General features: G+C 47.8%; 2 protein-coding genes across 2 annotated transcripts; one reads left to right on the top strand and one right to left on the bottom strand.

Annotated features, from left to right (window-relative positions):
* Positions 1 to 28839: 28839 nt before the first annotated feature.
* MYO7A (myosin VIIA) lies at positions 28840 to 93689 on the top strand (the record flags this gene model as incomplete). Its single annotated transcript, XM_082014382.1, has 47 exons — positions 28840 to 29141; positions 30165 to 30317; positions 36757 to 36941; positions 38419 to 38540; positions 40935 to 41077; positions 41179 to 41292; positions 42141 to 42294; positions 42964 to 43040; positions 43910 to 44029; positions 45249 to 45391; positions 45790 to 46000; positions 46491 to 46626; positions 47039 to 47145; positions 55566 to 55703; positions 59383 to 59541; positions 59888 to 59980; positions 61343 to 61437; positions 62559 to 62643; positions 63509 to 63727; positions 63912 to 64019; positions 64572 to 64781; positions 65334 to 65537; positions 66375 to 66551; positions 69229 to 69318; positions 70597 to 70724; positions 72071 to 72197; positions 75843 to 75962; positions 76683 to 76856; positions 78470 to 78697; positions 79947 to 80117; positions 81136 to 81253; positions 81535 to 81661; positions 81777 to 81946; positions 82052 to 82242; positions 82800 to 82924; positions 83751 to 83908; positions 85044 to 85197; positions 85305 to 85460; positions 85877 to 85982; positions 87673 to 87786; positions 88365 to 88452; positions 89042 to 89148; positions 90011 to 90196; positions 90899 to 91015; positions 92145 to 92228; positions 92749 to 92868; positions 93600 to 93689. Exons 1-47 carry the CDS (start codon positions 29043 to 29045, stop codon positions 93687 to 93689), a joined length of 6501 nt encoding a protein of 2166 aa, XP_081870508.1. The 5' UTR covers positions 28840 to 29042.
* A 4414-nt stretch (positions 93690 to 98103) lies between these two features.
* On the bottom strand, positions 98104 to 123658 carry GDPD4 (glycerophosphodiester phosphodiesterase domain containing 4; the record flags this gene model as incomplete). Its single annotated transcript, XM_082014990.1, has 15 exons — positions 98104 to 98135; positions 98994 to 99076; positions 101001 to 101083; positions 102202 to 102349; positions 103622 to 103779; positions 104583 to 104807; positions 105361 to 105511; positions 106378 to 106460; positions 108005 to 108150; positions 109716 to 109809; positions 113275 to 113373; positions 114909 to 114968; positions 120636 to 120729; positions 122757 to 122860; positions 123476 to 123658. The coding sequence occupies 15 exons, from the start codon at positions 123656 to 123658 to the stop codon at positions 98104 to 98106; spliced, it is 1743 nt and encodes a 580-aa protein (XP_081871116.1).
* Positions 123659 to 143786: the final 20128 nt, after the last annotated feature.

Genomic DNA, 143786 nt, shown 5'->3' with positions numbered 1-143786 from the left:
AGACCTGGCAGCTGCAGTAAGGTCTCCCCAGAGCCTTCTCTGCTCCAGGCTGAGCCCCCCCAGCTCTCCCAGCCTGGCCTCCCAGCAGAGCTGTTCCAGCCCTCGGAGCATTGCTGGGGCCTCCTCTGGCCCTGCTCCAGCAGGTCCATGTCTCTCCTGTGCCGAGGGCTACAGAGCTGGACGCAGCACTGCAGGGGGGTCTCCCCAGAGCAGGGCAGAGGGGCAGAATCCCCTCCCTTGCCCCGCTGGCCACGCGGCTTTGGGGGCAGCCCAGGACACGGTTGGCTTCTGGGCTGCAAGCGCACATTGCCGGCTCCTGTCCAGCTTTTCACTCACCAGGACCCCCAAGTCCTTGTCCACGGGTCTGCTCTCCATCCCTTCATCCCCCAGCCTGTGCTGATACCAGGGATTGCCCTGACCCAGGTGCAGGACCCTGCCCTTGGCCTTGCTGAACCTCATGATGTTCACACGGGCTCATTCCTTGAATCACAGAATCATTAAGGTTGGAAAGGACCTTCGAGATCATCAAGTCCAACTGTTAACCCAACACCACCATGCCCCCTAAACCATGTCCCAAAGCACCACATCCACACGTTTTTTAAGCCTGTGAAACTTCATTTCTAATTTGTTCTTGCTGGGTGCCAGGCCCCATGTGTAGACCCTGGCAAGATTGGGAGTTCATCTATGGATGGAGAAGAGATGAAAATAGGTTGCAAACACTGTTTGACCAACCTGCAAGTGCAGCATTTTGCGTAGATCACCTCAGCCTGCTAAGTCTGAATTATGCTGAAATTACACCTGACCACTTTGCAAAAGGATACTTTATTTGTTTAATTATTGTGGCTGTTGAAAAATACTCAGTTGCTGCTAGAGGCTGGTACACAAAGGGAAATTGCCCTTCTTGGGAGGCTGTGCTGAGCGCTCTGCGGCAAGCCGGGATCGGATGCCGCCGTGGTCCATTGTTGTGCTCTGGCTATGTGAAAGCACAGGGAGGGAGAAGAGGTCAGGGCTTTTGTTCAGCTTCTCTACCTGCCGGGCTTTTTGGAGGGATTGAATGCAGGGCAAATCTATTGAACTTCCTGCTGGAGGCTTAAAAAATTGATGCCCGTTTCCTGACTACCCTCAGATGAACAGAGGCTACGTCTTGATTCTCTGACTTCCCAGAGGAGGGAGTTTTCTGTGGTTTCTTGCTCTAACGTAGCCTTTTTGGCTGGGACTTATTCGGACGAGGTGTCTCTCTCAGTAGCACTGCTACCAAGACCTTTCAAATGGTAGTTTGTGGGCCAAACCAGTCCCGCAGAGTCAGCTAAGTGGACTTTTGACATATTCCCAGCTGCTCAGGGAGCACAGAGATGGGAGACTGGAGGGGACACCCAAATGAAACCAGTCATTTCAGGCTTCCTTGGTAGTCAATGGGGAGAAAAAATGCTGTCTTGTCCAACAGACTGAGCAAATCAGTTCTTGGAAGCACCTGTTTGTCCCCATAATCGTGGAGGTGATCTTGGTTGACTTGATGAAATGCTGTATCTGCATCTGAACAGTTCAGTCCCAGTTTCGGTGTCAGATGGGACTTAGAGCACAAAAAAAAGATCAAGAACCACAGTGTCACCTAAATGGTGACAGTATCACTGGTGAGAGGACAATATGTGATGATTTGGTGTGGAAAGCCACACAAAGGTGCATAATAATGAACTTCCATTCTAGGATTTGCATGCTTCTGTCTTACTCTATGGTCCCTAGGCTCTTGAGGATAAACACTGGTGACACTGATACTAGCTCCCAGCTCTCTTCTGATCTGTGTCGGGAGAAGGCAAGGAAATGCTCACGCCATTCACACCATTCCTAGGTAGTAAGTGCATCACACAACGGGCTCTTGGCTTTGTGGAAGCTTTAGCTTGAGTCTTGAGCTCTGTTTAAAATCACGTCCTGATGTCTGCAGTGTTTTGGGTTTAGTTTTGTTTCCTTTAATACTCTGAGATATGCGCTATGAAGACATGGTGTCAATTCAGAGTGTTGTGCTCTTGCACCCTCAGTATAGCTAAACACACATGCGGTGTCAGCCTCATTGGGGAATTGTCTATCTTGTCCTAATCTGAAATACGGAGGAGTTTGGGTATCTTTGTTAGGAGATTGGTACTGGCATGCAGAGGACTAAACAAGCTCTGAGATCCTGCAGCTGGAGTTAAGTCTCCGCCATCCTTTCACTCACCGATGCGGTGCTTAGCAAAGGCGAACTGGATGGCAGAGCCTGGAGCTGTCATTGCGGGCTGTGATTAATGCCTGCAGCGCCTGGCGGAGGAAGGCACGGACGATCGCATTCCTTTCACTTGCTGTCTTTTAAAACCCTTCACACCCAGTCTCCGGAGAGCTCACCACCTCGGCATTTCATGGCGCCCCGATTCTCAGCTGGGGGAAATCAGCACGGTTGCACTGAAGTCAGATGTATTTCAGTCATTTCATGCTGCTGGAGGTCTGGCCAGTGAGTTTTTTTAGCTGGGTCAAAAGAAACAATAGTGTTTACATTTTTAGCTGATCTATAGTCAACCTGACCATTGAGGAGGGCTCAGGATATGGTTTAAGTGCTGAATTTTCAGGGAGAAGCCTGGTTTTTCAGAAGGTTTCTGTTCTACCCAAGGTCTGTTGAGAATCAGGTCCTGATGTGGGGTACTGAAGTCTTTGGCTGGAAACTCTACCTACTGCACAGCCCCTGACACCTCTCTATCACTCATGTTGAGTAGACTATGTCCTATTTATTGGTGGTTTCAGTTACAAGCATCATTTTGCTGGGTTTCAGTTGCACTTGCAGAATGACAGACGGCACGGTGTATTAGCACTGTACTTTCTTCCTTGAGCTACTTGCATGAAAAAATCCTAATGTACAGAAATGCAAAGTATTTGTGTATTTAATGCATCAAGGCTACTCCCACCCTGGGCTGTTTTACTGCAGTAAAGCCACCGTGGTGCCTGCAGTGTTTTCTCCCTGTAGTTATTTGGCTAATTGATTATTAGCAGGTTGGCTGTGTTAGTCTGCGTAGGAAAGGTTGTTTTTACTTCGAGTAGCTGGAATTTTCTGGGTTTGGAGATGCCAGATCTGCAGGATGACTGAAACATCCCTTTTTGTAAAAAAGCAAAACCGAAAACAAACTACCAGGTGTTCCCTGGGAACAGCATCGGCCCTCCAGAAGGAGAAGCCCAATGGGAGTACTCTCAAATCTAATTAGCACCTAATCCTGTGGCTCTCATCACCGTAAGGCTGAGTGCTGCAGGAATAGTGACAAAAAAATCTGCATGTTCCCTACAGCAGCTCATGCAGGCTGTTGTTTAGTTGCATCCATGTGTTGCATGGTGTTGCATCTGGTGTTGCGTCCATGACTAGACAGCAAGGAGCCTTTCTGAGGATCCACAGCTTCACGATGGATCTTTCCCCCCTATTATCACTTCTACGACACTTTACGTGTCGGCTTGCAGCTCCGCTTGAATCTCTCTTTCCCTCAGTTGTCCAGGCAGCTGGACCCACAGCTGACAAGGAGGTAGTGCTTTACTTTACATTTACACCAAAATGCACCTCTTGTTCAAAGCAGCTATTCCTGTCTCCTGACACCAGCATTTGCTGGAAGCCTGGTGGCCACTCAAAGTCTGATCCAAAGGCTGTAGGAAAGGCTTTTGTTGTCTTTCAGTGAACTTGGATCAGACTTTTTCCAGGAAAACACGCTCTGTGCTGATCACTTCCCGGGGCACGCAGAGCCTGCAGCCAGGCTGTATCACGGATGCACCGGTCACGTAAGAAATGGTAATTCTAACGTTTTCTGCAGCTTATTGCTGCTGTGACCTGTCTTCCTGAGGTGACAGCTTCCTCGCATTCCTCACGTCACCTGTCAGCACAACCTCGAGCTGATCCATCCGTGCGGAGGCGGCAATTAAGACATAAACAAGGGAACTTTCCCAGCACGGTGGCAGGCAGCGTGCCGGCCAGGGGCTCACCGTGTCCCCACATCTCCATCACGAGAGTCTCGTACTTGTAAAAACTCAGGGAGTGCCGTCCCGTGCGTGGAAAGATCAGCAAATGCTCTGGGTGAATCCCTGTTGCCATTGCATTCAGGGCGATACTGTTGCTTTTAATGGGAATGCGTCTGTTCCCCACGTTAAAACAGATGATGGGTAACAAAATCAGAAGAATTAGAGGAGTGAGAAATTGTTATTTCTTCTTGCAAGGATGAAGATATTTGTGCCACAGGAAGGGAAGGTGTAAGTGAATGGCCATTACCATGAATGTTTGAGTCCAAAGCTCAGACAGGGGAGATGCTCATGTTTTAAGCAACACCCCAGTAGCTAAAGCACTCATCGAGCAAGACTCAAAGTCTGGGCTCTCCTCCACCAGTGTGGGGGTTTAACTCGAGTTACGCACCTTTCAGCAAGTCCTGGACAGCCAACCTTCCCATAGACTTTGAGGAAAAAACCTGAGCAGATGGGAGAGCTCACTTTTAGTGCAGAAAAGGAAGCAAAATGGGAGGCTACATCCCAAGGACACAGGGATGTCCCAAGCAGCACTGGATGGCAGGAGATCAGATGTATCTAAGGATTATCCAAGATGGGCTCAGAAACCATGGCAGGTGGTCTGAAGCTCTAACTGTGAGAGCCTGAGTGTTCAGTTCACTGAAAAGCAGAGAACTGATGGAAGTAGGCTGTAAGCGCCTTCACAGGGAGCAGATACCAGACACTGAAGCTCTGACAAACCAGTAGACATCGGTCATACCATGAAGAGGGCCCAGACCGATATCAAAGCAAGGGCACATGCCTCTTGCAAAGAGTTTCCCAGACACAGCGTATCATCCTGGCCTCCCCCTGCTCCATGCCATGGTCACCGCTCCAAGCCAAGTGGTGCATGAGACCCTGGCACAAGGGAAGTGGAGGTGCAGCAGTGGGGCAAAACCCTGCCGTGTGGGCTCATCTGTGGGGTCAACTGTGGTTGGTAAGATATGACGGGCCTCAACTGGGAAGCTGGAGGCAAATGCAGATGAGGAGAAGACACTTCATTTTAACCACTAAGGATGATTTGACCTTTGGAGCTAATTCCCTAGAGAAGTAGCGGGCTGTCTCTGTTGAGAGCTTGCTTGTGGATCAAGCTAGCAGGGAAGACACTTGTTAGCCGAGAAGAAGATGGGTGGCTGCCATATTCAGACTAACATCTTCTGACCTCAGAGCCCTGGTTCCGATTTGGGGCTCTAGGAAGAATGCAAAAGCACCAACTCTCATAGCTTCCCAAGCACGCCAACCTCCAGCAGGATACAGAGTAGAAGGAGTGGTACGTAGTGACGTTGCCGCCTTCCCCTCTGCTCGCTGTCATGTGCATTTAGAGATCCCAAAGACAGGTTTGTTATTTTAACCTCGTTCAAGAGCCATTGTTTTTCTTCCTGATCCGAATCCTGGTTTTGGTAAGGACAAAGGCGTTTGTCTCCAAGAGTGTAGGTCTGGCCTTTTTATTCACCATTTCTCAGATGAACAGTAAAATACATTGCAAAATCTTTAGCTCTTCTCAGATCCCTCGCTGGAGGGCAGGAGGTGAAAGCGGCGGTGTGCAGAGAGCGTTGGTGTGTTAAATCTCTTTGCTCAGCTACGGTGACACATTACGAGCCTGCCAGCCAAGTGAAGTAGACATAAGGCAGTGAGTGAACAGCCACCTCTCTTGTTTTTTCACACTATTAAGTGCCCAGGGTGTTCTCCAGAAGACAGGCTTTACACCGTGCTGGGCACAGAGGGGGACAGGCTGTCACTGAATGTGAATGCACACACCCCATAAATCAATAATTCATTTTCTTCACTGCATTTTCAGACAGGGAAATCACGTGGGATGTGGAACTTCAGGAGAAAGGAGCAGAGTTTGCATTTAGAATGAAATACCTGGATTCCTCCTAACCAATGCTTAACGAGCATGTGTTCTGGAGGATTAGCACTGCGGAGTGATCCCCCAGGCAGTATGGCCAGTCATGCGGTTGGACTCCGGTCCTGAAGTGCCAACAAGGAGCACAGAAATGCCAGTTAAACAGATTAGAGTCGCAACCGCCGCCTTTGCAACTGCAGAGTAATGGCTTCATCCAGGCTCCTCAGGCTTTCTCCTTCCAGCTCTGTTGGGTTCCTCTTGCCTTTGGAGTCTCTTCAGAACCAGCAAGAAAGTCATGGGGGAGGTCGCTGTGGTGGAGACCTTGTACTGAAGCACCCCCTGACTTCTGTTGACCACTGCTTGCAAGCAAGTGGCACATACACCATGTCACACACCTCTGCATCCACCAGTAGTTTAAAGGATGTTTTAGCCCCTTCAGCCTTACCCCACTGCCTCCCTCAGATGCTTTGCTCAGATGATGCTTGTCTAGTAATCCCAGAAAGCTGCAAAATGAACCAAATTTTAAAAAACCTACGCTTTCCAGGGGGGTGCCTTCATGCTCTTGTGTTACATGCGAGTGATTTGGGAGAGGTGCTGGGTACAATTTGTTTAGCCCAGCTCCTTTCCCACAGCAGAAGCAGCTGTGAAGCTTCGCATAGGAGATGAAGGTGGGAATGAAGTCCCCTATGCTCACCTGCCAGCAAGGTCCGGAGGGTCCAGATGGCCGGTTCATTCCACCAGGGCTGCCGTGAGTTAGCAGGCAGCTGATCTCCCTGGTGCTCAGACAAACCCAATCCTTCTTACTGATCCCTGTGGGAAGAATGGAGGGCAGTCTACTTTTCCCCAGCCCTTCTGTTTTGGCGGTTTCCCTGCTGAGCAAGCGGTGGGGAAACCTGGCTACCCGTTGTGTACAACCTCCCTTGCAACAGCATTACAAGGGGACTTAAAATGCATTGAACAAGAGCAAGCCTGGTGGCTTGGGCTGAACGATAGACCTTCAGAAAATTAAAAAAAAAAGCAACAGGCTCCGGGTACTGAAGTCCTGTTGAAAATCAGACTGTGCTGGGTATGTAAATACTCTTCCAAGCCTGGCACAACACCTATTCAGCATCACCACAGACCAGGCTGAGCAGGATGCCCATGTACAGGGCAGTTTTTACGCCAGGAGCCCGGCCAACCATGTGGTTGTGCTGCTTTGGTTCAGCAGCAGAAGAATGAACAGCTGAAGGAGCAGTTCTGAGACCTGAACCTAGTGCTCTAGTCCAGTCTGTGAGAAGACATCCCCCATGCATGGCTTTTGCAACATGGACGCCCAATGGGACAAGCTCACCTAGGCCTTTTGGCTGATTAACATGCAAATCAGTAATGACTAGAATACTTAGGAGCTCTCCTGTTGGGTCAACTGTTTTTCAGAGAGGGAAACTGAGGCAAGGAACTACAAGATGACTTGTCCATTGCAGATGTCCTTCAACCAAGGAACTCAGATTGCTACTCAACCCAGTGTTCATCACTGCCCCTACGATCAACATGTTATAGACCGGGGAAGGACCTCTGGAGGACCTCGTCCAGTGCCTGCTCTGAGCCAAGCCAAGATTTCACTGACTATTCCCAGTGGAGGAGTCTCATCAGCATCCCCTGTCTCAGGGCTTACTACTCGGCAGGGTTAGAAAGTTATTTTCAAGCCATATGAATTAAGGAATAATTTAATGTCCTACAGAGAAGATTCAAACTGAGAATTAGGAAAATTGCTTCACAGCCTTTCAGATATCAATGTGGGCTCATGATTTTCCACTGGTCATCTATCTTCTAGAAAAAGCATAATTAATTCATTGAATATGGTCGGTGGCCAAAATTTGTCTAACAAGCATTTTCCAATCAACAGTGATGCCTTGGCTGCTCTTAGGACACCAGTCCCTTTTCCAGGCAATGCAGAGGGATCACGCAGATGTTTTCAACAGCTGGATGTTTTCATTAAGGTGGTGAAGGCACTTAGATGGCAAACTCCCACAACTTTCAGTGGGGTAGTTATCTGCCTCCAAATGTGTGGTCAGTAAAAAGATAGCGGTGGTACAGGCAGCGTGGCGAGGAGAAGGGGAATAACTGGAAATGGTGTTGAGCCTTTGCAGTGTCTGCAGGAGCTAATAGAGATAAATCCTGCCTTTCTAGCTAGGATGGGAACATCCATATTTCCCACTGCAGCGGAGAAGCTACAGCAAATTCAGCCATCAGGATCAGCACCAAAGACTAAGCCCTACATTCCTGAATGGGGTGAGTGCAGTTGCTGCTGGTGGGGAAGAAAGATCGCTCTCCTTGCTGTGAGGAAAGTGTGTTGGGACACTGGCACAGGGCATTATCACTGCTTTGTTTTTTGCAAGACTGAGTCTGTCCCATATTGTGTCTCTTTGGGACATCTCACCTGGAGACGGTTGTGGGGCTGGAAAGACTTTACCATTCCCTTCCGCTCCCCACCAAGAAATGTTCTCCTTTTAGTTGGGAAAATACAAAAATAAATTTTTTGGCTAAAAGCTGAAACAAAATATTTAGGTTTGTCTAATGAGTCTGGACCGCTTTGCCACTGTGAAGAGAAATGTCTTGCGTCCTGCGATATCATCTTTAACCAGCCTTCACATCCCCAGTGTCTCATGGGGGTGATATCTCTCAGATAGAGTGCCTTTTTGCCTGCTTTTTAAGGGATGAGAGTTTTTACTACACTGGAAAATGTTCTACTATAACAATTACTGATTGCTATGTAGCAAGGATGACTTGGAGATCAAAAGCTGCAGAAATCCGATGGTTTGAAAACGTTTTTCACTCGTACGCACCGAAGCCATTTAATGCTGGGAGCACCACACATCAGCAAGCACAAATCCGGGAGCAGCACGGCACTTTCCCATGTAAAATACACCTGTAAATCACACAAAGGTACAATTTGCACAACAGGCAGGAGCGGAGTGTGGAGACACTCAGTCTGACCCAGGTATTAGTTGCAGGCCATGGTGGAGGGCTTGGTATTTTCTTTCCTCTCCTGAATGAAATTTTGATAGAAAGATGATAATCCATCCAGTCTTGTGGGCTGTAAGGACAGGGCTCCCCTCCTCCATGGGCTTTAATTCGTACCATGGGATCTGATGACACGTAATGTATCAGCAGCAGTCTGTTTGCTAGGTTAATCCTTCAATAACTTTCTAGGACTCGGTTCACAAAATATTACTTGCATAAGCAACCGCCAGTCCCAGTCTCATTCACCATGGAGCAGGCATTAATCTGGATGTATTAGAGGATTGTCTCTCACTGTCTGGAATTAATATTATGAAAGTGTGGGGAGTTTGAGTGCTCCTAGCCCTCTTCCATACCCAGGGGCTGCAACTGTCCCTTTAGGGTTGAGACAGTCCCAGAGCTGGGGTCTATGAGTCAGGGTCTCCGTTCATTAATTGCTGATTTCTTTTGGTTTAGGTCCATTCCTGGTGATTGCTGATGTGTTTATACAGGAACCATGGTCATTCTACGACAGGTAAGTGAAGCATTCCTCTCTTCAGCATTTCTAATTTTATTCCATTACTCCAAGGACTAATAAAAGTCTTTTTGTGGGGCGAAGGGTCAAGTCAGGCTATTTTTATCCTATTCTATTTCCCTAAAAGGACTGTTACAAGATGCAGAGATACTCATTAGCCTTAATCCTTGATTGGCTTAGAGGAAATCATTGCTCTGTGTGTGGAGTCCAGATTAACCTCATGCAATGTTCCACTTCTGTTTTCTCATCTGGGATGGCCCAGAAGCTGCACGTGAGTCCGGGATATACGGAAGAATAAAACAGCTTATTGCCTGCCTTGAAGAATGATCTAGTCAAGAACTGATTTTCAGCTTCCACGAACAGTGCTGCTTTGGTTGTGTAAAAATGGAGTCCTTTTACACATTTAAAAAGAAATTGAAGAATTAAGTTGTATGGCAGGCCTCGTGTAGATTCTGAAATAATTTAGGGCTTCAAATTGTAGTGTTTTCCCTGTGTTTAGGCATAACATGTCTCGCTTACTCTCAGCTTCTGGGTTGTCTCATTGACATGTCACACTTGGGGAGGACTGACAGTACTGCCACGTGTCCTGGGTTGGGGCTGCAGATTGAGACTCAAATATGTCAACACAGTCAAGCATTGAGGTGATGGAGCAAATCTACCCAACAGTTTTGATTCAGTTCTGTGCCTGTCTTAGCAAATATGCTTTTGGCTGCAACTGGGCAGAAAGTTCTGGACCTTTGAAGCCGCATGCAGGAACTCACGTGTTACTGGTTTATACCAGTGACAAGAACAGCTGAGGATAGCTTTGGGAGTAGAAGGAATGCCAAAGATCTCCTGGAGCAACTGAAATGCTCTTTACAGTGTTGCCCTGACCTATCAGGAGCTGTGGTCCAACAAAAACAGGCTGCACTTTGGTAGGGGAGATTAAGGAGGTTGGTCCTACTTCCAAAGGGTTCAGAGGTGTTGGCCCCATGTTGCGAGCTCTGACTGATGCATTTTGCGATCCCAGGGAAAATAAGTGTGGAAATTAAAACAAAGTAAGTTCATATGCTAATCTGAAAGCTCAGAATAGCAGTTGCAGCTCCAAGAAATACCCTATAACAACTCTGCCTAGGATGGCATCACTCCAGGATGCCTGTAATGTCTCTCTGCTGGAGGTTATCCCCCTGTGGTTCAGCTACTAGTTCATAGTCTTATATATTGGTCTTAATTCACCCTTTGCAGAGCTTTAATCAAATAGATCATCTTCCTCGTTACCTAAAAACAAGGTGTCTTGTCTAGGCAGGGAGGCAGGGTGCTTCTGCAGTCTCTTCCTTCCCATCTGTCTTAGGGTAGGATGGATCTCCTTTCTGGAGCTCTCTCTCTCCTTTGTCTACATAAGCCCTAAGCAAACCTAGCTTAGACACTTGACATTCAGATGGACCTAACTGTGAATGGAGAGCTGTGGTGCAAGGACATCATTCTTTTCTTCTGTCACCTCTGCTATCATGAAAGTAACTTACAGCAAATGGGACAAGTAGCTGGCTCCAAAACCATCACCAAGGCTCTTTATGCCATCCATCTAGACACTAATTAGCAAGTCCCAGGATCGAGTCTGGGATTTGGATCCTTATTAAAACCTCAGGATGTGGTTGGTCTGGTGTAAAAATGGGGCTGAATTCTTGATTTTCACCTCTGGTGTCTGTCGCGTTACAGCAGTAAAGCTGGAGCGGGGCGGGCGTGATGCTGCCCTGATGTTAGCAAGCGAGGGGTTATTTCTAGGATGTTACAATGGAAGTAACAGCATAGTGGTTTTTCTGTACTGAAATCTGGATGCTGGAGAAAAATCTGGAGCCATTTGTATCACCCGAGTGTTCAAAGCCCGTCACCTCCAGGCAGGTATTACAAGAACACTTAACAGCGAAGCCTTAACATTTGGTGTGCATGTTCAGTCTCCTATCGAGTCTTTTCTAGAGTCTTTTTTAGAGAAGATACTCAGTTGTTTTCCATACAAACATCTTTTAGCTCATAAGGACTGAGTGTTGAAAGTGTATACGGAATCTCCAAGTGGACTCGCAGAAGTTATCAACAATATTTGATACATTACTTTGGGATTAAAGCTTCTTATTATTGAACAAGAAAAACCCTAGCCCCCTAAAACAACCTGCAGTTTTCAAAAAGCTCTTCCATTTCCTGCTGTTCTTGAGAGTTTCGAGACTGGCTCTCCCCAAGGGTTCGGATGCTGAGCAGGTGCTGACAAATACCAGGGAAATAGGTTTGTGTAGAACTTGTTGCTCACTGCAAACGTCTCTCTGTAGCACGGATAAGGTGAGCGAGGACCCCTCCATAATGAAACGAGGGAGGTCGCCCCGTTGTTAGCCGATACAGGCTCTTTCTGAGGTCACTTTGTACCAGTTTACCCCATCTAAAGGTTCAATCTGAGTCACACTTGAACCACGTTGCTCTCTGTGATCCAAAGAGCTGCTGCTTATAGCGGTGTTTAATTACAGTTGGCAGCAATACACGTATTTTATCTCCTTCAGTTTTGCTGAAAGATTTTAGAAATACATCTATGCTGTTCCTGATCAGTATGACTTTCCAGAGAGCGTTCCCTCTGTCTTTTTTTTTTTATTCTTGAATGTGCACAACATGCTTACGGTCCTCCCCTCCCATCCCTTTTCCCCTGAAAACTTTCTCCACCAAGATCAACCGAAAGAGCAAACCATCACTCAGCGCAGAGCTGTTGGCCCCTACAACTTGGTTTTCCTGCCCTTACCCAGCCATAAATCCAGGAATTTTGAAGACGAGCCTGTGGCATTGCACCCCTTCCACTCTCCATCAAACCAGTTCACACCAGTGCCTCGCTGGGGGCTGGCTGTGGGCAGCTGAGCGCGGAAGGCAGTGCTCGGCTCCGAGCAGGGAGGAGAAGACGCGCAGAGCTCCTGCCCTGTGTCTTCCACCCAGCAGTTCAGAAGAAAAGCCAATATTGTTCCCCAGCAGGGGCCTACAAGGAGCCAAACTTATCAGCTTTAGTCACTAGCAAATTACTCATGGCAAGTCCATTTCCATGCACAAAGAAAGGGAAGATGAAAAAGGAGGGCTTCCTAAATTCCTGCCTTGGCAGCCCGACAAGTTCATTTGGCTCCGCAGCTCAGCGGCAGCTCGTTCCCGCATGTTCTGTCTTTTATTTAAAGCAAAGATGTTTTTAGAGCCAGAGTGGAGATCAGGAGGGTGTGGTGGCCTTGGCCACAGATGACCACACAGCCTGGCAAGGGGCACATCGCTGCTCCAGGGAGAGGGCTTTGCCAAGGCCACCACTGTCCTGGTGGCAAGTAACAAATATTTGCTGCTTGCCACATGGCTGTTTTTGCCAACTGCATCTTCTCGCTCATGTAGGCAACCCTCATATAACCTGATCTTGAAGCCAGGGTTTCCCAATGCTGCAAATTTCCTGCTGCTGGGCCAGGCCAACAGAAATCAAAACCACTTGTCTACTAGGGAATAAAGCACGCTCACAAAATTTAAGTATTTCATGCAGGACCAAATTCAGCACCCCACGAAGCTCATCCACGGAACTAGACTTGGCAGGAGGTTATATCTGTATTGCTGTGGTGTTCTGACTATGTCCAGCAGCATGTGAGGAGCATTGCTGCTGTTGTGGGTTTCTGCCAGTCTTAGTGGCCCTCCAACTCGCTCCTGGGGTTATAGGGAGAAAAGCAGAAACAGGAGTGAAAAGAAACAGTGGAGAACTAAGCTAAGCAGATAAAGGAAACCAAAGCTCAGCCAGAAGTTAAGGTCCTGAGGGATCAAGCACTGTGGACACCTTATGCTATGAAGCTCTTTTTAGTTCAACACCAAAGCAAGGAAGGTGTCTCCAACTAGTCTGAAGCTTTGCAGGAGCCATGGCTTGGTCAGAGATCAGCTCTGCTCTCCTGGCTGGGCAGTGCTCCTGGTGGGGTGACTCTTGGCCAAAACCTCACCGTTGCTCTACAGCCATCCCTTCTGCAAAGCCTGTGCCACCTCTGGCATTTCTTTGAGCGTAAAATGCCCGATACTGCTTCAGCTTTAAACCTCACAAAGCAAGTCCTACGTGAATGAGACTGTCCTTGACATGTTCATGTCTGTGTTTTCTGAGGGTCTTTGTGGCTTCCTCTTTTGTGCCAGGGCTGGCTTTTAGCTGAAATTGGCCTTTCCCCTTCTTGCCATTTCGCAGGTGTTTGTATAGGGAGCAATGACTTTCCTTCCCAGCCTTTGGAATTGACCGAAATGCTACAAACCCCTTTTTTCTCCCTTGTAAAACGAGCTCTGCAGCCCTCCTGCGATGGTGGCAGCCATTTCTGCACCTGCTCCAGCTTCACTTCTTCCTGCTAAGACCAGAACTGCACATTGCACTGCAGCTGAAAGGGGTTTGTGCAGTTCATTAATGAGCAGGAATAGATTTTGTGACCACCGCCGTTTACAGAGACTCGGTTTGATGCTCCAGGAGATGTTTTCCCTTGTTGGGAGTAAGAAAAGCAGAGACCAAATGTTGAAATCTTTCAGTCTACTCACAGACATCTCCCAGCTGGGCTCTGTGAGCATCAGTTTTACCTGGAGCTGACATACGCTATTTTGGGTGTTATAGGATAATACGCATCCAGCTTTGCTACGTGATTCATTGTGCTACATATTTTGTTAGCAAGGAGGAAGGGAGAAGGGAGAAAACCAGTGCTGCTGCAGATCTTCTCAGGGCTGATCCGTAATCATGTTATTACAAAAAGCAAAGTCTAAGTCCATGGTTTGCATTCTCCTTCTCATAAACACTGAATAATTTAAGTCTTCTCCCATTCATGCCTTATATCTCTCTGATCTATGAGTCTGAGGCTTCCCTGGATGGCTGTAATGCAGCAATGAAAAGTCCAGCACAAGCCAACCAAAGGGCACATTTGCATATAGATTGAAACAGGAATCGTTGGGAGCCATTCATTAGTTGCTGCACTCAAGATATTTGGCATTTTAACAGCTCTCTGCATCAAATCCTTTCCATCAAATTTATGGGACAATTAAAGCGCTGGGGTAGCTGTGTGCAGAAAATGAAGCTGCAGGCAAGGGAGATGTTCTTGCAGTGCTATGGCTGCGGAATATAAATTGCATGATACCAAGTAAAGGTAGAGCGAGCAATCTCAGCCGTGGTGTGGAGGTACCCTGCCTCTTAGCCTGTCTGAAACGCGCTCATTCCTGCTCTTTGATACCTTAGACTAGCCCCCAGCACCCATCTTCCCCAAAGTGTATGCACTGAAATCTTAATCTATTTGATCTCAAGATAGGGAAGGCTTGGAGTAAGAGTTGTTGTATGTGTGGGTGAGTTTAGTTTTGCTTTTTTGAGAGGCACTAGCAAAACACCCAGCCAATGGCACATTCATTTGAGGGTATAGGAAATTTTAAAGGACTCAATAACAAAATTTACCTCGAATTAATCTCGGGACCTTAGTTTTCCCCAAGGAAAATCTACACTCCCAGGGACAGCTGTTGCAGAGCAGCTCACAGACCATCTTGCCTTGCTTGATGGTAATTTCTCTGTGTCTGTCAGAGCCCTTATAGATGCCATTTAACTAGCTCAGACCTGAGGTCTGGAGCAAGAAAGAAATTCAGCCCCTTAAACTGCCTCTTTCTCTTAAGCCCTCCAACTCATCATGGCCTCAAGTTGTGCCAGGTGAGGTTTAGACTGGATATCAGGAAAAATTTCTTCACCAAAAGGGTTGTCAGGCATTGGAACAGGCTGCCCAGGGAAGCGGTGGGGTCACCATCCCTGGAGGTATTTAACAGACGTGTGGATATGGTGCTTAGGGACATGGTATAGCAGTGGACTTGGCAGTGTTAGGTTAAATGGTTGGACTCGATGATCTTAAGGGTCCTTTCCAACCTAAATGATTCTGTGATTCTATAACCTGACTCTGAAGCAATCACGCTGTTTGCATATGCTTTCTGTAAAGAAAAAGCCTGTGATGAATCTTGGCTCTCACATGGCCATTGTGCACCAGCTGGGGCTGATGGCCCATCTAGCAACCACTTTGCAGGAGTGAGGTTCAGGGAGGGAGGTCAGAAACCCTTCATCCCCACCCACCCTCATCTCACCCCACATATTATCCTGCTGCTACGGATCGACATAAGGGCCATTTTCCCCTGGTCCTCACTCCAGCCGTTGAGCCTCTGTTTACTGTTTGTAATGGAAGGAAGCATCTTCATCCCAGCTGTGCAAACAGGAGAAGGAAAGTGATAACAGTCCTTTTCAAGAGCACATATTGAAAAATGGCATTTTTTTCTCAGGAGAGAGTTGAGCTGGGAGTACAGAGTCTATCTGCTGAGGTGTCATTGCCTGGTCAATAAATAAAATTATTTTATTGGAATTAAAAGCTGACTTTGAAGACAGAATGCCAATGAGAACACCAAAATGATACAGTCCATGTCAATCTTTAGTCAAACTCAAGTGTTTTCATGAAAGCTTTGTTTATATGTTTTTTGTGTTGCACTTGAGGTTTTGGTGAAATGGCGTTCTCTAAAGAAGATTTCCAGTAAGAATTCTGGAGGACTAAATCTATTTTTAGTTGTTTTATAAATGTAACCAAAACAGGAGGAGGATTTGGATGTTTACTAGAACACATAAGGAGACTGTTCTGAAAAAAAAACTGTTTAAGAGCAGAGAAAATTCAATACTGTGAGTGAAATAGCCCAAGACATGCTGATAAGCCACCTGGCACTTTAGATGCCTCTACTGGGGCTTTCAAGAGTGGGGAAATTAGATGAATAAGTGTGGACTGGGACTTGGGAATTTGTATGCTGATGCTTTCGCATTTCCATTTTGCCACTCCTGGGTGTATTTACAGATATTGCTCCAGTGGTGAGCACTACTGACCGGCTCGTGCAGGGGTTGTGCATTAGAGCGTTGCAATGTAAGAGAAGTGCCTTTTCCCTGTTGACCACATCTATGGGGATATGAGTTTTGCAAACATGAGAAGGTCACGCGGTGGATCAGTCCTCCTCTCCTTCCCAAATCACCCTTGCTGCTATTTGCACAAGGAGGAATGCAGCTGCCTTCTTGCACTGGAGAAAGGTCAATCTTAAAAGTTTACAAGGATTTCATACTCCATTAGGCAATTTTGTGGAAGGAGACAACTTCACCAGCTATAAATTATGAGGACTTCTGTTCCTGAACAGAAATTATTATAAAATTCTGAACAGAGTTACAGTGTGCTGAAGTTGGGAACGTATATTAAAAAATGACCACATTTGTTCAGACCCAGGTCTGTCCCGTCTGGTATTCTGTATCCAAACCGACTGTTGGTGAACACCAAGGGACGAGTAAGCATACACTGTAATTTCCTCACAATATTTTCCTATCCTTCAGCTAATTTCCTGTCCTTCACCTATGAGCTTTCAGCTTGGTGATTTCCCAAGCCTTGTGTGATTTATTTGGTTAGTGGTCCCTAATGCATCTCCCCTCCAAGCACTTGTCCAGCTTCCTTACTTCTCCAGGTGTCCTATCCACTTCGACTGCTTATTGCTGAACCTACACCCTATGGACTTCACTGGGTATCCCCTTATTTTTAGACTGGAAGAGTATTTTAAACAAGTATTTCTACAGACTTTTCCACTCTGCCCTAGGCATCCACACGGGCCACTGGTGAAGATAGGGTGCTACCTTAGACGATCCTTTGGTGCGCCTCGCACACCCGTTTTTGTGTCCTGCCAGCAGCAATTCCACTTATATCCTGACTGTATTGCTCCCTCCCAACCCTTATCGCAAGGAGTGGATGCCCTCCATCCTTTCCCCAGAGTCACTTTGGCAGAACCCAGGAGAAAAAAGAGGTTGGCTTGTTTTGCATGCTGAAGAAGAAAGAGTCAAACGCTGCTTGTTTTCAAGATTGGGAAAAACGCCTGTCTGGGACAGAGTCTTGCCAGTGATTCGCACACCGGAACTCGGAAGCCTTCCGTGCAGCCAGCGGGAATGCAATGTGAGCAATTTATGTGCATCTCCTACCACCCAGCCAGACATTTTATTGCCAGCACCATTGCTGGCAAATGACTCTTAAGGTCACACACTGCATTTTCATGATCTGCAAATCACTTTGTAAAAGCATTTTACTGCCCCTTACCCCCATAAAACTGCTGGATTCGGTGCAAGGCGGACAGGCAGCCCTTTCCCATTAAGTAGATGCTTGAACAGCATTTGCATCCCCCAAAATGCGATGGAGGCATTAATCGTATTTCCGATACTCTGTCAGCCCATTCCTTACAGAAACATAAGCATAATTAATATATCTATGTGATAATACTCTTGCAGTCTCAAAATTAAGGCTATATGGCAATTATTGAGTTTCTCAAAGCAAGTATAAAATTGATAAGCATTCTTCACATGAATCAGTTTCCCTTTACATGATTTAGGTTCTCACATGAGCACCAACCATCTGCCTGTTGCTGCACCAGGACCTCTGCCATGCTAGGCACTTGCAAACCCACGACAAAACTGAAAGTTTGGTTCCAGGAGTAACATTTAACAAAACCCATTTGTAATGTAACCCTTTTCATCATAAAGAAGATAAAATATGAGACAAAACCACGTTGGAGGCCACATCCCCCTATGCAGAGTGTGCAGCATGTGCAGAATGGACTGTCCAGGTAATAAAATACCCATGAGGAAAATAAGAAGTCCCAAGAACACAGGAATTAATTGCTGTCCCAAAAGCATGCAGAGCTTATTTCTTTTATGGTTTTATTCCAGGTACCAGAGTTCAGGATGTCCATATGAAAGTCTAATCCCACTGGCAATCTTACCAGCTACCATTCCTTGATAATTTCATGTAAAAAATAGGTCCAACTTGCTTTTTCAACCTGTGGCTACTGCTTTATTTTTAATGGCTGGTGATTATTTGGTGGGACTTGGATTTTGAAGCAGGTTTCTGTGTTTGTGTGTTCATGAAGGACTGATGTTCAGGGTCTGGCTTCTGATTGCTCTCTGAAAGCCAAGTCTCTTCAATATGTGCCCAACGAGCTATAAAACATTAGCTGTAAAACTATCCCAAGCTCACCGTTTGAAGGCATCCACGGTGCACATCTGTACATGTCTTGATCCAACAAGGCAACCGTCTTGGATCTGCCAACTACAGCTGTGATTTGAATAGTGATGACTGTCCCTATCTCCATAATCTTGTGCCACCCTAAAAACTCCACTCTTCCACTGTTTGCCATCTCTAAATTAGTTTGTCTAGCTGGATTTCACCACTGGTTCCTTCAGACACTTAATTAATGTGATTGGTCTCTGGGGTCCCTACCTTCTTCCAGATTCTTCTGGAATTTCACACCTTCCACAGCCCAGCTGTGATGGTGTAAAATTTGGGATTAAAATGCGCACTGTCATTCCTCATTCTACTTAGGGTACTACTAGCATGAAAGTTGAATTAAAACCCATGGAGAAATCATCAGAAACAAACCTCTTGATGTACTTGGTAATTCCAGAGAGTTACAGCAGATGGGGCTGGTATTGTGCTGCCGGGAGCCCGCGGTGCAGCTCTGAGGCTGGTCCATCTCCTCCCTCAGCAGGACCCACGACCAGCAATTTGGGAAGTTTTCCAAACGTGATAGGCAGAGGGGCTTGAAGAATCCAGGCAAGTGGCTGCAATTATCAACCTCCTCTGGGTTTCCATTTCAAGGGTGGTGTTGCATGGAGCCAACCCTGGAGTCTCCAAGCCCATGAAGCAAGCAATGAAATATGGATGATTTTGCTGGATTTTAATAAATACTAGTAGGATTCTTTGTGTTATTTGTTTCCTGATGACAAAAAAGTCCAGGTGCTTCATGTTCTCCAGCTTTTTTTGACATCTGGGAGCATCTTTTCTCCTTTTAGAAGGACGCTACTCGTATTGCAGCATCTCTGCATCCTTGTGGCTGGCACCTACGGAACAAAACCCAGTATCAAGATATTTTGGATCGCATCACAAACATTGCCAGCATGATTTTTTTGTTTCCCATTATGCTTTCTCCTGCTATTCATTCCTCTCAGGAACTGGCTTCTCAAACTCACCCCTGGGGCAGTCTACTTCTCCCTTAAGCAGTCATATCACAAACTCCCTCCAGATGCTATTGACTGAGCTGCAAACTAACCTTCCTCCAGACCCCCTCGCTCTCCTCAGTAACCAAGACAACCCTCAGTGGACAAGCAAAGGCAGCGTGTAAAAAGGGCAGTGCTGCTCAGATCCGGCATGGCAGCGGGGGAAAAGCAGCATTACTCTCCTTTCATTCAATATTTCCGAAGATGACACATGATATTTTAAATGATAGGCTTTGTCTAGGCATATCAGTGCCACTTTGGCTAACGCAGACCCTTAGCACAGACACATTTCTGCTGGGAAAACTGCATTTACATGAGTATGGATTTCTCCTATATGGGGAAAGAAAACATTTTTACCAGGATTAAGCACTTTTTTGCACTATGTCTGTATTTCTATTTATGCAGGAATAGCTGTGCAGATCACAATAGTTCCAAACGTATTTGGTACACAGGAACGAAATGCAGCCTGGATCTCAGTGAGGTTGTGAAAAGGCAGGGAGGAGGGAAGGAGGAGCATGAAGTAAAGAAATGAAGCAGGAAGGATCTTCCCAGAGCACAAAAGATGAAGCTGAAACTCTGAAAGAAAATTTGACAGGTTGCATGTGAAAAGTAAAAGAGATTTTTATCGCAGATTGTGGAAAAATCCTGTTTTGTTTCCCCAGGAATAAGATCAGGTAAAACAATTGAATTCGTGTGGTTGCTTTTGGCTTCTTTGAACAGCCTTGCTGAGCCAGGATGAAAAACATCCCTTCCAATCTACATTTCAGTGTATGTTCTTTTTTTTTTTAATTTTTCCCTTTCATCGGTACCGTACGTTGGAATTCAAACCGTGTCCTTTTTGTGAGTCATTGTGATCTTGCCTCAGAGGCAGAAGAACGTTGGGTGGAAATACCTGATTACCTCCATCTGTTGCACAGTTCTGTAGCCCTCGTGCTCATCAGCTGGGACTCTTCTTTCACGAATCGAATCAAACCGCTCTCTGCCTTCACCCGGGGAAAGCAAGCTCACCCCTGAGCGAGGCAGAGCCTCCGTCAGCGCCGCGCGGTGATGCCGCAGCAGATACGCGCGCAGGCAGCGGCTCCGCTCCCCGCCTGGTGCTGCCAGCAGCACGTTCCTGCCGCTCGCTCTGCTCCGGCACTGGGGCTTTGCCGGTTGCCTGATGAGACAGTTCAGGGGCTAAACCAGCAAAACACTTTGCGAAAGCACATGAAAATGTTGCTGCTGGGTTAAATCCCTGAGCCGGTTCACCATGGGATCAAATCAAAGAAAGGGATGGGAGCACGCAGCTTAGCTGTACTGTCCGGCCATAGGGACCTGCTGGAACCAGCATCCCTCCCAAACTCAGAGGGAGGAGACGGCATTCCTTTAAGCCCATCTTCCTAAAGCTTGACATACAGAACAATATGCATTTAAAGGAAAATGTCCAAAATCTTTGCTTCTGGGTGGCTAAGGGAGAGCGGTTTCCATCGTGCTCCCTATTGCAACCTAGGAGCTCTTAGCCATACCCGTGGTTATCGGGGTGACTGTTGTTGGCAGATGTAGAGCGGGTCTGAGAGCTCCCAGCGTGGTACCAGTGCAACCTCTCTACTCCTAGGACCTGAAGGAATATGTCTTGGTCTAACAGAACTAAATTACATGCTCCTATCCTAAAGCTCTCCCCGTCTGATTCCTCCTGGGTTTTTTTTTTCCTCTCTGCAGTTTTCCAGATTTGTACTTCTTATGATTGCTCTGTCATCTTCCTTTGGATTTTTTCCATTTGCATTTAGGACAGGACCCAGCCGTGGGGCTAAAAGGCTCAATCTTAATTTCCTGTTCCACTTCTGCGTCTTAGCAGATTTTTCAACCCCATCAGCTTTTTGAGTGAGACCTGATGCTCCGTGCTCCGGCACGGCGTTTGGGCGGGGGACGCCCGGGACCAGCCTAATCTGCTTGTAACATCAACGGATTGCCGGATTCTCTGCTTCACCCGTGACGGTAATGCCGTAGGTGTCACGGATTAAATCTTCTATCTCCGCATTTGTGTGCACACTTAACACCCGCTCCTGAGCCAAACAATCACCAGCAAGCTCCTTGCCAAAAGCCAGGGATGAGGGCAGACATCACTGGGCGCTGAACCTCATTGCTCCACGCTGGATCGCACCCCTGCAAACCTGATCTACTCCATCCTTTTTGCTCCCGGAGTCCTGGACTAACCCTCAATGTGGGAAAATGCTGGGATGGGTGCCACGTTTGTGTGTTGGTCTTTTCCCTCCTGTCAGTGTCAAAGTTACAGGATGAACGAGCGCTGCATTGATTATTGAATTATTTAACGATTCCTCTTGCGTGTCTGCCTTTGCTTCAGAAAGCCTTTGTGTGCAGCGCGCTACCGTGGCTGACAGCTGGTGCCTGATGTGCTACAAGGAATTGGGAAGAGAATCTTATTTATTTATGAAACAGGAAAATTATTAGGGTTACCGGCTACCAGCATGTGTGTTTCTTGCACCGCGGTTCGTTGTTAAGTAGAAATCCAAGCTTTTTCTTCCTTTCCCACTTTTTCTTGACGCCGGTGGCAACTGCACGGCTAAAGATGAGTGCAAAGAATAGAGATCTGCCTCGGGTTGCGTAGCTGTGGATCCAGGAGAAGCTCTGTTAAACTGAGCAGGGTACACCCATGTAATCGAGAGCTAAAATGAATCAGATAGGTGATATCGAGAGGTGATAATGTGTTTTTAGTAGAGCACAAACATTATACCGCCCAAAGGCTTCAGGTAGCTGTTAGAAGTCTGCACCGGCATAATAAGCTGCGATGCATCAATACAGTTAGATTTCAGTCTGCTCTCCAAATGACATTGAAATTTGGAGCTGGGGGAATGCCTGCGTTTGCACTTGCGTCTGTGTGTACTAAGGATTTTCTGCTTCAAAGACGAGCCGTAAAGAAGTAAAGGACTCAGCTTGGATCTAGCTCCCCAGAGACATGGGTATGTGATTAAAAAAAAAATAAAAAAGTCTGTGTAAACAGGTTGTTTTACATCAATTGTCAGAGCTATGGCCCACAGATCATATTTGGCCCACACAGTGTTTTGACAGCCATTCTGCAGAGTATCATCTTTCCTATTTTAGAAAAGTAAGTTTAGTGCTGCAGGGAATAATCAGTGGAGCACTGCTGACCTGAGTCCCCAGGTCCGCTGCTGAGCCTCTGAGAACCAGTGATTTTCCATATCCTTCAGCAATTTACCTGAATATCAGCCCTTAGGGCCCCTCATGCTAGCTGTGGGAGCCACTTCAGCTAGCTTTGGGCACCTGTACCGTAGATTTCTACCTCCAAACTGTCCTCTTCACACACCCCTTTAGGTCAGTATCATCTGACCTAGATTTAATTAAACCCTGCTTTATGCAGATGTGACCATAGAAGTGCCTCTTTCTTTCCCTTCACTGTAGAATAGAATAGAATAGAATAGAATAGAATAGAATAGAATAGAATAGAATAGAATAGAATAGAATAGAATAGAATAGAATAGAATAATTTCAGTTGGAAGGGACCCGCAATGTTCATCTAGCAAAGATCTGGATGTCTTGCTCAGAGGTGGACACGTGCACTGGGTTAGCTGAGTCCCACCTGACCTGTTTCACTGAATAACTCAGCTTTTCACAGATAGCTGCAAAATAACTGGTTCCAGAACACTTTCTTAGCCCTGGCAGCATCTGATACATTTTCTTTCAGTATGAAGAACAGGCTGAGGCAAAGAAACCTAAGCTTTCATTAAATTAGTGGTTCACCTGCTGTGAGGGTGGTTGCTGCAGGTGGTATTTCCCTTTTTTCTCCAGCAGTGAGGTCCACACCACCACAGTAGCACTTAATGGGAGCTCAGGTCTCAGCAGCAGCGTAAACCTATTGCCTGGGTCACACCAGTTCCTTAGGATAAGCCTTTGCCCCTTACTATACGTGTGCACAAAGTGTGTCACGGCAGGACCTTGACCTCAGCTGTGCCTGCTGCTGCAGAGGTAGAGTAAATCATCAGATCAGGGTCCAGCATGGCTCTTCAGGCTCATACTTCTACCTCTGCAGTGAAGAGCCTAACGTTACCCCAGGGAGCTGTAATCTAAACCGGATGGCATTGCTGACGGGCTGCCAGCCAGCCAAAGGTTTGTTTTCCTCCATCGTGTCCCTCCCCTTATTGTCCTAAGCGTCTTTATGCGTTTCCCACGTCAGGCGTAGCAGGTTCCCTCAGAAAAATCATGCCGACGGGAGGCCTAACGCTGTCGCTCTGGCCCGTGATGTGTACCCAAGGGAGGCTGGTTTCCAAGCCGGATCGCCCCGTCAGAGGGATGGCATTTCCCGTCTGCCGGAGGCAGCGCGCTCGGGCCAGCCAGCCCGCCCTGCAAACGCCGCGTGCCGCTGGCTGACACACGTGACTCCGTCTAACGAGTCCCCGGAAAATCTCCTGCTCCAGTTACAGCGTCACAGCAGTGAGGAAAGCTGTGCTGATGAGCAAAGAGCATCTGTAAGACCCAGCTCAAATCCAAAGAGCCCATCCTAGGCGTCTCTTTATATATATTTCTTCAGTCCTTCCTTTCACATGCATCCTCTAATTGATTATTAGCTGGACATCTATCACGTAATTTCTAGGGGAGCAAAACCTCAGTCATTTACAAAACCGTGTGTTCAAGTCATGCTGGAGGTAGACATCTCCCATGAGATTGCTACATTCAATCTATATCTCCTTCTTCTTGCATTACTATTTGACCTCATGTACATTTTCACTTGCTCCATCTCATTAATCTCTCACCTGGATTCTTATCCATGACACTCAACCTCCTCCTTCTTCTGCACAGCTACAAGAATTAGACACCTTATTGTTTCATGACTTTGTAACATAGCGTAAGCTTACAAGGTTTTCTGGCCTTTGGGCAAGGATTGCCTCGCTGTTGTCACTGCTGTTCACTGATGGGCAGAAGTAGCTTGGCATGAGTTTGATGCACCCACCATGTATGGTTGTCCTTGGTGACTGTGTCCCATCTTGGAAACATCCCAGGTCAGGTTGGACGGGGCTCTGAGCAACCTGCTCTAGTTGAAGATGTCCCCGTTCATGGCAAGGGGGTTGGACCTTCCAACCCAAATTATTCTGTGATTCTATGATCAAGGGGACCTATAAAGCCTTTGTTCTTCTAAGTGACTTTCCACTGAGAATGTCCTCTGCATCATGGACAAATGGATTCAAAACCCTGTGGAATCAAGGCATCAGCAGAGCTTTGCATTAAAAGAGTGGTAAATGAGAATGGCATGGAAATCTTAGCAGCTGCACCGCTATCTAGTCATGCATCGCTCTGGCCTGTGCAAATAATGCCAAGTTAGATTCAAAATTTCCATGGAAGAGACTTGGGGCCCAGCCAGATTGGCCTTAAATTCTCTAAATGAGCAGAAAAGCCTTTCCTAGAAGAAAATGAGAAATCTCAAGTGTATCTAAGATAGGACAGGAAAAAGCAAATCTGGGGTGACTGTAAAATGTCTTTTTCTCTTTTGGTTGGGCCAGCAGCTGTGATTAGTCCTTACATGAACAGTGCTCCCTACAGAGAAGGAGAGATTGCAGAAGTGGGTCTGTAGAGCAGCCAGGTGTAGTCAGTGCGACCTCATTATCTCCACGGTCCTCATGTTCAGCACATTTTCATCCACAGCCCAGGTGCTCCTCTCACCTATAGGCACAGAGGCTGTGCTGCTCTGAACACCTTCCACTCAATTATTTAAAATTCAGTTGCTATGGATCTACTCAAAGCGATCAGTTTAAAGAAAATGCAGATGGCCTCTGGTTTTGAGTTCCCGCTGCGCTTTGGTTAATTTGGTATGTAAAGGTATTAGGCTAATTAAATGCCATGTGTTGCATGGGGACTGACTGCGTTTGTGGATTAATAAGCACCCGAGTGTGTTCTGTGCTGAAAGTCCTCAAGCTGGTAGACGCTTATTTCATGAAGAAGGGAAGGTAACAGAGAGAAGTCACGGGCAAATGAAGAGGTTTCCTGTTAATCCTGTAGTCATTTTTCCAGAACGGGTGGTTGCAGTGTCCTTCAGGTCTCCGACCAAGTATCAGCCCTTACTGGAGAGACTAGAAGAATTTAAGTGAAGAGAAGCAAAGTCATTCAGTTTGCTTTGAGACTCCTGCAGTGCCGGCTGTATGGAGTGAGCGTGCTAGCTGCCCATTGGAGGACCATGGCTGATGCGTGGAAATTTTTCTGCTAGGAGAAGATCTTTACCAAGAGCCATATTGTGAATCAGGTCAGAGGGTGTTCTGCAAGCAGCAGACACGGTCACGCTGGAGGTCTAAAGCAAACCAGCCACAGCTCTCTGGAATTCATGGTGGAAAATACGCGTAGAAAGCAGAGAGAGGAACAAATACCACTGCAAGATTTTGGAGATGTTGAAGAGGAAGAAAGTAATTTTTGTGCAGCCATGCCCTGAGGTGGCAGAAGACCAGGAGAGAGACCAGGGCAAGTGGACACTACTCCGCAACGTCAACCAGGCCCTGAAACCCACGACCATTTTAGCGGTAAGAAAGGGGGTCCCAAGCTCTGAGCATTGCTGGAAGCTTTCAGGCTACTTTGAAATCGGTCTCACTGTTTGATGGGATCCTTATACTGCTCATGTCAGCTTCTCTCACCTTCCTCTTGAGTCTTTGTTCCCCCCCCCCAAGCACTGTAGCTCCCCTGTGTTGCAACCTTCTTGCTCTTTGCATTTGGAAGCTCCTCCTGAAGGTCCTCTTTATGAATTGAGTGGATCTGTGTGTGCACCCATCGTAGTGTTTTCTCTTGTTGTTTGCTTGTCACTGCACACAGCTTGTGAGGTTCTGAGGATCTGCCTCAGAGCGTTCGGAAGGACACGAGCACCCAGTGGCTGCACTGAGGAGGAAGAGTTGGACCATGCTGATATTGTAGAGTGGCTGGTGGCATTCTCACTTCTCCAGAACTCTCTCAAGTGTGTTGGAAAAAACTGCATCAGGCTAGGCATGAGGCAGGTTATGCAACTTATAAGCGAGTCTGCCCAAGCTGGTAAATGTGTGAATCTCCCCAATTTGCCCCAAAATCCCCAATATATCTGCTGGGTTTTGGGCTGATCCAAAGGTGATTGCATCAACGAAAGGAGTGTAACTGACTTCCATGGGGTTTATATCAAATTGATTAAAGTCAGAGGAGGAAATAGGTCGGCACTCTTAATAAGTGATGTTATTTTTTTAACCCACCAGACCTTTCTGAGCTTACCAGCTTAGCCCATCCCATAAGACCTGCTTTTTTCACCAGCATTAAGAACTGCACTTTTAATGTGTTTAGAAAGAGCATTTTGAGGGGACGAGTGCTCTGTGCATTAGGCAGGCAAAGCACAGGAGTTGTCTTAGTGGTAGTACAGTATCAGTTTACCTTGGGGAGAGCAGACTGCCTTTTTATTTCAGCTGTGTGGTAACCGAACATATGAAGCAGGCAGCTCTTACCTTACAGCTTTTCCAAATTAGAGATTTTAAAAAAACTCCAACATTACAATTATTGTTTTCTTGATCGAGTACAATTTTGACGCAGCTGCTGAGGTGTCAGGAGGGCTTTCTGCTGAGCAGGGACTGAGCAACCTGGCTCTTCTCCTGCTGACACCTTGATCAAGTTACCCACCCAGTGCATGAATCTGCCCAGCTATGCAGTGAGGATAACAGTGCTGAACGCTCTGAAATGCTTTGAGAGTCTTGGATCAAAGGCGCTAAGAAATATATATTAATATAGGTGGATTTATAACGTATCTGTGCATGACTTACTGCATTCATTAGTTGGATTTTCTTCCTTTTTAATGAAGTTATGGAATGTGGAGGTAAGGCAGTTAATGAGAAAAAGATATGAATTTTATATTTTTTATGAGCTGGGTAAAGGTACTTATAACAGTGCTGTAGCACAACCCTCTGAGGAAAAGAAAACCCAAACTAAGGGCTGGATCCTCAGCTCCGTGTAAGCAGGATGACTTTGTTGGTATCCTAGGTGGAACCTAGCAAGCAGCTGCCAAGGGTGGAGTCTTTCACAAAATGACTGGGGACTCCTCGTGTGTAGTGTTTCTCCATGTGTGGGTCCCTGGGTATAGTCTTACATCCCTGTGGCACTCACAGGTTAGTATCTCTCAGAAGTCCTGGTAAGCGACGACTTGGATGGCGGATGTTTCACCGTGTTTTATACTGCTGGATGCCTCCAGCTCCCACTGCCCAGCGTGGAGCTGAGGGTTGTTCATCAGCCCATTGTGTCAAAGCAAATCTATAAGTACTCCGTCCACAGAAATGGTCAGTAAGTGGATGCTCAGGAACAGGGTTACGTCAGAGCACATGCAAAGCGATCCCTCCTATTTTTCACTTTCCCTTCTCCCAGCAGTTTTTCAGGACTTCAAAAGATGGATCTTACATTTGCATTGTGCTTAATAGGTACGAGTGGAGCTGGCCCCCAGGAATTAGGTGGGGCTACAAGTTCACAGTATTAAACTTAGATGCATAAAAAAGTAGATTTGCTTGCTTGATACAAACAAGCCTGACAATAATTTAACTAAGTGGCTCCCAATTTTAGCGCCTCTTCACATTGAGATTAGGGGTGCGAAATAATTCTGCCTTGTTTCAAAGAGTGTGAGTCCTGGTTGGGAGATTAGTTTTGGGTTATTTTGGGGTTTGCTTTTGTACTGAGGAAAACAGCTTCCTTAAAAGTCTTTTTGCATCTGAGTAATTTAATATCCACGGAGCTGATGAGCAGATAGTCCCAGCCCAGCAGGACTGACAAGAGGTCTATAGGATCACCAGTGACATGGAGCAAGTGTATAGGGGTCAACTGCTTGCTGTGTCTTCCAAAACGAAAACAAAGAGGTCTCAAATGAGAGAGGCGACACATCTGAAACATGCAGAAGGACACAGCTTTCCACACTATTCATAGCTAAACTCTTCTTTTGAGATTATGGATGATAAAACTTGGCATAGCTTCAGAAGGCAATTGGACATGCTCACAGTACATAAAATCCACTGAGAAGTGTTAAATGTGAATTACCTGCAAATCGCTGTAGTTGGAAAACCTGAAGAATTACATATATCTACCCCTCTGGTATGTTCTTAACCCTTCTTTAGTCATCCCCTTTTCATCAGTCTTCAAGGTAGGGAATGTATATATTTGATAGTGGTTACCTGCAATGGAAAAAATGTGCCACAAGCCTCTGGACAAGGCTTTCCAGAGCTCAAAACCACCTCCTAAGCATGACTTACTAGGCTTGTGCATTGCACAGAAGGAAACCTCTATCTGGGTGGGGTTTGCTGCCTGTATCACTGCTCTGTAACCTGCTTGCTAGATGCAGTCTGTGACCGACAAACACACACAAGCTCGTGAAACGGAGAGATAGTGCAGTAGGTGTATGCTGTGTGGAGCGTGCCCTGCTGCTATTACCGTGCGGAGGGTTTCCCATCTGTGAAAAAAGGATGGTTTGTGGTTTACAAAGAAGTAATTTGACTTGTACCAAAGATTTGGGTCCAAAACATAAGTATCTTGTATCCCAGGGGATGCTGAGCCTTCTGTAGCTTTGGGCATAACTGTCCTCTCTTTGGTTCCAGGGGGATTATGTGTGGATGGACCTCAAAACCGGACGGGAATTCGATGTCCCCATTGGAGCGGTGGTTAAACTGTGTGACTCTGGACAGATCCAGGTTGTGGATGATGAAGGCAATGTATGTACAAAAGGTTGTGATGACCTTTCTTCAGCTCTGTGGGCCTGGCTAGGCCAGGGGTCATAGGGTCATGATGACGGACTTTGTCACCGGCTTCTCATGTGTCCTTAGGAATCAATGGTGCCATAGTTTTCTATGGCAAGATAATGTTGTGTCCCTACTTTTGTGGCAGTACTGGGAGTGAAAAGTTAAGAAGCTTCTTGAGTACAATGATAACAGAGGCCTCTGAAACATTTTTAGATAGTGCTTTGAGCAAACCCACCTCGACTTGCTATTCCTCTGCTGTTATCCTGTCTTTCCTGACCTCCTACCAATACAGGATGTGCCCAAACATTGGTCCTGCTTCGATTTCCCACTGCTACTTCCGTGCAGTGGTGGCTGTTTTAGAGGAACATCTATATCACAAGCAGAGGGTGACCAGAGGAGGTTCTCTGTCCTTTATAAGCCTGAGATAATTGTGAATTTTCTCATTCCCTTCAAGGATGGCAGAAAGAGATTTGGTTCAGCAGGGTCCATGTGTCCAATTTGTAGTGGCTTTTGAAGTCCTTTAGAAGTGACCAGTGTAAATGACACTCTGCCAGTGAAAGTGTGATTTTGCCACCACTGTGCATCCCTCTCTCCTCTTCTAAATCATCTTTTCTCTGCTCAACAGTATTTTGTGGCAGAGGGTTAACAACTGATGTGAAAATGTAGTTTTGTGAAAGGAAGAACAACCTGCTATTTGTTAAAAAACCCTGATCTGCTAGATGTACATGCTGCCCTGGATGATGCTTCTGCCAGGATGGCTCTTGTCTCATGTCTCTTGCTGCTCCAGTAAATCAAAAAATGTTTTCCTTCTTCTGCTAGGAATCTTTTACATTAGTCGCTGCCATGTCCCAGGAAGAGAAGCTGTGGCCTGTGTTCTAATGGTGTCCCATCTATGTTCTTCCACCTGGTCCTTCTGTCTGGGGTGGGCTGTTTCTATTTCTCATCCCAGTTATATCTAATTTCACTTATCTTTCTCTGCCCTCACTCTCTTCCCAGGAGCACTGGATTTCCCCGCAGAATGCCAGCCACATCAAACCCATGCACCCCACCTCCATCCATGGAGTGGAGGACATGATCCGCCTGGGGGACCTGAATGAAGCGGGAATCCTCAGGAACCTGCTGATCCGCTATCGGGAGCACCTGATCTATGTGAGTGTCCTCCTCATCTCCACCTGTCACTCTGCACCACACCCCCGCTCTCCTTAGCTGTAGGGAACACACATGTGGGAAACCCTCATTGAACTGAGCGTCTGGGTTTCTACCTTCACCTGGACCCAAGTGGTGGAGGGCTTCTGCACTATGGAGGACACATTGCAGAGTTTATGGATGCCCCAGTGGAAGTTACCATGACTTAGCTAATGAGCAAACTCTGTGCCATCTCCCTGTGTGGCCCCTATAGAAGCTTTGGGGGCATGCATTAACTTTCTGCACACACAATAAGCAGTTCAAGCCAGGTCATGTGCGTGCTGTAGTAATCCTAAAGCAAAAGCCTTTGGCAGCTACACATTGGATGTGGCTCTTAGCTCTCTACAACTACCTGAAAGGAGGTTTGTAGTGAGTGGGGGGTCAGTCTCTTCTCCCAAGTAACAGGTGATAGGACAAGAGAAAATGGCCTCAAGTTGTGCCAGGGGAGGTTTAGATTGGATATCAGGAAAAACATCTTCACCAAAAGGGTTGTCAGGCATTGGAACAGGCTGCCCAGGGAGGTGGTGGAGTCACCATCCCTGGAGGTATTTAAAAGACATGTAGATGTGGTGCTTAGGGACATGGTTTAGTGGTGGACTTGGCAGTATGTTAAATGGTTGGACTCGATGATCTTAAGGGTCTTTTCCAACCTAAACAATTCTATGACATGATGATTCTGCCTTCTCCCCCTGAACCATTAACTCATTCAACCCAAATGGGTGAAGACAATTGCTGGAGGTGCAAATGGTGGAGGAAGGGTAAGAAGGTGCATGCGTGAAGTAACTGGCGAAAATGACCTGAGCAACTCCTAGAACAGTTCTAAAGTACCTTCCCCATCTTTGTTTATGATCTAAGCTTTGGGTTTGGCTTCAGCTTCGGGTTGCCTGGGACCTGACAGCTGATCTCTGAGGACAGCAATGTCCTTCTTCAGGTCAGCTCAGTCATGTCATGCCCCATGGACCCAGTGCAGCCTTGCTAATCCAACCAGTCATTCAGAAATTGGGGGCTTTACAGGGACCCAGACAGAACGACATCTCTTTTCTGCAATAGCATTGCAAAGGCCACCTCCCCAGCAGGACAAGGGTCAGCATTCAAGTCTCTGTGCTGGTTTTATCAGTCTGTTATATGTTGTGTAGTGTGGTGCATATTCTTGTGGCAGAAGTGAGGAGCATGTGTGTGCGCAATTTGCTATTAGGTAATGTGCTCAGGCAGCCTATGCAAATATGGGAAGTTTGGTATTTCTCTCAAATCCTACAGTTTTCAGATACTCTGGTAAGTGCCTGGTGTGCCTTTGAAGGCCACCTGGAAATCTAATTTTTGAAAGGCTCTAGAGGCTACTAGATTTTCAGGCCAGAGGGAATTGTAGTACACTCTGACTTCCCAGGTAGCATAAGCTAGCAGACCATACCCAGGATTTTATCTATCAAGTTCTGCTTGTTTTGCTTGATGTCCAGTGCCTTTTGAAAGGATGGTTTTGGATTAGAGCTGGGCAGTGATGGAGAGCACACCACTCTATTAGATAGGCTGTTCATATGGTTGACAGCCCCCTGCCCCCAACTCTGGACAATATCCATCTCTTCTTTCAGAGATGGATTTCAATCCTAGAGGAAAGGATATGGCTGCTGAAAAGGCACCCCTAATTCCCCAAAGCTTGGAGGAGAACAGAGACCCCCAAATTCATCTCTCACCAAGGCGTTTGTTGTGCGTGATGTCTAGCTCCCCTGTATGGTCAGAGAAAAAGGAATGACGAGAAAATGATTCACACATTAGATGAGCTGAGTTACTCCCTGGAGCTCTCTTTAGGGAGCCACAGCCATTTATAAACTAGCAAAAGTTAGCAGGCCAGATTCATACTTGAGGGTGGTGTCTCCATGTGCACTAAGCACCCATGGCAGTCAGCAGAGATATCAATAGAGCCAACAGAGCCAAGACTGCCTTTCAGCTGCACAAACATAGGTGCCTGTTGGATCAGGTGATTGCTTTGGAGCTGGCTGGAGCTTGGGTATCATGGAAGAGTTTATGTTGGAAGGAAAGTTCAGGTTAGATGTCTACAGTCCAACCTCCTCTGGCTCAGAGCATGTCCATCTTCAAGATTAGATGTACTATTCATGTGGATAACTAAATACAAGCAACCGGAATGCCACCTGAGAAGTACCGATAGCAAATAATTCATAGCTGATTGGCTCACTCGGGGAGCATGTATTTATCCATTGAGCATTGCCCCTTTTTCTCCTGTTTGTGGACACCCTGCAGTGGTACCACATGAATTCCCGCAGCTCTCTCTTTGCTCTCTGAGAAAGTTGGGATCATGCTGGATATTTTTTCAGTGGTGTCCATGTGTCTCTCCTAGGGTCCCCATGTCATCAGGCAAGAGCCTGTTGCCTCACGAAGCGAACAGAGGTCCTCAGATGAGATTTTGTGTGTGCAATATCAGATCGCCTGTGAATAAACCCAGCTCCTTCACAAAAGCTCTGCCTCTGAGCTCCCTCACCAACCTATTCACAGGCATCCAGGGAGATTATGAACATGAATGAGCACTGGGCAGAGTGTTGTTTGGCAGCATCATACTAATAAGGGCTAATGCAAAGGGCAGCTGCTAACCTGGAGGTGAGCGTGGGCTGAAGTAACTCAGTAATAATGCGGTTTCTCTGCGAGTTCTTTGGGTCTGATGGTGACAGAGCCATGTGTCCTACAAAGCTGCTGCATAAGGAATGGCCACATCCTACACAGGGATTTACATCACAGAGGTTCCAGGTTACTGTGCCTTGACTGCTCCACTAATAGCTTTGGAGTGCCAGCCCATGATCCCGGGCACAACACAGCAATTAGTGCAATCTCAAAACCAGAGTGACATTTTCAGAACGACATAAAGCGCATAACTTGATAGAGAGGCACATAAAACCACCCCTGTATACACATGTGTTGTTGGAGGCTCAGGAACCCAACTTTAAATCTCATCTTTTAAGAGTGGTGGCACTAGGAGGAGTAGATTCGTGCCAAATGTGGTAAATATTGATGGCAGTTTTGCAAAGCCAAGGTACTGTATAGATGCCATGTAGATAGGGGATACCCAGTCCCCTGAGGTGGTTTCTTCTGGGATATACTTCGCTCTGTCTTAAAGATGGTGAAGCTCAGTGTGACTTTACCTTCACTGTTTGAAAGGATTTCTGAACCTGCTGAGTAAAGGGTGACTTTTCCAACGGGACTTCAGTCTCTCTTGTTTCCTCATCTCCTTAGCTTTGTGGAGAGTGTAATTCTGCTCTAATAAAATATCATTTTCCTTTTTCTCCTCCCTTACATTTTACTCATAAGACAAACTGCGGCGGGAGGGTAAGTATGACTCTTGGCACTCTCATTTGCCATTGCTGTCATGCCTTCCACTGGATCACTTTTTTCTGCTCACCATTGTGGCGTTCTCATTTACTTTGCACCACCATAGCTGCTGCTTCACAAATGCATTGAGAGCATCATCCCCTTTGCCACAGAGCTTGGCCCTCATGGGGAAGTTCTGACACCTTCCCAGAGCTGGAAAGTCGCCAGTCTGTGAATGCGGTTAAAGCTGCAATTGCTTCTCACTAATGACCTCAACTCGAAGGAAAGAAACTTCTGCAGCAAAATGAGAAAAACCTTCAAAAAGGGCTTGTTGCCCATGGTTTGGCTTGCATGCACTAGGAGAAACTATGCTGAATGACAAGAGTGTCTGGTGGGGAGCTTGGACTCATGGGTAAGGTTAAATCTCTTTATCTGGAGATGAAAGAATTGCCTGCTGCTGCTCTCTAAGTTTTGCCAAAACGCAGTAATGTTTGGTAGAGCTTCAACCCCATAAAAATCCAAATTAAGTCAGCCATGATGTTTTGAGTAGCGAGGGAAGCAGGCTCAGAAAGGATTTCTTTGGGGCTAATTAAAAGGTAGGTCGTGCAGGCAGTAATAAATTTGCACTGAGACATGGTTCCTGTGGTCAGCTTTGGCAGAGCCCCTGCCTATTGGTAAAGCTTTATTTTCCCAAGACAGGAGGGCTTTGCCTCAGCAATAGAAACCAGAGATAATATTCCTTTGGAGGTGCCCTTTGGCCTCTCATCAGCAAAGTGGACAATGTTTTGCATGTTGTCAGCTGTGAGAATTGGGCAAATTGTGAGTATTTATCAACTAGGAATGATCTACAAAACCAAGCAACAGTACAAGAGTTCATGCTGACAAAGTGTTTTCTTGCTCACAAGGGAAGGGTCAGTGAGAGCATCCAGAAAGCATTCCTGCAACTGATGGTTAACTCCTTTAAAAGCCTCACTGGCTGCATTTGGGGCAGGGCAGACCAGCGTGGTTGAAACACAGGGATTTCAGACCTCTGCAGAGGGTCAGTCCTTTTGAAAAGAGGCTCTGGAAGATTAGAAATGTACCTAAAATTAACCTGGTAATAAATTATGCAGAGGAAAACAGACTTCCAAGTATCTCACCCAGGACTAGAAGGAGACTTGGGGTTGACTGGGGATCTTGGTGACATCATACCATTCACAAATTGAGCTCACTCCTTCTCTGAGCACTAAGATTACCTTACCCGTGGAAGGCTGTTCTCAGAATTCTTTTATCCCTTATTTCAACGCCGCCTTCTTCTGACATCCAGTCTACATGATTTCACAGCCAATTTCTACCCTTTGCATTTGTGACAATGTTGTTTGTGTGCTTAAAGAGCTTTTTTTCCTTTACTGGCAGGTAACCCCCTATTACAGGGAAGACTACTGTACCCTGTCTCAGTAACCACCGTAAATTCAAACCTCACCTGGGACTGAACAGAAAGTTGCTCTCTGGTGGTGGCGATGAGGCTAGAAATTGATGAGTCCCTAAGGGCTTTCACCATCCCTGCTACAGGACGCAATTGCCACCTACTGGCTGCCTTTCAGCCAGCCTGAGCTGGTGGGAAGGGTCGCGTAGACGGTGGTAAACAAACGATCATCTCGCTGCACTCAAGCCCTTTCCATCATGGTTGAGGGAAACTGGGCTTGATGGGAGAAACTTGAGCTGGGGCTGCCAGCTTGTGTCTCCAGGTTTCCCCAGCAGTGGTAGTTATTTTTCTGCCTTCAGAAGTAAGGAACAGCTCAGACTCATTTTATTCACCAGCCAGTTTGCAACATGCACAAAAAGAGGAGCAGCCAGCAGAGCACAGGGAGATTTTCTTCTCGGTTCACAAGAACCCTTGACTGTGTCGCTTTGTGCCTGTGGTTTTGTGCCAAAGGCTTACTTTTGGTTTTAGGCCATGCAGGTAAAAATCCATAAGGATTATTGATTGTTTCTATGTTGAAATGTCTTTTTTTTTCCTGAAAAGAATATATGCAGCAGTGGGGGCTCTTTCACAGCTGGTCCCACCAGGAAATAAAGATGAGATTAATCTTGTAACTTCAGTTTCTGAAAGTTAACCTAGAGAAGGTGACTGGGCTCCTTTGAAGTCATGGAGGGAAAGTAGCCTTCATCTCAAGCTCTTTGGTTAGCACAAGATGAAGCCCTGTTGACCCGCTCTAGTCTCCAACTTTTAGACAGCTGAAGTTGGGGAAGGAGATCCTAATTCTCTGCCTTGAGCTTGGGATGTGGCCAAACCTCCTAACCTCAGAGCTGGATCTCAGCAAGATGATAAAGGTCATGAGTTCTTTAGTGAGCGGCTTGAGAGAAATGGCTTCTGGAAGGGCAGAAATGAAAGAGCAAGACACCACAGAAGAGTTTGCTGCCCAAGGCCCAGGACAACTTTGCTCATTTGAGTGCCACAGAGAGGACAAAAGGCCATTTCCAAAAATTACTTAGAAATAGCTGAGAAGGCATACGTCAGGACTTTGGGGGCCATATCCATGTGCACAGGACAAGGTTCAAATTGCAGCATGGAGAGGTTTGGTTAGGCAGAGATGGTAGGGAAGAATGTATTGCAGAGGGAGGCTTAGCAGCTCTGTTGTGGATTTTTAAAAACAGGTTAGTCAGACATCTGTCAGGAATAGTTTGGATCCAGCTGGTCCTGCTTTGAGGTAGGGCAATGGTTTCCAAGTCCCTTTCATCTCTAGTTTCTCATAATTTGTGCAATGCAATAAAGATGTATGGCTATGTGCTGGCTCTGGCGATATTTTTGCAAATACGAGCTTGACTTGAAAGTCTGAATCTTAACTGAGGAGCATCTGAAATATGAATTAAGGCTTGAATCCATGGTGTGCATGAGCAAGGCTGAGTATGAACTGGTTTAGATAGTTCGGGACTTCTGTTCCAATTCTGCTCCAGGCTCCACCCTGCAAGCATCTTTGACTTGAGCATCATCTTTCATCTAGCTTTTGAAAAACCTTGATTCTTCTGGCCTCCACACTCCATCCAATCTGCCAAAGCCTCTCAGCCACATCTCACTGTTCCCATAAACCGTCATGTGCTTCTCCTCCAGACGTACACTGGTTCAATACTGGTGGCAGTAAACCCCTACCAGCTCCTACCCATCTACTCACCTGAGCAGATACGCCTGTACACCAACAAAAAGATTGGTGAGATGCCACCACACATCTTCGCAATTGCTGACAACTGCTACTTCAACATGCAGCGCAACAACAAGGACCAGTGTTGTATCATAAGGTGAGTTGGTGAATTTCCAAATGGGCCGTATCCTGAAAATGGATGCTGAGCACCTGCAGTGTGGTTGATTGATAGGGAACAGCTTATCAAACAGAATCAGAAATTTCAATTATCTATTAGATCTTCCATCCACATATTCCCAGTGGTCTCTGCTTGCGGTCACTGTTCCTAGAAAGATGCTTTGTCAATCCTTTGGTACTTATCCTACAAGCCAATAAATCTCATATTCAACTTTAACCTCCCATTTTAAGTTTAAACCCAATACTCATATGAACATCAAAGATGCAAAGATCTATACATTCTGCACTAGGAAGGGCCAGGGACAAGCTTGATCATCGGACCTGTGGTTCTTTAAACTGTTAAACTGGTGTCTCCCTGCGTGGCTCTGCTCCGGACTCATCATCACTGGGGTCCAAGAAATGCCCAGTCACAGTTATGGGTGTAGTTCAGTTCAGTCTGCCCCAAATGGTGGTATGAATCAGAGTTTATTCTCTCAGCCCTCCAACACTACCCTATTGGGTTTTGAACCCTCAAGCAGTCCTGCATGCATCACCTGCCTCCAAGGCATGCCTACCCTAAGTTTCGTTGCACAAAAACATTTCTCCAGAGCACCCCACGCACAGTATTTCAGCTACGTGGGACTGACAACACCACGTGGTAATGATTACCTTGCAGGGCTGAAAAAGCATCATATGGAGCCCAGAGAAGAGTCAAGGCCAGGCGTGGTGCCATGTGCCAGTGGCCAGACAACCCTGAGAAGCGAGAAAATTTGGCCATGTGGCCAGGGCTGGTTACTGAACACCAGGAAGGTCCATCTCAATCATTTATACTGGCTAACCCATGTATTAGACAGGCCATAGACTCACACCAAGGGATTTCTGCTCAGCCCTCCCTCTTGTGCCATTGCAAGTTAACAGTGGAGAGAAAGTTTTGGGGAATAACTCTTGCTTCCTGCCCCATGACCTCCTCTCCTACCTGCCCCTTGGTAGGGCATGCCCAGAGGACCTGTGAAAGTGCCTGCCACTAAAAGACAATATTTCGCAATCTGCCTCCTAGTGCATTTTGGCAGCTCAGGACTGGCGATGAAGGTGCCCCATGGGACCAGCCGGCCCCTTGGACCACAGGCTCATGGTTTGCTGATCATACTTGGAAAAGCACTGTCTGAAAGTGCTTCCTGACCTTCCTAATGATGATTGAATGATGGTATTTGCTGGAGAGACCCAAACCCAAGCAACAGCTTGGGCCAAATGAACTGGGAAAAAAATCTGGATCTTGGCTGGAAGCTGTCTGGTACTGTGTCCTTCCATATCTCCTACAACCAGTCCTTGGGATGCTGGAAACCCATCCTTGGTGGCCTCATCCTGCTTGCACTAGCAGAATAGGCACAGAGACATCAGTCCCTTTGGAGACAGAGAGAGGGACATTAGCAGGGACGCAACAGGGCTTCCACTGACCTCGGTTCCTGTCATCTCTGCAGCGGTGAATCTGGAGCTGGGAAGACAGAAAGCACAAAACTGATTCTGCAGTTCCTGGCAGCCATCAGCGGTCAGCACTCCTGGATTGAGCAGCAGGTCCTGGAGGCAAATCCCATCTTGGAAGGTGAGACCTCAGATGATGGAGGCGTTTTTTTGCTGGCAAAAAAAATTCAGATTCACAAACCACAAAATATGGCCAAATGTAAGTCACTTGTATTTTGAGTTTCAAAAAGTGACAAATTTGAAAAAAAAATCAAAAGCAATGATGTAAACATTTGTTAAACAGCATATTCAGTTTCTTTCTATTTGAATTTATTTTTCACAAGACAAATATTCTCTGATTTGGGCTCTTAAATTGTCCACTAATATTTTTCACAACTATTGTTGAAAGCAAAACATTTAAGCTGACCTGAAATATTTTTCAATTTTTTGATTCACTTAAAATTCAAAAATGTGTTTTTCCACTTAAGTCAGAATTTTTGTTCCCCAAAATTTCAAAACAGAAACCTGAATTTTTCCTAATTCTCTATGTAGACTGGGATTTTAAAAATGCTGATCAACAAACACACAAAACTCTTTCGAAAATTCTCACCACATCTGCCAGCGCTGTAATTATAAGCAGAGCACCAATATTCTGTAAACGCTGCATATTCAACTAACTAATTTTTTGTTTTATTGGACCATAATTGCAAAAATCCTATTCCTATTCTTTGCTGGTTCAGCAAAACATGAGATTAATTTGACCAGAGATTCACAGACCAAACACCTCGTGCTGGCAATACACAATAGCAAACCCCACCTTTTCCTTCCAAGATCAGTGAATGACGGCAGGATGCAGAAAGAGAAATACAGGCAGTTCAAGAAAGAACCAGATAACAAGAATCGGCTCGTGGCTTTCGTAGGTACGTTGCCACACCGTTACCGCAACCAGTTTTAATTGGATGTCTGTAAATTAAACAGGTGGTCTGACCCTCTGGCCCCTAGATGATGCCAGATGGACCTTTTACACTTACGCAGAAAAATTGTATTTTCCTTAAAGTATAACATTATTTTTCCCTCTCCTGCTACTCACAGGGAGCAGAGTTTTGCTGGGTAGACATCCCCCTAGGAATCCACAGAAATGTGAATATTCTGCTTCCCATGAATAACGTTAGCAGAGCAGACAAGAAAGTCGCTGGCTGAACTTTCCTTCTCTGTGCTCCGTTGGAGCTTCCTTCCGTCGTGGCACGAAGATGCAGTGAGGTTCCTGGGGCACCCCCGGGCTGCCTGAGCACTGGCGTTGTGACACCTCGTGGTGCGTGGCATGCACCAGGGTGTTTTTGAACGTGCACCTCATCACTGCTAGGGTTGAGCGAAGAGAGGCTCTGTATTTCAGATGCGCCTCCGTCACCTGCCAGCAGTCCTGGAGCATGAACACCGGGGCGTGCTGGCCAGGACGCTCAAGCCAGCGGTCCACACGCACACAGAGGATGGAGGTGGTGGTGGTGAGGCTGCACCTCGAATCCTGTGCTCAGTGTTGGGCCCCTCACTACAAGAAGGACATTGAGGTGCTGGAGCGTGTCCAGAGAAGGGCAACGGAGCTGGGGAGGGGTCTGGAGCACAAGTCTGATGAGGAGCGGCTGAGGGAACTGGGGGTGTTCAGTCTGGAGAAGAGGAGGCTGAGGGGAGACCTCATCGCTCTCTACAACTACCTGAAAGGCGGTTGTGGTGAGGTGGGTGTCGGTCACTTCTCCCAAGTAACCAGCGATAGGACGAGAGGAAATGGCCTCAAGTTGCGCCAGGGGAGGTTTAGATTGGATATTAGGAAAAATTTCTTCACCGAGAGAGTGGTCAAGCATTGGAACAGGCTGCCCAGGGAGGTGGTGGAGTCGCCATCTGTGGAAGTGTTCAAAAAATGTGTGGATGTGGTGCTTCAGGCCATGGTTTAGGGGACATGGTGGTGTTGAGTTAATGGTTGGACTTGATGATCTTGAAGGTCTTTTCCAACCTTAGTGATTCTGTGATTCTGTGATTCTGGGTGCCTTTTTCTGCACAGCCCATTTGCAGGCAGAAGCCTCCCTCTGGAGCCTGGCTTAGCCGCTCTATTGCCCTAAAGGATGAGCTCTTTCCTCTTTCCTCAGTCACCAAATCACTCACCAGCAGCTCTGTCATTTCCCACACAGTGTCACCTCGCACGCTGCAGCATCCTCCTGCCAGCCTTGCTTGACCCCCCTGAATTTCATCAGCTGCTGCCAAAATCCTGTTGTCCTACCCCTTCTTCCTGGATAAGGTCACCCCATTCCCATGCCTCCTTCCCCGTGCTCCTCTCTTTCTTTCCGAGGACAGTCACCTGCAGTATATCCTGTTGCCCCATGCTGAGATAAAATTGAGCCGCCCAAACTTCAGGGAAAGACTTTGGGGCTGGTTTTACCCTCTCAGCCCCCCTCTTTTGATAATTTTTTTTTTTTGCCCATGAGACCAGAGCCATGATCCTCCCTGCATCAGGTCCTCTCTAACCTACCGAAATTCTTCCCCGCAGCTTTCGGGAACGCAAAGACCATCCGTAATGACAACTCCAGCCGATTTGGGAAGTACATCGATATCCACTTCAACAAAAGGGGAGCCATCGAGGGGGCGAAGATCGAGCAGTACCTGCTGGAGAAGTCCCGGGTCTGCAGGCAGGTCAGGCGATGTGTCTGCAAGGCACGGGAGCGGGCACCCAGCCCGCCAACCTTTGCAGCGCCGTTGCCCTCGCAGAGGTAACGCTTGCTCTTCTACTGCAGGCCCAGGACGAGAGGAATTACCACGTGTTTTACTGCATGCTGAGAGGAATGACGATGGAGCAGAAGAAGAAGCTGGGTCTTGGGAAAGCCACGGACTACAACTACCTTGCGATGGTGAGAGCGCAGCGAAGCCCAGGTTTGGTGAGGTGATGCAGTGAAAGCTTCTTAGCAAGGGAGAGAGAAGTGAGAGGTGCTTTCTCCGCAGCCCAGGAGTTGCTTTGCTGGTTATGACCTTCCTGAGTCCTAGCCACAGGGTTTGTGGGACTTCTTTGTCCCACCACCACAAGCCTCACAGTCTTAGTGCAAACCCTTAACCCCTGTGTATGGACCGGGTTATTTCCACTCTTCTTGTGGAACGGGGCATGTGCTTGAACAGGTTTGGTGTTTGCTGCCCAGGCCACTTGTCTGGAAGTAACCAGGGTGTTAGATATGACCCGATGCTCTTGCGGCAGCCACGGGTGCGGAGGCACGCACGGCTGGATGGCGCATTCTCAGCAGCATATGGAGCTGAGCTGTCTGTGCTCCACGTGCCTGACAGAGCCGGCCATCTCCAGCCCCACTCCCTACCTACCCGTGTTCCAACCCAGAGGAGGTGTAATTAAGGCTGGCCCATCATCAGCAAGGCTGGGACCCAGCTTTCTAGCTGGATCAGCCGGAGTCTCCAGCATGTTTCCTGCTCGCTCTGTACCCCCACCTCAGGGAGCTTTTTCTCCTTTGCTGGCTGCAGCCAGACACAGGGTAGCTGGGGACAGTAGGGTAAGGTCACAAAGCTAAGCACTGAATCATAGTCTACGCCAAAGGGCAGAGCCAGATCCACAGGTTCATCGTCATCTTTTGCTTATTCATCCCTTAAACAAAATGTCTGCTGATTTAGGGGGAAGCCCTGGATAGCTTAGGGTTACAGCTACCCATGCCAGATACGCTCTGCTTCACCCCATGCACTGTGCTCTTGGCCTCCCCAGGGTAACTGCACAACCTGCGATGGCAGAGATGACAGCAAGGAGTACGCCAATATCCGCTCGGCAATGAAGGTCCTTATGTTCACCGACACGGAGAACTGGGAGATCTCCAAGCTGCTGGCTGCCATCCTGCACATGGGCAACCTGCAGTACGAAGGTAAAAGGACAACATGCAGGGTTGGAGACACTTCTACTCCTTATTCTGCGTGGTGAGAGGGAGCCAAGCTTCGGGATGGAGGGCTGTATTTAGACCACCTGCCTCGGTGCCATGCCAGGGACTCAGGTGCTTATAGTGGCACGTAAGGATAATAAAGGAGGAATAAGTCCACCTGCCCGCTCTGCAGGGCTGCCAGACTCCAGTACGCTCAGTGACATCCACCTTTCCTCAATGTAGGGAGGTTGAATATGGCCACAGGCCATTCAGTAGGCTCAGGTTTTGCAAGGAGAGACTAACGGAGCGCTTGACAAGTGCCTGTGTGATTGGGTATGCCTTTGTAAAAGTGCCAAACTGCCCTGCTGTCCGAAACGACACAGGGATTTTAAAAGCCTCTTTGGAAGACAGAAGCCTAAAGCTTACATACTTGCACGCTAGAAATGTATTTACCCCATCAGCCATTTAGGGTGGCTGGCAGAGCAGCGTACAGGTCCTTTGCAGCCAGCAGCAGGACCCCAGCAGCTGCATGAACTTTCCTCTCCTTTTGGATGGCCAGATGTTGCCCGGCCACCATGCGGGGCCGGTGGAGAAAGACCCCTTCCCTCACCCCATCTACCTTCTGCAGAGCCACGTCCCTTGCTAACGACTTTCCCTCTGCCTTGCTTCCCCCAGCTCGGACCTATGACAACCTGGATGCCTGCGAGGTTGTTCAGTCGGCATCACTGATCACCGCAGCATCGTTGCTGGAGGTCAGTGTCTCTGCGGTGCTGCTGTCCCCTTTCTGGCTTCTTCCCATATTCCCAGTATCGTGGCAAAGCTTCCTCTAAGCCAGGCTCTCCTTGCACCGCCGGCTCTAGGAGGCTGGAGAGGCCTGGGTAAGCCACCCTTTGCCCTGCACTGGCAACGTGAAGGTGGGTGTCTCCAGCTGAGCTGGGTATCTGAGCTCCCTTTCATGCCAGTGGAGAGAAACAGGCACTTTGGTGGCACATCATCCTAAAAAGGACATCCAAAATAGTTCAGTCCTTAAAACAGAGCGTTTCCCTAATTGATGTAAAGAGAGTTCATTACAATTGCTGAGGCAGAGATGTCACTTATACTGTGTGTATCTGAAGTGAGGTAAGATGACCCTCACCCAAACCATCCATGCTGTGACTCTCCCAGGGAACACCGTCCCACCTCCATGGGCACCGCTGGTCCCAGAGTGTGATCCACAACTGCCTGCAAGCTGTTTTCGTGTACTTTAGGGAGTGTACATTTCCCTGGTTTGATCTCGGAAGTATGAAAAGGGGCCAAGGATACACAAAGCTACATTCATGCTGGTAGCATACAGCTCTGCAGGCTTTGCTCTTTCATCTTCTCTCCCCACGCCTCATTGTCATCTCACTCTAAGTCACAAGAACACTTTCCATAGTAAAATGCTGTATAAAAGTGTTAACTACTCTCTCTGAAAATGCCTGTGATGTAATTTGAGATATTTGCCCTGTACAGCTAAGAAAAGTCACTTACCTCCATCCATGGTTCCTCTCTGTCCATGCACATCCAGGCCAGTAGCCCTGGCCATTGCAAGGATACCTTGTGTTATAAAGTCGGCCGCTGTGTTTGGTGGTGTCTTTGCCAGGTTGACCCTCAGGACGTGATGAACTGCCTTACCAGCCGGACTATAATCACCAGGGGTGAGACCGTCTCCACCCCTCTCAGCATGGAACAAGCGCTGGACGTGAGGGACGCTTTTGTAAAGGTAAGTCTTAGGGCATTCCTTTCTGCTCCTGTTGATAAACTGAAGAAATCTGCCACTTTTAACACCAGAGCATCTACTGCACAGGACAAGCGTCTCGCTTGGTGCCCGTGTTAGCTCAGATCAGCAGATGGCCTTGAAACTGTGTTCTCATTGGGATGCACAAAGAGGTGAGATGGAAGGAGTCTAGATAGCCTGGTCTTCAGGGGATTTGCCATCTGGACTTGAGACTGTCTATACTCAAAGGTGACCTATGGAAGGAGCCAGCGTTCTGAAATTACTTCACCTGAAAAAACATCCCAGCTTGAGCCCCAGGGTTAGATCCTCAGCTGCTGTAAATTAGAGCAGCTCTACCAACACTGTAATACCTACACCTGAATTTCAGGATCTGGGCATGTCTGCAGCAGTAAATTAAGCTGAAAATCACAGGAATAGGGATAGAGCAGTTCAGCAGCCGTCAGAGCACTTAGAGCATCACCTGAGGCTTTGGGGTGATGAAGGCTGATGGGGTGGGTGTGCATCACTGCTGTGCTGTTGGCAGCCCCATGTAAGGTTGCAAAACAAGCACTGGTCAACTTATGCCTCCCACTCTATCTGTGGGGAGCTGGTAGATCAAGCTAGCTGGTTTGATACCTAACTAGTATCCGGACAGTGACTTCTCTAGTGGTGATGGGCCTTTGAATTAGGCTCCCCTCCTGGTAGCACTGCTGTAGCTTATACAAAAGAAATGAATAACACTGTAAAACAAGGAGTTCTGGAATTACTGAAGCAGCAACAGCTGCTTCATTAAATCAGAAAACTGCTCAGCCAGTGCTGCAACATTTAAGCCAGCACCTTGTCCAGGTGAGATGTCCTTGGCTTATCTAGCAGTGTAACGTGGCTCTGCTGATCTGTAGAGCGCGATGTTTAGAAACCAAGGACTTTCTGGCTTTACAGCAAGCCCATAGATCCAAAATTTAGGACTATCTAAATTTGGGATTTTACTTTCAGTTCTATTTTATCTAGGCATTCAGGTCCGTTTTCCTTGATCTACATAACAGCTCTTGAAGCTTTAAACCATGCCAAGAGTCTGGCATAAATGTTGATGAGCATGTCCTCAGGGACTGTTCAGTTGCTGGCCATGCTTTAGGCAGCCTGTGCCATCACGAGTGAAGTGGTGTCACAGACTAGTAGGGCGAAGTGCTAACCTGTCTCAGCGACCTCCATCTTTGGGATGTTGCAGGGAATTTATGGTCGGCTTTTTGTGTGGATTGTGGAGAAGATCAATGCTGCAATTTACAGACCTCCTTCCCAGGAACTCAAAAGCATCAGGAGATCCATTGGCCTCCTTGACATCTTTGGCTTTGAGAACTTCACTGTGAACAGGTATGGAGCCTGCAAAAGGAGAACGAGGTCTTAACCCTCCTTCACCACCCCAAGTTCAAGGTCTTGCAGTCCTTTCACCACTCCTGAGATGAACAGGTCTGGGCTGGGCCAAGTCTTTTTCTGTGTGAGAGATTATCAGAGCTAATAACTTTTATGTTGCAGCAGACAATGTATTTCCTCAACTGATTGGCTTTGGCTACACATGTATAATATCTATTACATTGTTTTGGGGGAGAAAAACTGAGTATCTGAACCGATAAGGAAATCCTCAGCCAACAGCAACCTTACTGAGTGGTTGACGTGGTCTGAGAGTATTGTTTCAAGCATGGAGAGAGATGGAGAAAGATGGTGGATCATGGTGGATCTAAAGTGGCCTTTTCTTCACCTTCCCTCCACAGTTTTGAACAGCTTTGCATTAACTTTGCAAATGAAAACCTGCAGCAGTTCTTTGTGCGCCACGTCTTCAAACTAGAGCAGGAGGAGTACAACCTGGAGAACATCAACTGGCAGCACATTGAGTTCACTGATAACCAGGATGCCTTGGACATGATTGCCATCAAGCCCATGAACATCATCTCCCTCATTGACGAGGAGAGCAAGTTCCCCAAGGTGTGTTTTGGGCTCAGCCCTGCTGCCAGTGACTGTCCTGTTTTTACCCGCTTTGCACTTCGCATGCTGGCACCCTATGAGAGGGCTGATCAGCCCCAACACACATTCGCCAGTGGGTTACCTATTTATAGCTTTTATTATGCTGTTACATTTTCTTCCATGGGTACCAAAACCATGCTTAAAAGAGGTTACCACTTCTGGTGGAAGAATATTCCTTCAAGAGGCTGAAGAATAGCCTTTGACAAAGTTTAAAATAAAATAATATTAAATATACATCCTTTGGAGCACTATCTTGAATATAGCACAACATGCCAGTGATATTTAATCCATTTATTTAATATCTGCATTTGAGATACCCCCTCCAACACGTGTCTTCTCAAAATAAACACACATTGTCACCCGAGATGAAAAAGAAATGTACTATTGGTTGGAAAATTATTGTAACGGGACAAGCCCTGATTAAGTGTCAGATCTTTTCCTGCATGCACAGGGTACAGATGCCACCATGTTACACAAGCTGAACTCCCAGCACAAGCTTAACACCAACTATATTCCTCCGAAGAATAATTATGAAACCCAGTTTGGCATTAACCACTTCGCCGGAATTGTTTACTACGAAACAAAAGGTATGGGGCAGCTCCTGGGGCACTGCGGGTGTGAGGGGATGCTCGGGGGAAGGCGAGCTGCTGCCGCGTTGGAGCGCAGCCGGGGGGTAACCCACAGTAGTGCCAGTGTACCCCTTTTCTGGCCGCAGTGACTTGGCCCTTCAGCGGTGCCCGTGAGCTGCAGTTTGGGGCTCTTTCGCTGGTGTGCGCCCGTGGCAGCATTGCAATGCTTTGCATCACACGCATCTTTGATCCAGCCTCAAGATGCCCCTCTTCTTCTTTCTCTTGGCCCCCCTTTCTCTGCCCACTCGTTACCCCCGTTACTTCCCCCAAAAGAGCCAGTAGCCCAGCAACACAGAGGCTGCCTGCAGGGCACAACCTGGCCATGTTGCACTGTGTCATCTGTCTATGTGTTGTCCCGTTATTCCTCTAGGTTTCTTGGAGAAAAACAGGGACACGTTGCATGGAGACATCATTCAGCTGGTGCATTCTTCAAAAAACAAATTCATCAAGCAGATCTTCCAAGCAGATGTGGCAATGGTAATGCAGACGAGAGAAGATCTTTATTCATGGGGGGTGTTCCTGAAAGGGGCAGAAGATTTGCAGCGAGTCATGTTGCCCTGATGCCGTTTGGGGTGTTTCAAACCTGTTAGTGTGAACCAACCATCAGGAAGTGTTCATGCGGTGTCACGGGTACATCCACACTCACAACCCCCAGTTCACCACATTCTATTTGTCAAATATTGTTTTGTGTTTTGATTGCTCCTCTCCTAATTGGGTAGGGATGGGAACAATAAGGTTTGTGACCGTAGAAATCTGAGAGAGAAAGAGCTACCCCTTCCAAGTTGAGTGATCCAGATCTGTGTATTATAGAGTGAGAAGTGAAAACCAAACATTTTTAGACCAGAGCAGAATGAAGGGATAATCTGGCTGGCCTTTAAGCCCGCCAGCAGGACTGGGACGGACCAGCCAACAGTTGTGTTTTACTGTTACAACAGCAGAGCGAGAGGACACCAGGTGTGAAAGCTCAACTTTAAAGCTCCCCTTTCCACATCCCAGGCCTCTGGGAGGGTGTGCGCTTGACCCATGCTCAGTGTGGTTTAAGACCATGTGCCCTGAAGCTTTGGAGAACGGCACAGTTACTGCTTTAACTCTTCCCACCCCATCTGAGCATTTATTACTAGGGTACCATCTTCAATGCTGAGACTTGTGACTATTTCACCATTAATAACACAAATATGATGTTTTCTTGAGTAAGTTGAACATCTACATCTCCCTGCTAAGACATTATCAGACCTACTCCCAAAATTAAAGGAGAAACTCTTAAAATATCAACCTTGCAGAACCTGAAAGTCTACACAGATAGGTCGCTATGGCCAAATCCTCCAGTCTTTCCCTAAGCAAAGCCACAGATTTGGTGTGGGGATAAGATTTTCCAAAGCAACCAAGATTTTAGACGTTGGAGTCCTATTTCCAAATGCCAGTCAATGCCACTGATGGTCCAAGGGACTTGGGGACTTTCAGGAGTGACAAACAGATTTAAGTGCTGAATTCCTTTGCCTGCTAAGGGAAAGAAATGTTTAAACTCACAAGGAATTTCTTTACATAGGCTACAGACACTTTTGCAAGCCTTGTTCATAACCTTTAGCCACTCAGTTTTGCTCCTGCTGACGTGAATGATCAATATCCTTTTGACTTCATTAGGAGCAAGATAACGTTTATCAGCCCCAACCAGCTACCAGTTGGCATGGCACTGCCGGTGGGTTCAGAGCTGTCCCCAGATGTGGATACTCCTGCTGAACGAGGTGCTAACTCCCTTAGCATCAGTGCTGCCATTTACTTTGCTTTTTATTGCTTTTTCCTCACTGCTTTTTATTTTCAGTGCACGCTTTGCAGTTCACCTTGGAAATGATTTCTTGCATCTTCGGGCAGAGCAGAGATGCACTCTGGGGAATCGACGAGAGGGAGCTCTCAGGTTTACACAGTCATGCAGATTTCTTCACGGGGACATCTACCAAGCATCTTTAAAAGATGCTGGAAGTATATGATGGCAAAATTGAGGTTTTCACCTGGGCATTGTCTAGAACCTAAGAACCGAGACCTTTTAAAGCATCAGAGCACTTTTTTTGAGATAAACCTTTTCTTTAGTTCCATTAAACAGCTTCAGAATCTGTCCCGAGTGGTGGTCCCTGGGCTTTGATACTTTAATGATCTCTGCTTTTCCTTTTGAATGAGAGATTTGTAACCTGACTAGCATGGAACTGGAAGAGGAGCAAACATTGTACACCAGCTCCCCTAATCATCCACGTTAGTGCAAACTGGGAGAGCACAAATACCCTAAACACCACGCAAACGAAACTGATCAGACAAGCAGGATCCAACATGGGGCTGAGATGATTTTGCCATTGCTTTCCACCAAAATTCAATAATCTTTGCAGCCCCTTTCTTAAAACACATTCCCCAAAAGAAGGAGCAGGTGAGCATGGGTCATAGGAATTGACTGCATGTAGCAAAGAGCTGGCGCAAAGGCTCTTCTTGGAAGTGTGCACAGCTTCCCTGAGCATCAGTGAGACAATGTGTGGAGAAACCTTCCAGAGGCACTCAGGCCAGGTCAATCAAACCAAACATCTTCCCTTAAAAAGAGACAAGTGGCTGCTCTGCTAAGGGCTAAATCAAATCAAATTTTGCTCAACAGCTTCCAACCTTTGGTCCTCAGGAGCTTATCGATGAGTTTGTAGGATTTTGTGAGTCAGTGAAAAGCAAGTGCATATCTGATTTACATTCAGTCATTCAAATGGGATCCTTACATGCCAGAAACTTGGGAGAGCCACAGATCAGAGAAGTTTGAAAACTAGTCGAGAGTGTATATTTGAATATTATAGTAACTGTTTGGTCCCTGAAAGACCTAATATTTGCACACAACAAAACCTGTGTGGTGAACTGGACATTGCTGGAGCGCTGTGAAGCCAGATGTATGCATGCCCACCACAGAGGAGGTCTATCTGCATGTGTTTGCTGAATCGGAACATTGCTTTGAGCGGTGCCAGGTGGAATGACGGATTCAGTGGGAATTGTACATTGTTCCTCTAAGGAATCAGCCTGTATGGTCTGACAGCGTGGCTTGCTCGAGGAACAGGTAGAAGGAACAGTGGAGGATGGAAACTGGTGAAGGGAAAACCAAATAGGGAATCTGGGGGCTTTCCCCTTGGCAAAAATTTCCATTCTGTAGAAGATATCTGATTTATTGGATTAAAATTAGGGAAGAAGGGAGGGATTTCTTTAGAATTTTTGTGAAAATTTGTTTTTTCCCTGGCATCTTCCAAACCTCTGTGTATTGAGAGCACCGGTCACAGGAGAGCAGGGATGTGTGAGGGAGAGGAGTGGGGATGGCTGAAACTGGATGGATAATGAGTGAGGTTAGAAGAGTTGTTTCCAAGAGGCAAGAGCTGGATGGTGGCAGTTCCCTTATCTTCAGGGATGTGAACATGGAGACGAAGGGCAAAAGCCAGGACGGGGATGGACAAAAATCTAAGAATTAATGCATATTGTTCATGAGATATTTTAACAGCTGGACCTCCAAGACTAACAACGTCAGGCTCCCATTTTGATTATTCCTTCTTTTCACTATTTGCTCTTCTCTGTCTCTGTTTTGTTTTTTGGTTTGTTTTTTTTTTTTTCACCTGTGCTTCATGTAGTTTCTCTGTGGCTATGCATCCAGCACATTTGGCCAGTCGCCCACACCCACACCAAAGGTAAACTGAATACATGAGTTCCTCTGTTGTATATTCGCCTCTCCTTGGCAAGGATTGTGCTTTGCTCTTGTTGGTTTATTCCTCTTCCTGCACTATCTATAGAAGATCCATCTCAAGTGACCAATGTGATGGAGAGCATTTTTATGGCTTGTTGAATAGATGCAGGTGTATAACTCTCTCATTTATTTCTAGGATTCAACTCAGAAGAGCTTTATAATGATGGGAATTCGGTTTGGGTAAAATCAGAACCAGCCTGAGCCAAAGTTTTGAGGATTTTTTCTGATATTTGAATCATTTTAATTAACTTCAGATAGACCATCTGTGGGATTTGGCTGTTGTTTATCATGGTGCCACCATTGGCTTCAGTGGGACATTATTCCTCCATGCAGCTGCAAATTTGATCCTGTTTTGCCCTTTTTGGAGCAGGAAGCTGACAATTCATGTGTGAAGAGAGACTCCTGGATTGCATTTCTGGGTCACTTGGAAATGCCATCATTCTTGGGAGAGGTTAGGTCTTGTTCAGGGGAGAGCTCAAATCCAAGCCTTCAAACACACAGTTAATATTGAACTTTGCCATGATCATCAAAACAGCCTCTTGGCACCTATTTTAGGTCTTTTCTGTTGCATTTCATCTCCTGACTGGTTCTGATGGTTTCCCAAACCTTTCTTGCTAGATATTTGGCCATAGGGTAGCATACTGTGTGCTAAAGGTTTTGTGATGTTAGCTTTGTGACTCTGCTCACATTTACACGACAATCTTTTGATACCCAGAGGATTATGTTAGAGCTGGACCTGACTTTCAAAATCCAGGTCCTTGCATGGGGCTGAATTTCAAACTTCTTATCTCTGCAGTGTCTCGGGGTTTTTGGACTTGGAATTCCAATGAGGGTGGTATGACCCAAAATGACCCAAAGAAATTCATTCCAGAGCTGGACTCCTTCCCCTTTTTATCATGACTGTGAATTGCTTGGACAGCAACATCTCATTGGGCCCTGCTCTAGGGTTCTAGCAATGCCACATGCCCAAAAATAATCCTTCCTAAATTAGGATATGGTGAGATTAAGCCCAGGAGATACAGGCAAATGGGAGAAATAACACTGATGATTTCTATGAGTTTTGTTCTTGTCATAGTTTTTCTCATAATATAGCCTCATGTTTTGTAGGTTTTCTAATGGATAATAGTTGATGGCATTTGTTAGGCACTGAGGCAAGGGTGGAGCAGCCAAACCAAAAAAGATTTTCCAAATATATCAACATCAGTAAGTTTTATAAAATGGGGCTTTGGTTCAAAATAGCGATGCTTGGCACTGCTGTGTAGCCTATGCCAACTTTGCATCTGAAGGCACTTTCCAGACCGCGCAACCTTTAGGAGAGGGACTATATCTTCACTACATGCCACCACAGAACCTGCTGTGAGGGGGGCTCAACTTTCAATGGTCACCTGAGGCCACCCCAGTGACCTTTAATATATCAAAATAATAAGCAACAAACAGTTTTTCTCAGACTTCAGAAAAAAGGCTGAGAAAGAACATGTCATGTTGGCCCAGTTTAGTGACCTTATAATCCTAAAAAGATGGGAGGACGGTCCTTTGTCCAGAGCCCTTCCCCGAAGTATTGCTGGTGGTATATGCTTCTCTCTCCTCCTCTAACTCACCTTCAGTAATTCATCTTTCTGCATTTCCACTGAAGCAGGTCGCCATCTCCCTGGCAGACCTAGTGCTGAGCGTGGCGATCCTGGTGCACCGTGCAGCCTTCTCCTTAAACTGGGAGGGGAAGGTGCAGAGGGACAGCAGAGGTAACTTCTACCACTTCTGGATCAGAAGTGACATTTCTTCTTGCACTTGCTTTTCTCCTTGCTTCTGTTTACTTGGTTTGACTGTTACAAAGAAAAAAACCCTGGTGATTGCCCTAGTTGGCACTTTGGGTCACAAGACCATCCTACTTAAGATAACTGTGTCCGCCTTAACCCACTGAACACACAGGATGCAGGTAGGCTGACCTGGTTATTGCTTTCTCAGCCCTGGACACATGGTAAGTACCTCAATGTGTCCGAGACACCAAAAGAAGGCATCTGAATAGGTCCCTAGAGATTTTACAGCTTCACAGAGATGCTGGGAAATGTCCTGGTGCTCCAGCTGCGCCACTGGGGATCTCATGCTGGGGGAACATCCTCTTGTGTCCTGCTGCTGATGGTCTGCCTTGACTTTTGTCTTTATGTTACCGCAAAGAGCTACACACATCTCTGCGCCTCTAAAGCCAGACTGGCTGGAGGTGGCAGAAGAGGTGGCATTGAAGCATATCTGAATGTCATGCTGTCCTGCACATCTTTCTGAACTTCTCTTTTGAGATGGTGTTTCTCTGTAAATCATGTAGTTGTCTTCTTTTTCTTATTTTTCTCTTCTGCTTTTTTTTCCTTTGATGCTGAGCACAGGCTGAGTGATTACTTAGAGCCCCAGTCTGGGCTACAGCACCTGTGAATCCTGCTTGTCCTTCCCCATGACAGACGGGTCACGTCCTCCTGTGTGCTAGCGTCTGTATGGACACCAATGAAGAGAGAGTCTGTGTCCCAAAGATGCTACAGTCTCACAGCTTGAAAGCTAAGACATGTCTGTCCAGGAGAAAAGAAGAATGTGTTCAGCTCTTTCTGCTTCAGGCTAGGAGATCTGGCTCTGTTTTGAGCTAAAAATTGCTCCTTCTCTGCAGTAAAACCTGCGTTTTCACTGCCTCTCTAGACTCTCTTGGCAGGCTGCTCCACTCGGGTTTTTTGGTGCCATTTTGTTGGAATAAGGGAAGAGGTGTGGTGCTCCCCACACTGGTGCTGAGGTGAGGTGGGAGGAACCACAATGATTTCAGTGGTGTCACCTTGTCCCTGCAGGAGGAGGCTGATGCAAAGCACTCGCCTGAGGTTTTGTTGTGTAGCTGAGAGCCTGGTCAGTCCCATGGGGCTGGTGCCCACTCTTGAGAGGGGTCTGTGCACAGGTGACAGGCCCAGGAAGCACGTGAATAGATGGGATGGTGCATTCTTGACCATTCTTGACCATTCTTGACCAGGAGGAGCCCAGACTGCTCTGACAATTCACATAGGAAGACAAGCTGCTTTCTGGCTGCTGTCCCTTCCCTCCAGCCCATCCCGGCAAAAAGCTCTCAGGTGTAAGGATGGAGATGGCACCACTGCTTTTTATCAGAGCTGGATGCCTGCAAGGAAGAAATGCAAGGCATCAACAACCTAGAGAGGCAGGTCCTGCTGTCTGGGAGCAAACCACTGATGCATTCCTTTGTAGACCCTTGTACAATGTCTTGCACCCTTCCTACCATCAACGGCTGAAAAACAACTTCTCCCAGCCAAGCCCAAATTGACAAACTGGCTAACATGCCGTTGCTTCCAACTTCCAGCCCTGCTCCTGTATCTGTTGCTGCTTCTAACCCCTGTGGCTATCCTTTCACATTGCACAGAGGTGGCCCTTTGCACATAATTAGCAAAGTGATAAGAAAACATTAATCAAAGCTATCCAAACCAGGATTCTTGCTGAAACAGCCTGTTCCTCATCAGACCTGTGACAGAATGTGCTCTACAGTGCTCTGCAGGTAGCAGCTGCATCCATTAATTTCTCTAAATTTGTGAACAGTTTGTCCTTTGGGGAAGGATTTCGCTGGGAGAGATCACTGATAGTCCCCTGCCAAGCTCTCCTGGACAAGCAGGCCAGGTTTTTCTGGTGTGTGCATGAGCTGGGTTTTCTCTTGTTGGAATTCCATGATGACTTTCTGTTTGTGTTGCTTGGGTTTGTCATATCACCACATCCAACCTGAGCTGTGCAAATTCCCTTCCCATGGCAGGGGTTGGACTAGATGATCTTTAAAGTCCCTTCCAACCCAAAACATTCTGTGATTCTATGAAAATGCTCAGTTTTGGGGGGTGGGGATGTTATCTGACAGGTTATCAGTGCTATAAGATGAAGCGCACATAAAGATTTTAGCAAAAGTAGAAATAAAACTCACCGCCTTGCAAAACATAGCAGCAAGGCCAGTGCAAATGGGGACTTTGTAATTCCATGCGTGGCTTGACCACCTGCAAAGAAGAGGATGTTTGGAGGAAATGTGCATTAAAATCGTGCTGGAATCCTCCCTTTGGGAAATCCCTGGCCATCAGGTCATGTCACAGGTCATGTCACAGTTTACCCTATTCTTGATTTGGAGGGAGGTGCATCCTGATGCCCAACTCTTCCTCCAACCCACCAGCAGTACTCGCTGCCCCAAAAAGGCTCCCTGAACACCAGACCCTACAAGACACATACCACCACTGCGACTGTTGTGTAAGGTAGCTCTAGCAGGCTCAGGTAATAATGATTGATGCATAATATGAGCGGGAACTTCATTTAATTTGAAGCTGTCTTAACAAGGTTCTCTCAGGACAGGGAGAAGGGTGTGTTAAGGGAATCCTCTTCATTCTGCTTTAGAAACGCTTGCCCCAAACTGGAGATTGGATTATTAATTTAACCAAGGGAGCTATAACAAACAAAATACTCAAAATCATCCCGATTCACCCTAAATACCCACCTCATTTGATCTAGTTAATATTCTTTTACAAACACACCTGTGATCTTCCCTGTAGTACAGGCCGAGGAATATAGACCAGCAGTTTCTGCAGCTGTTGCAGACTGAAAGTGCCCCTGGCTTGTTTTTCACCCTACATGGGTCTCTGGTCATATACCCTGGGGAGCAGAAGACATTCAGCCTGACATGAGGAACCATGTCAGTAGGGTTGGCATGACCATGTTGTGATGCATGGGGACAGGGAAGCCCAAGCTGTTCCTGAGGAGCATCCCTGGGCAAACGTATCACCCCAAGCTGCAATACAAAGATTTTTGATGGCCTGGAGGGGGCTGTTTGCTCTCACAAGTAGATCTTCCTCACAGCTCTGTATAGGGCGGTTGGGTTTGCCAGTCACACAGGGAGGCTTGAGCAGGAGAAATTAAATTATGGCACTTTTCCTCCCTGGGTAGAGGCGTATGGAGCACGCATTGCCAGAGTCCAGCCGTTGCAAGCTCACTGGTTCTGTCCTGCCCCTCTCCAGCTGAAACACTCAACCACCTCTGGCTGTGCTCCCTCCTCCAGCCCCGGCTGTCGCGGGAGGTTCCTGGGGACACGGCCGGAGGGGAAAGGCACTGTTATCCTTTCATTTCCTGAGCCCGCTCCACTGTGGTTTTGCAGGGAGCGGAGACGAGGAAGCGCTCGCCGACGCTCAGCAGCCAGTTCAAGCGGTCCCTGGAGCTGTTGATGAGGACCCTCAGCGTATGCCAGCCCTTTTTTGTCCGCTGCATCAAGCCCAATGAGTACAAGAAGCCCATGGTAAGTCCTACTTTTCTCTCCTGGTTGCTTTTTGTACGAGAACGCCTGTGGGGTCACTCTGCCCTAGAGCCAGTGGCAAAACTCAGGAGTCGATAGAGCGAGGATGGACCCGGGTGCTTAGAAAACCAACCCACAGCCCTTTCTGCAAGCAAGGGAGTCACCAAAGGGTTGGCAAAATTGGGAACTTCCTTTGCGATCCAACAGCAACCCAAAACTTTTGCAGAAGGCATTTCCTGCCCCTGCCTTTCTTCCCAAGGATGACCTCGAGGAACTCACCCTGCAGCCCTTTCCCCTATAGGAAATGCCTCTGAATTTCCATAGGGGGTAGGTGCCTTCCCACCAGAGACTTAGGATGAGCTGTAGGACCCTGGGTTTGGTCCTATTGCAGGGTCCAGTGCTTCCTAAAAGCGATCCCCTTCCCATGGGTGTTTTCTATAAAATCTTTGTTTCCAAGGAATCTCCCTCTGTTTCACCCCACTTAGATCCCTTCAACTGTTGTTGTAGCACCAGCTGTGAAAGCACAGTTCTAAAAGCAGACAAAAAAAGAGGCAAAATAATACAGAGGAAAGGTGAGATGAATTATTTTGCTCTGATTCACAGAGACTTGCTTCAAAAGCAACAAACACCCTGGGGACAAACTTTAAGGAGCGAATGAAAGGGAAAGAGGTGGCTGTAAATCCCCCTGACCACAAACTGCTCACGGAGGGGACTCCCAGTTTTGCAGCAAAAGGTAGATGATAAGGCAGGTGCTGAACGCCCCGATCCCACTGTCAGCACCTTGCAGGATTGAACCCTGGTGCTGTTAGCAATCCATGTTAGCTCACCACGCTTAGGAGTGTGGAATCCTCCTACTGCCTGGGGCGGAAGAGCTTTATTTAATAATAATTTCAGCTATTTCTTTCATTTTGCCTATGCCTTTGCACTTCAGTAGCGGTTAATCTAGCCAGAGCTGGAGATTTATCTAAAGTCAGTGTCTGTAAGCAAAGCTCAACTGAGTGAAAAAAAGCATCAAATACTGAATTTCAGAGCTGTTAAGTACAAGCAGTGTTTGTCTGAAACTTATTTTTGCTGTTCAGTGAACCTAACACAATGTGGGGTGAAAGGTTTGGTGGCTCTCAGAGCAGTTTACTGTGCCTTCATCCTGGTTTTGGTGAGCATAAAAAGGCACCTAATAGCACGTTAATGGAATACTTTGGGTTAATATTTAACGATATGTCTGATCTGAGTTTATCGTCTGAGCTGAGGTCAAACCAAAACCTTCTTTAAGAACATGGTTGATGCTGAAAAATAGGCGTACATCCTGAACTGATGTTAACAAATTATTCCCAATGCCCTGACTTTGAGCTGCTTTTACACCTGGATGTCTGGCATTTTGTCCCCAGCATAGCAAATCTCTATTTCACCAGTTCTTGCAAGCTCTAAGCCAGAAGTCTCTGCCCACCCTGTTCATCTTCAAAACTTATGGTGGGACATAAAAACAGCTATAAGTTTGGAAGAATCAGACAAAGAGAAATTAATGTCCCCAATAAAGTAATGAGTGGATGAGCTAACACTGAACCAGGGACTGTAGTGCTATGAGATATGAAATGTGATTTCTTGCTGAATTTACTTTTGGCCTTGGTTTAAGAATAAAAAGAGGAAAAAAAGAAAAATCCCAGCTAATGGGACACAGAGCTGTGCAGGGAGACTGCAGAAGAGAACATTTTCTGTGAGTCCATTTTCTGTCCCTGGCTTTGAAGGAAAGTGTACTGATAGTGATAGGAAATGGGATAGTGGGAAGTGAAAGGTCAGTGGAAAGTCCTGACTGTTTGTTACTTTATGTTATTTTAAAACTTTTGCTTCCTTCTAAAATGTGCTTTGGGGGGAAAAAAAATTGTTTGCGTCGGGATACTGGCTGGAGTCCTCGGGGTCTGTACATCGCCCCACTGCTGCGTTGCTCTCTTGTTCTGGTTAGTCCGAGAGAAACGCGTGGGATGAATTAGGTAACAAACCATGCAAAGATAGTCAAAACTGTCTCCAGCGGCCTGTGCCTCATCAGGCCCTGACGCCAGGAAGCTCACAGTTGCCCGTATGCGCAATGGCCTAGCCCTGCAGACTCTGGAGGGTTATTTGCAAGCCCAAAACCGCTCACATACCCTTCTGCTTCATGGTGGGATGGAGACAGAGGAACATACGCCTCTCTCCTCTGCACGTTTCTTCTCCCCACTCCCAATACCCACTTTAGAGAGGGACAGCTTGAGACCAAATCTGGACGATGCTACTTTCTGCCTTTTCCTCGCTGATCCATTGTCATCTCCTGGGATCAGGATCTGTCTCACCTCACTCCATCCCTTTCGTGGTTAAGTGGCTGCTATAAGCTAGTCAAAAAGGTCCCTCCAAGGATGGGGAGATGGGTGCACCCATGGGGCAGATCCTACTGTCCCAGGAGATGCCTCTGAGATACAGGGATATCTGAGATACAGCTACGTACCCACCTCTCCTCCCTCGCTTCAGGGAGAGCCCAGGTATCTCACGGTTTAGACGCTCACATCTGTACATTCACAGATGCTCACTTTTTAGACAACTGAAGGGAGGGCAGATGAATAACACCCCAGCAGTAACGTTTTGGCCCAGGCTGGCTTTTACTGTCCTGACTTCCTGTGGTGTGCCAGCACCACACCACATCTGCCTGTATTTTATGCTTGGGTTGAACACTTGTTGGACACTCCCAGCAGACAACATCAGGTTGCAAGAGGGTGCTCTTAGGGGCTTCAGGATCCTCCTCAACCCACTAAAGCACCAAGCCGATGGCAGGGGTTTTTCTGAGTCTTCTTTTGCTTCAGCAGATCTACTCATCTAGCAGCACCACTCATTAGCCACCCAGAGGTGCCCGAAGCAAGGGAACAGCCAGTTTTATTAACAAACATCTGCAATGTCTGGGTTACCTATGCCTGCCATCTGGCCTTGAAACTGTCCATTGCTTGTCAGGATGCTGGTCTGAGATTTGTCCTTTCCCTAAAACCCTCAGCTGGTCTCAGTTCTGACCTGTTCATTTTAAGCTCCTCAGATGTCCTCCTGAGTACAGGACGGTTTGGTGATAACAGGCTTATCTCAGGGCCTCAGCATCTCCCAAGGCTGCACTCTTCCTTTGTGTGACTTCAGGGTGTTACCTACCCTAAGATCAACTGGTGTAGGCACCCTAAGACCTTTGAGTGTCTGACCCTTCACTGATATGGTCCTCTGCTTCCTCTGCCTGCAAAATGGTACTGCCCTGCCCGTACAGGAGTGGTGTGATCATGCCGGTAAAGCTCAGAGCATCAGTCAAAAGTTAATGACCATGAGTGGCCATTGCAAGGGTGACTGTACGGTTTGACCCTTGTAGGTGTGGCATTGCTGCCTATTTTCACAAGGTGATGTCCACTGTTGCATCGTGCTCTCCATTTTTCCTCTCAGTCCTTTGTGTAATGTGTAGGACACATCCAGTCTTGCAAGAGGGAAGTGAAGAAATGGAATGAGTCAAACACACTCATAGGATCAGAACCCAGATAGCCAACAGTCCTATGGCCTTGGGCTCACCAAACCAAGGGTTTGGGTGTGTGCCTGACTCCGTTGCCCCACACGTCTTCATAGTTCCTGCTCTCTTATGGCCAAGCCAGGCCAAGATGTGCAATCAAACCCCCATGTCCTGTAACCACCCCAGCTGTTTGACCGGGAGCTGTGCGTCCGTCAGCTGAGGTACTCGGGGATGATGGAGACCATCCGGATCCGCCGGGCCGGCTACCCCATCCGCTACACGTTTGTGGAGTTCGTGGACCGGTACCGGGTCCTCATGCCTGGGGTGAAGCCAGCATACAAGCAGGTGAGCATCTTCTTCCGTGGGCAACAATTGCTCTCTGCGGGGCTCTCCAGAGACATTTATGGGGTGTGCATCCCATCCAAAAGAAACTATGCAACATTTGATCCCTAGATGTTACAGTGATGCTCCGGGATTTCCAAGTGAAAGAAAAATGGTTACGGGGCTGACAGGGACAGGGAGCCATATTCAGCTTGTTGTTCTCACTCACCTTTAATGTTGTGACAGTAAAGCCCTGGGAACCTCATTAGCAGAAAACTGCTGGAATTGGGACCAGAAAGGGTCCCCGTTGGACTTGGGAGGAGCAATGGGTGAGGCTGGTCCTGGTGAATTCCACCAACTCTCCCACCAGGGCGACCTGCGTGGGACGTGCCAGCGCATTGCCGAAGCAGTGCTCGGGAAGGATGATGACTGGCAGATTGGCAAGACAAAGATATTCCTGAAGGTAGACAGCTCTCCGTGTCCCCCCTGGGACCCTTGCCTGTGAAGGAGTCTCCTACAATCCCCTTTTAATCGCCAGATGTGACCCTTACTCATGGTCTCTGGGCTGGCATGGCAGTGGGTAGAACTTGGGCGAAGGCAGGATACTTGGGGCTGGTTTAGGAGGTGGGCAGGAAGAAGTCCTGACATTCTGCCAGCACTGATGCATGTACATACCCGTACGAACGCAGAAATACTCACACACAGCACACAGCCTTTTCCCTCCGGGACTGAGCCGCTCAGCCACATCTCATGCCTTCACCCAAAAGGCACAGCAGCTGGAGGGGTGGCCATGCAGATACCTGCAGAGAGAGGGACCACGAGCAAGGCTCGCTTTGCTTTCAGCACATCCTTGCATGACCCAAGACGTGGCTACCGCCTCCCTCTCTGCGTCAGTCCAGCTCACATGGAGCAGCCCAACGTTGCAGGTCTCCTGCAGCCCTGTTCACACTCATCTCTCCTTAGAAACCTGTTCCTGTGTTGCTCTGGGAAGATGAGGCTGAGATGGCCAGGAACCAGGCTGGAAACAAAGGCTTCTCTTGAGCAAAAATCTCAGCAGTAAACCCTGACTGCTTATATCTAAATTCACCCCCAACCCCATCGCCAGCACGAACATCCCCATCGCTTCCCTGGAAGCTGTTCCCACTAGTCGCTCTTTCCAGAGCCTGTTATCAAGATCTCGCAGCTGTCAGGGCAGGAAACGGAGAAATCGGGAGGCCCCGAGGGGCTGCGTGAGGTCGGGCAAAGCAGGAAACGCGTGGAGCTGCCCCTGCTGCACCCGGCGCGGCAGGGCTCAGCGTGCCGCCGCCGGGAAGGAAAGACAAGTTACGAACAACGTGGGAGGAATCAATAGGAAGCTTAGACCAATGCATCTGAAAGCCTCAGGGCAAGGAAATTCAGTGTTTTGGGAAGCTGTTTTGTCCTTAGAGTGTGGAGGCAGCCTTGGCTGGAGGCAGTGAAGGGACCCAGGGAGCCTGGAGTTTGTTCCCAGGCTTCTCCAGTGGTCCCAGGAACTGCTCCCACAGGTGACAGCACTAACAGGGAACTCTGCCTGGAAGGAGACATAATTTGGTGGTTTTCAGACTATGAAGTATTGCATATGCAGCTTCTGGGTGTGCTGGTTCATTTGGGAATGAAGGCAGTAGATCACTAGGTTTTATGTTAGGATTCCCCCAGTGAGTAGGTGGGGTGATACTTGGGATGTAAAGTGTCCCAAGAGTTTATTTTGGACATCTCCTCCGGGGACGGACCTCCTACCACTCCTCTTGCCACATGTCAGGCAGATGGAGAGTTTCAGACATGGATGCTGTGTCATTTCCTCCCACAGGACCACCATGACATGCTGCTGGAGATTGAGAGAGACAAGGCCATCACAGACAAAGTCATCCTCATCCAGAAGGTGGTCCGTGGGTTTAAAGACAGGTAGGTGTGAGCCCCACTGCCAGGGGATGGGCTGTATGGGATGCTTCACCCAGCAAGCAGCTCCTGGAGGATGCATCACCTAGTGCTCATCTGTCCTGTCCTGCCTGCAGCTGGGGAGAGGGGAGCCCTGATGTGTTGGCATTCAGGTGCAGCAAGTATTGGAGGAAATCAGTAGAGGAAACAAGAGGAAAACTGTATTATCTGCCTCAAACATGGACAGAATAGGACCTTCAGTCCCTGTTCAGCACCATCTTCAGGGGAGATGATGTTTGTTATGATAATGCAGCAGTGGGACTCTGAGCCTGCTGAAGGCAACACTAAGTCTCCAGTCTACGGGGATCACCACAAGACTGCAATGGACCAGTTGTCCACTGTAATTCCCAAAACCCAAGGGGTTCAGGACTCCTCCCTTTGCAACCCAGTTGCCAGACTTGGGAGGAGGGCAGGTAGCCCATGGGGAGCTTATGGCACAGCTGTGGAAGAAGAGGGAGAGCCACAGCCGAGGACAAGCTTCACCAATGGAGGAGAGACAGTTCTTGGGGTTTGTGCTCTTTGACTGTCCGAGCTATGGCTGTGACTCAGGTTGTGCCTTGTGTTCTGCAGGAAGGGCACATGCCAAATAACTCAGTAATCCTTCCCACAGTAATCCTAGGAGACCCCAAAGTCCTTCCAACACAGTTGTTGCCAAAGTGTCTACAGGTAGGATCAGGCCAGGCTAAGAGGGATGGGAGGAGCAAATAGGGGTAACAGGGTTGCTGAAGTTTGCTCTTGATCATTTGGGTGAGACTGAATCCGTTCTCAGGTGCTGGGATTGAAGCAGGGAGAGAAGGCAGGGAAGAGAGAGGATGAGAGAGGAGGGTGCAGCAGTGGGGAAGGAGGGGACCGTTCTCAGCACCTCCTGTTCTGCCCATTCCCATAACATGGCAGAATCTGCCTGCAGAGAGAGCACCTACAGATCTTTTTATGAAAGCAAGGAGAGCTGGGGGAGGAGACATTTTCAGGCCAAAAATGCAGTGTTTACTCCACCTGGATGCTCAGTTTCAAACCTCCAAAGAATGGGGCCCAGGAGATGATAACTTGTGGCCAAACCACAGAGAGAAGTGACTGAAATGACTTTGCAGGTCCAATTTCCTGAAAATGAGAAATTCGGTCCTGATGATTCAGAGATACTGGCGTGGACATAACTGCAGGAAGAACTACGGTGCTGTAAGTACGGGGTTGCTTCCTCACACCTCTGCCTTCCTCCCTCTTTCAGCTGGGACATATGTAAGAGTTTCCTGCCTCAAGAGTTTCCTCCTACCCACTGAGTGTAGGAAGGGTTGGGGTTGGCTTTTATCAGCTGGAGTGATGAATGGAGGTTTGCTCTTGCTGCTTTACCTTCTCACTGAGGAGAGCACCTGACCACCTTCTAGCTGTCCTTTTCCCCACGAATTAGATGTCCATTGCATCAACTGGTCACTTGAGGTTTTAAGAGTCTTCCACTAGTTTCCAGGTGACTGAAAACTCAAGAGCAGCTTCCTCTGAAAAACAGACTCCAACTCCAGGTGGGACCATATCTGAGTTTCTCCTCAACCTGGTCCACGGCCCTCTTCTCTCCCGTCCACACTGACTAACAGTGGGTCATCTGGGAAGTGTGCTGGGGTCTAGAGTGTCTCAGTATTGTCCTCCAAGCCTGCAAGTTGACAGAAATAGCCACTTCCAGGCTGGTCAAGATGCTGTTTCCTGCCATGAAACAGCCATTTGGACCTCCATCGAGCAATTCTCATGGCTCATGGCTACCTTCAGGTGATGAACCAGACCTTCTGAGGCCTCTGAAAGGCAAAAACTTTGTAGGACTCAGTGGGGGAGAAGCTGCCTTTATCCTTCCCGGGCTTTGAATCAGTGCAGCAGCCGGAGGGCTTCATTTCTCCACCTTCTTGGAGAACCTCCCTCCTGAAGGCTTGTTCTGGTGAGGACTGATTTCAGCAGCTTTGATTTACAGCCGTGCGAGAAGGAGATTAGCGATGGAAATCTGCTTAGGGTAGGCGAGCCCCTGGGCAGCGGGGTGGTTTCATCCTGCTCCCTCTTGCAGATGCGGATCGGCTTCCTGAGACTGCAGGCCCTTTACCGATCCCGCAAGCTCCACAAGCAGTACCACATGGCTCGCCGGCGGATCATCGAGTTTCAGGCACGATGCCGGGGCTACCTGGTCCGCAGGGCTTTCCGCCACCGCCTCTGGGCTGTCCTCACCGTCCAGGCATACGCTCGGGGCATGATCGCCCGAAGGCTGTATAAGCGCCTCCGGGGGGAAGTAAGTACCATGGAGGAGAGGTCAGTCACGGGAAGCGGTGGGGAGAGGGGAAATAAACGTGCTGCTGCGTCGTGTGCTGGTGGGATCGGTATTTAAAAAGAAAAAAAGAATTAAAAAAAGAAAAAAAGAATTAAAAAAAGAAAAAAGATGCCTATTCAGACGGGCTTTTGTGTTTATTCCCCAGTACCATCGACGCCTGGAAGCAGAGAAACTTCGGCTGGCGGAAGAGGAACGACTCCGAAAGGAGATGAGTGCCAAGAAAGCCAAAGAGGAAGCAGAAAAGAAGCACCAAGTACGTGGGGACTGATCTCTTCCTGGGGCTCTGTGTCTGCTTTCCAGGGACTGGTTTTGCTCCTTGGAGGGGGAACACCAAAAATACCTAAGGGATTTCTGCCCTGCTTGAGTGGTTTGTGTTTAATTCACTAAAGCACTCTGTATTCTAACTAGTGTCAAGCTGCTCCAGAATTTCTAATTTGCTGCACAGGAATTCCAGAGATCACAGTTATTATTCTCTTGTATAAAGGCTGAAGGGGGAAGTGGGACACTCTGTGTGTGTGTGCACATGCATGGTTGCTGTATAAAAGAAAACACCAAGGTCCGTGAGAATCTCTGTGCATGGACCAGACCCCCTAAACAGGCACTAAGGACGGAGAAAACACTATTGCTTTGTCCTTCTGCAGTTAGGAAACTGAGGTATGGACACGTTACTGTTCTGCTCCAAGTCACGTTGCTGGGCTAGTGCCCGAAGCACTGGGCAGTCTGCCTTTCTAAAGCCAGGCCCTGCAGAATTTAGTGCCAACTCTTTGGATGGAGCAGCTCAGTCATTGTACGTGTCCTCTTGCAGGTACGCCTGGCCCAGCTGGCGCGGGAAGATGCAGAGAGAGAAGTAAAGGAGAAGGAAGAAGCACGCCGGAAGAAAGAGCTTTTAGAAAAAATGGAGAAAGCTCGCAACGAACCAGTGAATGACTCAGAAATGGTGGACAAAATGTTTGGGTTCCTGGGGACGACGTCCTCCCTGCCTGGCCAGGAAGGACAAGCACCCAATGGCTTCGAGGTACTGGTGATGTACACAAGCCTGGCTATCACATGAAAGGCTTTGACAACACATTAATGAATATCAGGGGAGAGTGGGACAATCCAAAAAGGGGTCTGCAAAGGCTTCCATCAAGACTAGGCTCTTTTGCATGGCCCCAGAAGGTTTCCATGCTATGGCTGGGGACAGTCAGGCAATCTGCAGGCTTTCTCTGGGGCTACCACATGGAGGGGAGCAGTATCTCTATAAGATCATTGAGGACTTGCAGCCTTTGAGATCCTATCCCTTGTGGTTCACCACAGCTCACGGCATTTAGCTCTTAGACATCCTTTCCCCATGCTAGGAGTGGGGCCATGCTTGATGCTTCACCTGTTGCTCTGGGGACATTCCAGAGCACAGGCATGTCCTTCAGGACTTGGGCTTTGCAGGGGCTCCAGAGTTATATTTCACGGTTTTTCCTCCAGCTGGCTGCTTCTTTTGGGGTGGATATGAGACGGGCAGAAAAGTCAGGCCCAAGGGGAAAGGGTAGCTCAGTATCCAAAGCTGAATGCCTGGCATGTCCTTCCCCACCAGGATCTCGAGCGAGCTCAGAAGGAGCTGGAGGAAGAGGACCTTGATGCAGCGTTGCCTCTCCCTGAGGAAGAGGAGGAAGACCTCTCAGAGTACAAATTTGCCAAGTTTGCTGCCACATATTTCCAGGGCACAACAACACACACCTACATTCGCCGGCCTCTCAAGCAGCCTCTCTTGTACCACGAAGATGAAGGAGACCAGTTGGTGAGGCAGGGGATGAAAACCCTCGAGCAGGGCAGGGTGGGTTGGAGCAAGCCTGGGGAACCCTTCAGCCAAAGGGCACTAGCAGTTTCCCTTTGGGATACGCTGATGTGCTCGTGGTTCAGTGGAGAGCACAGCCCTCATCTGCTGCACATGTGTCAGCAGACACTGTCCCACCAGCATGCTTTGAGCACTGACAAGACAACGAGCATTAGAGGGATGTAGTGGTGAGTCCATCTCTATACCTTGATATTTGTGTTAAGACGATTAATGAAGTGCTCTGGCCTCAGGGCACGGCTGATGAAAATTGTTGAGCTTGTAAAGCTGCTACTACTTTTTGCAGCTGAAAAAGTTGCTTCTTACCTTGTCATATGCACCATCGCAGAGCTAGCAGAGAAGAAACACTTGTCCTATAGCCAGCAGTTCAAAAGTCGAATCGTACTGAACCTGCATGGCTGTAACGAACACTGCATTGACCACGAAATTGCCTTCACTATGGTTTCCTTCCCCTTTGCAGTGGGTTAGGAGCTGCCAGTCACTGCCTTTCTATAAGGCTGGCATCCCCCAGCCGAGAAGCCAACCCCTTGTAGGGTGCAGAAACACTCATGATGGCATGAACACAGAGCCTGAATTTGTGGTCCCAGCCACCAGCCTGCCTGGCTTGCTCAGATGGGATGTATGCTGCAAGCAAAACCATTATGTGTGACACAGGGAAGTGTTTTATCTCCTGCAGACGTACAGGGAGACCGCAGTGGTGATCCTGATGGATTCAGCATGGCTTGACCACCCCCTCCACTGCCCTGGCAAGAGCTAATGGAGTTTCACTTCCCTTTCAAATAGGCAGCGCTTGCTGTATGGATCACTATCCTCCGTTTCATGGGAGACCTCCCTGAGCCGAAATATCACACAGCCATGAGTGATGGTGGTGAGAAGATACCAGTGATGACAAAAATCTATGAGACTCTTGGGAAGAAGACCTATAAGAAAGAACTGCAAGCTCTGCAGGGAGAAGGAGAGGTAACCGCGGTGGCTGTAAAAAAGACATTATTATTAGGTGCTGGATAGTGAAATGTGTTGGAAAGAAAGGACTTGTGGGGTTTGCTGCAGGCTATCAGTTTGGCAATTATGCTACGAAGGGAGAATTGCCTGTGTGTCAGGTGTTGATCCTGTCCCTTCTTCACAGGGATAACTGAATGTCCCCCAGCAATACAGTAAGGAAAGTGCCCTGATATCTCTTGTGCAGCTTTGATCTCTCTCCTCCTCCTTGTAGGGCAGAAATACATGGAGGCAGTGCAATGTCCCGTGTCATCAGTGTCTCATTTGGGGATTTCTTTTTGATCTGCCCTGGGTCAGAAGAGACTAAATTAAAAACGTGCCCTTCATCTTGGAGAAGGAAGTAAAGAGTTACCAGGGGATTAAGCTGTGGAAATAATAAAAAAAAATCCCTACTGCACCCTCAGTGTATTCTGGGATGTCACTGGAGGACTTTGTCTTAGGATCTCTCCCAGATAAGACGTTCTGGATAAATAGCTGTCTGTAGCACTGATATACTTTCATCTTTGGCAATTGCTTTATTCAGTAGGACAAGATATTACCTGGTATTGGGATTTTCTAGATGGCATTGTTGCATTTTCAAGAAGTTTTCTATAATATCATCTGGACAAACACTGTGCATTTGCAGATGTAATTTAACAAGTCTCCTAGTTTGTAGAGATGGTAATATCATTCAGCACTTTCAGTGCATTACCCAAGATGGACAGTAGCCTCATCTGGATTGTAATTCTGTAAAAATACACAAGAATCATCTTTCATTCCTTCTACCTATCATTTCTTGCTTTTTTATTACAAAAAGGTGTATTTTGGCCATCTGAGTCATCAGATAGTACAGAAGAGAAGGAAAATTCAAGCTGTGATTTTTGCCTGTGGTTACACCTGCTCTGCAGAGCGCACAAAAGCGCAGAGAGACGTCTGAGCTGATGCTGAGTGTGATGATATGCTAATCCAGGTTTAGGGCTACAGCACCAACTTGGCTTTATGAGAGATATAAACCATCACAGCTTCAGGACTCGAAGAGTTGATCTGGTGTAAAATCAGTCCTTTCAAAGCTGTTTAAATGGGGATAGGTTAACTGTGTCAAAACGTGAAGTGATTATCTGTGCCATTTTAATCCCACAGCTGGCAAAAAGTTGGTATAAAAGTAGAAAGCCAACAGTAACTTGGTAATATGTAGTCAGTGCCTAGGTCTGTTCTGCATCAGATTTATTTTTCTGGGAAATCTGATAGAGCACAGAGCTGGTTAGCAGTGGTGAAACCACAAAGTGTAACTACCTGTCCATGAATCTCTGGCTAGATGACTTCCAGCTCACAAACCTGCTGTGCAAATGGCTCAGAGAGTGGTCTTGCTCATCTCATTTACGATGTAGGAACAAACCTGAATGGCATACAGCAGAACCGGGCGGACATAGGTTGACTAGGAGTCAGACATGTATTCAACATAAGTTTTTCAGACTTCCTGGATATGTAATTTTGATCTGAGGGAGGCTCACTGATTAGAGAGTATCTACAAAATTCAGAGCCGGACCTGGGTTATTGAGGGGGACGGGAATATGGGCCCATACATTTGGTTCCCACCAGTCTCTGAAATATAGAATCATAGAATAGTAGGGGTTGGAAGAGACCTCCAAAGGCCGTCTAGTCCAACCCTCCTGCAATGGGCAGGGACATCCCCAACCAGAGCAGGTTGCTCAGAGCCCCGTCCAACCTGATCTGGGATGTTTCCAGGGATGGGACATTGACCACCTCTCTGGGCAACCTGAGCCAGTGGTTCACCACCCTCATTGTCGAAAATTTCTGTCTTACATCTAGTCTGAATCTGCCCTCTTTAGTTTAAAACCATCACCCCTCATCCTATCGCAACAGGCCCTGATAAAAAGTCTGTTCCCATCTTTCTTAGAAGCCCCTTTCAGTCCTGGCAGCTGCAAGAAGGTCTCCCCAGAGCTTTCTCTTCTCCAGGCTGAGCCCCCCCAGCTCTCCCAGCCTGTCCTCCCAGCAGAGCTGTTCCAGCCCTCGAAGCGTTGCTGGGGCCTCCTCTGGCCCCACTCCAACAGGTCCATGTCTCTCCTGTGCCGAGGGCTCCAGAGCTGGACGCAGCACTGCAGGGGGGTCTCCCCCGAGCGGGGCAGAGGGGCAGAATTCCCTCCCTCGCCCTGCTGGCCACGTGGCTTTGGGGACAGCCCAGGACACGGTTGGCCTTCTGGGCTGCAAGTGCACATTGCCGGCTCCTGTCCAGCTTTTCACCCACCACCAGGACCCCCAAGTCCTTCTCCATGGGGCTGCTCTCCATCCCTTCACCCCGAGCCTGTGCTGACACCAGGGGTTGCCCCGACCCAGGTGCAGGACCCTGCCCTTGGCCTTGTGGAACCTCATGAGGTTCACACAGGCCCATTCCTCAAGCTTGTCCAGGTCCCTCTGGATGGCATCCTGTCCCTCAAGTGTATCAACCGCAGCACTCAGCTGGGTGTTGTCTGCCAACTTGCTGAGGATGCCCTCGATCCCACTGTCTGTGTCATTGATATACCTCACTCTCTGTCCAGGATTAACGGTCTTTTGCAGGAGCCCGGGGGAGGCAGGGAGAGCACCTACTTGGCAGGGCTTTGTGTCTCACTGCATTGCATCCACGCCTCTTGCTTTGCAGAGTACTCACATTGACGGGCACAAGAAGAACAGTGTGCGGCACAAACTGGTCTCCTTAACGCTCAAGAAGAAATCCAAACTGACGGAGGAGGTGAGAGGAGATGCTTGGCCGCCTGGCAGCACAAGTGCCGTTGGATTGTCTGCAGCCCTCTCTGACTCTCTTCTGCTTTTCCCTAGACAACATAGAACCAGCCCTCCTCTGGGTTTGGCGCTACCTGTCTCTCTGCCTGAAAGATTTAAGGAGTGTTTAAGGGGAAAGGTTGGCTTCCCGTGTCTCCTTGAGTCATTCTGCACCTCGCGCCGGCCTCCCCTCGGCTCCCGTTCTCCATCCATCCAGCACCTCCCCTCCCCTCTTTCACAGCCCTCCATCCAGCTGCTGATACCTCTCACCACTCTGTGATGGTCTGAACGTTAACCCTGCTTTTAGCTTCCTGCCCTCCACCACAGCATAGGTAGCAGAGGTGGGGTATCCAAATGCATTCACCCATCCTCTGCTCCTCTCCAGTGCCAGGGGCAAAATTCCCCATGGAAGCAGTTAGCTCAAGCTGAGAGCTTTTGAAAATACCGTCTCAAAAGAGTGAGGAGCAATAAATCTTTTTTTTTGGGGGGGGGGGGGAGTGAAAGCAATGCAAAGACATGGATTCAACCTTCTTACACGCTGCCATGTCCAATTCTAGAGCAAGCACCATCTCACCTGGCTATAGCTGCTTGAGAGCATGAAGATTGCTCTCTGAGATAGTCACCCTCCTTCCCTTTAGTGTCAGTGGGGAGAAAGAGGACCCAATCCAGTTTACCCTAATGTGGCTCTGAACGCACTCTATAAATGGCCACCTTTCTCCAGTGGCTCTAAACGGAGACTGGGTTGACCAGCTGAGACAGAGAGCTGGTAGACAGACAAACGCCATCCCTGTTTTCAAAAAGAACACCAGTGCTTTTGGCTGCATCATTAGCATGGGGAGTGGGTCCGTTTTGTCAGTGCTTTAATGATTTTTTTAATATGACTGAGTTAAAGGGACAGGTCCTCCTTGGCAATAAGCTGGGGTTATTCCAAAGATACTTGGTGGTGCTCTCCCAGCTGCAGGACCAGCTCAGAGCTGGGATGCAAGGGTGTCATTGTAGAAAGCCTGGGCAAAGACCAAGGGGGTGAGAGCGTGACTAGACAGGACCATTTTCAGCTTCACCCATATGTGATTAAAGCCAATAAAATCAAACCTTCCCATTGCTGTTAAAGCACTAGATTGAAGAACTTTTGAGACCCCTCCTGGCTGGTGGAGGAGTCTTCCTGGGGGAACACCAAGCATTTGGGATGCGGGCAGGGGGGACACAGTCACTGGCTGTACTGAAAGAGAGCAATGTGTCTGCTTGGCAGGTGACAAAGAGACTTCATGACGGTGAGTCTACTCTCCAGGGCAATAGCATGCTCGAAGACCGCCCCACCTCCAATCTGGAGAAGCTCCATTTCATTATTGGTAATGGCATCCTCAGGCCAGCCTTAAGGTTAGAAATCAAGACAATGGCATGAACATGCCATTCTTTTCATTCCTTCTTCCTTGAGCTATTCTTGAGCAGTTCAAATGATTTTGCTGCTGCGTGCAGCTTTACAAAGCTCTCATTATATCATTTTTCTGGTTCTGTTGTATAATATGGGCTGCGCTGGATCATGTTCCTTACTGTCCATATCAGGCCTGATGGAAAGACCACATAGAGGGATTCAAACACTTCTGGAAGTGCTAGCGGCTACTGGATTGTTTTTTTAACACTCACTCTTGTTGTTCACTACTCTTTGTTTTTTTATTTGACCATTTGATCTCTTTGGTTTGTGTGAATATTTTTAATGGTACACTGATGAAAAACTCAAACTCATTTCAGTTGCTAAATTAATCATTCAAAAAATGGAAAGTGCCAAATTAAGGTCTACTGCACATCTTTCGTTTAGCCCATTTATGTGTGTGTGTTATAATACAGTCCTTGTTTATGTAGGCTCACACTCTTTTCACTCACACCTACCGGCTTACTCCAGGAAGAGGGTGAGCATCCACATCTGATGACCAGCTTCTCTCATTTTCATTTTATCTTCCCAGTTCACCATGAAACCCTTAGCATTACTTTTCTGCACAAAGTCTGCTCACAAAGGCAGACCTGGTAGTGTTCCATGGGCTTTGTGCCATGGGGTTTGTCAGTGTAACAGGATGGCTAACATTTTTGTTGCCTGCCATGTAGATGAGGAAGTACTGTTATCCCTCACTTTGCGTATAGAGAACTAAGGTTAAAGTCAAAAGTGGATATTAAATCCCAAATTGAGATGCCTGTCAATGTACGCGCTTGTTTGGATGCAGGAGCTGGACAAACGACCTTCACTGGAGCTGATAGTTCCCAACAATACCACAAAGCACATTCATGTGTCGCAAGAGGAACAGACAGCAAATTAAGACTCCCAGCTGATGGCCCTCTGTGAAAGTTCATTTAGGAGACTGGTATTACTGGGAAATCTTTGTAAGAAACCAGAATAGATTCCATCATCCAGAGGTGACACTGAGCTACTTTGAACCTTGAGAGTCCCTTTTATTTCCCTTCTTCTCTAAGCAATGTCATTCAGGTGTGGGAAATCTCAGCTGAAGCACAGGGAAGACCCAACCGATGTTACAGGACTGGTGATGGATGGCATTTTAAAGACACTGCAACGATCAGGGTGACCATCATTAGGGCAGTTAAATTAATATCCTTGTCATGTTAAAATGAACTTTTAACTGTCAATCACACATAGACAAAGTCTGTCTCTCTCTGCGTTCGTGTTGAAAGCCACCACCTCGTTAACAATTAATGCTATTTCATTCCTATTGCAGGGATGAAATCTATTGTCAAATCTGCAAGCAGCTGACCCAGAACCCATCCAAAAGCAGCCACGCCAGGGGTTGGATCCTGATGTCCCTCTGCGTGGGATGTTTTGCTCCTTCTGAGAAGTTTGTGAAGGTAAATTGTAGATTATATTTGTCTCATGAATTATCTGTCAACACATTTTCCTTTCCATCCATGGGACCAGCTGTTCTCTCGGGTTCCACAGAGAGAGGGTATCCTAGTCTTTATCTTTGCCAGGAATGAAAATGACACAAAGTTCCTAAGAAAAGTGTGCATGATCCCAAGTTCAATGTCTCAAGTGGATCATATGAGTCACTCCTCAGAAGTGTCTCTCCCTTTCCTGTGACTCTAAAGGGAGTGTAGACAACCAGTTCAGGCGATGCCTCTTGTACCGTAGATCTGTGAAGATGCGATTAAGTGATTTCTGGCAGGAAAGTTGATTATGGGAGGCTGCAAGTAGAATTTGCACACCCAGAATAGCCCACATTTCTGCCCTATTTCCCACATGCAAAGGTCTATGCATTCATTCAAGCATCTACTGGCTTTGACAGTATGACTTCAGGCATGTACTCAAACAAAATTGACAAGGAATAGTACTACACAGCTAATTATAAATATAATTTAATATAAAAAACTGTACATAGGAAGGGAAGGGTTTAATTTACCTGGAAGTATGTTTGCATAGTTGCTCTCTGCATGCTACAACTTGCCCCAGCATGTGTCATACTAAAAACATCAAACTCTAAACAGCCACATGAGAGCTGACATGTAATGTATCTTCAGAAGCACTGTGGATCAGCAGGACTGAAGTCAGTAGGAGATGCTAAGTGGCTGACAGTTTTGAAAATCAAGTTGTTCTGAAGGATATTCTTTTTTTTTTCTGGGCAAAGTTTTGTTGCCTATTTTTGACCAGTCCACCTTCCAAATGAGTTACACACCTAGAGTCTGACTAACACCCACTGGGCTGCTAAAGTTAATCCCATGCCTAAGAGTTGGACTGGCTCAGGGCAAAGGGCTCAGTATGGTGTCTTTGTTTTGCCATAACATAAAACCTCCTTTGTCCCTCTCAGCTTTGAATGTTGGAGCCTGGACCTGCTCCCAAGGCTGCTGGAGATAAAGATGTTCCATTAATTTCCATAGATATCAGATCAGGTACTGGGTCCTAAGCACTGAAAGAGCTGAAGCCAAGAATAGAAATCCCTCCTTCATCCCCAGGCCTTGCCAGTATGAAATCTAATAAAGCAGATAAATCACTGGCAAAGTGGCAGAAAATTAAATTATAACTGGAAATGAGATCTGAGAAAGTATGCCACAGGACATTGTGTGGATTTGAATCTTTAATAGTGGAAGATTATTTTAGGTGAGTGAAGCACTTCTCAGAAATAATTTTTGGATAGCTCTGGAGACTCAGACATAGAATCATAAAAAGTTTTGGGTTGGAAGGGACCTTTCAAGGCCATCTAGTCCAACCCCCCTGCCGTGAGCAGGGACATCCCCAACCAGAGCAGGTTGCTCAGAGCCCTGTCCAACCTGACCTGGGATGTTTCCAGGGATGGGGCATCCACCACCTCTCTGGGCACCCTGGGCCAGGGTTTCACGTGTACCTCTGCCCAAAGTTATGGTCCATGCTGAAATACGTGGCGATATTCCCAACAGCTTCAGAGAGGGTTTATAGTAATTCTGCCCTTACTTGTCACCCTTTTGCACCTTGGGCTGTTGGAGATGATAGGCAGCCTGTGGTGACTGAAGCTGCTCGAGTATGAGTGCAAACAATACTTGCAGCAGCCCATACTGTGGTTACCTTTGAAAGCCCCAGTCTTGCAAACAGCAACACACAGGCAGCAACTTGGGCAATGTCTCGGAGCTCCTCTGAAGCCACTGTAGTTATCCACGGTGACACCATTGACACCTTCCCACTTAAAATGTCATGTTTTGAGATAAAGCATTCTCACGATGAAATGTTAACTCTGCCCCCAAACCACACACGTTCCCATCCAGACTCACTTTTTTATCTTGTGAAAAGCAGAGGAATATTCAAAGTTTGTTAGAGTTCAGTGAACGCTTCTGTTTTGAAGGTACATTAACCCAGGCCACCTAGTCCAGTCTGTTCTGGGTTGGGAGACAAACTCCACGTCAGTGCCAGACCTTACCCTCACACTCTTAATCTATCAGGACCATGTTTTCAGGAATTAGTAGTCAGCCAAAATCTGATTTACTCTGAGTTCGCTGACTACTGCTTTAACCACGCAACAGCTACCACTGAATGTATGATAGCCACGTGTTGGCTATCAGCCGGTTAGCTAGGTGGTATTTTGTTAACCTCACGTCCTTTTCAGTTGATGCCCTAACTTATAGCAGTAACTATCCCCCATTTTAATAGAAGGAAACCATATAAGGGGAAATAGCGTTTCTGTCCGATACTCTTCCTTGTGGTAAATGTTGTATCAGGCTCCTGCTTACTTTTCTCCTGAAACCTCAAGGCTCTAACTTTAATAAAAGCAATATTATGGAAAAAAGGTGAGGAATTTCAGGAAACTCTTGTGCCTGGGAATTGTTCCACAACTTTCAAAAGTGTCCGTTAGAACTGAACATTTTGAGAAGGATTTAGCTGATAATGAGGCAGTCTTCGATATCTTTTCCTGCTCCCAGATATGAAGGTCATGCTTTGTATCCCATTAGACATCTTTATGACATCATTTGCTAAGCATGAGTCAAGACACATTAGCACTCCTGTTCTTTGTACCTTTCTTTTAACTAATAATGGAATTTGGTGGGAAGGTTCGGTCACAATGAAGGAGAAATACAAAAATATGTACTTACATAGTTCATTATCAACAGCATAATTAAAACTACACTTTTACACAGCATCAGCTGCGTGCAATCATTTGCAACAGGTCCCATCCATATTACCTGGCTCTATTACCTAGTTATTTCAAAGTACCTCTATAAGTTACGATTGCCAGAGATATCTGTCTCTCTGCCTGTGTTATTTATGGACTGACAGTGTTATAGAGCAGTCTGTGTTACTGAAGGAACAGTTGTGTGTTATCATTCAGAGAACTCTTTATCTATCTATAAAGTCTCTCTGAAAAACATCATTTACAGAACTTAGCTACCTTTTTGGCCAAGACATGTCTGTAATATTTTTAAATGTATTATCTTTCATATTGTGGAAGTCACTGGATTTAATTTTCTCTACAATAACGTGGTTGCATTTTTGACATAGTGAAGTGGTTCAAATTCTGGTTTAGGATCTTCTAAAATGCAATTTAAAATCAGACTGAAGGAACATCTGTTTAATGTAATTGTGAAAGATCTTTTGTACTGGCAGCTAAGTGTTCTGAGTGGCATTTGCTCCTGGATCATTACTTAAACGTCTTTTTCATTCCCTCCCGTCTTTTTGGCCAACACTCAATAACATTTTATAATCCATCTTTAAAATACAGAGATAGAAATCAGCAGCAGCAATAGCAGGAATAGGAAAGCTGCTGCGCCGGCTTCGATCAAAGGTCTGTCTAGGCTGGTATCTTATCTCCACGGAGGCCAGAAGTTCACAGTATAAGAACGAGGCAAGGGTGCAGCCTGTCCTACTCCCTCCCAGCTTCCAGCAATGGGAGGTAGGAAGATCCTGAGCCTGAGCGGTACCAGTGCCGTTAGTCTCAGAGGGCTTTTCTCCAGTAAAATGTTGCTTTTTAACCTTTGCAAATGCTTGGCCTCTACACCCAATGGTCTAACCACTGTGTTCCCTGCTGCCAACAGTATTTAAGGAACTTTATCAACGGAGGACCCCCGGGCTACGCTCCCTATTGCGAAGAGAGGCTGAGGCGGACGTTTGCCAACGGGACAAGGACGCAGCCACCCAGCTGGCTGGAGCTGCAGGTATGAGCCACTCCATCCCCTCCCCAGGCAGCTGGGGCTCAGGGTTTGATCCTTTCACTATCCCAGGAACCACATCTCTGGCAGGGCAGAAAGTAGCGTGACAAAATGCCTATTTCCCTCAAGAATTTTCATGTATTTCCGAGATATTGCATTCCCCGTGCACTCTGGCTTTGCTCCAGAGTATGCTGAAGATCAATCCCTTTGGCTACATCAATACTTGTAAATTAATTGTGCTCAAGAGTGCCCTCAGGTATTGAGGCCAGCTGGCACAGAACAAACCCCTGTGTATGTTAGGAAACTGTCTTCCAGATGAAGGTGGATGCAGGCAAACTGCCTGCTGAGAATGCTCCCTGGGACTTGTTTGGGGATAGTCATAGCTGGAACAGACACAGTTTGTGCAATAATTGCTCATTTTCTGTGCTGGTTTAAGAACATAAACAGTTGTGCTCCGGTGCCCAGGAGCATTCCCGGACATGCTTGGATTTACCAGATTAGGCACTTTGAGGACTAAATGTATTAAATAAAAAATCTGGGACTTCCAAGAGCTTCCGGTGGCTCACCGTACATTATCCTGTTGAGAAGTGTATTGAAAAGCAGCCAGTCAAAGGGATTGGGAATTAGAAAATGTGTACCACAGTTGAGTGGAAGAGTACATTGATAAACAGTCTTGATGGGATTGAAATCCACATGCCTTTATAAAGTTTGACTTTAATCCATTAGGCAACTAAATCCAAGAAACCAATCATGCTGCCTGTCACATTTATGGATGGGACGACAAAAACACTGTTGACTGACTCTGCAACAACCGCTAAAGAGCTCTGTAATTCTTTGGCCGACAAAATCAGCCTGAAGGATCGATTTGGCTTTTCGCTTTACATTGCACTTTTTGACAAGGTATGTCTTAAATTATGCTCCTGACTAACCCCATAAAAGAAGAGGGAGGTCTCCTTGCTGTCACATAACCTTCCAGAGGTCAGAAGGACCCTATGCTATGAGCAAATGGCCAACCTTGAGGTCAGGAAGGAACATTTCTACAGTGCAAGTGCCAGCAGGATTTTCACAGTAAGAGTAGTCAAGACACTGGAGCAGGGTTGCAGAGACACAGAAATCTCCCTCCTTGGAGACACTGAGAATTTAACAGGAGAAGGCATGGAGCAACCCGATCAAAGATGGACCTGCTCTGACCAGTGGGCTTGATTAGAAACCTCCAGAAATGCCTTTCCACCTAAATTACCCTGTGATGCTGTGCTCTTACTCTCAGTCAAGCTACTTTGAATCGAATTTCCAGTAAAACAAACAGCCTGGATTTTTATGTAAGGGAGCAACTACATTTAATTGGAAAGCTGATGGCTGAAATTAAGCTTCCAAAATGAGCTAAAATCCAAACTGCCATACCTGCATTAGCATTTAACTCAATTTATTCAACCTAAAAACATACCTTTTTTTCAGAAATTCTATAAAAATAAAGGCGAGTGTAAATGAGAAGGGAAAACAGACCTAGGATAAAACTTCATCAGGTGAGACAACAGCTGCATGCCAATGAAACAGAATTATTCCTACAGCTGCTGTGTAAGAGGATGAAGTATATTCTCACCTCCAGATGTGGCCACCTCTGCCTGCAGGTGGACAAGAAAATGGCTTATACTCCATCTCTTGGTCTTTTTTGAGGAGACGTTCATCCAGGGATGTTCTCTCTGAGGACACACAGTGCTTTAAGGCCTGTTGAGGTTTAACCCCAGCCAGCAGTTAAGCATCACACTGCCGCTCGCTCACTCCCCCCGTGGCAGGAGCTTCCCCCAGCTTTATATGCTGAGCATGATGTCATATGGTATGGGGTATGGAATACCCCTGTGGTCAGTTGGGGTCAGCTGTCCCAGCTGTGTCCTCTCCCAACTTCTCGTGCACTCGCAGCCTACTCGCTGGTGGCATGGTGTGAGCAGCAGAAAAGGTCTTGGCTGTGTGTAAGCACTGCTCAGCAATAACAAAAACGTCCTTGTATTATCAACACTGTTTTCAGCACAAATCCAAAACATAGCCTCATACAAGCTTCTATGAAGAAAATAATTAACTCTATCACAGCCAAAACCAGCACAGGGCCTCATGCCAGACCACAGTGAGAAGAGAGAGGTGATATATCTTCTGTAGCAAGACAGGCTTTTTATTCTGTGTTTGTCTGATGTGGTTGGATCCAAGTCCATGACTTTGAAACAGGGATTTTCAAAGCATAGTATGAATAAACAGTACTTTATAATGGGACTGTTGGCTTTTCTAATTGACTTTGATATTCTCCTTTCATTCTGGATGGGAAATTGTGGCTCAAAAAAAAAAAATGGCTCACCCAGCTGTGCTGTAGATCTGTTCAATCTTGGCTGGCTAGTAAAGATAGATACTTTGATTTATTTTGATTATAAAGGAAATCTGGATGAGTGACTCAGAGACAGATAACTCTGCCTAGAGAGGTCAGCATTTAGTCGAGTGAAGGCTACATTTCCCTCTGCCCTAACTAGGTCTCCTCACTGGGGAGCGGCAATGACCATGTGATGGATGCTGTGTCTCAATGCGAGCAATATGCCAAAGAACAGGGAGCACAGGAACGCAATGCGCCGTGGCGGCTCTTCTTCAGGAAGGAGATCTTCACTCCTTGGCACAACCCAAGTGAGGACAATGTGGCCACCAATCTCATTTACCAACAGATCGTGCGAGGGGTGAAGTTTGGGGAGTACCGGTGTGACAAGGTATGTGACCTCAGCAGCTACTGGTCTCATCCAACATGTATCCTTGACATGGTGAAATAGGTTTCACCAAAGGGATGAGAAATCTTCCTCTTTGAACACCTGCTGGCTTGGGGATTATGGTATTTGCTTGGGAAACAGTAGCTACAGGAATCAGATCCTCTTGGCTGGGGACATACTGGATGCTCCCATGTGCTGCATGAGCACTCTTTCCTGGTGAATTTTGGATGGAAGAGTGAATGGCCACTTCATCCATCAGCCTCACCTTGGAGGGCCACAGGTTGTCTATAACCAAATCACCAGATCAGGAGTACACAGCAGGATCCTGTTTGGCAAATCCTGCTAAGCCTTAGATGTGAGAGATACTTTTCGGGATACCCAGACTTCTGCCATGCAATACAAACCAAATAATTCTCATATGCTGACACTGGCAGCAGAAACCTATGCCTCTAGAGTCTCTGGGAGCTTACAGAATTATTCCAGTGTCACTGAAATTAACATCTCAAGAAACATCAAAATCTCTGACAATGTCTGTCACTTTTTTTTTTTCCCCTTGGGTTTAAAATCATCCAGGTTTCAAATTGAATATATCCATCTTCCCCAACACCATTCTCCTGTGGTCCGGTAGAGTCCAGTAACCTTGGGAACTAAATAATGTTTTCCCATCTGTATTGCATTAACTGCAGCTCTCTTATCCTATCAGAAGTCCTGCCCTTTCTTCCTCCCCTTCTCTTGCTCCCTGTCTTCTTGTGCTATTATCATCTCAGTAGTTCTATTATTTCACCCCAAAGTGCCTGGGATATAGCTGCACCAAAGGACATTTTACAGTTCTGCATTATGCACAGATGCTTCTGTTGCTTGGCTTCTCAAGTATGAGAAATGATGGATATGTGCGGTTTGCCACCATTAAACTCTGTTTGCTGTAGCAAGACTACCCACTGCTGGCTGCAGGCATCAGCAGCAGACTGAATTGCAAGCAAAAACGGGGGCAAATATGTTCACACACAATACAGGTTTACATGGTGCTGGTCACTGAACATGTTAAGGCTTAATCATATCTTTTGGTAGTCAATCTCCTGAACTTCAGATGTGCAAAAAGCACTGATGATGTTCTGCGGTAAGGAAGCATCCCCACACCAATCTGAAGCAGAAGTACATCCAGCCTCCACAAAGAGGTCATTGAGTGATGGAGGATGGATGCTGAGGTGATGGGCTGGTAATAGCATTAAGCTGACTTGTTTGGCTCCCACAGGAAGAAGATCTGGCAGAACTGGCTTCCCAGCAGTACTATGTGGACTACGGGTCAGAGATGGTACTGGAAAGGCTGCTAAATCTGATTCCATCCTACATCCCAGACAGAGAGATCACAGCTTCAAAAACAGTGGAAAAATGGGCTCAGCTCATTATAGCTGCACATAAAAAGGTGGGGACAATAGGTCACCTGGCAAGGACCAAGGCATGCTTCAGTAGCTTCATGTGCCTTTTAAACATGTCAGACATCATAGCTCAGCTCTTAGCCTGGCCTGGAGCTAAATCAAAGAGAAAGGGAAGGTTTAGTACTAGCCGTATTCACCTTTACCACTGGTTTTGAGGCAAGGTCTGGCAGAAGAAGACAACCTGCAGAGATTCACTGAGAGAAGCAAAATGCCATCTCTGCGGTTTCATTCCTGGTACACAGGATTGTGGTGTTATTGGTTGCATTACAGTGTTGGTTCATGTCTCCAGGCAGTGTCAGGATCTCATCGTGTCAGGCATAATATAAAACATCCCTGACTTCCATAACAACATTTGTGACACCCTCTCACAGTGACACCTTCCATAACTCATTACTCATAACTCATGACCAACCATGAGGGTTGGTCATCCAGGCGTGAGAACTGGCATTCATTTAACAGCAGGACCCAGCTTCAGATTAAGACCCCTAAAATGTAAGCACCTCCACCTGTGTTATGAGTCTCACCTCCCATTACTGTCAATGGAGACCCAAGGATGCAATTCAGTTGGTCCTTGCAAGTCCTCCATCAGCCTGTCAGCTACATACAGAGGTATCAGGTATCTGAGGATGCCTTAAATGAAGCTAAATGCCTGTACCTAAGGGCTATTGAGTGTCTGTTTCCAGCTAAAGGACTGTCAAGCTGAAAGGTAGACACCTACCTACCTTAGGGAAACCCAAATTTAGCCAAGATGAATCCCACCCAGACTGGTCACTCTAGATGCTTGCACAGCCTTCTCAGATTTTATTTATTCCCTAACCGAAATTTTGCCAGGACTTTGTCCAACCTATCACATGTTCCTGTAGGACTTTGGCCCTTAGCTTCATTAAGACCTAAATTAATATTAGTTCTAAGATCTTCCGGTGACATGAATTGGTTTTGATTGCTCTCTTCCTGGCTGTAACCAGGTTTGTGCTTCATGTTGGTTGTAATTTGCTTTGTCTGTAGGGAATTTATACTCAGAAGAGGGCAGACCCCAAAAAAGTCAAGGAAGAGGTAGTGGATTTTGCGCGTTTCAAGTGGCCTTTGCTGTTTTCTCGGTTTTATGAAGCTTTCAAATTCTCAGGTGAGTCAGTAGAGCACATCCCCGGAGCACAGGATGCTTCAAAGTAAAAGGAAGGAGAGACAGGGACTTCACAGACAAGAAGACTTAATGGACCATCTAGCTGGTCTTTTTTAGATATATTATTTTTTGGTGCATCCTGATTAGCTATTCTCAAGCTATGTCTGCCACTATTTCTCTTACTAAAAATAACACTGATGTTTTTGATCATTGCATCCTCCTCTGAAATTTTCCATATCCTAAGACCCTTCATGAACTGATTGTATGTTTTGTCTTCAACCCAGGGCCCAGCCTGCCTAAAAATGATGTGATTGTAGCTGTCAACTGGACAGGAGTGTACTTTGTGGATGAACAGGAACAGGTTCTCTTAGAACTCTCTTTCCCAGAGATCACGGCTGTGTCAAGCAGCAGGTAAGAAGGAACAGACTTAGCTGCTGATCTCACTCTAAAACAGTCTTTTTTCCAGGCTTTGCCTCTTGATGCCATTATCTTTCCTGTTTATGTCTCCTACAAAAATATATCCCAGAGGGGGAAAGCTGCAAGGGCAGAGTTTCACCTTGGCCACCATTAAAGGCGATGAATACACTTTCACCTCCAACAATGCAGAGGATATCCGGGACCTGGTGGTGACCTTCCTTGAAGGACTAAGGAAAAGATCCAAGTATGTGGTCACTCTTCAAGACAACCCAAACCCTGGTAAGTAAATATCCCAGCCCAGTGGTAAACAAATAAACGGTTTAATTACGCCCAAGTGATTTGGGGAGGGGGTGAAAATCAAACTAATGGTTGTTTTTCTTGCAGTGGGAGAAGAATCCGGGTTCCTCAGCTTCCTCAAAGGAGACCTCATAGTTCTGGACCAGGACACAGGAGAACACGTGATGAACTCAGGGTGGGCTAACGGGTTCAATGAACGGACCAAACAGAGAGGGGACTTCCCAACCGATTCCGTCTACGTCTTGCCTACAGTCACCATGCCTCCGCTGGAGATCGTGGTAAGCTGTCTTACAGAATGGCACAACCTGATACAAAGCCTGAGGAGGTCAAAGCTTTCCTGAAAAGCTTAGATCTGGCCAGAGTCTCCCTGATGATAAGATGGAAACCAAAGTGGCTGAGAGAGGTGAAAAGTTGCCCAAGGCAGAAGTGATCTCAGCCTTTCTTCTGGCCTTGTCACTTTTTGAGCACCACAGGCTTGTGACTTGGAGTATCCATGAATCCTGCTACATCCCTCCAGCTGGCCTGATTACTTGAAGGTGTATTTGGAGTTGGAGGCAACTACTACATTCATGTATGGAGCTGTAGGATCCAAAGCACATTATCTTCATTAGGAAATGATCCACACCATGGAAACATTTGTTATTCCTTGCATTAGTGGTTGAGAATTGCACAGAGAAATTACAATAGCACAGTTTTTACTGACTATTAAGTGGAATTAATAGGTTATTCTTATTCACTCACTGTCCTTTTCATTTTGTATTTGCTTCCTCTCCCTGAATACATCAATATATATTATATCAAATATACTGGTGACAGAGACATTTTCATCCCACAGGCACTGGTCACGATGACCCCTGACCAACGACAAGATGTTATCAGAACCTCTCAGCTGGCAGTTTCAGACAGTGAAGAGAGAGTAAAGCCATACACCTTGGAGGAATTTTCCTATGATTATTTTAGGTGATTTTTTAAACCATCCTCAAAAATTATAGGAATAGTAATCTATCTCCAGGTAGCTTGGGAATCAGGAAATTTTTGGCTGCTGGAAAAGACTCTGAATATCCCCTTGTGTGACTTTGTACAACTGCAACCTGCAGTTTAGGTCATGGCATTTGAGCTGTAGGCGTTCTCCAGACAGGGTTTTATGAAGAATTTTTTCAGATTGGCTCAGCACTGGTGTAACAATGTAAAATTTAGTATTGTGTGGAAGGCTGTGCTAGTGGTCTGATATTCCTTTCCTATGATCCCATACACAGCCTCATACTGTATAGGCAGCAGTTGAATTAGTTGCAGGCATTTCCATCTCAGCTCCAAAGATTTAAATGTGCACCACTGCTGAATGCAGCTGACCAGATTGATCCCAAAGCTCCCACTCCTGTTCAGGGGGGCTGGCAATCCAAACAGGCAGACCAGATCCTCTGGGATGTCTTCACCCTGGTAGGCTTGTTCTGCTAGGCAATATTCTTCTGGCGTTGCTGCCCTGACCATCCATTGCCATCATCCTTGCTCTTACAGTTAGAAGCTTTTTGGGGTAGGGAAGGTTGTTTTGATGGCAGCACTTAGGTAGAGTCCTTAAGGGACTTTTATGAGCCCTAGGAAAGTACAAATGGTTATCTTCAGGCAGAACTGGAGCCGGATACTTGCTGAACTGTGAAGTCCCATTTGGTGTAAGAGTTCATTAGCCAGGTGTTGTGAGCCACCTTCCCAGGTGAAACATTGGCTGCAAACTGTCCCTTTTATCCCTGTAACCTCTCCACCTTTCCTTTTGCTTTGCTTTTCCCACCAGGCCACCTCCCAAGCACACCCTGAGCCGGGTCATGATCACCAAAAGCCGTGGGAAGGACAAGCTGTGGTGTTACACCCGTGAGCCCATCAAACAGCCGTTGCTGAAGAAGATCCTGGGCAGCGAGGAGCTATCCCAAGAAGCCTGCATGGCCTTCATTGATATCCTTCCACTGCCTGGGTGAGCCCTTGGGCAACAGATCTGATAGGCAAAGAGCTGAGCAGGCTCTTTAGGGCCCCAAGAAATGCCAATAGCAAGGTCTGTGCTCCCCCTTAAGGGCTTTGGGACCATGTCACAGGCTTGGGTCTGACCTGAAATCTATAGTCAAGCACCCTTGAGATCTGTGGGGTGTCAGTACTTCTTCGTAAATGAGGGCCAGGGAGCAAGATTTTGAGTCCCGCTGGTCCACGCTGCTTGTGGTTAACTCACCAGCTCTGTTCTGGCTTGCTTCAGCTGTGTCTCTCCAAAATGCATCTTCCGTGGAAGGCTGTAGCCCTAATCGGTGTGGATGCAAACCAGTCCACACGGCCTCAGGGACAGGGTTTGGTGCCTGAATATCCCTTGCTTGGCAGAATGTACACAGCATGGGAGAGATGAACTGAGTGCAGACACAGATCCGATCTGTTGAAGTAGCCTTTATTATTTGGTGGGTCTTTGTTCTAGGATCCAAACTTCACGGTTTGAACAGTTCTGTTGGTATAAGCCTGTTATTTATTGCACTATTTATTACACTAACTGTAGTTATTACGCTATCACTGCTGCTATTGGTTTCCTCCTACTAGCAAATAATAACAGGAGCAGGAATTAAAAGAAAAGGCAAAAAAAATAAGAGGACATTTGCAATTTTATCCTTTTCCTTTTGCTGTGTCATACATGTTAATCGAGAAAATTGTGGCCTGTTCCTACACAGAATAGATGCAATATGGCATGATGGTGAAGGTCGTCATTTGGTTTGCATTACTGCAGCTCCACTGGTGTCTGACACCAGCTGAAAATCTGGTCTTTTACAGTGGCACCTGTATGTGTGATCAGGTAACACACGATCACACGCAGCTTTCTTAGGACTATGCATCCTGATCCCAAAGCAATTCTTTCAACCTGAGATGATGCATGGTAAAGGGAGAGAGCTTGCTGGAAATGTCCTAAAGCAATTCAAAGCCTTTACTGTACACTGTGCCCCCTCCACCAAGTTGAAGCCACTTCTGCAGTCGTGTGTTGGATGTCTGCAATCGCACCGTCAACAGCAAGGCTTCTCCAAACATCCCTGTTAACTGATCCTTGACTCCCACCTCCCACCGGTGCTGAAGTATATGGGTGACTACCCATCCAAAAGGACCCGCTCAGTCAATGAGCTGACAGACCAAATATTTGAAGGTGCCTTGAAAGCTGAACCCCTGAAGGATGAAATCTACTGCCAGACCCTCAAGCAGCTCACGGACAACCACATCAAGTAAGAGTTGTTTGTTCTCCTTGGCCCAAATGCACTAGCCTGTGTCAGGCAATGCAGTGTGTCCATGCTATGAGTGATTTTTTCCTCCTGGGTCTCTCCTTGTGTAGGTACAGTGAAGAGAAAGGCTGGGAGCTGTTGTGGTTGTGTACAGGCCTTTTCCCTCCAAGTAACATCCTCCTGCCCCATGTCCAGAGGTTCCTGCAGTCCCGTAAACATCACCCCTTGGCAGCAGACTGCATCCAGCGACTCCAGAAAGCCCTGAGGTACGGCACCAAAAGACCTCCTCATCCTGACCGTGCCACAGCATCCAAATATACATGAGAAAATACAAGTAGGAGATATTTTGGTGGCAGGGGGACAGTGAAAGCTCACAGCCTCTCTCTGCATTTGACCAAGCTGAACGAAAGCAACATTGGATGGAAGATGTCATTGGTAAACTGTCTGACGAAAAAGAGGTTAATTAAGTTGACTTTGTCATGCCAGCTCTGTTTAAGTCACCTACAACCTAAGAAAATACACATTCCCCATTCCAATTTTTCTTTATTCTTTTTAGGGGGGGAAACTTAATATTAAGAAATTAGCCAAAGTTACTCGAAAAAGGATATGTATTAATACGGAAGACTTAAACAAAGGATTCTTGCTTTGATGCTGTGGCACTTTGCCACCTCCTGTTTTGCAGGAATGGATCCAGGAAGTACCCGCCCCATCTGGTAGAAGTGGAAGCCATTCAACACAAAACCACCCAAATTTTCCACAAGGTTTACTTCCCTGATGACACCGATGAGGTAAATGGGGGAGAAGGAAATTCTTCATTTCTGTCAGGATGGCTTTCAATTTTCTAATTAAAATCCTGGAAGAGGCTAATATTGATTCTCATTCAGGAAAACTCGTCCTTCCCAGAAGACTCTGGACCAGAGCCAGAGCAGTGTAAAGAAAACCCATCCTTATCTACCCTGATCAGCTCAGGGGTTTGATTTACTGCAATTCATGTTTTTCAAGACATGGGTGCTGTGCTGTTCACTGGAGGCTTGTTATGACCCCAGAAGAAAGGAAACCGCATGGGTTCATCTCCACTCCCTCTCAGTGGTTCACAAGCCTTGGATATCAGTTATTTGCAGCCTAGACCGACAGACGTTGCCCACCCCAGCGGGGTACCATGATGGTGCTCCCTGGGGACTGGGCAGGCTATGGCAGCACAGTAACTGGGTAACTGGAATTATACCTTCTGACCTGAGATGACACAGAAATCATACCTGCGCTCAGGAACATTTCATTAAGAATCTTACAGGCTAAGAAGGCAGCTAGTTATACTGATGCCAGAGCAGATATGCGTGTCCTTGCAGATACTGCTGTCTCATTCTGCTGATGAGTCTTCCTGTGAGGCTTGCATCTCCCTCTCCCCTCATGCCCTTGGGCACAACTAAATTCCTGTATTCCCAAGTGGGTTGATGTGTAAAGCAGTGCACACCCATGGAAGGAAAAGGAGGATTCCTCTCCAGCAGCCGTGCATGCCCTTATTTATCTGTAATGGGGAGTTGAGAGAAATGCTGGGATTTCTCATCACTTTGAGTATTTTTACTACGTGACCAGCAATAAGCTTGACACTGCTTCATACATACGCACCTGTGTGCGAACCAGTAGAAGGAGGCAGTGGGGACTTCTGCACTTGGATGGGTTTGCTGTGATCCTTTTGGCCATGGCAGTCACAGGGGTGGACTGGCAGAGGAGCATCACCCCGGTACAACATGCATCTGCACCAAAGGGCTGCTGAACACCAGCAGCACCGAACTCCAGGCCTGTGTCTCATGGGATATGGAACACGGGTCCTGGTGGTTTGGTGGTTCAGGCTAACGCAGTCATGCATGTGGTGGTCAGAAGCTTAAATTCCTTAAACTGCTATGAACTGAATCTCTTTAAGTGGGCAGAACAAAAGTGAGGTGATGTAAACGCTGAGCACAGCTCAAAAGGCAAAACAAGGGCTGGGACCTGCATGCAGGTGGGACAGCCCTTTAGATATCCCATCCACACGTAAAGCAGGAGTCACCTCCCCTCTCTTCAGCTATCCAGAGTCAGTCATTTGGTCTAAGCCAGGCATCTGACCTCACCATCATCAGTGGAGAGACAGTTGGGAGAAATCAGCTTGGGAGAGTCTCTCTCTCCCCACCTCTAGACAAACAGCTCTGGGACCTAACTGTTAGACCAGAAAAATCTCCTGCGTTGCTTGCGGACCCCTGGGTAAGCCATCACAGAATATAGATAGAACATTACAAAGCACAATGGTACAACAGTAGCTTGGCTGAACTTCTGCAAGGGTCCCTTCCCATGTGCAAAGCCACAATCCACAATGTCACGGGTTTCATTGGTTGGTGGGAGCCTAAATCCCTTCATGTGTCTGAGCCTAGAGCTCCTCCAAGACAGCATGAAGTGGAAGTTAACCTTGAGATAGCAGTGGTGAGGACCTTTCTTTCTTTGTAGGCATTTGAGGTGGAGTCCAGCACGAAAGCCAAGGACTTCTGCCAGAACATCTCCAACAGACTGCTCCTAAAGTCCTCTGAGGGCTTCAGCCTCTTCGTCAAAATCTCCGACAAGGTGAGTGACCCATCCAGAGGTTGGGGTAGCTCCGAGGCACTCAGAGTGACCCACCTGCCAGTGGGTACACATTGGTGGAGCCAGAGCTCTCTGCACCCTCACGGGTGAGATGCACTTCTCTGCAAGCAGTGTGGTGTTTCTAAGTCAGATCCAACCTGCTACAGGTGAGATTTGCAGTCCCACAGCCCTGACTTAGAGCAATCACCCCCAAGGGCTTAAAACACAGACAGGCAAAGCTGTCCTAGCCTGTTGCTGAGTTGGGTTTATAAGAAAGGACTAAGAAAAACGCGCAGCTTATGGCTGCCTCAGGCAACTGGGAGAAACCTATGGAGATGGTCATCACGAGGGGAAGTGAACTGCTCTGGTGAAACAGAAAGCTGCAATAAGGGGTAATGGTTGAAACTGGAGCTTGCAGCAAGGTGCTCGCAGTGGCTTTCTCACATCAGCAGTTTGTAACACAACGGTGTAACCGCAGCAAAGCAGTGAGCACCAACTGCAGGAGATGGGGCAGTGGTCAGCCCTGCCTGTGGCCTCTTGCCACTTGCTCAGCCTTTGTAACCCTGCGCTGTGTCCCCCAGGTCATCAGCGTGCCTGAGGGAGATTTCTTCTTTGACTTTGTGAGACACCTGACGGACTGGATAAAGAAAGCAAGACCGGCAAAAGATGGTAACAGTGACTTTTCTCCATTGTGGGTCACACAGAGCCTTCCTAGGGCTCTTCAGCCCTTTCAAACAAGGTTGACCACAAAGTCTGCCGCGTCTGTTGGGCCACACTCCTGCGGATGTGCTGTCTGCACCAGCCCTGGAGACATCACCTGGGAGATGATCGGTCCAGGAGCAGCAAGACCTCTGCTCCAGGGCTAGACCTGGCCCCTGTGAGGAGCACCTGCTGGCAGACTGCTCTCCAGGGCTTGCCCATGGGAAGGTTTCAGTGGTGGGATTCATCTCACCTTGCTGCCCACATCCAGGCTGCAGCTCTGCTGAATGTATCAGTGGCTGCAACTCCTCTGTCCTGCATTAGACATGAGCATTGTCACTGAAATGCAGCCGTACAAACGAATCCAGACATTCTTTCCATTTTGTTCGAGCTTTGCAAGGGAAAGATGTGGTTTTCTCCGCAAGGTCTTGCCAGTGCCCCTGTCCCTGCAGGTTGTGACAGCACACGGGCACCACTGGCTTGCAGGGACACCGGCTGATTGCCAGCCGATGCTCACAGCACTGCTTTTACATATCCGCTCCCCGCTTCCTTCGCACAGGTATAGTGCCTTCCCTCACCTACCAAGTGTTCTTCATGAAGAAGCTGTGGACCAACACAACGCCTGGAAAGGACTCAATGGCAGATTCAATCTTCCACTACTACCAGGTACTCTGGGAGCTTGCAGTAGCAGTGGAGACTTGGGAGGAATTAGGAATGGGTTAGAAAGGCTTTGTCCATTTGCAGATGGCCGAAGTCTTGCATTAAATAAAAAGAAGTCCTGCCTTAAAAAGAGCACTACAAAGAATGCTGTTGGGTTGTATGGCAAGGAGCAGACTTCATGCACTTTAGGGTAACCAGCTCAGCTGGGATTTGGGCCAGCTGTTCTTGGGTGAGTGGCAAGAATGTGAAAGGCGGAATTCAGAAGCATCCTGAGGGTTTTCAGCCACTTCCATTCATGGTGATGAGCTGTGATGGTCCCAGCAGTCAGATAAGAAGTTAAAGTTCTTCTGCTCTTGTTTCTTCTGGGATGGAGGAAACACCTTCATGTCCCAAAGTGCTCTCTCACACACCCATACACTCGCTATGTTCTTGCCTGGATAAAGTGGTTATCCCAATATGACTGTATCCCTTAATGCTTGAGTTAGTCACTTGACACATATTCAGGCACTTTTGGTAATGAGGGAATAGATTTTTAAAATAACAAAAAAAAGCAGAAAACCTATTCAATTCCAAGTGGCCATTACTGGGGGTGGGTTTCCTGGAATGAGGGAGGGTTCACACACTTGATAGCTAGCACAAGAGCCTCCTTGTTCCATGTCACGGGAAACTGTTTGAGACCAGAAAGGATCTTTAAACATCTAATGTGGTCTCAGGTGAGCAGCTGCCTTTCCACCACACTCAGCACAACTGCTACGCATGTTCCCAAGGCAAAGCATCTTAGCCAGGGGCTGGAGACCTCCACAAACATCTGTGGATGAAGGTCTGTGGTCATCCCCTCTACCTCTGAATTGTTCTTTTCCCCATGCAGGAGTTACCGAAGTACCTGCGTGGCTACCACAAGTGCACACGGGAAGAGGTCCTGCAGCTGGCGGCTCTCATCTACCGGGTGAAGTTTGAGGATGACAAGTCCTATTTCCCCAGCATTCCGAAGCTCCTGAAGGAGCTGGTGCCTCAGGACCTCATCCGGCAGCTCTCTCCAGATGACTGGAAAAGGGTAAAACAGCAGCTTGAGTCATATGCCAGGCCTGGATGGGGGAAGCCCAGCCCGTCGAGTGACTTGTCTGACATTCAACATTGAATTTGGGCTGCCAGAATGAGTGGCCCATGGTCCCTCTTTAGCCTTAGCAGAGCTGCAGCATCCCCAACATCACTAAGAGGAGGAATTGTACATGCGTGTTCATACATGCATGCCTTGTGCTGCAAGCGGCTGTGGCTGCAGTGGTGGATGCAGCGCCGTATGGACACATGTGGGAGACAGTCTCATGTAAAGGTCCGCTGTTTAAGGCAGACTACTGAGTTGAGGGGTAATTCTCCCCACTTTACACAGGGAGAGCTGTGGCACAGGTACTGACATGTCTAGAGCCGTAAAATAACATAGGTGTCTTACTGCCAAGAAATAGTCCTTTCTGTTTCCTGGGACTTAAAGCCATGTGCCTAACCAGCAAGCTGTTGGTTAATTGGAGGATCATAAACCTATAATCCCTTTAATGGAGTCACCAGCACAACTCAACTAAAAAAAGAAGGACCTGCCTTAGTTCTAGGCCCTGCTCCAGTGACAAGCTAGCACTTTTCTGAAGAGTTCATTGTATCAGAGACTAGAACTGACCATCTTTGTGAGACTGATGCCCTTTCCCTGCAATCATCCCTGGTGCTAGGTAGTGCAAACCCTCCAGCTCTGTTGTGTTCTCTGTTGCAGTCCATCGTGGCATACTACAATAAGCACGCAGGCAAAGCAAGAGAAGAAGCCAAGCTTGCCTTCCTAAAGATTATCTTCAAGTGGCCTACATTTGGATCAGCATTCTTTGAAGTGAAGGTACCTGCCCTACTTGGGGGTTCTCTGGCACCTTTGAGCCAAGGTCAGGAGCCCTGTACCACAGAGGTGTTCCAGGTATGCAGGGTTGTCCCAGTGTCTGGACCAGACTGAGACGACCTCAGTGAAGCAGGGAAAGTGTGAGACCCTCCATCAGCAAAGGACCGACACACTCATTTGTTGCTGCCCCGCCTCTTTACATAGACCAAGGCATGGTAGAGCTTCAGCATATCTCAGTCATTTAGTCTATACTCTAGACTGTGCTGATGAAGAGCCAAGAGCCATTCTCTGTTTTGCCAAGGCAAAAGGGAGCGTGCAGTTTTCCAAGGGACGTGTCTACATGTGCCACAAACCAAACCCAGACCACACACCACGGCACCAGGCTCCCGTGAAAGGCAGTAGAGGCCAGTAGTCATGAAGTCTGTCAAAGTGCTCTGGATGCCTTATTGCAACTCCTTCTTCTCAATGACCACCCAGTGAGCCTGGGATGGAAACAAGATGCTGAAATTACTCATCAGTTCCTTGAACTTGGGCACCCCATTTTCTGTCATGTCCATCTTAGATGGCATAAGGGATCTGACTATATCCTGTGATTTTTCCACCAAAAGTGACTTGGTAGCCAAGAAATCTGTGGCAGGGACAGGAGATGAGCCCCCATCCCCTGTGCCCTACCTCATTAATGGAACAAATTGAATGTCCTCATGGCACAGGGCTGGGAGAAGGGTTTACCTGCAGGAACAAAATTGAATGTAAAGATCAGAAAGGGAAGAGCAGTGTAGTCTTGGCCTGGAGGTCCACAGCAGCAGGCATGAGGAGGAGCAGAGGGACTGAAGGGAAAAGGAGATGTCTGGGGTTTGCCAGACTGTCACAGCTCTTCCTTGCATGGTAAGGAACTTAATGCTGTCAGCAACTCACCTACTGGTTATCACGCATTTAGGAGATATGTACTTAACTAGACAGCCCTGACTATTGCTGATACCTTAATGAGCTCTATGTTTATCTTTAACAGATAAACTGGATAGCAGTTAATGGGCTACCAAATGCTGGCAGGAGAAGACAGTGAGAGAGGAAATAGGAAGGGGTCTGATTTTGCCTGATACATCCCCTAACCAGTTAATCTCCTTTCTAACAGCAAACTACAGAGCCAAATTATCCCGAAATCCTTCTAATTGCCATCAATAAGCATGGAGTCAGTCTCATCGATCCCAAAACCAAGGTAAGCAAAACTGAGTTGTTCACCAGATGCTCCTGAGCCCACTCCCCAACCCCATACAGAAGTCATCCCAAAAACCATGTTGTTTAGAACTTCAGGAGTTATCATTAAGCCTAGTTAGAAAGGCTGGATAGCCAGAAAATTTTCTGGGGGCAGAAATTCACTGTTGCTCATAGCCAGCCCAGCCTTTTTGAACAGGAGGTGGACTGGGAGCATCAACTGTTAGGGCCATGTAACTGGGGGATACACACACTCCTTCCTTAATCCTTTCACAGACATTAGGATAGGACCTGGAGTAAATGAGCTCCTACTAGTTACTTCCACCAGTCACATGGTCCTTCTAGTATGGCAGTCCTCCACAAGCACTCACTGCCATTCCCGTGAGGGCATGGTACAGTGTCATCTCAGCAGACATCCTTGGTCTGCTTTGATGGAAAGTGAACAGGGACATGAGAGATCCCCACAGCCCTTTGTGAAAGTTGAGGCTTTCACGTGTTGAGTGTCCCTCTTGTGCTCTCACCAGGATATTCTCATCACTCACCCCTTTACCAAGATATCCAACTGGAGCAGTGGCAACACGTACTTCCATATAACCATTGGCAACCTGGTGAGAGGAAGCAAGCTGCTGTGCGAGACCTCCCTGGTAAGGAGTGTTAAAGATTATTGGGCACAATTAGACCAAGTCCTGACTTTGGCACCAAAGTTAAATGCTTCCAGAAAATTGTGTCTCAGGGATTCTCTGGGCTGAAAGTGGTCTCTTAGAAAAACCATTGGCGTGTTTTTTCTTCTGGATTTCCCATGGCTCAATGAATTAGGGCTCTCACTTCATCCATCATCCAACTTTATCAGCAAGCCTGAGGTGCTTGGGACATTGCCATCTCAGGAGCCTGAGTCCCTGTCACCAGATTGAAAAGCATATTAAGGCAGATGTGGGCTCAAGGGGGTACTCTTGAGCCCTTTTACCAAGATCCTTTGCTCAGCTTGACCCTAGTAACAGTCACAGCAACAAACCTCCTCCTAGACTACCTTAAAACCAAAGCACGAAGGATAAAAATTTCTGCTGGATTAATTGTTATTGAGTCATTCACGATTTTGTTGGCCATTTGAAAATCCAGGTCCCATACAAAGCTCCCTACGTCCTTAGCCTCCACAGCATCCTTGGATGGTGAGTTCCTCCATCTCAACACTGCAAATTATGTTTGGACTGTGTTCCTTGCGGTGGTGTCATTTCACCGAAGGAGAATGGTGGAACACGTAAAAATGTACCTGAAAACTTCCAAGTCAACAACTGGTAGCCAGTGTGTTGAGGAGGCACAAGCCACAGACTGTAAACTGTGCTCTGAAGGCAGGTAACATCTTCTCTCTCCTCCTCAGGGGTACAAGATGGATGATCTTTTGACCTCGTATATCAGCCAGATGCTAACAGCCATGAGCAAACAGAGGAGTGCAAAGGGTACCAAGTGAACTGCAAGAAGCCACTGGCAGGTGGCCATGGGGCTAATTCACCAGCTGAGGCCTGTGGGATACCCGTGCAGCTGGGGGAGAACCTTTGCCTCACAGATGTGGAAGATGAGCCGAACACCATCGGGGAGTTCACTGGACTCTGACCTTGAGGGCTCAAATCCCACCTCCCCTTCCAGCGAAGACGACTATCTCTGACCTCCCATTCTCCTTCCCCACCCTGCACCCCAACTCCATCTTACACCTCAAAGATTTCCAAGGGACACCACTGCCCAGACAGTGACTGAGCAAAGACACTCCGGCAGGAGGTTTGCCTGAACCCAGTGGTTGGCATCGCAAAGGCTCTTGGAATAGGATTTGTGTGTGTGTGTGCGTGTGCGTGTCTTGGTTTGGTTTGGTTTTTTGTTAAGTGAGAGCGAGCTATCAGGATGCTAACGGCTTTTGGTGAGGTTATGGGCATTTCAGGTTTGAAGAGGAATAACAGACCCCCAAGCTATGTTGGAAAGATATCCAATGAACATTGAAGGGCTTTTTTTTTTTTGCTATTACAAAAGAATACGTTGTGTTTTAAGAAGGACAGAGAGAAAAAGCAGGCTGGGAGGAGCACATTTTAGCTAGGAATCAGAATAAACAAACTACTGATTGAACAGGCTAGAGTAACTAAAGTGCTGTCTGTGCAATGCTGGAAATATTTAAAGAACAAATTTTAAAGTTCTGTTTCTTCTTCTATTTATTTTTTAAAATATTAAAAAGAAAAAAAAAACCAAACAAACAATCTGCATTTCGTGCCGGTATCTGGACGCTGACTTGGGGCTGAGGGCAACTGCAGGACAATCCCTCACCCGGGGATTCCCCGAGAGCCACAACTGCCAGAGACTGAGTAAGGTACATCTTTCCCAACTTACCGGCTCAGCTGGAAGTGGAGCTTGGACGACAAATTATCTCCTTTTGCTCCCTGTGTCCAGGCAAATTGACCATGGAAGGATCTTTACTACAAGCTTCAATATGGATGTAGGGGTTTTGAAGTCCCCATGCTTGGAAGACTGAGACCAACCGCATGCTGGGCTGTGATTCAAACACAGACTTGGCCATCAGGGTTGGAAACAGCTAATGATTTTATTGTGATTTTGTGTGTGTTGCTGTACAAAATGGCTCTTTGCAAGTCCCAGCTGGACCTGAACCACTCACAGCAAGGGCAGGCCCTTGATTTCTGTGGGCTTTTCTCCATCTTTGGTTGGCTGTACTAATCTGTGGCTGGTTGTCCTGTCTTCCACACGACGCCGTGCAGTATGGACCAGCCTGCTTTGGAGCAGAGATGGGGCCTGCCAGCAGAGAGAAGGCTGAAGCCATGTCGGTTCTGGGGGGATGCAGGGGAAGGAGCCTGGGGTGCCTTTCCATAATCCAGGCTTCATGCCAGGATGTGTAGCAACAGGAGGGGTGAGAACTGTTCACCAAGATCTGGTGCTGGCATCACTAACACTGAGTGGATCTCAGTAGATGTGGGAGACTTCTTTTGGTCCTGTGCATTGGGCTGAGTTTGGCTGCTTTCATAAAAGTCTGTGTTGTAGGGTGTTGTGTGTTGTTCTGTTAAGCTCAGCTGGGCTTGGTCGCCCAACGCCATGGCAGGCCAGGCAGAGTTGGCAGCACTGCTTACCGAATCTCAAGGACCGTGACATCCGACTGGGATGCAGCAGTGACTTTGGACCTCGATTGCTCCACCAAAGTGAATGAGATGCTGCACAGAGATATCCACCAGCCGGACAGGGCTGCTAGGAGATCCCCTTCCTCCACCGCCCCCCTACCCAATGCACTCTGGTGATGGGGCATGGTTACACCAGCCGAGGCTACAGTAAGAGCCGAGCTGCCTTCTCACCATCCATCTCTGATGCTTCCCTCTCCTCCCTAGCTGCCATGGTCCAGCTGTCCCAGGGATCCCACCCATCCAGAGACACACGCCCATCATCCCCACCACCACCACTGCTTTCCTGCAGCCATCCCTGCCTCCCACAGCATGCTCAATAGCCGATGCAGCATAGCAATGTTTTCCAGTGCTGTCCTGGGCCAGCTTTCCCCAACCACCACCCTCATCCCTCCACTCACAGCTCTGTCAGCCTCCCATGCACCCCACCATTTTGACGGGTGCTGGGACTCTGTGTGTGTGTGCCTGTGTGTCATATGTATTAGCGTCTGCTGGCCTCTTTGTATTCACACCAAGCGATGTACCATGAAAAACGTATGTCCGAGCGAAATACTCTAATTAAAAAACGTCAAGTGGTTTGTGGGAGACTGTTCTGCACTGCGCGGCTGTGGAGGTGTCTCCATGGGGAAGGGTGGGCTTAAGGCTCCCAGGTCCTTGTTGGGAACAAGACTTCTCCTTGCAGAGTAGGATTCCTGGTGAGAGAAAGAGTATCCAGCAATGGGGAGCAAATCATCAGTGTGCCCAAACTGGAAATTAAGTGAAATCTTTTCTTTTTGGGTAAAAAATGCTGGAGCCTGGGGAGTCTCCATTGCTCACCCTCCAAGACAAGAGCTGGTTCCTCCACAAAGGCCAGTTTTGAGCTGAATCACTGGATGTAGGAAGTACTGGGTGAAAAGTTTGTATGTGGGAGTCAGACTACCAGCCACATGCTTAACGGCGTTGCCAGACGCTGTGAAGCAGAAAAGATAGTAGTGGAGATGTGACAGGGAGTAAGGCATTGCAGAAGGTGCAATGGTCTAATCGGCCAGGCTCTGCCTTGGACAAGGCTGCTGAGGATGAGGAAGGTGAGTATGGGGAGGTATCACTGCGTAATGGCCAAGCAGCAGCTAGATACATGGATGAAGGCACAATGAGGTGGTTTTTCCCAAAACATATTAAAAACAGGGGTTGGGGGACCACAGCCAAGTCCCTCACCTAGACACCAGGGGACAGGCTGAGGACCCCATGGTACACACCACTCAACCCACACACTCTTCACCTCCTATTTTTGCTGCTCACATACCTCCACATGGATGGTACCCACAAAAAAATTATGAACCAGATGTGGATGCAGGGCATGGGGAGGGGGTTTCACACCATCAGTAGCATCCTATCCCCATGCTTCATAGATCTGGAGCTGCGCTACACCATTCCACTGTCCCCAAAGGGGCCAAATGCGTTTTTGCATTTCTAGCCTCCAAAATAGTCCAAAATTGCAACTTGGAAAGGTTTGAGTGCTTCTCACCACAGCTAATTCTGAAGCCTCATGCTCCCCTGTCACAGTTCACTTGTGATAGCTTTATTTAGCAAAAACACTGAGCTGCATGAGGCTTATATATGAGAAAATGTCTATAGCCTGGCTAAAGCTTACTCTTTTCTTCCCCTTTCCCAGTTTGCCAAAGTAAGAACAAAATAGGATAGGAGAGCTAAAATGTATTTAAAACAGCACTTGCAATTTACAAAAAAAAAGTGTTCTTATTATTTGTTCAAGTAGAAACTTATGGCTTAAACCTGGGAGACGCTCACATCTCCCTTGCAGAGCAGGGCATAGACCCCCTCCCCTCTGTATGCCAACAGCCACTGGGAGAAATGGAAATCAGAATAAATCCCAGGGTGCAGCACAGGTATGCAGACCTTCCCAAGGGAAAGGCAAACAGGACACTTGGTGGGACACATGCAGCTCAATCCTTCTGAAGAAAAGTGGTGTGCTCCTGGTCATAGTCCCAGTAGCTACATGGCCAAGGCACGGAAAAGTCCTTCAACACCCATGGGAAGATATGCCCTCACCCACAGCCAAGGGGAAGAGGCTGTCCTGTTGGGGTCTATGGCAGGGCAAGGAAAAGAAAAACCTAATCTGCCCTTGCCTGCGTTCTAGAAAGGTGCAGACCTTAGTGACCCAGCCAGCAGCCCTTGACCATCATGGTAGAGCTAGTGTGCTATCCGGGATGGAGGAGACCTGCAAGGAGGGAGGGAGTATGTGGAGAAGAAGCTAGCCTGACAGGAGAAACGTGGGCAGCTGAGAATGAGGACTGGAGGACACTCAGACGTTTGCAGCATGTGTAAAACACAGCTGTGGAAACAGAGGGCAGGAGGGACTACGGGATGATTGCCCTGTGAGGTGCCAGTGGTCTCAGAGGTAAATGGTGGCTCCCACGTGGTTGCCGCATCTCATCATGGCGCACAGCTTCTTCACGGCTGCAGCTCCATCTGTGCTCCCCTACACCCCAGCGATCCCTGCCAGGCACGGGATGGCAAGAGAAACTGTAGGAGAGGAAGCTCGGTGCTCATCGTCAGCAGGGTGACGGAGGCAAACGGCTCCTCCTCACCAGGCGGATCTGAGCCCCCCCAGCTGCCCCCCTTGGCAGGCTGGTGTCTGCACCGCAGGAAAAGGGCAGCAGGGGAGGGTCTGGTCTCCAGTCCTCATCGAGTTGACAGGTCCGCGTCCCCTCCCTGACCATGTCAGACCATGACGGCCGGCATGTCACTGAGCTCTGGAAAGGGAGACACACAGTGAGCTACCGGAACATCTGCAGTTGTTTGCCGGCCGTTGTGAGCAAATGGAACCTGGCTGAAAACGCGTGCAGCCCAGGCTGGGTCATTTTGTCCGGAGGATAGCTCCATGGGTGCAGAAACCCGATGCATGGGAGGGTCCCCAGTCAATCCCACCCTGCCTTGCAGACCTGAGGGTGCTCAGATCCTCTGGGCTCCCTTTTCACAGAACTGCAGAGTAATGCATATTGGAAGGGATGTCAGGAGGTCTCTGCCCCAACCTCCGCTTGATGCAGGACCAATTAGATGGGGTTGCTCAGGGCTTTGAACATCTCTGAGGGTGGATATTCCCCACCTGTCTGGGCCCCTGTTCCAGTATCTGACCACCCTCACAGGGAAGATTTCTTTTTTTCTCTTTATATCTAGTCAAAATCTCCAAGGTTGCAGCTTGTGCTGTTGTCACTGCACATGCAAGAAACATTTGGCTCCATGGTCTCTACACCCACCCATTAAATGGTTGAAGACAGTGATAAGATGCCCCTTGACCTTCCCTCCTACTGTGCAAACCCAGATCTCAAATGCCTCATCCTCCAGCTTGGTGGCCCCATTGAGCTTGCTCCCATTTGTCAGAATCTGCTTGGTACTGGGGAACCTGAACTGGAACCAGTGCCTAGACATGGCCTCACCAGTGCTGAACAGCGGGGAGAAATAGCTGCCACCTGCACCTCAGACAACCCAGGATGCAGCCATCCTTCACCACAGCACGGGCACCCATCACCAACCCACCCATCAGGACCCCAGCGCTCCATGGAGGTGGTCCTGAGCAGGATGCGGCTCCCGGCTCCCCTTGCCCTGCTCACCTGTCCTGAACTTGTTGTAGGTGCCACTCTCCAGCATCGAGCCACCGTCATGGGCACAGCAGGAGAAACTCCGCTCTCGCCACCTGCATGGGGCAAAGCACCTGAGTCAGGCTCTCCTCACAGCTGCCTGGTGCCCTGGACAACTTTTTTCTACTTTGTCAGGGCAGGAACTGCCCTGGTATTTTGGGATTTGCTCGGGTCCTTACTGAGAAGGGACTCCAGTGCATGACTGATGTCTAAGCATCCACGCTTCACGTGCGCAACAGCATTTTGAAGGCAACTTCGTGACTAAGCCCTGTTTTCTAAGAAGTATTTCAGACCTCAAAAGCCGCAGAAATGTTTGCAGCCACTGATTCCTAAGCAGCCAGGGACATTTAAAAACTGTGATTTTGGTGCATTCATAAACCTGACAAACAAGACCACACAGGACTCTCAGGCACCGCTGCTGGCCCTTCGCTCCCAGCAGGGCTGGGAATGCCCTTGCTGCAACGCTGGTCCAGAGAGGTTGTTATTTGGCTGGATCAGAAGCATCTGCAGGGCCCTGGGAAACGCGCGCAGGCCATGAGCGCGAGCCTGGGAGGACAGGCACGGGAAGGTCTGACGGTGGTGGTGATGCATCGCAGGGGTGATCGCAAAGCACCCTGCAACCTGTAGCCTCGGAAGCAAGGTGAAAGCTGCTAAAGCAGCAGAGCAGACCAGCAGCCCGACCCGACCTGTTGGAGTCAGCCTGTCCCACGAACCCCAGATTTCCCAATTATTGAACAGAGGCAATGTCTTTGACAGCGTGGGAGGAAACAAAATGTGGTGTCTGTGACACACTCAGACATTTTCATCACAGAATCACAGAATGACAGAATCACTAAGGTTGGAAAGGACCTTCAAGATCATCAAGTCCAACCATTAATCCAGCACCACTATGTCCCCTAAACCATGTCCTGAAGCGCCACATCCACACGTTTTTTGAACACTTCCAGAGATGGCGACTCCACCACCTCCCTGGGCAGCCTGTTCCAATGCCTGACCACTCTCTCAGTGAAGAAATTTTTCCTAATATCCAATCTAAACCTCCCCTGGCGCAACTTGAGGCCATTTCCTCTTGTCCTATCACTAGTTACTTGGGAGAAGAGACCAACACCCTTGTCGCCACAACCCCCTTTCAGGTAGTTGTAGAGAGCGCTGAGGTCTCCCCTCAGCCTCCTCTTCTCCAGACTGAACACCCCCAGTTCCCTCAGCCGCTCCTCATAAGACTTGTTCTCCAGACCCCTCACCAGCTTCGTTGCCCTTCTCTGGACACACTCCAGCACCTCAACATCCTTCTTGTAGTGAGGGGCCCAACACTGAACACAGTATTCAAGGTGCAGCCTCACCAGTGCCGAGTACAGGGGCACGATCACTTCCCTACTCCTGCTGGCCACACTATTCCTGATACAGGCCAGGACGCTGTTGGCTTTCTTGGCCACCTGGGCACACTGCCGGCTCATGTTCAGCCGGCTCTCAACCAGCACCCCCAGGTCCCTTTCCGCCGGGCTCCTCTCCAGCCACTCCTCCCCAAGCCTAGCCACTCCTCCCAAGCCATCTGGGAGGATGGATTTCCTCAGGGGCTCTGGCATATGCAGAGAGACACAGGATGCTCAAATATTAACATTGAGAGCTTTCCTCCTAAGTCAGTCCAATGCAACAGTGACTAAATAATAGAAAAATCAGTTCCTTTCTCAGCCCATCAGCTTCGATAACTGGCTTATGTTGCTACTGCAAATCCACCAGGTCTCCACTGAATCCTGAGGGTAGATGATGCCTGAGTTGCCAAAATGGAAAGGGAAAATGAGAGCAAGCAGGAGAAGCAGAGAAGTTTTTGGAGACTTTCACGGCTTTCTTCTAGTTCCTGAAGGGAAAGGTAATGTTCTTAAGAGTAGCTTTAACCCTTCAGATCACCTGAAAGCATCCCTCCTTCCCTCCACCTGGCACAAAAGATCAGGTTAGGATGACCATTAGCAACTTGGTAGTTACCAGTGCAGAGCAAAGATGAGTGAGATGAGGAGCACAGAGGTCAGATCTGTCAGGATCCACATGATGTTGTACTGCTGTGGAGTCTGGAAGAGAACAACAGGGTATGTGTCCACCACCAAGGATTCCGAGATATGAAAAAGAGTTGCTCAAGCTCTTTCTTGCTGCTCAAATACAGTCATTCAGCTGCTTGGTTTGCATGTGCAGTAACATCCCTCAGGTGTTTAAAGCATTTGATGGCATTTCGAAGTGGCCACTCACCAGTGGGTGCTGGTGCCAAATCATCATCCTTCATAAAAACAGGTCTGTTGTGCGGCCAAGAATATTGTACCACATCACTGTGAATATCTGGGCACCTCTTGTTTGTACAGGGAGGCCCTGTAGTTCTCTCTGTTCCCTTCAACATTAACATCAACTGGTGGCATCTCATTTTCTCTGGCAAAATTGTCCTTTAGTGAACACCACAGAGGTTCTGGGGTAGCTCCTGCTTTAAGTCTAGGAGCATCTGAAGGTTCATCCTTAGACTTGACCTCCACCCACCCTCAGAACAGAATGAAACACTGCATTGTCTGGGTAGGAACATTGTAAAATCTACTTCAAGAGTATGAAGCCAGTTATTCAAAGTAGTAACCTTTAGGCTGCAGAGACTCTGGTGGGACCAGTGCTCCAAGTCTCCTTTAGCCCTACAGGTTGTCCGAGGCAGAATAGGGAATAGACAATTTATGTGGAAAAAAAGTCCTCCCATCAAGAAAGGGTTATTTCTATGGTTGTTTCCCCTGGGCTTGTGGAACAAGACCAAGTTTGAGAAGGGCAGTGGGAAGCCCGGAGAAATTAGAAACTTCTGACATCAGTAAGGTGCTTCACAGGCTTAGAAACGGAAATCCTCATGCATCAACTTGTGCCCTCAAAGGCCCTTCGTCTCTCCCCACACAAGTCTCAACATGACTTCTTTTCCCTCATCTCAAGGTCTAAGTTGCAAATCCTAACAAGCAGGGTGCTTCTACCTGAGCCAAGAGAAAAGACAAGAAGGGTACGATGACACCTGCAGTGCCTCAGAGGTTCCAGGTAAGCCAGGTTTCAACTCAGGTCCTTTTCATGGGAAGGATCCTTTATACGTGCATGAACTGGCCCATGGTCTCCAAAGGTAATTGTTAATATCCCAACCCTACTTCCTGCCCCTGGGAGAGGGAAGATTTTCACTTACCATGAGGAAGAGTGGCTGGCTGAGATCCTTCAGCGTGTGGACGGCATTGGTGGTCACAGAGTGTGCCCCAGAGCACCACGCCAGAGAGAAGAGCCATGGCTCATTGACCACATAGAGGTTGGTGGTGATGTTTGCCTCAGCATATTTCCTTTAAAAGACCAAGAGGCAATAGCCTTTGTTAAGCAAGGAGGTTAGTAATTCCTTTGGGCTGAATCAAGGAGAAACAGCAATTTTCTGTAGGAAAGGCTTGCTTTAGGACCTAGAAAAGGACTAGAAAGGAAAGACAACCAGGCAATAATTAATCATTCACAATTGGTCAATACAGAATAGCTAACCTGCTGGAAGCAAATGCAGTTAAAATGTCCAAAAAGGTCAAAACTTAGCTTACCCTTCTGCCATATGTATCAATGTAATGATGTGTTTGTAATCTCCCAATAGTGTATTCAAAACCACTTTGAATCTGGCTACTAATGTTTGTTATGTTTGCTGCATCAATTCATCATTTTTCAAGTTCTTATGAGCTATTGAAACTTAATATGAAGTAAGATCATACTCTGTATAATGCTAAAGGAATGTGCCATCAATATCAGCATTTGTAAATCTATCTAGGGTCTATCCAAGGTTTACCCAAATGGATCTACCTAGGATTTCACATCCTGTGAAAATTATCGTTGAGAAAACATAAACATTGGCCTCATCCGAAGGATTGAACTTTTTTTTTTTTTTTAATTAGATTTCAATATTTTTGTGTACTGGAAAGAGCAAGAAATCCTATTTACAAAAAGAGAGCTGGACAGATAAGACTGGGTTTTGTTTGTTGTTTTTTTCATATGAAAGAACCATTTCGAAACTCCTGCAATGAATGCGAGACCTTCCATTGGAGAGATGACATTTTCAGTGTGTCACGAGCGACAGAGTACTGATAGTAACGGAGACAAGAAACGGAGTCTCCAAAACAGCAGCTACAAGAGGGTGATGGTCCCTCACCACAGCATTATCCACTCACACTAATGTTTGTGGAAGAGCTCAATTCTAGTTGCTGGCTGGGGCTAAACCACGAGAGGAGGTTAAATAGTTGTTCATTCTCCATGATTCAGTGTTGGTGGGACTGAGGATGGCATGAATAGAAAGACGAGAAATCGGGAGACGGCTGTGTTATTCTACCCAGAAGATCCTAGTCAAGTAAATATGGACTTGGGGGGAGTGGGGGTGTAATTACATATGCCACCTCCTGGCTACACACAGGGTCAACAGTAGGAGTGAACTACAGTTCTTCCCTCTCAAAATGCAACAGGGATGGCCACTTGATCTAAAAGACCTCTTCCCAAAGTGCTATAGATCCTGGAGCTGGTCACTGGAGGGAGACATTGCCACACATATGAGGCAAACGTAGTCCAGGTGCAGTCCAGTGACTACCTACCGGATATCTTCACGGGACATTTCAGTGTAGGCCAGATTGAGTTTGACAATATTGTCCATCAATAGGTCTTCAACTGGGGCTTTGCGGCCCATTGTCTGCTGAAACCCAGGAGCAACAGACTGAACAAAGGACCTCATGTCGTTCTCCAGCCATAGGACCTGCAAGCAACAAGAGGACCCAGTGAATTCACAGCAGACATACTGATATGCCCTGCCCTTCACACAAACCCAGTGAAGATAACATCTTGAGGGGCTTAACCCAGTCTGTCAAATGACATGTTTCTTTCAATGATCAAAGAATATTTGGATGCAGGGTTAAAGCTTTTGAGACACATTCATCAAGGAATAAGTTTTCACTGTTCCTTGCTTCTCAACTTGAAATCAGTGAGTACATTTCACACGGCCCAACAAAAGATATGGTGTTTGATATGAATGAAAACACAGCTTTGGTTTATGGGAAAGGCAACAGAAAATATTCTGTTCTTCCATAGAAGAGAACTTCAGCAGAGACAAAGCACTGTAACTCCCCAGCCATCAGTGGATACATAACCTGATCCACATGGATTTAGCATTCATCCCAAGCAGGAAACTGCCTGGGGAAGGAAGAAGGCAATGAAGGCTCCCAAATCCATGTACTTTAATTTAAGCCAGAAGTTTCTAGGCAATATGTAAAATAAGCATGTGTGGCAGGGAGTAGGCTGCCAGTTACTACGATGATGAAAGGATGCTGTTTGGGGGCTAAGGCATCAGCTGGTATATACCCTGGCTTATTTCCCTGTGTTGCTGTAGGTTTTGTACCTGCTGGCGAACCGACAGTAGGAATATACACCAAACGATGCCTTTTAAAACAAGTGAAATGCAAGGGAACAGAGTTCATGCAGGTAAAGTCATGCAGGGTATGACCCCAAAGTGCCAATTTGGAGAGCAAGAGAAAGGGATATGGAGGAGTGAGGCCACCCTACCAGATGGGGTCTAATCCCCGACTCATTGAGGATGACTTCCAGGGTTCTGTTGATCCATGAGTTCCTGTAAGGGTGTTTCTCTGGAGGACGGTAGAGATCAAATATCACAAGTTTATTCTGACTGTCTGCGAGGCGCAAGAAATTACTTAGCTTGTAAATTGACTGATTCATTGCCTGGTTTTGATCTGCCCTAGACAGTGAGCCCATGCATGAAAATGGTTTGTCCTAGAAATAAACAGATATAAAAAAGGAAATCAATCAGGCAGTCACCTCTGGGAGTCAGCTGCATCCAAAAAACTCTTATCTCTAAGAGGGAAGAAGTTTGACATCAGCCCTCAGTAGGTGAAGATATTTTATTTTGCTTAGTTCTTCTACCTGAGAAACATAGGAAATTAACCCAGGCTGACAACACTGCTTCTGAGACCTAAATTGGGTAGTTCACAGCTAGATCTGCTGTGCTTCTCTGTCCCACCATGTTTGCTGTGACTGTTATACACAGCACCTTGCACAAGTAGCTGTTGTCTTCTTCATCTAGACCATGTGTTCTGCTGCAGCCATGATAAGGAGCCACAAGAACACCCACCATTCAATTGTTATAGATCTCCTAAGCCTAAAGACCAACTGGACAAAGCAAGGAGACTCCAGCTGAAGGATTTCTAGTGACTTCTTTGAGTTTTGGCTCAACCAGTAGTTCCTCTCCTAACTTTCATGCTGTTAAGAAGTAACGAGCTGGTGTCTCTTCTACATCCAGTTGATGATAGTCTTTTATGGCACTTACCTTAAGAAACCATGTTCCAGCATTCAGCTCCTTCAGGGTATCCCAGGAGAACAACGCAGCATTTTGAGCAGTGTCATTGGGGTAGACCTCCTTGATGTTAGTTGTTCTCCTCAAGGTGCTGTCATGCATGAGGAAAGGAACCCCATCATAGCTGTTGGAGAGCAAGAGTTCAGGTCACCTGGGGTGCAGGTTCATTCATGGCATGAGCAGGGTCATGCTGAGTCAGAAGAATATGGGGGCTGTGAATGCAGCAGTACAGCCTCCCTCAGTGCAGTGGGTGGAACAGGGAGGAAGGCTGAGATTCAAGACACCAGGTTATTTCTAGATTAAATACTGCTGGTTGACCTTGGAGAAGTCATGCCTGTCTGTGCCTCAGTTTCATCAGGGGCAAAGTAGTGATGGTGGCATTAATGCCTGCTAGTCGCACAAAAAATGGATAGTAACTTATAGTTGAAATCTCATTTTCCTGACACCAAAGAGTTTCTATGGGTTTGAGAGGACTGAAGTCTAAATGTGACAGTGATGGAAAACCAAAATTTTCTCTTATAGAAAGGTCTACATTAGTAGAAGATCTAAGCATTAATATTTTTCTCATTCAGTGCCTGGAAACTGTTCATCCTGCACAGCATGTTAGCAATTCATGGCAATGGGTCCCCCAAACAAAGGCAACTAAAGACCTCATAATTAGGTCACAAGTCTGAACACAGTTTTTTGTTGGTTTGTAGGCCTGCTACAACCCTCACTGTGTCCTGGAAGTCAGACTAGGGTAGGGATTTGTCTTTATACTCCACAAATCATTTAGAACATACTGTAGAAATAATGATTGCTAAATCAATAGGTACAGCTTATTGACTTGCCTGAGAACAACCATGCCCTACAGCCCCTATCATCATGCACCAACTGAGGGACACTGTCCCAGCCATCAGTAAAATCTAATTGCCTGGAGTTGCACATCTCCAAAGGCAACTCTTAGAAAAAGTGGCGTATATTCTGTGAGATGCAATGTTTTCCCCTTACCTAATGGTGACATCAGTTTCAAGACCATCTCCACCATGTTCAATTGTCTTCTGAAATGACATCTCAGTGTTCTCTGGTGCCAACTGAAAAAAAAGTGCATGAGCAGATCATTTTCAAACACACTGTGGAGGACTCTATAAGTACTTTCTGCCTCTTTGCAACACCTCTGGTTTACATTAAGGGACCGTCATTATGCCTGACCAACCTAATGGCCTTCTATGATTGAGTGACACCAGTGGACAAGAGAAGAGCCACTTATATCATCTATCTGGACTTCTGTAAGGCCTTTGACATGATCCCCCAAAACATCCTTCTCTCTACGTTTGACAGATATGGATTTGATGGGTGGACTGTTGCATCCATTTGATGTTGCATTTGATGAGGAACTGGTTGGATGGTTGCATCCAGAGGGTAATGGTCAATGGCTCAATGTCCAGCTGGAGATCAGTGACAAGTGCTGTCCCTCAGAGGTCAGCACTGGGACCAGTACACTTTAATATCTTCATCACTGACATAGACAGTGGGATCGAGGGCACCCTCAGCAAGTTTGCAGATGACACCAAGCTGAGTGGTGCGGTTGACACACGTGAGGGATGCGATGCCATCCAGAGAGACCTGGACAAGCTCAAGGAATGGGCCTGGGTGAACCTCAACAAAGCCAAGGGCAGGATCCTGTGCCTGGGTCAGGGCAAACCCAAGTATCAGCACAGGCTGAGGATGAAGGGATAGAGAGCAGCCCCATGGAGAAGGACTTGGGGGTCCTGTGCGCTCGCAGCCCAGAAGCCAACCGTGTCCTGGGCTGCACCCAAAGCTGCGTGGCCAGCAGGGCGAGGGAGGGGGTTCTGCCCCTCTGCCCCGCTCGGGGGAGACCCCCCTGCAGTGCTGCGTCCAGCTCTGGAGCCCTTGGCACAGGAGAGACATGGACCTGCTGGAGCGGGGCCAGAGGAGGCCCCAGCAATGCTCTGAGGGCTGGAACAGCTCTTCTGGGAGGACAGGCTGGGAGAGCTGGGGGGGCTCAGCCTGGAGCAGAGAAGGTTCTGGGGAGACCTTCCTGCAGCTGCCAGGACTGAAAGGGGCTTCTAAGAAAGATGGGGACAGACTTTTTAGCAGGGCCTGTAGCGACAGGACAAGGGGTAACGGTTTTAAACTAAAAGAGGGCAGATTCAGACTAGATCTAAGGAAGAAATTTTTGACAACGAGGGTGGTGAACCACTGGCCCAGGTTGCCCAGAGAGGTGTTAAATGCCCCATCTGTGGGAACATCCCAGGTCAGGTTGGTCGGGGCTCTGAGCAACCTGCTCTGGTTGGGGATGTCCCTGCTCATGGCAAGGGAGTTGGACTACATGACCTTTAAAGGTCACTTTAAAGCCAAAGATTCTATGACTATCTCGTTAAAGGTCTACTGTTTGTTTTCTTCCACTTTAGCTACCAAACCCATCTTGTCCCTCAGGAACAGTGTTATCCTTGTTAGCAAACCCATGCTGCGATGCCTTTGGCATGCAGTTCCAGACAGAAATGTCTCTCCTTCCACCCTCCACAGTTTTCATGGAAAAAAACCCAGAAGATTATGATGAAAGTAGCAAAACAAAGGATGAAAGAATGATGTAAAATAACTTCTCCAGACCTACCATTGGTGCTCCACGGTGTCCTATGAGGGCTGGCTTTGGTCCAAGTGTCCCCAACTCTCTGATGCAAGGAGAGTACATCCCCAGAGGTATCAAGAAAAGAAAGAGAAGGATAGCCAGGTATGGACCAACAATTATCACCCGAACAACTGAAAGAATTTGAAGGAGGAAGGCTAGAGTTAATGCATGTGGTAACGTATGGGTTTGCCTTGCGGCATGGCTTTTAATACAGCCCTCCAGCTAAGCAGCTGTTGGGCTTTGTCCCATCCCTTTTTCCATCCCTTCTTCCCCTAATTTTCACTTTCTCTCCAAACAATACAATCCAGGAAAACAAACAGGTCAAAGCAAGGATGTGGGCTAAGTCAGGACTGCAGGTTTTGTGCCTTAATTACATCCCATTATACCTTACAGGAAGACATGACCTGAATTTCTTTTTCTTTAGAGGTGGTGCAATGAAATGTCCCCCATCTGTAGAAAAACAATCCTCACAGAAGGGTGTTTGTTTTTTTCTCAGTCAGATAAGAACAAGCAACATTTTGAAGTTTCATTCACAGTGAAGAAGAGAAGGAACATTTCTCCTTCAACTGTGTTACATCCCCTTACGGTGGTTCATTCAGATTGCTGTCAGTGACCTTCTGTGTGTGACCTACAGAACCCTACAGACTGACTGCACAGGCGTTGCATCTCAGAAACTTGCCAACTCATTACCCAGGGCCTTCTCTGGAGTCTGTTGACACATTTGCCCAAAGGCCCCAGTGAGTCTTCACTGCAGGGAACAAAACAGTTCCTCTGAGAAATGAGCACCTATGCACCAACATCTCTTTCTTGAATGGTACCATCACCCCTCTGCACATTGTGCCAGTGGCTCTGAGGGAACCTGGGTTTACACCAAGCTGATGTATTGAGCTGCGAGTCCATTAAGTCCCTGGTGTACTCTAATGTCTAGGGTCCCTGTGTATTCCCCCCCAACCTCCCCAGCTGTAGTTCAATAAGAAAAAACCTGGGCAGGACAAAAAATGCTTTAACCAACACATTGTGTCTTTGGTTTTATTACAAATCAACATCTGCAGATGGGTGTCATATTGATAATTTTGACTATATGGAGAGACCAGGTCAAAGAAAAACAGCCAGTCCCAGACCCAGGCGCTTCTGCAGTTGTCCCTGGCATCTGGCTTTTCTGTTTACACTACCTGGTCACACTTCTCAGAGGTAGACAGAACTTGCTATGGGATGCCTCTAGGAACTGATCAAAAAGCTCTTTCCCCTATCTCAGCTGACTTCTGAGATGCACGAGTCTGAAGTGGATTGACTGGACTGGAGATCCCTTCTGAGACAGCGAAGATGAGTAGAGCAAGCAAAGGTCAGCCAAGGTAGCTGCTACGGGCAGCTTTCTCCCACAGAGGGCTGACCAAATTTCCATGCATGACTCAGAACACGGGTACTTCTGCTCATCTCCTCCATCTCAAGGCAGGTCACTGCCTTGGTATAGGCAAAAACTTTGCAAGGAAGCATGCAAACCAGTAATGCATCTGAACAGCCACAGGACAGTGCACAGCCCAAGCCCCAACCCCCCTAATTACCCTGGGATACACAGAGGTTAAAAAAGTTGCTTCCAGCTGCAGTGCAGGTGTGGGAGGAAAGGGCCGCACGCCTGTTTTCCCACACTGATATACATCTTTTGTCATATAGGGAGCAGGAAGCAGAGCTACTGTACCTTTCTTATCTGCTCTGATGGCATGAAGAGCCACGGGCCAGGACAGGAGGACCATGATGGTTATTGCCCCTATGTGGAGATAGGGAGCTGTGATCTGGCGAGAAAAGTATTTTAGTCAAAGGATGAAGTGTGGGGACAGAGGGAAGCAAACACCAACATGGCTACAGCCTTCCACTTGAATGGGCTGCTGCTCCAGATACCAGCAGTTCAACCTCTCTCCCTCAGCTGTGTTGGATCCACCAAACCCCTCTGGAGTCTGGGGAGAGGTATGTGCCCCCAGTCAGGACATCTCCTCAGGCTGAGGAGTGCTCCTCACTGCACTACACAGCTCTCCTTTCTCCTCCTAAGATGGCTGAAGGGCACAAGGCTGTCCTCATCCATGAGGACGCAATTGCCATTACTGCCATGCCATAATTCATGAGCATCTTTCAGTCAGCACACAGTTTAATCCAATCGAACCCAATCCAACCCCATCCAGGTAATAGTCATCTCCATACCACACTGTAGCTAAATCATTAAACTGATGTCAACAAGCCTGAGTGATAAAATGTGGTATTTACACCTATATGGAACAAACTATTGTGGTATAAGAGAAATAGTTAATCTGGTACATGTCTGATCATGGACATTGTTACACTCATATACACCCTGCACTACCTAGTTTCACACATTAACAATATATTCCAGAAAAATAATTAATTTTCTTTTATTTCAAAGCATTTAACTCACTTGCATTAGGGCTAATTGTATTTTTTCTCTGTTTTTTTTTTTTTTTTACTTTTAACTCAACGTGTAGATATTTTTCTTGATTTACTAATACAAAATGATATATTAATTTAATGCTTATGCTATATCAGATAATACCTATTCCTGGGCAGATAAAGTAATTTGACTTGATTTCTTTGGTCCTAAAGATTAAACAAGAAGATCAGAAGCTAAGAATCACCGCTGTGCTTATCATGAATGCATGAGCAGAGCTGAAAACAAGGAAGAAATAGTTTGACACTGAATGGATACTCTTTACTCAGTAACGCTGATATGACACACTTTTCGTAAAACTAGGGAAATCTGTCAAAAAACCCGATCTCATACTCATCAGAGGTTCATGGTTTCTGCTCCAGTTAGAACTGAGAGTTATAATAGGAAAAAAATTTATTCAGATGCAAGCCTTTCCTGTTGCTTAGTCCATGCCTGAGTCTCTTCGCCGGAAGAGTTGAAGGAAGCAGCAGTCACTGAGAGATGTTGTTGCCTCTGATACTGTCTGCCCTGGACATCTTTTGATTAGAAGTAGGATTCAGTTGCATAAACAGGTGCCATCTGAGATGTCCAGGATAGCTGAGATAGCTTTGCAGGGCTAATGGACATGACACAGGATCTACAAGAGATTCATGTCCTTTGGGAACAGCAGCGGGAAGACATATGAAGCATCTCAAAGGGCATGAACACCTGAAATAAACAGCACCTGTGGGGAACCCAAGGGCTTTTGTGTTTCCTTCTCCTCATCCGCCTCCCCTGGAGTCTGTAAAGGGGAGAAGCAGCTGATGGTTTCTCAATACCTGTGCCAGTGCATAGCCCAAGTTACTGAACTCTGTAGAGCAGGAATGTGCAATTAACCACACCCTACAAACACCACATCTCAGAGACTTCCATAACTCTGGAGCTACAGTTGACTCCTCTTCTCATCCATATGCATTGCTCTCTCAATGTTCACAAACAGTAAGCCATATGGTGGACAAGTCATAAGCCCAAATAACATCTGCAAGGCAGCTATGTAGTCAAACGCTTACATACTTCCTTCCAAATATATGTGGGAACCTGGGTGCTCAGACACTAAACAGCACTGGGCAGCTCTTGCCTCCATCTTCAGATCTGCTGAGAGTTGAGGAGGCCAACAGACCATGCACTCTGACCTCCTGCATAGAATCATAGAATCACTTTGGTTGGAAAAGACCTTTAAGATCATCAAGTCCAACCATAAACCTGGCACTGCCAAGTCCACCACTATACCATGTCCCTAAGCACCACATCTACATGTCTTTTAAATACCTCCAGGGATGGTGACTCCACCACTTCCCTGGGCAGCCTGTTCCAGTGCTTGACAACCCTTTTGGTGAAGAAATTTTTCCTAATATCCAGTCTAAACTTCCCCTGGCACAACTTGAGGCCGTTTCCTCTCATTCTATCGCTTGTTACTTGGGAGAAGAGACCAACACCTTTCAGGCAGTTGTAGAGAGCAATAAGGTCTCCCCTCAGCCTCCTCTTCTCCAGATTGAACAACCCCAGTTCCCTCAGCCGCTCCTCACAGGACTTGTGCCCTAGACCCTTCACCAGCTTCGTTGTTGTTCTTTGGACACACTCCAGCACCTCAACGTCTTTCTTGTAGTGAGGGGCCCAAAACTGAACACAGTATCACACAGGTTGTTGAACCTGACACCAGCATTCCCCACCTTCGCTCCAAAAACTCAGTGCTGTCCTACCCTCAGGAGATGAAGCTCTTCTGAGCCACATAAGACTGAAATACAGTTGCCCTTGTGTGCTCACAGCCCAGAAGCCAACTGTCTCCTGGGCTGCACCCAAAGCAGCGTGGCCAGCAGGGCGAGGGAGGGGATTCTGCCCCTCTGCCTCGCTCTGGGGAGACCCCCCTGCAGTGCTGCGTCCAGCTCTGGAGCCCTCGGCACAGGAGAGACATGGACCTGCTGGAGCAGGGCCAGAGGAGGCCCCAGCAATGCTCCGAGGGCTGGAACAGCTCTGCTGGGAGGACAGGCTGGGAGAGCTGGGGGGGCTCAGCCTGGAGCAGAGAAGGCTCCGGGGAGACCTTCCTGCAGCTGCCAGGGCTTAAAGGTGGCTTATAGGAAAGATGGGGACAGACTTTTTAGCAGGGCCTGTAGTGACAGGACAAGGGGTGATGTCTTTGAAACTAAAAGAGGGTAGATTTAGACTAGATCTAAGGAAGAAATTTTTGACAACAATGGTGGTGAAACCCTGGCCCAAGTTGCCCAGAGAGGTGGTGACTGCCCCATCCCTGGGAACATCCCAGGTCAGGTTGGCCGGGGCTCTGAGCAACCTGCTCTAGTTGGGGATGTCCCTGCGCACGGCAGGGGCTTGGACTGGATGGCCTTGAAAGGTGCCTCCCAACCCAAAGATTCTATGATTCTATGAAATTATGCTACTGTTAAAGCTGCTGAACTGGCAGGAACTGATTAGGGAGAAAGTTCTTACTCCAACAACCCTGCCAGCCAAAGGGGTCCGATATATTTGTCCTGGCCACCTGGAAATTAACAGTACACCTGCAACATTTTTGATTAAAAAAAAAAGCATGATGTGAGTTCCCAAACTGAGACATATTACATCAGATAGATAGCTTGAAACTCAACCTCAGGTCTTGGCTTCCTTTCTCACAACAGGAAATATTAAGTCATAACAAAAGTTTACTCAAAACCGTGTACCCTACCAGGAAAACCGGTGTGAAAGACATTCACCATCTGGATTATTTTCTACCGATTACCACAAAATACTTCTACAAGTTTTTCTTTCAAACACACCTCCCACCCCCTCTTACCTGGAATGACAGGCGGACAGTTTTCCATTGATCTCCCCAGAGTACCGATAATATGAAGAGGGCTGTGATAGAGAAGCCCAGGACAAGGAAAGTCCCAATCTGGGAAGATAAAGAAGACCTAAATCAGCTTCAACGTTTCTGCACAGGCTGTGCCATCCATTTGACTCGCAGGCTTGTTTAAGCAACTTGGACTTGATAAGTTTGGGATGCGTGAGCTTGACTATGCCCATTCAGAGACAGAGAGATGCAGTGGGACTAAAACCAGACCAACACTGCTATCAATTGGCTTTTCTGTATGGCAAGACTAATCTTAAGAGTTGAGTACCCAACTAAGTCAGCCCTTAAGGGTCCCTCATTGGAGAAAGAGAGGAATTGCCAGAAGTGATCGATTCACACTTGCTTTATGATGGTAGATGCCTGTCTCTCTCTCTTCATGTAGACAGAGCCTAGATGATCAGCTTACATTAAAACCTTAGCCTGCAAATGGCTACATTCAGAAGTGATGAATTCCACCCAAAAGCTTCCTTAAGCTATGAGCTGCTTTGCAACAGGCTTCAGCAACAGCAAACACTCCCATCATTAAAAGATGAAAGTTCACTTTTTCACCAAAAAAACGAGGAGGTATGCTTTAGCTTCTTGCACAGTTTGGCACCAGCACAGTTGTGTGTATGTACCAGCTCTTCTCAGTACATTGTCTATCTGCTGAGAACTAAGTGCAGGTAGATAATGGACCAAGGCTCTAAACATTCTTCAGGGGGATCCTACAGATCAACACCTTAATAATCCATCCCTAACCTCTTCCACTCAAGGATGCAGTCTCAATTTTTTATTAGAAATTGTTCTACATCTGTTTTTTCTGGAAGCCAGTTTTCAGTAGTAAAGATGACCATGTTTCTATTAATTAAATAACGAAACAGAGGATGAAGTACCTGCACATTCAGCTACTGCCTTCCACTGCAAGATTTGCAATCACATTATATACTCCCCTAAACTGCATGGCTATTTTCATTTTTTAAATACCCTACATAACCTCAAGAATTTCTTAAAGAGGGCAATTGTAATGCATCATTTTGCAGTAACACCTCTCTGAGGATTTGTTTCTGCGCCTTCAAAACTTCAGGTGACATTTCCCAAACCACCCAAAGACCAAAAGGCATAAGGCACCAAGATGCCTTGGAAAAGCCAGATTTCTCTTCTGCAGAGGTAGCAGCCACTTTTTTTAACTGCTGCTGGAGCCTGCTGCAGAAAATTACATTGTGCTTCTCATGGACACCTTGCTTTTGTCTTCATGTTACCACATGTAGACATGTCAAATATAGACATCTTTACCTCAATGAGTCACCACAAGCTCCTTTTGGAGTCAGTGGGAGAAAAAGGTACTTCATGTGTGATTCACCTCATCTTAATTTAGATGTCTATGACCAGCTGGATGAATTGCATCCTGAGAGGATTCATTTCCCTCCACTGACTGAAAGGGAGTTTAGGTGATCAGCTCAGGTGGAGATATCATTCTTATGGGTATCTAAAGTCTCCTAAGATCAACATCTAAGATGTTTTTCATGCAGAGAAACACCAGAGACTCAGTTGGTTTAAAGCATCAGCTAGAGTTACCAGAAAGCCCTGACTCTCCCCACCTTGTGACTCCAGTGCAGGTACAGCTGTTGGCCTTCTGCAAGCAAACACATCGCTAGGACCTGGGAAATCAAGAAGACATTGTTTGTGTCCTGGTAGACGATGGTGAAGTGGGTTCAGTGAGGTACTTACAGAATTATTTTTTGCATTGAGAAGTGACTTTACACTAGGTCTTTCTGTACAATATCAAGGCTGTTAGCAGGACAGATGTATGGAGAGAAGTGTTTATTGCTACAGTAAAAATGCTTCTGAAATGGCCAAGGCTGCCCTGCAGCATCAAAGCCTCTTCATGGGTAAGAAATAACTGGACACTTCAGGGTGCACAGTTTCAATGACTTTTCTTTGTGAGTACATGTTCTGAAAGAGAAATGATGGCCAGGATCAACTGCTATGGTATGAACGAATACAGCACTAACCTAGTCTATCTTCTGTGCATTTGTTGTGATTAGAAGCATATCAACCATGGGAGAGAGGTCAGGGACTGAAAAATGCCTCCAAAGCACCACAAAAATACAGAGCAGACAGCAAAGGAGACAATGCTTCCACAGTAATCACAGGAAACGCAAGAGACAGATGCACATCTGGAATAGGGAAAAATGTCTTGGAGATTAAAAGACTCTAGTTTTTGGTGGCTGGCTCGTTCCTTCTCTCTGATGGCAAGGTATTGAACTCCCTTGGGGAGTGTTCCTGTGAGGCATGGCGCAAACCCCAGCCAGGGCGGGGGACGACCCGAGAAACCTTGAACATCAAGAAGCAAAGGATGAGGAAAGCCAATCCACAGCTCTGATGGAGAGTTACTTCAAGTTGTTCCAGACCTAAGCAACCGATGAACCTGGTGATGAACTTCCGCAGGAGAAGTACCTTGCTGCCATGAAAACACACAGGTCTATGCTCAGGAATCTGAATACCTGGGGCAAGCTTCCCGACCACTGTAAGGGGCAGTTTGGGGGCCAGTATCACCACATATCAGGTTTTAAAGAAAACTATCTGTTAGTAGACATCAGTGCTCCACTAAGAAGGATCATTTATGATCCAAGTCCCTCCAGACTGTAACACCATGGGACTGTGTGAAAGCAGGATGTACAGATTTAGGGGAAGGGGCTCTACTCTGCCAAAACACAAGTACACAGGAATGTAAGCTGTTTCCCATTCAGCTACAAATACACCCTCTTTCCAGGATCGTGCTGGCTTGATGTGAGATATAAGCTCAGCAGAGAATACAGATCAGCTTTTAAGTACTTTTTGACATGTTAGCCTCCTTTAATCGAATCCTACACCCAGTACGTGATGAGTAACCATGGAAGCAGTTAAGAGAGAATTTAATTACTGCTGAAGATCTTAAGCCAGCCCCATTTAAATATGTCATTTCAGAAAAAGGAAGAAAAAAAGACACTTTCAAAATTTCCCCTTTTCTGCAAGCAGTGTTATAAAGACCTGATCCTTGCCTAAGGCACTAACTTTTGTATGAATGATGCACCACATCTGGGAATGCCATTGGAGGGTGAGCTCATTCGTATGGATGGAAACAACATCTCATTATCACCTTACAAGAAGAATAATCACCAGGTTTCATCCTCAGAGGGTGAAGAAGGAACTCTTTCAGTGTCACTATAGGAGAACATATCTTGATGGACCAGTGAGATGATGTGATGTGGACAAGGTTTATCCTCTGGCACAGTCAACTTGAGTTTTCTTTGCTTTCCATGTACCCCTGAAGCTTAACATCTCAAGCCACAATAACCTGGCTTTGTCCTGCTCCTTAAATCTGCTTCAGGACCTGTCCAATACGCTCCTCCATGGAGAGCAGCTGCCTTCAGCAGTGTCCCACAGGCTTCAGGACTTCCTCAGGCAAAGGGACAACCAGCACCAGCAGGTCTGGCTCTTCCAAACTGCTTTCATACATATCCTGGGATAGTCTAATACAAGTACACAGACATGTGGGTTTTGGTGGCCAGTATGTGTCTGACTATTACTGCTGAGGCTAGAGACAAGATCTCTCTTGCCAGCCCTGTCATCTCCCTGAGTCTTACAGTCGCCAACACTTGCATTCTTCTCTTCTTTAGTAGGAGGTGTGGAACTGTCTCCCGTCCACCATCTACCTGCACAGTGGTAATCAAGGGATACTTTCCAGTGGCAAGAGAGATGGATTTGCTGCAAGGGGGTTTTCACATCTGCCTCCCTCTTTTTGAGTAGGTGTACTGAACAGAAGGTTATGCTGGAAAAGGACAGACAGTAGACCCTTAATCCCACTCTGCTTCAGCATGGAAATGACCTTGTGCTGATTTCAGCACTGCTGGTGAGGCTTAGGCAGGCTCTGAACCTCCACAAGATGTGGAAGCAAGCACTTAGACACTCAGCTCACCTAAAACATCTGCTCACTTAGATGTTCACAACAGCAGAATCCAGGTCCTTATATTCACTTTCTGGCAAAAATGCAGCAACGCAGAACTTCTCTGGTACCCTAGTCTCTTCGGGATTGAGATTTGAGAGAACTTTTTGGACTTCAGTGCCAATGTACTATTTTCAGTTCTTAGCCTACAAATGCAGAGGCCACAACACACCTGAACCTCTTTGTTTTCTACAGTCATGAGTCACCTCCCCAAAACTCTTGGAACAAACATGGTTGAACTGCAGAGAGGAAAATACTATGTTGGTGTTTGAAAAACTGAACAAGAAAAGTTTTTTATTCTCCACTGAGCATGAACTGTTCTGCAATTAGACCCCTCAGCTTAACCTTTTAGCTCTAATGGGGATGAGAAAATCATCTTGCAGAGTGATAACAATTGAATTAATTGAAACTGATTGTCTGAAAAAATTACAATGATGCATGCGGACCGAGAGCGTCTTTGCACAGGCAGCAAGCGCTTTGTTGTGCATCACTTTGTTCAGCTGCTGGTGGCCAGTGGGCAGAAGAATGTTTGCTTCAGTGGTTCACAATAAGGTCATGGAAGTCGGCTTAAAGGCTCCAGTTGGGTGCCATCATTAAGGAAGAGGGTATGGTGCCCACAAACAAAACCAGACCCGCCAGTGGTTGCTATAAAATGTCTCTGCTCCAAGGGCATCAGTGTGCTTGGTTTTCTGATGTGATGGGCCGCTGATGCAAAACATCACAAGGAAACATTGCCTGGTGAAGGTCTCCAGTCCTTCCTGCAACATGTGCAGGGAGAGTCTCCATCCAGCACTGTTCAGCCAGAACATGGGATGTAATTCATCATGGGGGGCAAACGTACTTGGCTTTCAGTTGTCCAAAATGTATTAGAGTGATCCAGCTATTGTACGATACCCAACTGAGAAATTTATTTAGATGTGGAAGGGCTGAGTTGCACTTATTAGCCTGTGAGGCTGCTAGTGTTTTGCCGGCTGGTTCATCAAAGGCTACAGTGAAAGGCCAGAGACACTGTGACAGGGAAGCTCTGCAAACAGCAATGGAGGGGTGATTCCTGGCAGAGTCCTCCTCTGAAAGGCACCTGCTGGGATGAGCATGGCCAAGCCACAGTTGTCATCACCGAGACCCTGCATGCAGGCGCGTGACCGTCGTGTGACACTGCATGCTTTGAGATAGTGGGAGCATGAATGGTGGTGGTGATTACTTTCCTTGCTCCCCTTTCCTTCAAGACCTAATTCTATTTAGGTAACAGGTCTGACAGCGTGGGCCCTCGTGCCTCCCAATGCCCACTGCTCAACATAGATGCATGCAGCAATCTTGCCAAATGAGACATGATGACATGGTGATGCAATCAAGCAGGGCAAGTACCCTTAGAAATACCCAATAGCTTTGGATGGGTGGCTTAACAGCTTCGTGAAATCAAGGAGCAAATGGACCCTCAACTGCAAGGGCTGTCTCCAGATCAGAAGCACCTCTGAAGTGTTTCTCTTGTAGGACTTGTCTGATAGTATCCAAACTTCTCATATCCTTTCGGGTTTATTTGTGTTTCACCCTCCTGAGGAAGGGGAATGCTGTTAGCCTCATTAGACAGAACTGAGATGCTGGGAGGAGGAGGGGAATGTGTCTACACAACGAAGAGTGGGACCAAGACTGAACTGAACCATGTAGGACACCAGTTGTGCCTTGTATTTTCCATCTACCTTTCTGGCTTTACTTTGCCCATCACCTGCCCTGATAGCTTGCAGCCATCAGATCTGTGCTGCCAAAGACATGAAGCTCCTCTAAGAAATGCCACCGCTTGGACACTGGCTGATGTTGGGATCCAGACAGAACACAACCCAGCTGACACACCAGGCCTAGGGGTCTTCAGGCTCCCCAAGCCCAGGAAATCCTGTAAATCCCATTTCTAGCATGTGCTATGATGTGTGAGTCTGATCCTGAGGTTGACTTCAGATCCACAGCCTGCTGAGGTATGATCTCAGGGGTATCCATGACACATGGCCATCCCTGGCAAGGCTCTGAGTTGCCCAAAACAGCACTATAACCACCAAACCACCCACACAGCTCCGAGGCCACTGGGAAAGCCAGGTAGGCTTTGCTGAATAATAGGCCTTGAGCCACCAGGGTGTCACAAAACCCTTGTAATTCAATATTGTTATTGTCGTACTCAGAGCTCAGTTAGTCCACAGCATTTAGGATGCTGGTGATCACTGTAGGCATGGCCAAGCAGCTGTCCTATTTATCACTTTGATAATTTATTGCTAGCACTGGAATAAAATCACTATTTGTTTGTACTTCAGCAGGGACGAAGGACCCCGGAAACCTATTGTGTTAGGCACTGCATGAACAAACCGAAAAGAGATTCCTTGCCATGAGCAATTTACAGGCCAACGATGTGATGACACATGAGGGAACAGGTAAGAACAGCAGGAATTATGATAAAAGCTGGTTGTCTTGGTCACAGAGGTGAGTCAAGGCTATAACCTCATCCTCAGCACTTGGCTTTTCAAAATGAAAGCTGGAGCGGGCATGAGACTCAACGCGGACTCCATTCCCTGGAGTTAAAGTGATTTCTTAGCCTATAAGCTCTGGATGCAAAGGGTGGAAACACAGATGCAGATATGTCTTTATTCGGGAGGTCCCTATGAGAGAAAGGGCAAGGGAAAAGGATGAAATTTTAGGAAATGCTTGCTTTTGGCATGTTTCCAGTAACCAAAGCAGACAGCAGAACAGAATTCTAGAGAAAATTTTACAGGATCTGGAAAAGTGAAGATTTCAGGAAGTCTGGGCATAAACTTCAGGAGCATTTTGTGACCATGTCTGCAGTCTCTACCTGGAGACAAACCCTCCAGCAAAGCAGAGGGAGTCAAGGCAGCTTCAGTGAAAATGTTCCCCTTCTTCTGATGAGCATTTTTCTTCAGGATTAGAGGAATAACTCAGCTTTGACTACGTATCACTGCCGTTACATGACTCAGAGCCCCTTTTTTCCCTCCTGTCAGAACAACAGTCTTCAGCTTCCCCTGAATCTAGATCCAGCCACTCCTGGCACATCTTCGCTTGGATTCAAGGAGACACTGGACAAATTTGTCAAAATTAAATCATTGAGAGAAATCACATAAACTACCATCTGGCTCAGAGACCCCCAAGCTGAAATTGGTCATCCACAGGTGGACATGGGGAGAAAGTACCATAACCACTTGTGTTCCAAATCTTCCCTGGGTATCCACTGTCTGGGGATCATCTGCAGGGCTGGGCTGAGCTTTGCTCTGGCATGTTGAAGCCATCCTTATGTTTACTTTTTAGGACTATAAGTCATGGTCAGTTTATAAGGAACATTACTTACCAATAACAGCGTGACGTACATGAACAAGATTGCAGCCACAATCAACAGAACAAGAGACCAAAGAAACCAGAAGCCCAGATTCCCATAGTTATACCTATAAAGCAGTAAAATATTATCATAAAATCACAGAAACACAGAAAAGTTTGGGTTGGAAGGGACCTTTCAAAGTCACTTAGTCCAACCCCTCTGCCATGAGCAGGGACATCCCCAACTAGATCAAGTTGCTCAGAGCGCCGTCCAGTCTGAACTGGAATGTTCCCAGGGATGAGGCATCTCCCACCTCTCTGGGCAACCTGGGCCAGGGTTTCACCACCTTCATTGTCAAAAATTTCTTCCTTGGATCTAATCTGAATCTCCCCTTTTTTAGTTTAAAACCATTCCCCCTTGTCCTATCTCAACAGGCCCAGCCAAGAAGCCTATCCCCATCTTTCTTATCAGACCCCTTTAAGCACTGGCAGGCTGCAATAAGGTCTCCCCGGAGCCTTCTCTTCTCCAGGCTGAGCCCCCCCAGCTCTCCCAGCCTGTCCTCCCAGCAGAGCTGTTCCAGCCCTCGGAGCATTGCTGGGGCCTCCTCTGGCCCCGCTCCAGCAGGTCCATGTCTCTCCTGTGCCGAGGGCTCCAGAGCTGGACGCAGCACTGCAGGGGGGTCTCCCCAGAGCGGGGCAGAGGGGCAGAACCCCCTCCCTCGCCCTGCTGGCCACGCAGCTTTGGGGACAGCCCAGGACACGGGTGGCTTCTGGGCTGTGAGCGCACATTGCCGGCTCCTGTCCAGCTTTTCACCCACCAGGACTCCCAAGTCCTTCTCCATGGGGCTGCTCTCCATCCCTTCACTCCCAGCCTGTGCTGATACCAGGGGCTGCCCCAACCCAGGTGCAGGACCCTACACTTGGCCTTGTTGAACCTCATGAGGTTCACACAGGCCCATTCCTCGAGCTTGTCCAGCTCCCTCTGGATGGCATCGCATCCCTCAGGTGTGTCAACTGCACCACTCAGCTTGGTGTCATCTGCAACCTTGCTGAGGGTGCCCTCGATCCCACTGTCTGTGTCATTGATGAAGATATTAAAGAGTGCTGGTCCCAGTACGGACCCCTGAGGGACACCATTCGTCATTGATCTCCATCTGGACATGATGATGGTGTTTGTGTTTAGCACATGGACTGGAGGGGAGCAACAGTCCTGTTTCTTGAAATTTTGAAGTTTTCAAAGCAATAAAACAAAGAGGCAGGGAGGAATAACCTACCCTGCGACATGCAAAAATCAAGAGCCTCCTTCCCCAAATCCATGATTGCATTAGCCACCAGGCTAATACCACGATGTGCTGGGGTGGTAAAATAGAGGACCAAAACTGATTGGCTTGCTCCAAAGAGTTCCTAGTGTGACTGTAAGACACAGCACCTTGCTGCAGACAAGGCAGCCTCGGGAAGCACTAAGATGACATGACCCAGGCCAACAGCCCTCCTTGTCTGCCTGTGGTTGTGTAGGGCACCGCAGCAAAAAGAGGATTTGAGTCTGGTTTTGAAGGTGAGAACACCAGAAAGCTGGAGGACCTGCAGAGGCATTGCCCAAGGAGAAAGAGAGGGAGGCTTCACTTTTTACCCTCAATAAGGATGAATAACATTATTTCACTGTTCCTGCCCACAATATTTGAGCTGTTTTAATTTCATTTTAGGGACCAGATTTGCATAACTGTTACCTACGTACTGCTGAAGGAAAGGATTTGCATAAATCCCTGACAGTTACTTCTGTGATTCTGTGTGATTCTGTGATTCTGTGTGATTCTGTGATTTCTTCAGAGGGAGCTGGGGCCGGCGGGAGACTTGGAGAAGGAAAAGAAAGAGCTATTTAGTCCCTTGCACTCACAGTTTTTGTGATGATGATTCTCTCAAATTTGCACTTACACCTAAAAACTTTAGGTGAGTAAAGGGCAGAGCCTCAGCACTTCTGAAGTCACTGGATATTCGATTTGGATGCTGTAACCAAGAGTTTAAGGAGCCAAATCTTTGGCTCATGGCTAAAGTGTCCTGCTGCAGCACAGCTGCTGGGGAGGGTGCTCATCTCTTCCTGGCCACTCTTCTGGGGACCTGCCCAAGAAGCGGGAGAGGAGAAAAAAATGGTACTTACCAGTCAAAGTTATTGTAGTCATTTTTCGCTTCGCCCCACATGTACAGAAAGACCAGAGAAAAGCAGAAAGCTCCAACAAGCAATGGGAAAAACACGCATTCCCGCTGGAGAGGCAGAGGAAGGACAAGTGGTCAGAGCCTTGTCTACCCCGAAGCAATCAGAGCAAATGGCAAATACTGTTAGGCTGTCCCTAAAACACGTGGCTTGGTGCTGGACTTCCAGAAGCAGCGATGGAGATGACTTCCCCCCTGTTCTCCGTGACCAGGGGATGGCCTCAAAAGTGTACTCTGCAGTATTTATCTTCAGGGAAGACAGATCTCATGACTTTGCAAATTCAGAGGACTTCAGCCTCCTCGTCTGAGAGGGAATTGCGCTATGCAGCAGCCCCCTTTACAATTTTTACTGCACACCCAGCCCAAATTTTCCTCCTTTAATTTGTTCCTACAGCTTCGAGAGGTTTCACTGGCCTGGAGGGTTTGGTGCAAGGTCCTTCCCTGCCACCACACACTTGTTAGCTGCGTGGTGGCACAGACAAACTGAGCTTGCCATGGAAGCACAGCAATACATCAGTCGCTTAGAGCCAAAACCTAACAACCCAACAGATGCCAAACGATGCTGGGCAGGGATGCCTTTGGCCCACACCATCAACCACTTGTCAGCTTGGACTGACCTGTCCCTACACAGAAATCAATGCCTGTGCTGATTTTGAGCTAATTTACCGTCTTGCAGCAGCATTTCCCAGGCTCGGTCCTTCTGCGCTGGTACCGCTTCCAGCGGCAGCTGTAGAAACCAGCCAGGCAGGAGATGAAGGGCTGATGCTCATACCTCTGTAGTAAGTGCCGACGTACCACCTTCAGCTTCCCAAACTTGAGCCTCTTGAGGCTGGTGGAACTGGCCTCCATCTGAGCGGCTTTATCTCATCTTCCTCCTGAAAGAAGACCACAAATTTTAGGCGGAGACTGTAACCCTCCTTTCCTTTTGGGTAAGATTTTCATATGAGAAAAAAACAGAGGAATTTTTCTTGAGAGGATGCTGAGACCAGCAGAAAAGGGTGCTGAGGACACCTAAATTTATACGCCTAAGTAAGTTGTCTAACAGAAAAGCATGGTCATTGCAAGTCCCCTCAGCAGTCAGCGGTGCTCCTGGTTGTAACTTAGGTGCTCTCGATCACCTCGGGGGGAACCTCTGCCTCCTTGTGACTGTACAGGGAGCTCTGGGAAATGAAACCACTAACTTAAGCACTCCGTGGAGAATCTCAAAGTATGACGTCAGATGAACCTGAGCTCAGGCTTCGCCACGGGAATTAATTCAACATCACTGTGACCTGTCTGCAACCTGCTATCAGTTTAACTAGCTCATGTAGGAAAGGGACTAAAACCCTCCAGGTACAATAGCTCTCTTGTTCTGGCAAAACTGCAGCACTGCAGAGACTGATTCCTTAAGAAAAAATTATTTCCTGACTGAAATAGCTTTACTTGGCACAGTTTTTCGGGGGTAGAAGGAATAGCTGTAAAGATGCACTCATGGGAGATCTGATCATAATCAAGATTTTAAACAAAGAACTCGGTGGTAAATTGCAACCAGTGTAGTTAACAGTGAAGAAAATAGCACAGGGGTTTGTGCCAACTAAGAGCAGTTCACCCAGCAGGTCACTATCAAGACTGCAAGGAAAGATTTAGAAAAAAAAGTCTTGCGTTGTCACACAAAGAAGCACCATTATCCAGCACTTCAGAGTTGCAGACATAGCCAGGGACGCTTTTCTGTGGCATTAAAAAGTGCCATGTCCAAATCCAGGCATGTCTGCTGCAGATTCCCAGCCTAGAACTCCAAGTTCCCTGATTTATCTGATGTAATAACAGTCATTTAAGAGCAAGAATGAACAAGTTGCTGTACTATACACATGGATGAAACACACACATAAATTGTTTGTAAATGACTCAAAACCCTGTGTGTCTTTGCAGAAATCAGTGGATAAATCCTTGCAAATTGACACTTCCAAAAAACTGATCAGTTTGCAGAAGCCACAAATAAAAGAGAGACATCAGATGCAAGTTATAACTGAAATGATGCATCCCCGGTACCCTTTCCAAATGTCCCAGTCTATTGGCAGGTGGGGTGCAAGAAAAGAGGATGGAGATGAAACAAAAGGGGTTTCAGTTGGGGCCACTACTAGTTGAGCAGTGTCCAAGCGTGCCATGCCCTGAATGCCTCCCTGAGACAGACATGTCTGCCCATCCAGGACAGCCACAGGGAATCACACGCCCTTGGGTATGGTGGGGTCAAGCCATGCCTAGAAGCTCAGCAGTATCAGATTCTGGCACCAGTAGGTCACCCCACAGTAAAAAATTGATGCCAATCTCATGTGGCAAGATGATGATCTTGCTCTTGAATTACCCAGAGCACAGATGGGGGGATGTGGGCATTACGCCACCGGCGAGCGGTGCAGACGACAGCTGATCCTGCTGTCCTCATCAGCTGGCCTAAAGTACGCCTGGCATAAACCCAGCAATTACCAAGTTACCCAGCCACGCTTTTTGAATCTATTTGAACCTTCAGGGCTCCTACCAGAAGGGTGTCATGTGCCATGGGGTTGCAGTATTTGTTACCTCCTACGAAGATCCCTAAACCATGAGTTCTCCTGTCACCGAACCACAGCATCCGCTCTTGCCCAGCCCTTCTCCTTCAGCAATAGGAATTCAGGCCACTGGACCAAACCCATTGGTTTTGCTGGCAGAGGGCCATGAGGTTTGTTACTCAACGTTCCTTGTACGGGCACAAGGTTCACACATCAATATTTACCTATGAGCACTCAGGATTTGACAGGAAAACAGAGATTACGGAGACCTCAAAACACTGTCTGTTCCATCTGGCTGGCTCCAGCAGCATGTCAGGTGTTAAATCTAGGTGTTAGTCTACCCCACACAAAAATTGCCAGTGATGGAGATCCCACCAGGGATCTCCCAAGACAGGCTAATTCAGTCCTAACTAGCTTTACTGTTAAAAGTTGGGTTTTTTTCCCAATGTCTAGTCTCCTGTAGTACAGTTTAAGCACATTACTTCATGCCCCGTTCATGGTGGGTGTAGAGAACAGCTTAAAATTTTCCTATGTATGTCACATATTTCACATATTTACATTTGGATGTCTCCCCTTAAGCCTTCTCTAGCCTGAACAACAACCCCAGCTTCTCTAGTCTTTTCTTGTAGTTCATGTTTTCTCCTCCTCAGAGCATCCTTGTACGGAGCCCACAGTCACCTGCTGTTTGGGATTTCCCTTGCATTTCCCATGGGTTTTGGCACATGGTAACTATAACAAGATGTGATAAACAACCCACAACCTCTCCAGAGCAGAGTGTTCACCCATAGCACAGGCTACTCAGTACTTGTAGCATTCAGTTTCTCTCATCTCCTTCTCTCTCGGTCTTCTGAACAGTTAAATAATTCACCCTGGACTCACCCCCAGTGGCAAGGGAAAAGTGTTTCCAGCTTTATGCATCAGAGCACTTATAACATCACTAAAATTAAGAATTTCGTGAACTCTTGCCTTCTTAGTCTTTGCACACAAGTCATCTCTCCAAGCACAGGGGTTGTTGGGGAAGGGACCCTTCATCCCAGAGGAGGCTGAGTAAGGAGGGAGAGAGGAACACAGCCTGCTTTCCACAACCATCTCTACCAACCCCTGGCCTTCCCAAAAACACCGGGCTGGCCAAAGAAGAGCAAAAAACCTTCATGTCTGGCATCCCCTGAATTCCCATTGACCGCGTTGCCCAACATGTTTAAGGTACCCCATCAAAAAGCAGCTTCATAAAACCTTTCATATCAAGAAATAAAGACCACAACCTGCCGCCTGCTTTGGACTCTGGCTTCTGCTGGCTTAGCATCCATCCATCCCTCTTCCTTCTCTTTCTCTGCTCAGAGACCTATTTCCTCCACTCCCAGGCCCCAACAAAGCTACCTTGCCCAGCTGCTCCTCTGCAGCCTGCAAAGGGCCAAAGCATCCCACAAAGGCACTAAACCTAGTCTGAACTTTCATCTCATTGAGCATAGATACTTTCTAATGTATCCCCACTCAAGTAAGTGGAGATATATTGGACTACATGAGACAATCTGGCCTGCTAAGGAGATACGTGGCCCTCACAGGCCAATTACTCTTAGCGAGCTCAGTGGTGCTAGGCTGAAGGTACAAAGTGTTGTTACTTCAGGAGCATTTCATGAGCTTGGCGTTTTGAAAGCTGTTTCCACCAGGAGGAGAAGGTACAGTTGGGGTACAGGAGCTCTTTGATGCAATGCAGTGTCTGAACATACAGGGGACAGTACAGCAGAAACAGCATAAACTGCAGAAAGAAGCCACTACGAACACGATGCAACCTTCCTTTATTTTGGGATTCCAGTCCAGGGCTAGGTATCCATCATGGGCTCAGACGTCAGAGGCCTCAGTACTGAAAGGGGACACCCTGTCCAAGAGTTGACCCCAAAGAAAGTCCTCAGGGCACGGTGGCACCCGGCCCTTGCCAAACCTTGGGAAATGGCACTTATCAGGCTTAACTTCAGGCATCTGATTTCACAAATTCTGCACCCGGGAAAAGGATTCTTTGGAGCTGTTTATAAGAAGGAGAGCATCACCCTCTTCCATCCTTTGCCAGCATCTGTTCTTTCTCTCTGATATAAGCTGACTAGGGAATGAGAGCTACTGTGGCTGAAGTCCTCCTCTAGTCAAAAGAGGTTATGCATAAAAGACCTTGCAGTCACCTGCCAGACCCATCCAGAAATACAACCAGAGACTGACAGAGGCTAGAGACCAGGGAAGCCAATAATCCCATTACACTACATCTATGGGGATCAGCAAGCTCTCATCCAAAGCAGAAACCACTCTGTCAAGCCCCAGACCATGACTCAACCCAAGGATGCTCCTGCTCCCTCTGGGCGTACAGGGCTTACCAAAGGGGAGCAAAGGGGAGCCACTCTGCCCCACAGCTGTAGGGGACTGCTGGGTGTCTGCTGAGGAACGAAGCACAAGACATGCTTGAGGCACTGGACAAAAGGCAATGCTTGTGTGCAGATGAAAAGGGAAGAGTTGACAGGGATCAGGAAGACCAGGGACAACTCATCAAATATTTGGGCTACTTCACTCTGCAAGATGTGGTATCTGCGATACATTTACACTGCGCTATTGCTGCTACCAGCAAACACTCCAGTGCCAACTCCAGGAGAAGTCCAGAAGAAACCCCTCTTCGGGGTGACAAGTCCCGTGTAAAGATGAGGAAAACAAAGACAAACACAAGGGCAGCCAGAAAGGTCCTTCTATGCGCAAAATGTACTCAGATCTCCAGGAACCCCTTTCTTCTCTTTCTCTGTGACCTTCCACACAGGCATCACTCCCTCCCTTCTAGCTCCACACCTTCTCCCAGGTTCCTGCTCTCTAATGCACCTCCATGTGCTCAGATATTGTGTTTAATTTAATGCAGGGTCCCTCTTTACACCTCAGCTGCCCTTCAGGTTCTCCATGACCCTCAATCCCAGTTTCATCCTTTCTCACAAATTACTACCCTGTTGTTACAGCTGTAGTGGGGCATCCAGAAGCCATAACAACACCTCTCCCAAAGTCTGGCTGAATCTGCAATGCCTCAGACTGCATCAAATGTTGAAGCGTTTGAATTCACAAGTAGCTGATCCTAACAAAGATAATAGCCCAGCATCTGGAGGCAGCAACCACCTAAGGGGCAAACACCACCACAATGTAGGGTAGATGCAGAGACCAAAAGTCAGTAGTTCTGCATTAGGATTTGGAGCAAGTCAGTCATCGCCAGGATGTAGCAAGATGCCTTACAGTGCTTGCATTGACATGTGAAGCACAGTGCTCCTAAAATTTAGAGGACATCTGCAGTCCCTGCCCATGTCCACCAGGCAAAGGTAAACGGGTAGAGGAGGGAAACGGCAAAACCTGAATCCATTCACTGGGAAAGCCATGGGAGCAAAGAGCAAGCAGGAAAACATGCATCAGTAGGAGAGCAAAGTTTAGGACTCCTTAACAAGTGAGCCGTGAAAGCGGTAACATATGCTTTTCAGCTCCATAAACCCAAGAGATCTCAGGTCTTTCCCTTACAAACAGAGACTTTGTTTGCTCACAGATAAGAGCCCCTGTAGTCACAGGCAGTTGAACAGGGCTGCTCGTTTCCCACTGCTTGACAGAGAGTCAGAAAGGGCATGAGAAATAGCCCCGGGGGATGACGGAGGAAGGAGCAGGGGAGAAAACGCAGGAAACGTTCAGCCATATGGCCTCAATGCAGAAGGTGCTGCAAGCCGAGCTTGCTTGAGAGGCACAAGCAAAGAGAGAGTATCCTTGTCTTTTTTGGTGCTGTAGAGGTAGAGCATCCATCTTTCGAGGGGTAAACTGGCATGGCAGCCAGATTTGGCATTGCCCTATAGCTTTTTCCTTGGGACTTTTAAGTCTTTCTCTTTTTCCTTTCTCCTGCATCTAACCACCTTTCTCCAACACAATATCCTACAACACGTGGGCAGGTGGGTGCAGGGCTCTTTTCAGATATTATAAACACACTTCCCAGTCTGCTGCAAGAAGAGAATTGGGAAAAAAAGTTACGTGGGTACCAGCAGCCATGTGAGGGACATGGAGATGGCTGTTTCTCAGCCCCTGAGCATGGCCAACTTGCCCTGAGCATCTTGATGGTGTAGGAAGGCAGGAGATAGGAGTGATGCCCACTTAAGGGATTTGGAGAGAAAGTGAACCCCATGCTAGGGGAGGGAGGTGCCTTGAGCCTGAGCTGAGCCTCGCCGGCACCTGCAGCTCCCTTGCGTGGGGAGTTCCGGTGCCATCCCACCACTCTCTGGGGCATCATTTCCTGCCCTTCCACCTGGGACTCTTCCACAGCATCACACCAATAGATGCAAAGGAGTAAAATCAGCCTCCTGGCAATCTGCTGGTTGATCACCATCACCACAAGCTCCAGACAGACCTTGCCATTAATCAGAAAAGCTCAGCAAAGAGCACCCCTTAAACCTCCATTTCTGCCCAAGGCTCTGGATCACAGCCTAGGATCCCTGGAAAAGGCTGCCAAACGGAACAGGCTGCACAGGGAAGCGGTGGAGTCATCATCACTGGAAATGTTCACAGAATCACAGAATCACAGAATCACTAGGTTGGAAAGGATCTTCAAGATCATCAAGTCCAACCATTAATCCAGCACCACCATGTCCCCTAAACCATGTCCTGAAGCGCCACATCCACACGTTTTTTGAACACTTCCAGAGATGGCGACTCCACCACCTCCCTGGGCAGCCTGTTCCAATGCCTGACCACTCTCTCAGTGAAGAAATTTTTCCTAATATCCAATCTAAACCTCCCCTGGCGCAACTTGAGGCCATTTCCTCTTGTCCTATCGCTGGTTACTGGGGAGAAAAGACCAACACCCTTGTCGCCACAACCCCCTTTCAGGTAGTTGTAGAGAGCGATAAGGTCTCCCCTCAGCCTCCTCTTCTCCAGACTAAACAACCCCAGTTCCCTCAGCCGCTCCTCATAAGACTTGTTCTCCAGACCCCTCACCAGCTTCGTTGCCCTTCTCTGGACACGCTCCAGCACCTCAACATCCTTCTTGTAGTGAGGGGCCCAAAACTGAACACAGGATTCAAGGTGCGGCCTCACCAGTGCCGAGTACAGGGGCACAATAGTTTCCCTACTCCTGCTGGCCACACTATTCCTGATACAGGCCTGGATGCTGTTGGCCTTGGCCACCTGGGCACACTGCCGGCTCATGTTCAGCCGGCTGTCAACCAGCACCCCCAGGTCCCTTTCCACTGGGCAGCTCTCCAGCCACTCCTCCCCAAGCCTGGAGCGTTGCATGGGGTTGTTGTGGCCAAAGTGCAGGACCCTGTGCTTGGCCTTATTAAACCTCATACAGTTGGCCTCGGCCCATCGATCCAGCCTGTCCAGATCCCTCAGTTCAAAAAATGTGTAGACATGGCACTTTGGGACATGGTTTATTGGACATGGTGGTGTTGGGTTAACAGTTGGACTTGATGATCTTAAAGGTCTTTTCCAACCTTAATGATTCTGTGATTCTGTGATTTATTTCAGCATCATCTGCCTTCAGTTTCTTTTCATAGGATCATAGATTCACAGAATAGTTTGGGTTGGAAGGGACCTTTCAATGTCACTTAGTCCAACCCCCCTGCCATGAGCAGAGACATCTTCCACTAGATCAGGGTGCTCAGAGCCTCGTCCAACCTGACCTGGGATGTTCCCAGGGATGGGGCATCTCCCACCTCTCTGGGCAACCTGGGCCAGGGTTTCACCACCCTCACTGTGAAAATTTTCTTCCTTAGATCTAGTCTGAATCTGCCCTCTTTTAGTTTAAAACCGTTACCCCTTGTCCTATCGCAACAGGCCCTGCTAAAAAGTCTGTCCCTGTCTTTCTTATAACCCCCCTTTTCAGCGAATTAATGAGGTTTAACACAGGAAAGGAAAAAGGATCAAATAAAATAAAGCTAATTATAATCTCCCTATGATTAGGGACTCTATATCCTCTCCTTTCCCTGGCAGTTGATAATTACAATTTATTACTAAGACTTTCAACAGTTTCTTTATAAGCCCTAATTATACCTTATTTCTGTGTGGGGTCTCAGGGAGTATGTGCAGGCTGGGACAAACGCTTGCAAAGTACATCTCATGAATTGATTAGCTGTTGGCTCTGAGGTGAAGATCACAGCCGTTAGCACAAAGAAACAACAGGGCTTAACACAGGAAACAACGAACAAGTGTGGAAGTAGAAGGGGTTGACAAGGAATAACTGCTCCTGCGACTGCAGGGACAATATTTCTCCATTTCATTTGTTGTGTACACCTCCGAAACGCAATGGCTGTGGTTTTCAAAGCAACAGGGAGGTTTCCACCAAGGTTAATGCCCTATAGTTTGTAATATGCCACCACACTTTGAACAGACAGAAATCATCAAACCCTTTTCAACCAAATTAGCCTACAAATAGAACCGCAGTGCTGCATCCATTGCACGGTCCCTGATGCACAGGGCCTTACCCCACCACAGAGGACTCTTGGCACTACAGTCTAAAGGTCAGACACCCAGCAAGAGCTGTGCTGGAAACGGTTGGCATGGCCTGCTCAGTTTTCAGTCCCAGTGCCTGCTGAGACCAGGATTCATCTGTGGTTGCATGCAAATGCTTTAGGGCAAGATCTTCTGAGGCAACCAATTGACTCTATGGGGTCAATTTGACAAGCCCTTGAGGAACCCCCATGGCTGTGGATGAGTGATACGGGTTTGGTAACGCTGCATGGTGAAGCAAGCCTCACTCCAAGGTGGGATCTATTAATCTTATGATGAAGCTACATACTGGCCATGAGAATTTATGGTAGAAAAGGCACCTTAATCCCTTGCTTTAGTCCAGAGTGACCATCAGAGGAAATAAAGCTCCAGAGTTGAAACATATCGTGCAGAAATCAAATTTTCCTCTCCCCCAACCCTCTCCCAAAACTGTTTGGTGTCTCTCTACTCTTTCGAGGTACCTCTCCCAATAGTCTCTCATGCTTGGAGCATGTTTGTCCCCAGTGTCCAGTCCCTGGAGATGACTCATGTTCCATAACCACTGACAAAAACCTCATTTAATCATAACCATCCTCATTAGAAATGACAACTGTTTTTCTTCATCCTCGAAGCACTTTGCGGGCTATGTTAACAAATGTGTGCCCAGGAAATCACTGGCCAAGCCTCAGAGCATTTACAATGGGTTTTTTACAAATGCTTTCAGCTTCCTGTGGAAACAGGCAAGGGGAAATCGCCGTGTTTGTACAAGGGTCTCACTGTGCTACAATAGATTTTCCCTCTCGCCCGCTAGGAGCATAATGAGTGTTTTGAATAAAGCTGATGAATAGTAGCTTAAATAAAAAAAAAAAAAAGGAAGAAAAAGAAGTGGTGGACAAAGACTTTTCATAAATGTCACGCCTTTGGCTGGACTCAAGCATATTCCCATCCATTATTATCACTCAGAGACCTCCTGAAAGGGCCAGGTGGTTTCGGTTCTGCAGAGGTTTGCACGTCACCATCATCCCTCCATTCCAAGGAACAAAAGCGCAGGTCTGGCACCGACGGGGACGGTTTCAGCTAGGGAAACGTTCCTTTGAGAGTGAACAGGAGGTTACTCCCAGCACAGTTGTTCAGTGGAGTCTGGGTTTAAACTGTTTTTCACTAAGAGCTTCTTTCTACAGAGGTCCACCCCACATACCTTCTAGAGAGGTCCTCCCAGCTTGCTCTGCTTTCTTCTGGAAGGTCTTGCCCACCCCAACCCTCCTAGTAGAATGCTGCACCTCGCCCTCTTCCTTCTAGAACGTCCCAACAGCCCCAACTGTCCTTCTAGAAACTTCCACTGCATCACTCAAGCAAAGGGGGTCACCCACAGCCACCACCCAAGCATGCTTGGTGGCCATCAGACCATGCCAGCCCTGGGTGTCCATGGTCCCAAAGACTAAAGCTGCAGACACTTCATCAAGGTGGGTCCAGCTGATGAGTGGGCATGCTAGCCCTTGCTGCTCTGGGGAAGCGATGTTCCAGTCCCAAGGGGAGGAAAAGGTGACCTGTGTCCAACCCAAGGTGCTCTTCTAGCCCCAGGCAGCAGCAATTGCTGTCACCTTTATTGATGGTAATGGAGGAGAAGAGATTCTGACTGAGGGTAACAAAGTAATCCCAAAGTCTGACATCAAATGCTGACCCAAAACCACCAGATTTTTGTACTTTCATGTCTATTTCCATATTTTCCTCTGCACTAAAATGTGGATGGGGTCCACTTTGGCCATGGAATGGCCTGAAAATCTCAGGCATACCAGAAATCTCATTTAAAAAAGTAGATATTCACCTGTATGAAATGGCTCAGATGAGGTGTTTTTTAAGAATTGCTTTCCCTGGATGTACTCATGTGGCTCCAGGTGTGAGAAAGCTCTGAGCTAAGTGTTCGTGGGTCCACGGGCACTCTCCCAGCATCACAGAAATGGGCATGACGCACAGGTAGCTTTGGCCCTGTTGGCGCCAGACCCAGCAGCAGAGCCTTCCCTCTGTTTCTGACCCTGAGCTCCTTCATATAGCTGATATATAACACAGAAGCTTGGGTTATAGCCTTCCTTAGCTCAGTCTTGGGTTCCCCCCATAAGGACAGCCCTTTGGGGAAGCTGGCACCTTTCCTCTGGGCAGTACAAGTGAGCAGAGGCAGAAATTAGCCCCAAAAGGGATAAGGAACAGCCACCTTCCAGCTGTGACCACACAGAGACCTTCCACCAACCAGCCAGATGTTGGTCCCAGCTGGCAGCAGCGAGATGTCCATGTCTAGGTGTCATTTTGCTCACCCAAAGTGGGAATCAGGAGCATTGGTGAGCTCATACCTCCAGGTCAAGGCTGAAAATAGAGACTCAACATGACCAAATCGGGGTGAAATGCTGCTCCCCACACTTCAGCGTGGTCAACAGGAGAAGGGAAGATTTTTGTCCTCACCGTGCTTGCGGCCATGCAACACCACCAGCAGCCACGCGTGCGGCCATGCTCAGCTCAGCCCCATCCAGCACGTGGGGCACAGCCCTGGGCTTTGCCCCTGGGTGGCCCATGGCTGTCTAAGAAGTCATTCTCCCACCATTGAAAAGCCACTGTGGGGAGGCAAAAAGTGCTTCCACGGCTCAAAGCCTGCCTGGGTGGGGGGGAGAGGAGGAGGAATAAATCCCTTGGCGGGGGGGGGAAAGGCTCAGAAAGGGGGGAAATATTTCTTTGAAGATAAATCCTACTTTGTGCAATTCAGCATGCCCTGGCTCGGGTCTCCCTCTGCTCCTGTGAATGCCTAAGCGGCTCTTCGTGCCCTGCTGTTAAGGGGAGACAAGGAGATTGGGACGCAGCGTGGGGGACCCTCTCCGGCCCCACAGCCCCACCGAGGGCAACGCTCCGCCGCGAGCATCGTCTCCAAGGGAAGACTTTGTCCGTCAGCCAAAAGCGGGGAAGAAAAGAGGTTTGCAGATCGCATACCTCTGCGCAGCAGCTCTGCGGAGTGCTATTCAGCCCGGACAAAGGACAGGGGCCCTGGACGGCCACCACGCCGAAGCCCCCAGCGCTGGCCCTCCCCCAAGCTGCGGGTGTTAAAGTTCAAGCCTTGGAGCAAAACAGCCGTGCAAGGAGGGGAGGAAAAGGGAGGAAAGGATGCTTTCCATGCCACCAGCCAGAGGCTCCTCTGTTTGGTTATCTACAGTATCCAAATGCATCCCTTGGCTGGCCCATTTTTGCACCGTAAGAATGCGGCTCTGCTGTTCCCAGAGAAAAATCCTTTCTAGCTAATTAAACACCACCACATTTCTGCATAAGCCGCCTCAGAAAACTTTTGAACCCACTTCAGAGCAAAAGGATAGTCTGACACACAAGACCCATGCTCAAATCCCCTGACCTAACACCAACCTCTGGACGCAGCGGAGCTGCCACCCTTCCCAACTGAGAGTTGCGCCAACAGTGCGACAAGAGCAGCAGATGAGGACTGTACAGCTCATTTCATTTTTGTCCATCCGCTGGTGAGACCACGGAGTCTGCTTAGCAAGGCAGGAAGATCAGTGTAGACAACCCGTGGGCAGAACCTTGATGGACCTCCTCAGGGCCCAGGACATCCAGCACAATCAGCTGTGTGGATCAGCACCCGGCAGCACTCACATCCCGGCAGCCTGGACAAAGGGAGTAATTTGTTTAGTTGCAGAGCTTGGGGTGGGGGGTGTTTTCATTCCTCCCTTGGTCTTCCTGGAAGAGCAGTTGGATTCATCTCCTCTGTGTTTGAGTGTTCGCCCTGAGCTCTCACTACAGCCAGAGAAGAGGAACAGGCACAACTCAGCTCATCCAAGGGCAGATGTCTCAATAGGCCAGATGACCGTCCCACGCAGGTCCAGAATGCCAGGGCACAAACCCAGTACAAGACGAAGCCATTCATCACTCAAACCCAGCAAGCCCACTTCAGCCCTGTGACCCTTCCAGCTCACCTTCAAGGAACCTCTGCATCACAAGCTGCCTTGGAACGGGCACCAAAGTCCATGGCTACCTGGAAGACCCCCCATAGAAAAGCTCAGACCAGGCAGACATCAGCTAATGGGATGAGGAAAGTGTTTCCCAGGATCAGGGAGAGCCAGGCGCTGCCAAGCACACCATGGACCTTGCCCTGCCCAGTTTTGCCCTGCTGGGTTTAGCTCCTGCGGTGCTGGAGGACGGGCGCCTGGACGTCTGTGCCCGCTTCGAGGCACAAGGGCTCTGCGGTTACTGCTGGCAGCGACAAACATGCACCAGCTCGGTGCCAGGAGCCAGCAGGCGAGCCCCTGACGTCCCACACAGGCTCTCCCGACACCAGCCCTGGTGGCACTTCCAGATGACAACGTTTTCTGGGTCTTTGTTAAAGCTCTTCTCACCTGTAGCTCGCGTTTCGCTTCCTTCCAGCCCACCGAGCACCACTTTCCAAACGGCGGTTTCTGCCACTTGCATCTCACGCCGTTCTCTGCAGGGACAGAGGTGGTCAGGGCCACTTGTTGTCACCCAGCCAGCAGCACGGACAGGCCGAGGCCACCACTGCCAGAGAGCTGTCTCCCCGTTGGCTGTGGGTCGATCCCTGCTGCCGTGAAAAGGGCAGCCACAGAAATTCTCCATGCACCGCAGGTGAAAAATTTCATTCTCCATGAAATTCTCCAGGAAGCAGCCACGGGGAGCACAGATGGTCCCACGGGAAGGACCACAAGGAAGACACCAACAGGCTTGTTGAGGGTAGCAGTTCCCAACCCCATAGTGACTCATGCTCACAGAAGGGCCAAAAAATCATCCCCCAAACCAGCATTCACCATGAATTGCAGAGGAATATGGAACAGGCTCAGCTTGGTAGCAGGTTGCCAACTGGCAGCAGGGAGGGAAAGAAGAAATCACAGCGGTGAAGCGCTAAGATTGGACTAGATGACCTTTAAAGGTCCCTTCCAACCCAAACTATTCTATTCTAAGATGGGGGCTGGGTAATCTGGGGGATGCAGAAGGTAAAAGGGTCAGTGTCATTCGCCTGCATTGCTTGCAAAAATTGGGGTTTGCTCAACCAAAAAATTTTAAAAGCTTTGCAGGGAAAGAGAGCACTTAGGAGAGAGCCACCATAACCCCACAGAACCTTTCTGACTGCTTTAAGGCATGAATCAATTAAAGCGATCATGGAGCAAAGGTTAATCAGCAGCAAGTACATCTTAAGAAATAAATAGCCTTTCAAAAAGCAATTGCTCTTGCCAGTTTCCCCCCTCCCCCCTTTTCTAAAGTGTCTTTTATTTCTCCAACTCTGGAGACCTTCCAAGATAAGTTCAGTGATTAAGAGCAGCTGCCGAAAGGACCAGACTGAATCAGTGGCGGCAACCGGGGCCGCCGGAGCAGGGAGGACCCGGACCTGTAACGGCCACGGAGGCTCGGCGCTGCACAAACGTCTCGGGGACTGAAAACCTTCCAGGGGCTTCCAGCCTAATTAGAGCAGTTGGAGGCTGGAGAAAAGGAATTGCTCACAGTTGCATTGGAGAAAGAGGAAATTAAGCAGGAGAGCAAGGAAGGGACTGACTCCAGAGCATTTCTCCACAAGCAGTGAGACTCCAGCCTGCGTGTGCAGGCGTACTGTGATGCTCTGAGCTGCTCCTGTGCTGTGCCCTGCTTGCAGATATGTTCTTCCTTCTTCTTGCACCCGACAGTGGAGTTGACATCAAAACCAGCCCCACGGGCAGCAGCTACAACCTCATTCACACATGTAAACATTCCCCCCACCCACCCTGCCCTATCTCCCTGCCTGCTGCTGTTATAGGGCACCACCATCACCATTAACTTCTTGCCCTTGTTACCTGCCCATGCAAGTGTTGACTAAAGAGAAGAGCTGTCACACCGTGGTGGCTCCAAGAGCCTTCCCTTGGCACCAGGCCTGCAGAGGATGAGTCCCAGGACAGGGTTCCTCATCTCTCTCTTGCTACAGCATCATGTGCGCTCACACAGGCTACAACTGCCCAACCACCAGAAAGGACCAGGGCCAGGAGCATGGAGTAGTCCATCCTGATCCTGAGAGCAGATCCTCTTCGTGCTTAACACAGCATCTTCCATGGGGACACCACAAAGACTTGCAAGGCAAACAATGAGGGGAGAATAGACCAGTATGAGAGCAGGGCATTGGCATGTTCAAACTGTTCAACCCTCTGAAGGATCACTCTTTCTTCTTCCCTCCTTTTTCCTGGAGAGGACAAGAAATTCAGCAGATGCCAATGTTCTGCTGGTGAGGAGAGTCACAGGGAACATGAGCCAAGGCTCATTTTCCCTTCTGTTTACCGGCATCTTATAAAATGCCAACCCCTCAGCCACAAAAAGCTGCCAGCCGTGGGTCCTCCTCGAACGCTGCTGGGAGAACAGCGTCCAGCGCATGAAGAACACGTTGAGGCCAAGGTGCTGATGAGATGAGCACCTGCAGGCAGCCTGCTCAGCTCTCACACAAGGTGTCCGTAGCTGGAGCAGAGGCTGCAACGTGGAGCCAAGCCCGCGCTGCCCTCAGAGCTCATCCTGACATGAAGGCACGGTCCAGGGTGCATCACAGGTCGTGTCTCCAAGCTGCTGTACCCACATCGGCTCCGTCTCTTTCCTCCCGGTAAGATCCAGAGCCCAAAGGACCTTCCCAACTTCTTATCCTATCTGCTCTTCTGAAAAGTAGCCCAAGACCCCCATTTATCGCACACCACAGAGGTCTCCGGGGCAGTCCTACAAGCCAAACCACGGGTGGTCACTCCAAGATGAGATACAGACCTCCTCCTCCAAAATAGCCCAGGACGTGGAGTTAGGTTGGGACCGAAGCCGGGCTATGGCTGCAGCCACGCACAGCGTCGCAGTTGGGAGGGAGCAACCGTCCCCGGGCTCCCTCCAGCCTGTCCCCACGCAAAGTCACTGAGCTGGGACTTGGCCACCGGGCAGGCTCTGCTCCACACTGCGAGGAGGCAGGAGCACACGTGTCTCCGCTGAGGGGTGGTGACTTCTGAGGCCGTTTGCACACAACAAGAAACGTTTGCCTGAAAGGAGGGCTTCTGGGCTCCCGCGCGGCAAGGAGGTGAAGAGCACATTGTCAAAGGGCCACAAACCTTAAAAAAAAGCTTTCTCCTACATTTTGGCTGATACTTTATCACACTAAGCGCGACTGTACGGTAACAACTTGCACAGAAGAACTTTGCAAGCGGCAGGTAGCCCCACAACAACCTACCACCACCAAATTTCACGAGCTGCATTGTCATCACCAGAAATGACACATAAATCTCAAACGACACCATTCGGTCACCTCCTCGATCCCATGTCATGGCACAAGAAAGTCACAGGACTGGTCGTGAAACCCAGCTTTGTATTTCTCTGCAAAGATTTCAAATTGCCCTGGAAATCTTGCACACCTTTTAAACATTTCAATAGCAAAGTTGGAAAGGAAGCAACAGCTTTGGCTCGCTTCACATTCAGAACATTTTTTTAATTAAAATACAGCTGGTCCCATGGTACATTATGCTTTTTTTGGGTTGTTGTTAAAGGCAGCTTAAAAGCTTTGAGCAGCTGTAGGAAATTATTTCCGTTCTTTCTTGCCTTTCCACCTGGTATCATGTGCCAGAGGGTAAGTCCTGAAAGACGCTACACTGCGGGATCAGGATTCCCAAAGAAACCATAGAAGAGAAGAGGAGGTGATGGAGCTCCAGCTAATCAAAGTTTGCTCTATCCAACCCAAAGTTGGCCTGGTGCCGGTCCCCAGGTTCATATCAGCTGCGCGCCCGACCCTGAATTAGAATTCACTCTTTCCTAGAAGTGAAAATTCCCCCGTTTCACTGCTAATTATGGTTATGCCTACAAATAAAGTGGAAATATTCAGACAACAGCAGCAGACTAAAGCCAGGGCCAAATCCTGCTTTCAGCTGCGAGCCGAGCTGCTCTCCACAGAGTTGCCCATCAAAACTCCCAAGGTGACGTGCAGCGGCGGGGCACACGGTGGGCCAGAGGGTTGCTTCCAGCCTTTCCAACCAGGTCCTGATTATTTACAGCTGTTCCCAGATGTTACCCTTTCACGGGTTATTTGTTCCCAAGCCGACCTCCCCGTTCACACGCTCGGCGAGCCCGGGGGAAGAAAGAGAGAGGCTCCTTTCCCCCTTTTACTATGGAAACAGCCCTTTATCCCAAGCATTGCAAATGCTCGGCCGCTGTTTCCCTCCCACCGCCGCCCCAGCTCCAGCCACCCCACCAGCCACCCACCGCTCACGTCTCATCCCAGCTCCCGTTTCTCCCCTCAACAGGTCACAGCCAACTCCTCCAGCACAGACCCCGAGAGCGAAGCCGGACTGCTGAGCACCTTCTCCCCCCAACCAGCCATCGGACCCCCCCCCCGCTCACAAATCACCCCCTTCGCTCCCCTTTTGGTGCCAGTTCTCCCCATTCTCCGGCTCTTTGGGCTTTGTTTCTCGCTGCAATCCGGGCAGGAGCCGGGTCAAACGCCCGCGGTCGTATCCCAACCAACACACTCAAAAGTCCAAAGAAAAAAAGGAAAAGTCAAAGAAGTGCCCCCCAGACCTGCCCCATGGTGGTAACTTTTCGGGCAGGCAGGAAAGAGCAGGCAGGGATGTATTTCACCAGGCAGGAGCATCTTTAAGAGTTAGGAGAGGTGACTTACCTCGCCGGGGTGCACATGGAGGGGTTGTTTTTCCTTTCGGCCGCACTTGGGTTGCTGTGTCCTTTGCTTGTGACACTCCAGGACCCGAATGGTGGCACCGCTGTGTGACACCCGGTATTAGAGAGGCTGCCGGAGCCGTCCCTCCCACGGTAGGAGGGGCCATGTCGGGCTTAATAAATTCAATCCCCAAGGCTGGAAAAATTAACGTCTCCTCATGGGACGCGGGCAGCTGCTCGCCGCATGGCTCTGGGAGACGCCGGGGACCTGCGGGTGGACCTGGGTTTGATTCATCCCTTGGCTACCAGAAGAGGAGAGGCTGCCATTCAGATCCCACCGGGGCAGAATCAGGTGTCCAAGGGATGGGGTCCGAGGAAATATCCCGAAGGAGATTTAGGCAAGATGTGCTGTTGTTGACCCTCAGAATTAAAACTCCTGAACTTTCCCCAGGGAAATGTTTCCCGCGGCTGTAAGCCCCGGGGAAGACTCCGCTGCACCAGACTTCTGAGCAACGCCAGATGCAAAACCTGCTTATTTTACCTCTTTTTTGCAACAGTTTTGGACTTTAATATCCAAATCCTATTAGAGACGTAGCTTCCTTTCCTGGGGAGAGGGAGCAGCTCGGCACAACAAAAGCAGTTTGTGCTGTTGAATTTTGTAACTTCCAGCGTGCCCTGGACTTTCAGAAAGGCATCTGTAAAGTTACTCAGGCTAGGAAGCTGCACAACCTCACGCAGCTCCTCCTGCTCTTAAAAAGCTCTTCACTGCACAAGAGGCTAAAGAAACATCCCTTCCAGCCCTGGAGGGCTCTCTGAAACACCACTGGTGCAGGGTTTTTGTCCCTGCTGTCTCTCACATTGGGATTTTTCTTGTTGGGTGAAAAGATGGATCCGAGTGTCCCTCAAAAGCAAAATCAGCAAACTGCCCTCGCAGTTTGGAGAGGGGAAGAACAGGGCAGCAACAACAGCCCAGCAGCTTTTGGGCAGCTAATGTTACAAACAGAAATTTTTAACTAGAAGATGAGCTACAGAGATGACAGTCTGGTTCACTCTGAAACCTAATGACGAGCAGAAAGTATATGAGAGTTCCACTTTAAAAGCAGTATTGCTAATTCTGGTCCTAAAATACCATCATCTCCCTTTGGAATTAGAATATTAAATAAATGAGGGAACCGCAAGGCAGAAGCAGCTGTTTTTATTGCTGATCATCTTCCAGCTAACACTCAGCTGGCTGGAGTCCTTACTCCTCTTTAGGCATGGGGCCATGTGTGAGCCTCTAGAAATATTACTTGCTTTATGGTCTGAGTTCTGGAAGACTGATAAATAGGGCAGGAAAGGGTGAGATTAAGAAGGCTGATGGCACTGACGGGAGTGGGGGGAGCACTGCAGGGAGCAGCAACAGCAGCTTTTCCAGGTACCTTGCAGTTTTAATCTCCAGAGTCAATCCACGGGATTTTTCTCCTTATTTCATAAATTTGTGGCCGTGTTGAGCCCAGCTTCATCACGGGACCACGCTAAGGTCCTGAAGGTCCATGTCCAGGGGAGGCATGGCATGGGGGTGGCCCAGCAAGTTTAAGGAGTAGTGGAGAGCCCAGAGAGCCCGAGAGCTTTGCTCTGCCAGTGGGCAAGGTCAGCGCTCCCCAAAACACCTTCTGAGGGGCTTCACTGTCATCCTTTCCTGGGCTGCTTTTCTTCCAGCTGCTGCATCCTCATGGCGTGGATGGACTCTAAGCGATATGTAGGGGATCAGGGGACAGGGTTGAGCAAGGTCATTAGCGCAAAAAAGTTTCCCACAGTGAAGTGCCCCGAAAAACGTCATTTGAAACATAAATATAGCCTCAGCTCCTAACAAGCAAAGAAACGCCCAAATATCCCTGTTCTCTGCCCTAAAATAACGCCGTGTTTTTGCTTTCTTCTGGGTATAGAGATGTAAAGCCTTCAGGGCCACAGTTTGCTCTGCAAACACCCGGCAAAGGACTCACCGGTCGGACAGAGGCTGTTCTGGCTTCAGTATCTTCAGCTCAGAGTTCACCAGCTTATCTCAACCGCAAAACCCTCGCCCGGAGTCCTTGTCAGCGTCCCAGCCCAGCGAAGGCAAGCGGGGAGCTGCTGGAGCCTTGCCACCAGCAAGCCCAGCCTTGGAGTTTATGAGCCCATAAAGAAAATGCCCGCAAGGGACCGGTGCCGTACAAACCCGCCCCGAAGGTATCAGCGGGGCAGGTCAGCCTTGAACCCCGGCGAGATTTACCTCCGTCCGTGCCAGGAGATACAGAACCAGGAGGAAAATGGCAGGAGCAGGGAGCGGGGTCGGTCTCCCTGCCCAACTGCCAGCCACAACGTGGAGTGTTTTGTTGGGAAGTGCCCACGTGCACGCCCTGCCACCCTACGTCCTACCCCTTTTGGGACGTTTGTCCTCTTGCAATGCCCTGCCTTGGCCCCATGAAGGGGCCGGTGTGCGTCCCCCTCCCCGGGCTGTGCTCGGGTGTCCCCCCACCCCTACCTGGTTGCACAACGAGCTGCTGCAGAGCCTTGAGAGCCCGTGACTCACGCAGGTAACGACGTCCCCACGAGATTAATTACCGAAATGGCACCAGTTATGGCGTTGGCATTTCCAGAAATGATAAGGGAGGGGCAGGGGGGGAGAAGGAGGAGGTGACCTGAACTGATCCAAACTCCAGCCCTTGCTCTCCTGTGGCATGGCGGCATGTGGACACAGACTCCGTGGACACGGGCAAGCAGCGTCTACCTCTTGCAGCAAGAGGTATCCCACCGAAAAGCAGAAGCATCAGTCGGTGGAGGCACAGAGGATGGGCTGGGCGGAGAAATGGACTTTGGGTGGCTCCAAGCCCCATCCTAAGAGATGCCTCCAGACCCGCAACGTGCGGCATGTCCAAAAGATGCCGACAACGAGCTTCACGCGGAGCCCCAGGGGACGAGGCTGCAGTGGGGTCTTCCTCCCCATCTCCCAGCCCGAACCCTTTGACACATGGCTCTGAAACATCAAAAATCAGGGAGAGCGTCAGCTGCCCGAAGCGTCGGTGCTGGAAAACTCAGGGCAAAGCCGAGGCACCGTGCAAATGGGGAGCGGCAGGTTTTGCGCGGTGCTGGCAAGCCTCCAGAGAAGCCAGGGCCTGACCCTGCTCCTGCGCCCCGGGATATCTCCTTCACTGTCATTTCTCAGGCTTCTTGGATTGATCAGAGTTATTTTTAAGCCCGCTTGCTCCCAAGAAATGCTGCTGTCCCTTCCCGAGTGACGGCAGCGGCTGCAAATAACGGTGCAGAGCCCGTCGAGACGTGCCAAAGACACGGCGGTTTCTTCTGGAGTGTGCAACCCATCA

The sequence above is a fragment of the Phaethon aethereus genome, assembly GCF_964289735.1.
Source record: "Phaethon aethereus genome assembly, chromosome: 1".
NCBI classification, from domain to species: Eukaryota; Metazoa; Chordata; class Aves; order Phaethontiformes; family Phaethontidae; genus Phaethon; species Phaethon aethereus.
Note: the sequence above shows the minus strand (reverse complement) of the source record. Positions and strands in the feature narration are given on the sequence as shown.